This window comes from Molossus molossus, unplaced genomic scaffold, assembly GCF_014108415.1.
Source record: "Molossus molossus isolate mMolMol1 unplaced genomic scaffold, mMolMol1.p scaffold_m16_p_21, whole genome shotgun sequence".
Lineage (NCBI taxonomy): Eukaryota > Metazoa > Chordata > Mammalia > Chiroptera > Molossidae > Molossus > Molossus molossus.
In genome coordinates, this window is record NW_023425357.1 from 8,568,849 (window position 1) to 8,707,829 (window position 138,981).

General features: G+C 51.8%; 7 protein-coding genes and 1 long non-coding RNA gene across 12 annotated transcripts in view; 6 read left to right on the top strand and 2 right to left on the bottom strand.

Moving 5' to 3' along the window:
- Window positions 1-1,131: 1,131 nt before the first annotated feature.
- On the bottom strand, window positions 1,132-14,201 carry LOC118639072. The gene is made up of 3 exons (XR_004961143.1): window positions 14,099-14,201; window positions 5,690-5,876; window positions 1,132-1,179 (listed from the first exon to the last, which is right to left on the bottom strand). It is a non-coding gene; the product is annotated as an uncharacterized LOC118639072 (long non-coding RNA).
- Window positions 14,202-14,210: 9 nt separating this feature from the next.
- On the top strand, window positions 14,211-26,194 carry SLC1A5 (solute carrier family 1 member 5). Its single transcript, XM_036275268.1, has 8 exons — window positions 14,211-14,795; window positions 16,486-16,528; window positions 16,988-17,035; window positions 17,804-17,970; window positions 21,424-21,657; window positions 22,419-22,610; window positions 22,756-22,887; window positions 25,115-26,194. Exons 1-8 carry the CDS (start codon window positions 14,233-14,235, stop codon window positions 25,347-25,349), a joined length of 1,614 nt encoding a protein of 537 aa, XP_036131161.1. The 5' UTR covers window positions 14,211-14,232; the 3' UTR covers window positions 25,350-26,194.
- Window positions 26,195-31,367: 5,173 nt separating this feature from the next.
- Window positions 31,368-41,087, bottom strand: LOC118638276 (fukutin related protein). 3 transcript variants are annotated; one of them, XM_036273975.1, is made up of 3 exons: window positions 41,059-41,087; window positions 39,537-39,598; window positions 31,368-34,614 (listed from the first exon to the last, which is right to left on the bottom strand). In XM_036273975.1, the coding sequence occupies exon 3, from the start codon at window positions 34,573-34,575 to the stop codon at window positions 33,088-33,090; it is 1,488 nt and encodes a 495-aa protein (XP_036129868.1). In that variant the 5' UTR covers window positions 34,576-34,614; window positions 39,537-39,598; window positions 41,059-41,087; the 3' UTR covers window positions 31,368-33,087. The 3 variants fall into 3 exon arrangements, with proteins under 3 accessions (XP_036129868.1, XP_036129866.1, XP_036129865.1); XM_036273973.1 differs by lacking the exon at window positions 41,059-41,087 and adding an exon at window positions 40,347-40,535; XM_036273972.1 differs by lacking the exon at window positions 41,059-41,087 and having other exon boundaries at window positions 39,537-40,535.
- STRN4 (striatin 4) lies at window positions 40,725-69,282 on the top strand. 3 transcript variants are annotated; one of them, XM_036273969.1, is made up of 18 exons: window positions 40,725-41,006; window positions 48,915-49,018; window positions 49,544-49,617; window positions 50,648-50,726; window positions 53,360-53,557; window positions 56,951-57,092; window positions 60,524-60,683; window positions 61,277-61,390; window positions 61,715-61,830; window positions 63,376-63,551; window positions 63,653-63,700; window positions 64,078-64,199; window positions 65,346-65,516; window positions 65,665-65,805; window positions 66,195-66,293; window positions 66,466-66,552; window positions 67,888-68,111; window positions 68,315-69,282. In XM_036273969.1, exons 1-17 carry the CDS (start codon window positions 40,725-40,727, stop codon window positions 68,055-68,057), a joined length of 2,283 nt encoding a protein of 760 aa, XP_036129862.1. In that variant the 3' UTR covers window positions 68,058-68,111; window positions 68,315-69,282. The 3 variants fall into 3 exon arrangements, with proteins under 3 accessions (XP_036129862.1, XP_036129863.1, XP_036129864.1); XM_036273970.1 differs by having other exon boundaries at window positions 61,736-61,830; XM_036273971.1 differs by lacking the exon at window positions 40,725-41,006 and adding an exon at window positions 41,229-41,399.
- Window positions 69,283-71,680: 2,398 nt separating this feature from the next.
- Window positions 71,681-103,848, top strand: PRKD2 (protein kinase D2). Its single transcript, XM_036275231.1, has 19 exons — window positions 71,681-71,955; window positions 72,242-72,659; window positions 74,924-75,062; window positions 78,552-78,683; window positions 81,850-82,004; window positions 82,106-82,322; window positions 84,074-84,151; window positions 84,231-84,384; window positions 85,383-85,500; window positions 85,799-85,876; window positions 87,778-88,036; window positions 90,352-90,404; window positions 90,526-90,598; window positions 91,278-91,384; window positions 92,207-92,368; window positions 96,613-96,711; window positions 99,445-99,712; window positions 103,091-103,176; window positions 103,407-103,848. The coding sequence occupies exons 2-19, from the start codon at window positions 72,414-72,416 to the stop codon at window positions 103,617-103,619; spliced, it is 2,637 nt and encodes an 878-aa protein (XP_036131124.1). The 5' UTR covers window positions 71,681-71,955; window positions 72,242-72,413; the 3' UTR covers window positions 103,620-103,848.
- Window positions 103,849-109,325: 5,477 nt separating this feature from the next.
- DACT3 (dishevelled binding antagonist of beta catenin 3) lies at window positions 109,326-118,548 on the top strand. The gene is made up of 4 exons (XM_036275379.1): window positions 109,326-109,696; window positions 114,840-114,936; window positions 115,104-115,256; window positions 116,290-118,548. Exons 1-4 carry the CDS (start codon window positions 109,448-109,450, stop codon window positions 117,684-117,686), a joined length of 1,896 nt encoding a protein of 631 aa, XP_036131272.1. The 5' UTR covers window positions 109,326-109,447; the 3' UTR covers window positions 117,687-118,548.
- A 12,347-nt stretch (window positions 118,549-130,895) lies between these two features.
- GNG8 (G protein subunit gamma 8) lies at window positions 130,896-131,704 on the top strand. The gene is made up of 2 exons (XM_036275821.1): window positions 130,896-130,981; window positions 131,576-131,704. Exons 1-2 carry the CDS (start codon window positions 130,898-130,900, stop codon window positions 131,702-131,704), a joined length of 213 nt encoding a protein of 70 aa, XP_036131714.1. The 5' UTR covers window positions 130,896-130,897.
- A 6,655-nt stretch (window positions 131,705-138,359) lies between these two features.
- Window positions 138,360-138,981, top strand: part of PTGIR (prostaglandin I2 receptor) — a 3,152-nt gene continuing 2,530 nt past the window's right edge. The window contains exon 1 of the mRNA XM_036275076.1: window positions 138,360-138,981. This exon is cut by the window's right edge and continues 409 nt beyond it. Within this exon, the coding sequence (XP_036130969.1) occupies window positions 138,632-138,981 (350 nt within the window). The 5' untranslated portion in view covers window positions 138,360-138,631.

The window sequence follows — 138,981 nt, forward strand, 5'->3', positions numbered from 1 at the left end:
TACCCTTAACTGGGAATCAAACCCATGTCCCTTTGGTCTGAGGGCCAGTGCTCTAACCGCTGAGCCAAACCGGGCAGGGCTGCTCTTCGTCTTCCAACCAGAAGGTTGCACCATGACCCCACTAGGACCCCTCGTAAATTCCACATTACAGCCACCTCGATAATCTGCTGTCTGTCCCTTGAAATGGGCCATGTTCCCACCCACTCCTGTTTGCTCATGCCTTTCCCTTCTCCAGGAGGGAGCTTACTCCCCAGTGCCTTTCACCCGCCTAACTCCCCTTTGGGCTTCAAGTGGCTGAAATCCCAACTGTAGTTGTCTTCAGAGAAATCAGGAACTGATTGGCTCATCTGAGTGAGACATCACCGAGTTTGCTGACTTCAGGCATAGCTGGTTCTAGGAGCTTAAATGATGCATGAAGCCAGGCCTGGCCTGTCAGACTGTTCTCTTCCGTATTGGCCCCCTTTGGCAGCCCCTGCCTTTAGAAATCCCCTTCATGGTCACAGCAGGCTAAGAGCTGGAGGTGGAGGAAAGGTTCCAGGCAGAGAGAACAGCCCACTATGTTCCAGAACCGGTGCTAGAACCCAGATCCTGGCTGGGCCTAGGGAACGACTCAGTAGATGCATAGCATCCTGCAGACCTAACTCCAAGGACAGGAGTCTTTAGAGGAAGCCTCTTGCTCACTTGCTAAATTCCTCTATTGAGAGGCAGGGTAGAAATAGCTGCTTGGTGCCCTGGCCGGTTTGGGTCAGTGGTTAGAGCGTCGGCCTGCGGTCCAGAGAGACCCAGGTTTGGTTCCCGTTAAGGGCATGCACCTCGGTTGCAGTTTGTCCCGGTTGGGTCGTGTGGGTGGCAACCACTCGATTTGTCCCTTTCATGTCGATGTTTCTCTCTCTCTCTCTCTCTCTCTCTTCCTCTCTCTCCCTCCCACTCTATCTGAACAAAAAATAAAAAAATGTCCCCAGGTGAGGATAAAAAAAATACTTACAGGGAATAGCCTGGCCGGTGCAGCTCATCGGTTGAGCGTCGACCCAGGTACCAAGAGGTCACCGGTTCAATTCCCAGTCAGGGCACATGCCCAGGTTGTGGGCCCAATTCCCAGTGAGGGGCATGCAGGAGGTGGCCAATTCATGTTCTGTCTCATCGATGTTTCCATCTTTCTCCTTCTCCCTTCCTCTCTCTCTGAAATCAATAAAGAAAAAGAATATTTACAGGGAATCAATAGTAGAGTAGGTAGAGCCAAGAAGCAAACCATCAATTTGGAATATAAGGAAGCAAAACACGCCCAATCAGAACAGCAAAAAGAAAAAGAATCTAAAAAAAAATAAAGACAGTGTAAGGAGCCTCTAGGACAATTTCAAGTATACCAACATTTGCATCATGGAGTTGCCAGAAGGAGATGAGAGCCCAGCCAGTGTGGCTCAGTGGTTGAGCATTGACCCATGCTCCAAGAGTCACTGGTCTGATTTCCGGTCAGGGCACATGCCCAGGTTGTGGGCCAAATCCCCTGTGGGGAGCATGCAGGAGGCAGCCAATTGATGTTCTCTCTCATCGATGTTTCTATCTCTCTCTCTCTCCCTCTTCCTTCCTTTCTCTCTAAAAATCAATAAAGAAAAAAATATTTTTTAAAGAAGAGAGAGAGCAAGAAATTCAAAACCTATTTGAAAAAATAATGACACATCGATTGGTTGCCTCCCACAGGACCCTGACTGGAGCCCAGGATTGCACCTGCAACCCAGGTACGTGCCCTTGACCGGGAATCAAACCCAAGACCCTTCAGTGTATGAGCTGATGCTCCAACCGCTGAACCCCATCAGCCGCCATGCCCTCATATTTCATGGGCCTGCTTTACTTGAGTTCAAGGGGCAACCCCCTTCACCCTGCCTTTCCACCTCAAAATGCTGACGCTCTGGCAGGACTTTGTGCAGAGCCTGTTAATCAGCACTCGGTCTGCCCCTCGCCTGGAGCTGAAGTGCAAATACTAATACCTCCCGGAGCCAGGGCGCCAGCCCCCCTGCTCTCAGAAAGCGAGTAGCGGGGCTTTGGACCTTTCGCCTAGAATCCAGCTGGCTGCACCCAGTGAAGGGCACCACTCCGTACTCAGGACTCCTGTAGCCCTGGGCGGTCTTAGGTGGCAATGTCCCAGACTCACAATGTCCCAGTCCTTCAGGCCAGCCGCCCTCAGAGATGAGACCCACATGGTCACAGGAATGGCTGTGTAGTTATTGACCTTCAGAATTAGCTCCTGACAGGGCTGCGCCCCTTCAGACCCCCAAGGCAGACCTGTGTCCCCTCAGATGCCCCAGTGTGTGGCCCAGCTCACTTTTAACCAGGGCTATTTATGTATTTATTTGATTGATTGACTTGAGAAAGAGAGAGGAAGGGAGAGAGAGCGAGAAAGAGGGAGAGAGAGATCAATTTGTTGTTCCACTTGTTTATGTATTCATTGCTTGATTCTTCCATGTGCCCTGACTGGGGACTGAACACACGACCTTGACACATATTGGAACGATGCTCTACCCATGGAACTAACTAACCTACCTGGTCAGGGTCTGACAAGACCTCTTTAAAGGAAAAAACTACTAATTACAGTAATAAAAGCCCTCCCCAATATTCTGCTCTCTGACATTGTCCAGGCCTACGCTGAGGACTTTGCTATGTGATTTTGTTTAATTCTCCTGCCACCTCAGGGGTGGATACTACTTTCATCTTGTTTCAGAGGTGAGGATCTGAGGCTCAGAGGTGGCATCTGGTGCCTAAGGTCAACTAAGAAGGGGGAGAGCCCAGCTTTCTGCCCCTACCCCTCCCATGCCCCTGACCATTATCCTGTCCTGCCTCCCTGGAAGCACCCAGTGTCTTTCTCTCCAGGCCACCTGTGGGGTCCCAAGGCAGGCCCGGAAACAGCTACCCTGAAACAGCTTCCTTGGCCTTGGCCGGCTCTGCAGGGAGGGGGAGGGCAGCGCCTGACACCCTGCTCTGAGTTACTCTTAACCACAAGCACAGGACCCGGACAGCCTGCAGCTGGACGGGGTGGGCGGAGCAGCCCAGCCCAGACCAGTCAGCTCTTAAATAAATAATTAGAAAGATTGGAAGGGACGCTCTTGGCCAGTCTTCAGTCCCCAGGCTGCAGCTTCCAGCCAGGCCAGGATGGTGCAGCCCCCTCTGTCGCCTCTTCACCCCGACCCGAGGGTTCAGCCTCCCCTTTCCCTTCCTGTTTCTTCTTTTTTGTTGTTAATTCTCTCCTGCGAATATTTTTTCCACTGATTTTTTTTTAAGGGTTTTTCTTTTTAATCCTCACCTGAGGACATTTTTGCATATATCTTCAGATAGAGCAGGAGGATGAGAGGGAAGAAGAAAGAGAGAGAAACATTGATGTGAGAGAGACACACTGAATGGTCACCACCCATATGACCCCAACTGGGGCTGGGGACAAACTGTAACCGAGGTACATGCCCTTAGCAGGAACCAAACCCGGGACTCTCTGGACCGCAGGCTGACGCTCTAACCGCTGAGCCAAACTGGCCGGGGCTTTCCACTGATTTTTTAAAAAATGTTTTTTCCAGTGATGTTTTCATTTTCATTTTTTAGAGAGTGGAAGGGAGGGAGGTAGAGAGAGAGAAACTTTGATGTTGCGAGAGACACATCGACTGGTTGTCTCCCTCACTGCCCTGGTTGGGGCTGGGGAAACCTACAATTCAGGCATGTGCCCTTGACCAGAATCGAACCCGTGACCCTTTGGTCCTAGGGCCAATGCTCTAACCACTGAGCAAAACCGGCCAGAGCTTTTCCATTGATTTTTAGAGTAAGCGGAGGAAGAGGGGATGAAGAGAGAAAGAGAGAGAGAGAGAGAGAGAGAGAGAGAGAGAGAGAGAGAAACATCTGTCGGTTGCCTCCTGCACACACCCTGACCTCCTGACCACACCAAACCTGCAACCCAGGTACATGCCCTTGACCAGGAATCAAACCCACAACCATCCAGTGTGCAGGCCAACGCTCTAACCACTGAGAATGCCAGCCAGGGCACCTTCCTGTTTCTTTTTAAATTTTTTAAAAATTAGGTATTTATTTATTTTTAAAATCCTCACCCAAGGGTATTTTTACATTTATCTTCAGACAGAATGGGAGGGAGAGAGAGAGAGAGAGAGAAACATCGATGTGAGAGAGCCACATTGATTGGTTACCTCCCGCACCACCACAACCAGGGCCGAGGATGAACCGCAACCGAGGTACGTGCCCTTGGGTGGAATTGAACCCAGGACTCCCTGGTCTGCAGGCCAACACTCTAACTACTGAGCCAAACTGGCCAGGGCTAAAATTCTACTTTTGAAGTTAGCCTTTGGAGTTCAGCATTTTGCCTTTTAATATCCAAAGGGAGCTATGAGACTTGGGAAGTTTAAAAACAGTTACAGCCCTAGCTGGTTTTGCTCAGTGGTTAGAGCATCAGCCCGAGGACCAAAGAGTTACAGGTTTGATTCTGGTCCAGGGTATGTACCTTGGTTGTGGTTCGGTCCCCAGCCCTGGTCAGGGTCATGCAGGTGGTCAATTGATGTGTTTCTCTCACATCAATGTTTCTTTCTCTCTTTCTCTCTCTCCCTCCCTCCCTCGTACTCTCTCTGAAGATAAATGAAAAAATATCCTCGGGTGAGGATTAAAAAAGAGAAAGAAACAGTGACATATGTGGTAAGCTCCATGAGGTAAAATGAGTTAAAGAAATGGTTTTAACTTCAGCCTTTTATTTTCATCTACCTGCTCTGGCTCCTGCCCACTGATCTGGTCTCATTTCTTTTTTATTGGTTTTTATAGAGAGAGGAAGTGAGAGGGAGAGAGACACAGAAACATCAACGAGAGAGAACACTGATTGGCTGCCTCCTGCAGGCCCCACACTGGGTATTGGGCCCACAACCTGGGCATGTGTCCTGACCTGGAGTTGAACCAGTGACCTTTTAACCAACTGAGCCACATGGGCCAGGGCTCACTTCCTCCGCCCCTCACCCCCTCATGATGAAATTTGAATCTGGGTAGGAGGTTTGGCTGAGTGGGAAGAAAGCTGGTAGAAACCAGTTGGTATGTTTTCCTCTCCAAGCCTGGGGAGGGCAGGGGTGGGACACTCCTAGCCAATCCTCAACCAAACCCTCAAATCTTCCCCTCTTGGCTCGGACCCACCCCGCGCTGCCCTAGGTACAGTACTGGGATTCTGGGATCCCTGAGTCCTGGAGCCTCCTTCCTTTATCTTGCCTCCTGTCTGGCACCCCTGTGCTTGGGGTAGGTGGCAGTGACCGGGCTAAGCCTGCCCCACCCCCATGTTGCCCAGCGGGCCTGAATCATTTCTTCGTACCCCCAGGGCCCTGAGGAGAGGGCTGCCAGAAGGTTCCCCGTCCTCAGCCTGGCCACGTGCGGCAGCAGCACCTGAAACCCAGCTGCCAGGTCCCACCTTTGCACAGTAGCCCTCAGGACCTGAACACTCCTGGGGGGAAACACCAGCCTGTGAGTCTGTGTCTGAAGGAACACACGGAAGGAGCCTTTTTTACTTCTGCCCTAAATACCATGTTGATCTCAAAAGGCTATGACTTAAAATACCACAAAAAATAAATAAAATAAAATACCACGCGAGGCTGTGGTTTGCCAGGCACCAAACAAAATGCTTTATATACACGAACTAGGTCCACTCCTCCACGATCTCTGAGGCAGATACCTGTTTTCACAGCTGAGCAAACCGAGGCGGGAGAATTCGGTGACCTGGGCCCTGGCAGGGTAGTTCCGTTGGTTAGAGCGTCATCCTGATACACGAAAGTTGTGGTTTGATCCCCAGTCAGGGCACACACAAGAAGCAACCAACGATTGCATGAGTAAGTGGGCCACTGGGCAAAGGGAGCCTCTCTCTAAAAAAAATGATAAAAGAAAAAAAAAAAAGTAACGCATGATTTGCCAGATGTCCTTCAGCTGCTAAGCTGTGAGACAGTGCTTATGCTGAACCACAAAGCCCCTGCTTTCCTTCCCGAAAGTGACCACTGCTAGCAGTTTCCACAAATTCGGTTCGAGAGAGTCAGTGCGTTTTGAAAATGTCTTCTTTCAGACTTCCGGTCAAGATGGCAGCGCAGACGCGGTATCGCGTCCTCCCACAACCACATCAAAGTTACAACTAAACTACAGAACAAGCATCTTTCAAAACCACCTGAAATCAAGCTGAATGGAAGTCCCACAACTACGGAATTAAAGCAGCAGCCACATCCAGACTGGTAGGAGGGGCGGAGGCGCGAGGGGGGGTGGCGGCGGCGAGACGGGCTGGTCCCACACCCACGTGTGGCGGATAAAAATCAGGAGGACACCCCGTCTGGGAAGGTCCTCCCTGAGGACTGAGGGGTCCCCGTCCCACACCAGGTGCCCCTCTCAGGGATCCAGTGCCAGGAAGAGAATCCCCATCACTTCTGGCTGGAAAAACCAGCGGGAACTGAGGCTCAGGGAGGCTGATGCGGCTGGAGCCCCGGGCAGCGCCTTAAAGGGCCCGCGCACGGACTTATCGGACTCTCTCCCTCTAAGCTTGGAGGGGAGGCAGCTCGAGGGGCGCCAGAGACATACAGGGAAGAACTGAGCTGCTTGGCACTGGAGCGAGGGCTGGAGAGGGGGCTTTCTCAGGGACAAACATGCTGTCAGAGGCCTTTGTTCCTTTGGTGAGCCCTTCCCTGGGGCGGCAGACAGCCGCCATATCTGGGACTCCAGCAACCAGGCTCACACTGTTGGCCCCGCCCTGTTGACTCCCTGAGGCCCCGCCCCACCCAACTTTCAGGCCCACCCAAGCTGTTGCCACTTGCTTAACCATAGGATTGGCCTGTCTTGGATCCTGCTTCAGGTTTGCCTAAATTCTTTCAAACGAGCAGCATCTGGTCTCAGCTAGCCCCATTCCTCTCATTAAGTAATACAGTACACAGAAACAAACACAGGGAGGCAGCCAAAACAAGGAGACAAAGAAACAGGTCCCAAATGAAAGAACAGAACAAAACCCCAAGAAAAGAACTAAGCGAAATGGAGGTAAGCAACCTAACAGATGCTGAGTTCAAAATACTGCTTATAAGGATGCTCAATGAACTTAGTGAGAACCTCAGCAAACTTAGTGAGGGCCTCAAGAGCATAAAAAAGGACCAGTCAGAAATCATGGATGCACAGTCAGAATTGAAGGAGGCATTAACTGAAATAAAGAATAATTTACACAACTTCAATAATAGAGTACGTAAATCCAAGGAGCAAACCATCGACTTGGAATATAAGGAAGCAAAAAAATGCCCAATCAGAACAGCAAAAAGAAAAAGAATCCAAAAAAATGAGGAGAGTGTAAGGAGCCTCTGGGACAACTTCAAGCATGCCAGCATTCGCATCTTGGGGGTGCCAGAAGGAGAAGAGCGAGAACAAGAAATCGAAAACCTGTTTGAAACAATAATGGCAGAAAACTTCCCTAACTTGGTGAAGGAAACAGACATACAAGTCCAGGAAGCACAGAGAGTCCCAAACAAGATGAACCCCAAGAGGCCCACACCAAGACACATCATCATTAAAATGCAAAAGGTTCAAGACAAAGAGAGAATCTTAAAAGCAGCAAGAGAAAGGCAGCTAGTTACCTACAAGGGAGTTCCCATAAGGCTGTCAGCTGATTTCTCAAAAGAAACTTGGCAGGCCAGAAGGGAGTGGCAAGAAATATTCAGATTGATGAAAAGCAAGAACCTACAACCAAGATTATTCTATCCTGCAAACCTGTCATTTAAAATCGATGGCCATATAAAGAGTTTCCCAGACAAGAAAAAGTTAAAGGAGTTCATCAGCACCAAACCGTTATTATATGAAATGATGAAGGGTCTTTTTGAAGAAAAAGATAAAATATATGAACAAACAAAATGGCAATGAATACGTATCTATCAACAATGGAATCTACAAACAAAATGAACAGGTAGAACAGAAACATTCTCATAGATACAGAGAACATTTTGTTGGCTGCCAGATGGGAGGGGGGTTGGGGGAATGGGTGAAAAAGGTGAAGAGATTAAGAAGTAGAAATTCATTGCTAGACTGACAAACCTCAAAGGGAAAGGGGTTGGCGGGGGGGCGGAAATAAACCAAAGAATTTATATGCATAACCAATGGACACAGACAATAGTGTGGGAAAAGGCGGGAGGGGGGTGGGAGTGGGGAGGAGGGGGTCAATGGGGGAAAAATGTGGAACATCTGTAATACATTTTACATTCACCAATAAAGATTTTTAAAAAAATGTCTTCTTTCATTATAGTTGACCTACCAGATGATGTCAGTTTCAGGTGTACATCATAGTGATTCAACATCTATATATCTTACAAAGTGATCACCACAATAAGTCTAGTAACCATCTGTCACTGTACTTGGCTATTACAATATTATTGATTCTATTCCCTGTACTATACTTTATATCCTTGTGACTTATTCTGTCACCGGAAGTTGGCGTGTCTTAATGTTCTTCCTCTTTTCCACGCAATCCCTCACTCCCCTCCCCTCTGGCCAACCATCAGTTTGTTCTCTGTAGTCAGTGCACCTGAAACATAATGCCCTGTCCTATATACCTTCTCCTGAGCCTGTTTTCCTCCTTAATATTTCTTTTTTTTTTAAAATAGGTTTTTATTGATTTCAGAGAGAGGAAGGGAGAGATAGAAACATCGATGAGAGAGAAACATCAATCGGCTGTCTCCTGCACACCCCTTACTCAGGATGGAGCCTGAAACCTGGGCATGTGCCCTGACCAGAAAGGAACCAGCAACCTTCTGGTGCATGGGACGACACCCAACCAAGCCACACCAGCTGGGCCTCCTTGATGTTTCTTGACCACCTGGTTTATTACTGAATCCTGTCCTCTGCCCGGTTCCCCATCTGTCTCTGTCTATTTGACTTGAGCATTTTGTTTTGTGGATGTGGTTTGTTGAATGACTGAAAGAATGTATTACTGAATTGACAGATGCCTGGTTGAAGAGTTTGGACTTTATCCCGAGGGTGGGGTGACTGTGTTAGATCTGTGCTTGGGAACCTTCTGGGCTCTTCTCAACTCTGTGGCTTTGCATGTGTTATTCCCTTTCTCTGGAATTCTTTCCCTGGGCTTGATCCAACCCTTTCCCAACCAAGCTGTGATGTCTCCTCCTCCAGAAAGCCCTTCCTGACCCCCAAGCTGAGTCAAGCACCCCTTCTGGGCTGTCCCATCACACACTCTGTGTCCTCATTGTCTGGGATGAGTCTGTTTTCTCCTTTGGACTGTGATTCCCCCCTGAGGACAGATTTAGGACTAGCTTGGTCATCACTGGATCCCTGGCACCACCCATCACATGGCCCAACAATGTGCTCAGAATAAACGATAGGCCCTTGAAGGAAATGTCTTTGCGTGAGGGGGAGCCAAGTGTAGGGTTAGCTATGGTAGCCTCTAGGGTAGCAGTTCTCAACCTGTGGGTCGCGACCCCTTTGGGGATCGAACGACCCTTTCACAGGGGTTGCCTAAGACCATCAGAAATCTTAGGAACAGAGACACCGCTTCTCTTTCTGTCTCTAGGCGGGTCCACCCACATGCAGATACGCCCACATACAACATGAAGAACTGTATTAAAGGGTCGTGGCATTAGGAAGGTTGAGAACCACTGCTCTAGGAGTTGAGGGCACAGGCTGGGGTCAGAGACACCTGAGTTCAAATCCCCTGCCCAGATAGGGGGTTTGGGTCACAAGGAGCCTCACTACCTCCATCTGTATCCAAATTAGTAAGCCGGGAGAGTGGCTTCTCAAGGGTCACTGGGGATAAGATAAGGTCTGACAGCACCTCAAACAGGGTGTGTCCTCTTGCTGCCTTGGGGCTTTGCACCTGCTCTTCCCTCACCAGAGTGTTCCTCCACACTGTCCCAGCGAGCTCCTTCTTATCCTTCAGGTCTCATGGCAAATGTTGCTTCCCCCATTGTGACCCCTCTGTCTCCCTGCCTTCAACGCTTTAGCTGTCTTCAGCTCCCTCCCACCTGACACCCAGCTGATACCCTTGTCTTCCTCACAAGAACCTGACAGCAAGTTTTGTCTGGTCATTTTTCTTTCTTTTCTTTTAAAATTTTTTTTCTTTGTTGATTTTAGAGAGAGATGAAGGGAGAGGGAGAGAGAGAGATGAAGGGAGAGAGAGATAGAAACATTGATGAGAGAGAACATTGACTGGCCGCCTCCTGCATGCCCCTCACTGGGATCAGGCCTACAACCTGGGCATGTGCCCTGACCGGGAATTGAACCGGCGACCTCCTGGTGCACTGGTGCAGGGGTTGACGCTCAACCACTGAGCCACCCCGGCCGGGCTGTTTATTTTTCTTTTTAATTTTTTCTCTCACTGCTGAGTCCCCAGCACCTTGAACTACACTTGGCCCTTAGAAAGGGCTCCAGGAATTTTTGTGGAATGGAGTGCCCAGGAATTGTCCCCTTGTGTTTTGTATGGAGGGTCACTGTGCGCATAATCAAATTCGTGCTCACGTTGACTTGAGGATAAATAAGGAAATTGATGCTCAGCTGGTAAGTGGTGGAGTCAGGATTCGCACCCATGTCCATGTGGCTTTAGTGCCCACACTCTCAGCATCTAGCACAGAACTAAGCTACTGGATTTAATGCCAGTTTGTTGAATGAATATGATGTCAGACTAGGAGGGTGGAATGGGGGATGGGGACTTTCTGAAGTGGGTGGTATTGAAGCTTGGAGGATTTGGGAGGGGAGCGAGTCTAAGAGACACAGGAAGGGGGTCCACAAGGCTACACGTGCCTGGGTGGTGGATCCTTCAGACCCTGGGCAAATTCTCAGCTCAACTTGGCCTCAGTGCCTCAGATCCTACAGGATGTCACCACAAGCTCTCAAAGCTCCTTCCCAAGCAGGTCTATGTCTAGAGACCAACAAGGAGAGCTCACACCAGTGCCCAGCATCATACAGAGCCACTGGTCCTGAGCTGGTCCGGGCCCAAACCATGTTCTTCAATAATAATGACCATAACAACAACAATACTAGTAGTAGTAGGCAACTTGATTAAGGGCTAACCTGTGCCATGTCTAAATGCTTTGAACATAAAAAAAAATAAAAATAAAAATAAATAAATGCTTTGAACATATGATCTCATTTGATCCTCACAGCTCCCAAGGAGGTATGCTCTATTATTATTCTTCCCATTGTACAGATGTGGAGACTGAGGCTCATAGAGGTTGTGACTTGCCCTCATAGCTGCTACAGAAGGAAGCTTTGAGGTTATAGCTATCTATAGTCTTTGAGCAAGTAGTAAACCCTGAAATATTAGCAGAGAACAGGACAGGTAGGAAAGGAATTAAGATTTCAGCACTACCAGGAGGAGCAGGGAGTCATGGCAGGTTCACTGGAAATGACCCAAATAACCACCAAGAAGGAACTTAGGGAAGTGGCAGAGCAGGTGTGGTTAAGGCCTTGGGAGGCAGGCATGCAACGCCCAGCCTCCCCAGGTGTGGCCTCAAGGCAAATGAGTTCTTCGGGCCACAAGCCCCAGTCTTGCTCATCTGGGGAATGAGTATAAGTGGGACCAACCTCATAAGCAGTCATGAAGAGTCCAGGGAAATCAGGTATATGCATTTGTTGAAAATCAGTGACTGTCACTTAAAATGTGTGCATTTTGTTGTATATATATTTTACCTAAAAAGTAAACAAAGACTGCGAGCTAATATTAAACTCTGATTAATAAATGCAGTTCTGGCCGGTTTGGCTCAGCGGTTAGAGCATCGGCCTGCGGTCCAGAGAGACCCGGGTACGGTTCCCGCTAGGGGCATGTACCGCGGTTGCAGTTGGTCCCCAGCCTTGGTTGGGTCGTGCAGGAGGCAGCCACTCGATGTGTCCCTTTCATGTCGGTGTTTCTCTCTCTCTTCCTCTCTCTCCTTCCTGCTCTATCTGAACAAAAAATGGAAAAATGTCCTTGGGTGAGGATAAAAATAAAAATAAAATAAATAAATGCACACTGAAGTGTTTAGAGGGAAAGTGCACTGATATCATGCTTCAAAAAAAGGAAGGTGGGCCCTGGTTGTGTGACTCAGCTGAGTGTGGCCCAGTGCACAGAGAGGTCACCAGTTCAATTCCCAGTTAGGGCACATGCAAGGGTTGCAGACTTGATCCCCAATAAGGGGCGTGTAGGAAGCAGCCGACTGATGTTTCTCTCTCCCTCACCCTTCCTCTCTCTCTAAAAATTAATAAAAACATATTTTAAAAAAAGAAGGAAGGCGACCTTGGCCGGTTTGGCTCAGCAGTTAGAGTGTTGTCCTGTGGTCCAGAGAGACCTGGGTTCGGTTTCCACTAAGGGCACATATCTCGGTTGCAGTTTGTCCCCAGCCCTGGTTGGGTCATGCAAGAGGCAGCCACTCGATGTGTCCCTTTCACATCGATGTTTCTCTCTCTCTTTCTCTCTTCCTCTCCCTCCCACTCTGTCTGAAAAAAAAAAAAGGAAAAATGTCCTTGGGTAAGGATAAAAAAAGAAGGAACGTGAATGGATAGATGGTTAGATAGATAAGTAGACAGAAATATGATATAGAAGTATGATGAATAATTGTAGACTCTAGGTGTTGGGTATAGGCTTGCTGTAAAATCATTTAAACTTTTTGTATGTTTAAAATTTTTTCTTCTTTTCTTAAATTCCTCACCTGAGGATATGTTTTATTGATTTCAGAGAGAGAGGAAGGGAGCGAAATATCAATCGGTTCCTTCTGGTAACTGCCTGGACCAGGGATTAAACCCGCCACCTTTTGGTGTTCTGGATGGTGCTCCAACCAACTGAGTCATACTGGCCAGGGCTGAACAATTTCATAATAAAATATGGGGGGAAATATTTGGTGAGAACATTCATAAAAGTATTAGCACAGTCATTAAGTTGAATTATAATTTTAATGGTTGAATTGTACACTGTGTACCTACGGAGAAGTAGATTGCAATCCTAATATATAACAACTGCCATTAATTGACGTGTGGGGCTCTGAACTGGGAACATTTATTTTATTTTATTATTATTATTATTATTATTATTTTAGAGAGGGGCAGGAGAGAGAAAGATTAATTTGTTGTTCCACTTATTTACGCATTCATTGGTTGTTTCTTCTCCGTGCCCTGACCGCGGATCAAACCCGCAACCTTGGCTTATCCCATGACGCGCTCTAACCTACTGAGCCACTCTGCGGGGGCGGGGACATTTATTTAAGAGAATATTCACATTATTAAATAACTCCATCTCATTTAAATCTTACATCACTCGTGGGAAGGATCGGCATTTTACATTCGAGTCACTGAAGTTCCCAGAGACAATGAAAGACCGAATTCGGGGTGAAGGAGTTTCAGGCGGAGTTGATTTCTAGACGAGCCACCAGCGCATCACATGCACTTTCCAGAGAACCCCCAACGCCCCGCCCCTTCGTGCAACGTCACCACTCAGGCCCCGCCCCTGGATACCGGTAACGTTATTCGGCCTTCTAAGGAGGCTGGCCCGAGCCTCGCAGGAGGCAGCCCCCAGCCAATCACCGCCCCCGGGTAGGTCCCCGCCTTCGCAAGTCTTGCCCGTGCTTAACTCTGGCAGCTTCCGCCAAGCGGGTTTAGAGCCACGCGGCTGGCTGTCGGGTTCCTCTGGGTTGACAGCCGTTATCTCTAGGGATCATCAACCGGTGCCTTCCGCGCCCGGTGGCCTGGACCTTCCCTCCCGGCCCAAGAATCTGGTTCCCCTCTTTCCGGAGCTCTGGCTCCGGCTCCCAGACTCAGGCTCCCGAGCCCTCCGTTTCCAGGACCCAGGCTCTCCAGGTCCTCACCTCCCGGATCCAGGCGGGATCCAGGCGTCCGGGATCTTCGCCACCAGGACCTCGCCTCTTGAAGACCTGGGCCGTATAGGGTGCCGTTGGCCTTCCGGAGCCAAGGACTCCAGGTCCCAGCTTGAGAAACTCCTGTATTCCAACCCCCAAGGCCAAGCAACCCAGGCGCCCCCAGCTCCCAGCTTTCGGGCGCCGTACACAACCTCGAAGAGCAGAGGAGCCCCAGCGCCCAGCCTAGGGACCTCAGACACACCATCTTTCAAGGGCCAGGAACTCAGGCGCTGTGAACTCACACTTCAGGGAACCCTCGGAGTTCCAGTTTCCAGGCTGCTACTCAGCTCCTCAGTTCTCCGAAACGTCGGTGTCCGAGGGAGGAGACCCCAGCGCTCCCAGCTTCCAGGCGCTAAGGAACCCCGGGTCGTTCATCATGGTGGCCGACCCGCCCAAGGGAGACCCCAAGGGGCTGGCTGCGGCGGAGCCCATTGTGAGGGGTGTCCCAGCGTTGGTCCCCAAGGAGGACCCAGACGCGGCAGGAGGCAGCAGCTCCTGGGGCCGGGTGCGCCGCTGCCTTCGCGCCAACCTGCTGGTGCTGCTGACTGTGGTGGCCGTGGTGGCGGGCGTGGCGTTGGGGCTGGGGCTGTCAGCGGCCAGAGACGCGGTAGCGCTGGACCCCTCGCGGATGGTGGCCTTCGCCTTCCCCGGTGAGCTGCTGCTGCGCATGCTGCGGATGATCATCTTGCCGCTGGTGGTGTGCAGTCTGATCGGCGGCGCCGCCAGTCTGGACCCGAGCGCGCTCGGCCGCCTGGGTGCCTGGGCGCTGCTCTTTTTCCTGGTCACCACACTGATAGCCTCCGCTCTCGGCGTGAGCTTGGCGCTGGCTCTGCAGCCCGGCGCCGCCCTTGCGGCCGCGAACGCCTCGGCCGGGATCAACCCCCCTCAGGAAGAAGCTCAGAGCAAGGAGGTGCTGGATTCCTTCCTGGATCTTTTGAGGTCAGACCCCGCCCACCGTCGGAGGGTGGGGGAAGGGTACTTCAGCCACGTGGGTAGGGGATGGTGTTAGGGATGGCCCGAGTAGCACGTGGACAGGAGGGGGAGTGGGGGCTGTGGGTTCTCCAGAGCCAGGACATCCCCAGGGCCCCAAGGGTACAGAGAGTGAGGACAGACTCCTGGGCAAGGAGACTTCTAACTGTGGGGAACTGGGAACATAAGGGGGACCCCACATAAGGGTGGTAAGCAAGGAAGTCTTACAGAGAAAGGGGGAAGTAATGCTTGGGGGAGTTGGGGGACATAAGAGGGGCTCTCCAGTCAGGGGAAGGGATACTGAGGGTTTCCAAGGGGATCTCTGGGTGGCCAAGGGCTCCAGGATGGGGCTTCTGGATACAGGTTTGAGTCCAGGATCTTGAGTCCGTGGGACTCAAGGTGCCCACGAAGGACCTGAGGTGATCTAAGTGTTCCCCACCAGGCCCTCTTCCCTGTCCCGGGGCTTCCCATACCATGTGTCACTCAGACAGCTGGGTTCTTTTCTCAGCCTTCCTTCCCTTCCCAGCTCATCTGGCCCTGGTGGCTTCCCCAGTACATGTTCCTCCTGTTAAGACCTGCCACCTCCACCACTTTCCATTACATTTCCTCATTCCGTGCTCCCCCCCCTCCAAGAATGGCTCTCCCCTCTCTTAAGGAGGGCAGACTGCTGTAGCCTCATGGCCTTGCCTTTGGGGCCTGCTGATTCAGTGTCTCCAGGTTGGTTGGGGACTTCCAGGAAGTAGTGGAGGGAAATGATGAGTCATGGAACTGGGTTCCCCCAGCCTCCTGGGGCCTCCGTTCAACATCAGATGGGAAACTCACCCAGAAGTTGCAGCAGGTGGGCACCTTCTGGCTGGGAGAGATTAGCTGGGTTCTGGCTCAGCCCTCTGGCCTGGGTTAGCACAGGCTGACCTACAGATGAGCACACCCAGTGGAAGGCTGCTTCTGTGCATGGGCTTCCACCATGTGCCAAAACAGGCCAGCCACTCCCAGACTCAGCTAAAACACCTTGAGCCACACAACTTTATCAGCAACTGACACACAGCTGGACACTCAGCCACAGCTGTGGTGTTGCACATTGACATGGGCTTGCCCTAACTGTCACACACGCATACATAAGAGTGGCCATGTGAACACAGATGCACATTCATGAAGTACACAGCCGTGTGTTGTCTCGCTCTCTCCCCACTTCTTCCCAACACCCAGAACCCCCCCCCCCCCGCCCCCAGCCGCAGGCCCAGCCCCCAGGGCCAGCCTGCCCTTTTCCCAGAGGAAGTGGCTGATGCAAGATGTCCTCGATGTTAAGTTCGTTTCCTAGGGTGGAGCTAAGGCCCCAGGTGACCCTGCCCAAGCCTGACTTGGGAAGCCAGCATTCCTCACCATCGATCAAAATCCTTCCAACCCTTTGGGCCCAGGACGACAGCTTACTAGGGCCCTGGGAGACAGCTTAGACTCCCCACACCCTGTAAGCCAGTGCAGGGCTGATTCACCTCTGCCTGACTGAACCTAGCTGAGGCAAGGGTAGGGGCCCCATTTGGGTGCAAATGGGGTCTCCAAGGTTCCTCCCACCCCAAGTAGCCAATCCAGCCCCACAGATACCCCTTGACCTCCCCCTGTGGTATCTGATAACAAGCCCTCACCCCCATGTCTGTCTCTGCAGAAATATCTTCCCCTCCAACCTGGTGTCAGCAGCCTTCCGCTCAGTGAGTCCTCAGGGGCACCCCCAGGGGGTGGGGGGTGGGCAGGGAGGAAGATAGACAGTTATAGCCCCTTGGTGCCTGATTTTGGGTGCTGCCTGAAAAAAAAAAATGTACCTACGTACATATTTACAGGCAATATTGCAGGGTTCTTGGGTGACCCCTGAAAATCATCCACACTTTTCATCCACAAGTGAGAATATGGGTTCCCAGCCCCTGCTGGGTTCCAATTCTAACTGTGTGTACTGGGCAAGCAAGCGCCTTTACTTCTCTGGACCTTGGTTTCTGCCCTTGGAAAATGGGGGCAGGAACGGTCCTGTCACAATGGGGTTGCTGGTGGGGTGAAATGAGATTATGTGTAAAGGGATGTTGAGGGAGGGCAGGCTTTGAGCATTGTAGGTGCCAGTACAGGGTGGGGTGACCTCAGTGACTGTTGACACTGACGCTTTCCAACCCTCTTTACAGTACTCGACCACCTATCAAAAGAAAAACTTCAATGTAACTGAGGTGAAGGTAAGAGCCCGTTATTGCTCCCGTCCCAGCCTGTGTTTACTCCTTGAGTCTTCTAACACTTGGTGTGCAATTTGTTGTTTGTCTGTGAAGGCCCTCCCCAATTTCTTTCTGCCTTTCCGGAATCTCCATTTGGACCCCTCTTATCCCTCCCCAGCGGTCCAGGCTCCTCTTTTCCCTCCACCCCATCTTGCCCGTGCCTCTTCCTGATCTGCCCCAGGCCCGGCAGCCGCAGTGGTCTTTCCAAAGCACATGCCTGACCCTGCCTCTCCCAGGCTCACGTCGTGCTCCCCAGTGTCCTCAGAAGAAAGCCCAGGCTCCGCCACAGCCCCGCCGCTCCCCAGTCACCTCTCCTGATTCTGCCAGCTCATTCCACTCCAGATAGTGGACTTCTTTCTGCTCTTTGAATGCCCCAGTTGCTCTGGCTTCTAGGCTGTTGCAAATTATTTCCTCTCTAGAGCCTTCTACCACCCCTCTTTACCTGGTTCACCCTTCCTGTTCTCCAGGTCTCAGCCTCTTCCTCCAGGAAACCCAACATGATGACCCAGACTCCTGAGCTGGCACCTCCTCCCCCCTCAGTTCTCACACTCCCCCTGGGTTCTCCAATTTCAACCCTGCCCACTCTGGGTGGTCCCTGGCTATTGGTCTATTTCCTCTGGACTTGGGCCAGGCAGAGTTGATGGGTCCTAGCACTGCCCATGGCAGGTCCTCAGTGACTTTGCAAGTTGACTGAGCATCCCTCTCCCTCCTCCATCTGTTCTTTGCCCAAAGGTCCGTATGGGGGATGAGGTGGAGGGTATGAACATCCTGGGCCTGGTGGTGTTTGCCATCGTCTTTGGTGTGTGCCTGCGGAAGCTGGGGCCGGAGGGAGAGCTGCTCATCTGCTTCTTCAACTCCTTCAACGATGCCACCATGTTGCTGGTCTCCTGGATCATGTGGTAGGTGGTGGGAGAGGGGGCTGGGGTGGAAGAAGGGGTAACCCTCCGTGTACTTCTTACAGCCAGATGGCCTGGATTCAAATCCAGCGTGGACCATTCCATGGCTGTGTGACTTTGGGCAGGTGCCTTACCCTCTCTGTGCCTCAATTTCCTTGTCTATAAAATAAAGACAGCGCTGTATTCCATGAAGGCTTAGACTGCTACTGGCAGCTTGATTTTACTGGAAGGTGACAAAAAGACAGCCATGCTATGGCCACAGCCTGGCTAACACATCTCAGTTTTAGAGATTAAAAGGTAATCAAATGTTTGCCTTTGGATCAATGATCTAAAGTTGCACCTGCTTTGTAGAGTTATCACGAAGATGAAACAAATGACTGGGTATAGGTAAAGAAAGCACTTAGCCCTGGACAGTTTGGCTCAGCAGTTAGAGCGTCAGCCTGTGGATCAGAGAGACCCGGGTTCGGTTCCTGCTAAGGGCACGTACCTCTGTTGTAGTTTGTCCCCAGCCCCGGTTGGGGTTCTGTGGGTGGCGGCCAGTTGATGTGTCTCTCACATCAATGTTTCTCTCTCTTCCTCCCTCTCTCCCTCCCACTTTCCCTCCCACTCTACCTGAAAATGAATGCAAAAATGGCCTCAAGTGAGGATTAAAAAAAAAAAAGAAAGAAAGCACTTAGAACATGCTTTAAGTGCCTGGCACCTACCAAGCCCTCACTTAATATAAGCTACAACTATTACCATTATGAGCTTTGCTAAATGACCTAGTTAACAAATGTGCACGGGCCTCTGGCTTCCATGCTTGTCTCCTCCCCAGTCTCACACTGATTCTCAGGCTCCACCCTGGATCCAGAACACCGTTTCTCAACCTGTGGGTCGCGACCACTTTGGGGGTCAAACGACCCTTTCAAAGGGGTCGCCTAAGACCATCGGAAAACACATATTTCCGGTGGTGATTCATAACAGTAGCAAACTTAGAGTTATGAAGTAGCAATGAAAGTAATTTTATGGCCCTGGCCGGTTTGGCTCAGCAGTTGGAGCATCCACCTGCGGTCTGGAGAGACCCAGGTTCGGTTCCCGCTAAGGACACGTACCTCGGTTGCAGTTTGTCCCCGGCCCTGGTTGGTCGTGCGGGTGGCAGCCACTCAATGTGTCCCTTTCACATCGATGTTTCCCTCTTTCTCTCTTCCTCTCTCTCCCTCCCACTCTGTACAAAAAACGGAAAAATGTCCTCAGGTGAGGATAAAAAAAAAAAAAGAAAGTAATTTTATAGTTGGGGGTCAACAAAACATGAGAAACTGTATTAAAGGGTCGCGCCATTAGGAAGGTTGAGAACCACTGATCTACAAGGTCAGAAATCAGGAGGTGGGGCCAGGGTTGCTGCATTTTTAACAAATCCTATACCCCCACACCCGGATTCCAGTGCATGGCGTCTGGAAAGCTGCTGTGTGGGCACTGAGTGCACCTTGAATAGTAAAAGCACTTTGCCGGAGAACCAGGCGGTGTGTGGGTAAGAGCAGGCTCTGCGGCTGGGTGGCCACGGTTCCCGTCCTGGCAAGGCCGTGTCCTAGCTGTGCCCTCCAACAAGTTACTTATCACTCTGTGTCTCCGTTTTCCATCTGGAAATTGGGGTTGAGTGGACCAGGCACAAAAAAGTTACTGCATGTATGGTGCAGCCACTGTGGAAAACACTATGGTGTTACCTCAAAAAGTTAAAAATTGAACTGCCATTTGACCCAGTGATCCCACTTCTGGGAATATGCCCTAAGGAATCTGAAATACCAATCAGAAACAATATATGTACCCCTGTGTTCACAGCAGCACTATTTACAATCGCTAAGATCTGGAAACAACCCAAGTGTCCATCAGTAGATGAGTGGATAAAAAAGCTGTGGTACATGTACACAATGGAATACTATGCAGCTGTAAGAAAGAAAGATCTCTTATCTTTTGAGATGGCATGGAAAGACCTGGAGAGTATTATGCTAAGCGAAACAAGCCAAGCAGAGAAAGACAAGTATCACATGACCTCACTTATTTGTGGAATATAATGAACTAAACAAACTGATGAACAAAATTGACCCAGAGACATAGAGGTGGGGTACAGACTGTCAAGCCTCAGAGGACGGGGATTGGGGGGAGAGATAAACCACAGAACTTATATGCATGTATGCATGACCAGTGGACATAGACATAAAGCTGGGGATGGGGCGGGGGGAATGGTGAGGAGGGTGTCAATGGGGGGAAAAAGGAGAAACATCTGTAACAAAACAAATTAATAATAATAAAAAACCAAGTTACTGTATGTAAAGTGTTTGGGACAGTGCCTGACCTATGGCAGGCTTACAGAAAACAGTATTAGCTAATATTTATCCTGTACTTGACTTGTATAATTTCTTGGCACATCCCATTGGGCATTTGGCCAAACCCAGGTACACGGGTGGGAAATGGTGCCTTTCTTCTCTTACTAAAGAAGAAGGGGGGGCCTGGCTGGTGTGGCTCAGTGGTTGAGCATCGACCCATGTACTAAGAGGTCGCCAGTTCAATTTCCCATCAGGGCACATGCCCAGGTTGTGGGCCCAATCCCCAGTGGAGGGCATGCAGGGAGCGGCCAATCGATGTTCTCTCTCATGGATGTTTCTATCTTACTCTCCCTCTTCCTTCCTCTCTCTCTAAAATCAATAAAGAAAAAAAAAATTAAAAAAAAAAAGAGGAAGGGGGTTTGGGAGACAACTGGTCATAGTGATCAAGCAGCCATAGAGGCAATGTTGGGAGGCCTCCTGGCTGGGAGGCATAAGCACCCTGGGATCTTCACTGCAGGAAAAGGTTCTAAAGTTTAGAGATGAATTATTAAAAAGCTTTCAACTCATTTCAACTGGCATCTCATTTCATCCTCCTAACATTCATATGAGGTCAGGAGTATTATCGTCCCGGCTTTACCGACCTGTTAAATTTTGTTAATTCAACAGTAGTTTGTAAGAGACTCGAAACAAGAGCGCCCTTGTAGTGAAGATTCGATTACACTCAAAGGTTTAGCACGTCTTAAAGGCTTCATGCCTCGGAGCTGTTATTAAGTCCTGAGCCATAGTCTTTTTATTTTTCATAACGTGGTAAGAGGTTATAATGGTTTAAGTCATACAAGCTGCTACAACAAAGGAATCCGGAACACACAAATGACTCGCGCGTGGTACATATTTCTTTCTTGGTCATGTGTTAAGTCCAAATCTGGTCCAACTCTGCTCCAAGTGGTGATGGAACCACCCGGGCTTCTTTTATCTCCCGCTACACTGTCTTCAAGGAGAGAGCACAGGAGGGCTGGGGAGGTGCCAGATTTCCGCACACACTGCTCTGGACACCTCCTGACTTCCAGGGAGGCTGTGGTCGGCTGCGAGCGGAACACGATTCCTGGCCCTGGTGGGCACGTGATCAGAGGCGGCCATCTGTCTCCTGGGTGATTAGGTATGCCCCGGTGGGCGTCTTGTTCCTGGTGGCCAGCAAGATTGTGGAGATGGAGGACGTGGGGTTGCTGTTCGCCAGCCTCGGCAAATACATCCTGTGCTGTCTGCTGGGCCACGCCATCCACGGGCTCCTGGTGCTGCCCCTCATCTACTTCGTCTTCACTCGGAAGAACCCCTACCGCTTCCTGTGGGGCATCACCGCAGCGCTGGCCACCGCCTTCGGGACCTCCTCCAGGTGTGACCTTGGGGCAGACCAGGGCGGGATTTTTAAGCTAAGGGACCTGGAGCAGGCATCGGATGTCTGAAGACCCCTGAACTTTTGTGTTTGGGGACATTGGGTCTGGGTACAGGGGCCCTACTTGCTTAAGTTTCTCATAAAGTCCTGGATCTATCCTCCCCCATTCCCCAGACCCCCCTAAAATTAGGAAACTACTGCCTTAGTGATTTCTTCCTCCCTTCATGAGATCCCTTCCTCCCCGCTAAGGCCTGGCCCTGGGGGACCCTAATGCTCTGCCCTGGATCCAGTCTCTGGGAGCTCTTTCCACCTTCTCTCCGGGTGTTTTACCTATCTCTGCTGACCCTGTCCCCTCAGAACGGGACCATCCCTGTGGCGGCACCCCAAGAGAGTTAGGAATTCTTAGCTGAGGTCTCTTACTGGTGGAGGTAGCAGGAGGTGTGGGTGAGTGAACTCTGAGACATGAGAATTTAGGTGTGAGTTTTTGTGTACATTTTGAGTAGCAGGGTGTGGAGGCCGCCTACATGTTGGAATGACTGCAGCCTGCGGGATCCCTGTACCTTCTGGCCCCGGGAAGAGAAGGGCTTAGATTGCTGGACAGGCTGTGTGTTGGGGGGGAGGGGCGACAGAAGGTGGTGGCAGTGAGTGGGCCGGGCTTGGGTCAGGGGGCGGGGTTATGTGGGCAGGGTGGTGGGCCGGGCTTGGTGGGGGGGAAGTCCTGGGTGGGCTCCCTGAGCTAACAGATCGGTGGTCCCTCGCAGCTCTGCCACTTTACCGCTGATGATGAAGTACGTGGAGGAGAATGGCGTCTCTAAGCACATCAGCCGCTTCATCCTGCCCATCGGTGCCACTGTCAACATGGATGGTGCCGCACTCTTCCAGTGTGTGGCTGCAGTGTTCATTGCACAGCTCAACCAGCAACACTTGAATTTCGTGCAGATCATCACCATCCTGTGAGTGTGGCTGCCGCTAGGACCTGAGCCAGCCGACCCCTCCCCTGAGAATGGACACAGCCTGGGGGGAGCAGGGCTCCTATATGGTAGTTTCTCCCACTAGGAAGCCTCTCCCTGACCCCTGACCTCCCCTCTCCTCCGCCAGGGTCACCGCCACGGCGTCCAGCGTGGGTGCCGCGGGCATCCCTGCTGGAGGTGTCCTCACTCTGGCCATCATCCTCGAGGCGGTCAGCCTGCCGGTTGACATCTCCTTGATCCTGGCTGTGGACTGGCTAGTGTGAGTGTGGGTTTGGGGCTTCAGGGGGGTCAGGGGTACTCCTGGGCAAGGGGACAAACAGGAGGGTCACTGAGAGCCTCTGGCAGAAAAGGAGAGGAAGGCAGGAGTTCTAGAGGAAAGGGGAGGGCACTTTGAGCATTTTGGTCACAGGGAAGAAAGGGATCTTGGGGCTTCTAAGAACCCCGGAGAGGTAGTGTGCCATGGTGGGTGATAGATTCTTAGGGCAGACTGCTTGTGTTCAAATCCCAGCCACCCTGGCCAGTTTAGCTCAGCAGTTAGAGCTTCGGCCCATGGACCAGAGAGTCCTGGGTTCGGTTCCCGCTAAGGACAGGTACCTCAGTTGCAGTTTGTCCTCGGCCCTGGTTGGGGTCGTGTGGGTGGCAACCAGTCAAGGTGTCTCTCTCACATTGATGTTTCTCTCTCTCTTTCTCGTCCTCCTTCTTTCCCTCCTGCTCTATCTGAAGATGAGTGCAAAAATGTCCTCAGGTGAGGATAAAAACAAACAAACACATAAATAAATAAAAACATAACCACAAAGACTTGTACACAAATGTCCGAGGTACATTGTTATTTATTTATTTATTTTTTTATCCTTACCCGAGGACATTTTTCTATTTTTTGTTAAGATAGAGTAGGAGGGAGGGAGAGAGAGGAAGAGAGAAAGAGAAACATCGATGTGAAAGGGACACATTGAGTGGCCGCCTCCTGCAAAACCCAACCAGGGCCGGGGACAAACCGCAACCAAGGTACATGTCCTTAGTGGGAACCAAACCCGGGTCTCTCTTGACCACAGGCTGATGCTCTAACCACTGAGCCAAACCAGCCAGGGCCATAGTACATTATTCTCCCCCCCTTTCTTTTGTAGAGAGAGAGAGGAAGGGGGAGGGAGAGAGAGAGAGAACATTGATTGGCCGCCTCCTGCATGCCCCCACTGGGGATCGGGCCCACACCCTGAGCATGTGTCTGACAGGGAATCGAATCGGCGACCTCTTGGTGCATGGGTCGACGCTCAACCCCTGAGCCACACTGGCTGGATCATAGTATATTATTCTAATAATCACTATTCATAGTAGTGAACAGGTAGAAACAACCCAGATGTCCATCAATTGATGAGTAGATACACAAAATGTCACCTGCAACACTGATACATACATGTTACCACATGGATGACCTTGAAAACATGCTGCGTGAGAGAAGCCAGACACAAAGGACTGCGTGGTCTGTGATTCCATGCCTATGAGATGTCCAGAATAGACAAATCTATATAAAGTAGATGAGTTGTTTCCTGGGGCGGGGGTCTGGGGGTAACTGGAGGATAGCTACCTAATGGGTGTGGGGTTTTCTTTCTTTCTGGAGTGATAAAAATATTCTGGAATTAAATAGTAGTAATGCTTATACAATTCTGAATATACTAAAACCACTCGGTTTGACACTTTTAAAGGGTGAATTTTATGGTATGTGAATTGTAGCCCCATTTTCTAAAATGTCACACACACACACACAATGCATAAAGAGGAAAAAGATCCATGCCCTGGCTGGTGTGGTTCAGTGGTCAGAGCGTCCACCCAAGGATGGAAGTATCTCGGGTTTGATTTCTGGTCAAGGGCACGTAGCTGGGTTGTAGGTTTGATCGCTGGTCCTGGACAGGGCACGTGCAGGAGGCAACCAATCCATGTGTCTCTCTCACATCGATGTTTCTCTGTCTCTCTTTCTCTCTGTCTCCCCGCTTCCTCTCTCTAAAAATCAATGGAAAAATATCCTTGGGTGAGGATTAACCGAGAGAGAGAGAAAAAGAGAAGAAGAGAAGAGATCCTTAGGATTCTAGGGAGGAGAAAGACCTGAGGGGAGAACTCTATTTCAGGGGGAAGGGGTGGGGTGGAGGGTCTCTGGGGCCCCAAAAGGAGGGGGTGACTTGGAGGTTCCAGAGGGAACAAATCTTATGTTTTATTGGAAGAAAGATCACTGGGGTCCAGAGAGGATGGAGGAGATCTTTGGGGTTCAAAGGCGGAGGGACACGTTGGCATTTCAGGGGTAGGGCTTTGTGGTTCTAGGAGGAAGGGACACTTGGCATCCTGGGAGGGTGGAGGAATGACCTGGTCCAGGCTTGTAGAATAGGGTTCCGTGTAGGACAGTGTGATGGGGACTCATGATTACAGGGAGAGCAGAGGGAGAGCTGGGCCTGGACCCTGCCCCTCCCACTCATTTCCCATCTCTCCCCCCCCTTCAGGGACCGGTCCTGTACCGTCCTCAATGTGGAAGGAGACGCCTTTGGGGCGGCACTTCTCCAACATTACGTGGATCGGACAAAGCGTCAGAGCTCAGTGCCCGAGTTGATCAACGTGAAGAGTGAGTCATCTGTGGCTCCACTGCCAATACCCATCGAGGAGGGGAACCCCCTCCTCAAACCCTATTCACGACCTGCTGGGGATGCTAACAACTTTGAGAAGGAATCAGTCATGTAAGCCCCAGTAGGTACCTTCCCTGCTCTGATGGGGCACTTTGGACAATGGGATCATGAGATGGATAAACATGAAGTAGGGCTCTGGAAGCCCTGCCCGTACCCTCCAGGGAGCCAGGGCCCCCAGCCTTCCTCCCTAACCCCGGATTTGAGAGGACTTGCTGCTGGGATATATGTGTGTGTGGGTGTGAATGTCTCTCCAGATCTCCCTTGTCCTCAACTCCTGCCTCCACCCAAGGTTAGGAACCAGCAAGATGGAGAAGTAGAGTCCTCCACGCCTCATCCTGGGAGCCTGCCTGGCCTCCCCATCTCAGGACACAAGGCACAGGGCGCCACATCCTTTGATAGGATGTTCTGACATGCACTGGCTCCTTTGCTGGTTATTTTGGTGGCTGTGCTGTGTGTGTGTGTGTGTGTGTGTGTGTGTGTGTGTGTGTGTGTGGGTGCTGTGACTCCATGGTATGTCCTACCCTGTCCGAGGAACTTGGGGTAGGGAGCGACTGAGGACAAACACTGCTGTCACTCCAGAGGACACTTTTTAGCAATAACACTGTCAACTGTATCTAATCAAATGTATTTAAGAATTTTACACTGGCCACGCAGAAATAAACAAAAAACAAACAGGATAAATTGGACTTTGTGGAAATGTCTATCAACACCGCGAGCAACTACCATGAGATGCCACTACGCATGCCTGCCGGGACGGCAACAAAAAAAAACGGCACGTGCTGACGGGGATGTGGAGCAGCTGGACAGCCCCTGCATTTCTGCTGGCGATGCAGAATGGTCCAGTCACTTTGGAAAATGGCTAGGCAGGCTTTTTATTGTTTATTTTTAGAGAGAGGAAGAGAGAGAGAAACATCGGTTTGTTGTTCCACTTATTTATGCATTCATTGGTTGATTCTTTTTTTTTTTTTCTTTATTGATTCTAGAGAGAGAGGAAAGGAGAGGGAGAGAGATAGAAACATCGATGAGAGAGAACATCGATTGGCCGCCTCCTGCATGCCCCACACTGGGCGTTGGGCCCACAGCCTGGGCATGTGCGCTGACTGGGAATCGAACCAGGGACCTCTTGGAGCATGGGTCGATCGGTTCAACCACTGAGCCACACCGGCCAGACCAAATTTGCTATTTAAGTAAAAAAAACCTACTGTGCAACTATTTTAAGTCCTGTCTGAGTCCAGGATGTGGACGACACTGGTTTTGATCCACCCGTTCTAACAGGATCCAGGCTTGTGCATTTCACACATTTCTGGTGTTGTCTCCCTAGGTTCCTGTGTAGACTTCTGCCAGGTTTCTGGAGGTACCACCACTCTGGGTGCAATGGATGGTATCTCGAATATCTTGAGCATCTTTTTTCCCACTGACTCATAACTCATATCTGATTCTGTGCAAACTTGTGTATTGCATACAAACATGGCCAATTAATGAGGGTGTTAAGTGTCAAGTAGTTAAGTAATTGTTTGTTTGTTTTTTCAATGCTCTCTGTGCCAAAAACCTTGTAGGTTGTTACAGAAGTGTTGGAGCTGGGAGTGAGTGCATTGTTTTCCCTGCTTAAATTCATTGTTTATCCTCAAATGTTCTATTTAATGTTTCTTGGGGGATGGTATAGATTGAGATGATGAGGGATGCCTGTTTAAAGTAGGTCCATACCTACAAATGTAATATATTGCATTTACTATCTACGTATACAATATGTGTACATACAAAGAATATGTAACTGGGCCAAGTTCCACCACATAGTACTTTTGCCACATTTTTCTGTTCCATTTTTTAAATTTCCTGAGTACGTGCCACTAGTTTGCCTGAAACGTTGATCTAGGTTATCTCAAGCCTCCTTGGTGTGGCCAGGGCTTAGGTGGCTCCCAGACCTGGTCCCCACTAGAATGTGTGCTCCATGAGGGAGCGGCCGAGCCTGTTCCCGGCTGCACACCCAGAGCACAGCACCGGACCTGGCGCGTGGTGGGCGCTCGGTCAGTCTGCGGAAGGAATGAACGGGCCCCAGTGGCAGAGCCGCCTGGCTAGCAGAGGCTGGTTCAGATCCCTCTTCTGCTGCCTGCCGGCTGTGTGACCTTGGGCAAGCACTGCCAAGTTTCACCCTCTGTTGACAATGGCTGTTATTGCCTCACCCAAAGCTGAAGGTTTCATAAGAGAAGAAAAGGCACCCGGAAGCCACTCCTTGGGCCAGCCTCTCATCTCCCTTTCCCTTTCTCCACTGCCCCACCCTTTCATGCCTGGGACAGCCCCCCTTTTAAAAAATTGATTCTAGAGAGAGAGAGACATCGATTTGTTGTTCCACTTATTTATGCATTCACTGGTTGATTCTTGTACATGCCTTGACCGGGGATCAAACCCGCAACCTTGGCGTATCAGGATGACGCTCTAACCAACTGACCTCCCTGGCAGGGACCGGGACAGCCCTCTTGCTCCTTCCAAGGAGCCTGGCGTGGGAGGGAGGGCTCAGGCTGGCCCTGGATTGTGCTTGGGCCTGGGCTCCAGGCTCAGAGTGGCAGTCGGGGGGTCAAGTAGGCACAGGGAAATGACACATTTGTCTCTCCTGGCAACAGATCAATGTTTCTAGGCCTGTTGGATTCTTCCCCACCCCTGCTTATTGTGGGTTAACCTTGTCGAGGTATAAATTACATACAATATACTGCATCCATTAAAGTAGACAATTGGATGAGGTTTGATAGATGCATACACTTTATAAATTTATAATTTATAAATCCACCACCACCAAGATGCACCATGTCCCCACCACCCCAAATTTCCTGTGCCTTTTTGCTGTCCTTCCTCCCTCCACCCCCCAGACCGAGGCAACCACTGATTTGTTCTGGGTCACTAAGGATTAGAATTTCACAGTAGCTTTCTGCGTCTGGCTTCTTTTACTTAGCAAGATGCTTTTGAGATTTAGTCGCTTTAGCATGGGATCAGCGGTTCACTCCTTTTTTCCTTTCATTAATCGCTGAGGGGTATTCCTTCGTCTGAATGTACCCACCTGTTAATGGACATGGGATGGTTTCCAGTTTGGGGCTATTGTGCATAAAAGTGTATTTACACATAGGTCTTTGTGTGCCATCCACTTTTCACAGCATGTATTTTGTTTTTTTTAATCCTCACCCGAGGACATTTTTCCAATTTTTGCACAGATAGAGTGGGAGGGAGGGAGAGGGAGAGAGAGAGAGAGAAACATCGACGTGAAAGGGACACATCAAGTGGCTGCCACCCGCACGACCAACCGGGGCCGGGGACAAACCGCAACCGAAGTACGTGCCCTTAGCGGGAACCGAACCCGGGTCTCTCCGGACCGCAGGCCGACACTCTAACCGCTGAGCCAAACCGGCCAGGGCTCACAGCATGTATTTTGTAATGCCTGGGGAAACACACAATATTTACAACTTGGTAAATGCATTGCCCTATCCAACAGCATCAGAAACATGGACCCCCTTCCCTCCCACTGTACCCAGTGTTAATCCCTTGGCTGCTGGGCAAGGGAGAAGCCCAGGGGACCCCAGGGAGAGCCAGGAGGGTAATAATAGGGGACTCATGGCAGTGACCATCTGTCAAAGGATTAATAATCCATAATTTGATGTTTTTGTGTTTTTTGTGTATAAACCACCTGCATTGGCTACACCAGTACATGTGCTGGCTGTGTCAGATCAGGAAAGTCCTCCTGGCTCTCTCAAAATAAAGTTCATAGATAATAGAGCCCAACTGCATATGATTTTATTTTGTTTGTTTTTTTTAAATATTATTTTTATTTTTCTTTATTGATTTTAGAGAGAGAGATAGAAACATTGATGACAGAGAACATCAACTGGCCGCCTCCTGCATGCCCCCCACCGGGGATTGGGCCCACAGCCTGGGCGTGTGCCCTGACCGGGAATTGAACTGGCAACCTGCTGGTGCGTGGGTTGATACCGAGCCACATATCCAGGTTGTGGGACCAATCCTAGTGGGGGCCATGCAGGAGGCGGCCAATCGATGTTCTCTCTCATCGAGTTTCTATCTCTTCCTCCCTCTCTCTTCCTCTCTCTAAAAAAATCAATAAAGAAAAAAAAATTAAAACTAGAACAAAAACCAATCTCATATTGCCAGAATTGTAGTAAAATGGAGAAATAAGAGGACAGAAATTTATAATATGCATTTCAATATGGGAATGTGTGGCACCATCTTCCCAGAGCCCAAGGAGGTAGCCAGATGTTTACACCTGTCAGAAAGGCAGTTCAGGACATGGCTAGAAACAGGTGGTATTGGTGTCTAATTACCAAGAGCCGTATGGAACATGATTTTCTGAACTTGTTGACAATCTCTGGCCAAGTTTTGAACAAAAGAGGACATCAGGCTTCCCTCATTTTACATGGAAGCTATACTTCCTGGAAAATTCAGAACCTGTTTAAACCTTACAAAAAGGACTTTTTGGTTCGCATGAAGAGGAGTTAGTTTCTGGGCTCAGATAATTCTTCAGGTTTTACAGGTAAGGCTAACATTTGCTTAGTATGCACTAGTATGGATGTACTGGTTAAAATATTAAAACACTTCTGGCTGATAAATAGTATGAGAGCAACCGAGAAAGCAATAAAATTCAATAATAAATTGAATTATAAACTCATGAGTTCAAGATAGTTGTTGTGATGGGCTTTCTATCATATTACTTAGTGGATAATAAAGGTATTGTCTATACAAAACTATCACATGGTATTATAAGGGATAGAAAAGTTTTTAATGTAATTACTGTTAGTTCAGAAACAGTAAAGAGAGGAGAAAACACCAAAAACACTATCGTTGATACTAAGAGACATTCTTTATCTATTGAAATCTTAAGTCACTTAATGATTCTCAGTTTTATGGGAAATTGCTAGAAGTATTTGATGTGGATTTTCAGCTGTATATATTCATAATCAAGAAATTACACCGCCCTGCCTTGTGATGCTCAGTGGTCAGAGCGTAACCCGAGAACTGGAGGGTCTTGGTTCGATTTCTGGTCAAGGGCATGTACCTGGGTTGCAGGTTCTATCCCGGGTCCTGGTTGGGGTGTGTGCAGGAAGCAACCAATCAATGTGTGTTTCTCACATGGATATTTCTCTCTGTCTCTCTCCTCCTCCCTCCCTTCCACTCTAAAAATGAATGGAAAAAACATATATTAAAAAAAGAAATCTGCCCTGGCGTTTGGCTCAGCGGTTAGAGAGTTGGCCTGCGGTCCAGAGAGTCCTGGGTTCGGTTCCCGCTAAGGGCACGTACCTCGGTTGCAGTTTGTCCCCAGCCCTGGTTAGGTTGTGCGGGAGGCAGCCACTCAATGTGTCCCTTTCGCGTCGATGTTTCTCTCTCTCTTCCTCTCTCTCCCACTCTATCTGAACAAAGGGTGGAGAAATGTCCTCAGGTGAAGATAAAAACAAAAAGAAATCACACCAACAATTTATAGAATTATTAAATAATTTAAGAATGAGTTGAGCTTCAACTTATGTTCTTGGCAAATAACTTAAAAAAATATGAATCTATAGCCCAGCTGATGTGGCTCAGTGGTTGAGCATCGACCCATGCATCAAGAGGTTGCTGGTTCAATTCCTGGTCAGGGCACATGCCCAGGTTGTGGGCCGAATCCCCAATGGGGGTCATGTAGGAGGTGGCCAGTCGACGTTCTCTCTCATCGATGTTTCTATCTCTCTCCCTCTTCCTTCCTCTCTCTCTAAAATCAAGAAAGAAAAAGTATTAAAAAAAAAAAAAGAAATATGAATCTATAGATAGATCATTTTGATTATTCTGACAATTACAAAGGAACATTTAAAAGTTTGATGCATGCTCTGGCTGGGTAGCTCAGTTGGTTAGAGCATCCTCCGGATATGCCAAGGTTGTGGGTTCGATCCCCGGTTACAGCACATATGGGAATCAACCAATGAATGCATGAATAAGTGGAACAACAAATTGATGTTTCTCTCTCTCTCCTTTCCTCTCTCTCTCAAATCAATCAATAAATAAAAGTTTGAAAATGGTATGTGACAAGGGACACTGCTTTATTGTGTACAGGTGCCCTGCATATATTATAAGACATCCTCCATCCCCAGGCCATGTCTTCTAAGAACCAAGAGCACTGCCCAACCACAAGCAATAGCCCAAGTCATCACCATGTTTCCAGAATGCTCCATGAACCCAGCTGTCTCTTTGTGAGCTATTTGTGCGATCAAAAGCTAAAAACAGAGGCTGCATTATAAGAAGTCAGGCTTTGGACGTCTGAGCCTCAGGAGATTGGGCCAAACTTGTATTTGTCTTTTCTTGCTGGTGTGTGAAGCCTCCTATAAGGGCTTCACTCTTCAGTCCCCTCACCCAATCAGTGACTTGCCTAAGGTCACAAAGCAAGTAGTTGGCCACACCACGATCCAAACCCATCCCTGACGCCTGACCCTTTTACAATCAAGTGCCTCACAGCACCCATGTGGAGCAAACGTGCTCATTACCCCATTTCCCAGGTGCAGAGCAGAGGTTCAGAGAGGCGAGTCACAGCAGAAGGAAGCAGAAATGCTAGGCTTTGAACCCAGGTCTCTACCACTTCAGAGCCTGTGGTTTCAAAAGCCAGGTGCACACACCCAGAGGGTGTGTGGAACAAGTCGTTGGGATCAGGCAAGTAAACAAAAACTTCTACATTGATTTTTTAATTTAAAAATGAAATAATTTAAGCCTTTTTACCAATATACAGAATGACAGTAGTACCTGTATATAATTGATAAGTGCACGTATTAGGTTACATGCCCAAACAGTATTTACTCTTAGGTGCATGATCACAAAAGGAAGGCAGCCATTGCTTTCTCTGCTAAGTGACAAGAGGCCCATGGGTACCAGTACTAGAGAGGGGCACCATGGGCCACTTCAGTGTGGGCTCCCACTCTGCCACTTCCCAAGCTGTCTTTACTGTTCTGGCCTTGGTTTCCTCATCTGTAAAGTGGGACTAATAGCAGCTCTCACTTGAGAGGGTCGAGGACAGGGATGAATCAGTTAATCCGTGTGAAACACTGAGAACAATGCCTGGTACACAGTAAGTGCTCAGTAAATGTGAGCTGTGATTATTGTTTACCTGCCTCGTGAGCAGGGAAACAGGTGCAGAGAGCTAAAATGAGGTAACAGTTGAAAAGGAGTGGGCCCCAGATCCAGAACTACAGTTGCACTTCAGAGCTCCGAGTCTGTTTCCTCCTCTGCAAGATGGGGTTAAGAGCAGCATGCACCCCCCCAGGGCTCTCCCAGGAGGGAAGGAAGTGGCATTCCGAAGAAGGGGAGATGGTCATCCTGTCTGGCCAGGCACAGGGGCTTAGAGAGAAGACCAAAGGCTTAAGAGATATAAAAACTATGGAACAGAAAGTGCTGGGTTTGCTATCCCTTTGGCCCCATAGTAGGACAAAGGCGCCCTCCAGTGGTAGAAGCAACCTCAGCAGCCAAGTGTCCTGGGGGCTGTTTATGTGCTAGATACCAGGGCATTCACTGAATCCTGGAGGGAACTGAGGAACAGAGATATTGGGACACTCACCCGGGGCCACTTAACTAGTGGCAGTCTGGTCTCAGAAACTGCACTCTTTTTTCCTCTCTTTCCAAAACTCTGTCTCAGCCGTGGAGCCCAGGGCACGACTTTGATGTTCTGAACTATGCTGGGCCCTGCAGGGCAGCTTGGTATCCCCAGCCAGTCTACCAAATGCCAGTGACATTAAAACAAAGGACAAAGGACGGTTCCCCTGACCCCGGGCACGGGAGTCGTGGCTTCAGCCGCTTCCTGCCAAACTCAGGAGGGCCGGGTTGGGGTACTCGGGGTTCTCGATCACCCCGGGGCCGAACTTGAGCTCCAGAAAGCGGCGATAGTTGTTAGGCGCCTGTGCCATGAAGCCGGCAAAGGGCAGGGGCACGAGGGGCTGCAGAAAGTGTTCGGGGAACTCAACATCCTGCCGGTGGTCCAGCCATGTGTCCTTGGTCATGACCCCGTTGCGGGGGTAGAAGGGCCACAGGTCCACATGCAGGTGGTTGCTCTCGCTGTACTGCACTCGGAAGAAGTCGCCCTCTATGGCTTTCTCCCACACAAAGCCACGCTCGTCCACCACCGAGCCAGCCTCGGCCCCCCGCAGCTGTTCGCAATTGCCCACGTCCTCCAGGTAGATGCCCAGGTCCACGTCGTAGTCCCATGGGATTATGTCCCCGTGGCGGGCCGCCCCCAGCAGCGAGCCGCCCTCCAGCCAGTAGCGCACGCCCGCGGCTTCCAGCACGCCCACCACATAGCGGGCGGTCTCCCGCAGTGCGCGCAGGCAGCACGGGGGCGTCCAGCGCCCCTCATACAGGTAGGACGGTGTGTCACCCACCACGGTCCCGAAGCAGCGAGGTGTCTCTTTGCTGCAACCGAACCATTCGAGGCGCCCGCCCTCCCAGCTCACCAAGCGGATGCCCAGCGCCCGCAGCAGCGCAGCCCGCCGTGCGCGCCCCTCGCGCTCCGCCTTCCAGCGTGCGTGGGCAGTGGTCAGTGGGGGCTGGTGCGCCGCGGGGAAGGTCAGGTCCAGCAGCTGCACCGCCCAGCCACGCAGGGCCGTTTGCAGGAAGAGGCTGGTGCCCACGGGCCGGGCCAGGGGCGCCGAGAGGTTGAAGAGGTCTCTGGTGCGCAGGAGCACCACGGCGTCCCCTTCCAAGGCCTCGCAGCGGGGCGCGGAGGGGGCTGGGCCGTAGCGTGCTGTCCACTCCCGCAGGCTGACATTCAGGGCCAGACACCGGGCAGGGTTGACTGAGGCAACCCGGGCGGCCACCAGGCGTGCACCTCCCACCCGGAGCACCTCCACCATGCGCTCCAGCTGGCCCGGAGTCTCGGCCCTCGCCCCGTCGGGCACCAGGGCCACGTACTCAGTGGTCACGTAGGTCTCGGGGCGCGAGGCCGCAGCGGGCTGGTCCAGGGAGGGCTGAAGCACCGCCAGGTGAACATTGGCGATGTGGGGCAGTGCCAGGGGCGGGTAGGGGAGCACGTCGGCTGCCACCACCACTGGCTGGGCTGGGTCCTGCTGCAGGAAAGAGTCCACCAGCTCGGGCACCGCGTTGTCAAAGGCCTCGAACTCCCGCACCAGGACCGTAACGTGGGGGCCAGCAGCAGTCCCACGGCGGGGACCTCGGGCCCGGGAGTTCCTGGGCTGTTGCTGTAGCCATGAGACATAGAAGAGGACCAGAAGGTTGACAGTAATGGCGGCTGCCAGGGCAGCCTGGCAGCGGGTGAGCCGCATGGGGCCGAAGTCAGGCCCTAGCTGGGCCTCCGGGACATCCTGGGGAGGTGGGAATGAAAAGGAGGGCTGGAGCTGGTTGTCAGCAACCCCTCCAACTTCAGCCCTGCCCTTTTCTTCCAGCCTTTTCTTTATTTGGTTTCAGCTCTGACCTCCCCTCCTCCAAGAAGCCCTCCCTGACCTCCCAGGCTGGGTCATGCACCCTGTTTTGGACTCCCTCAGCACCCTCTCCCCCAGTTTCCCCACCTGAGCCCCACCATTCTAAGTCATTACTGCATAGGGTCCCATCTTGTCCTCCTACCTATAAGACCCACGAGGAGCCTATGTTGGTCACTGCTGGGTCCCCAAGGCCACTCAGCAGAGCCAGGTACACATTAGGTACTGAGTAAGTTTTAATCAAACGAGTGACCTTCCCTTTTTCCTTGTTCAGTCCCACCCTTCCTTCTATTCATTGTCAATTTCTCATTCAGATTTGCCCCAGACCTCATTCCCAAGCCCAACTTGTACCTTTTGCGCTACCATTCCTTCCTCCAGGAAGACACCTCTGCTCGCTCTCTCCTGTCCTTTCCATATCCTACCCCGGGCTCCAGGGGGAGACCGATGCCCTCAGCGTTGGCCCTCCCCTCCCCCACTTCCTCAAATCCTGTGCCATCTGGTCATCACTTTCCTCATGGTCAGCCAGATTGTTTCAGTTTTACAAGTTAGAAATGGTTTCTTAAATAAGAATTATCCCAATTTTTCTGTTGGCTACTAGTTTTTTTTAACAGAAAAAGGAAGTAGAATGGTGGCTGCCAGGGGCTGTGAGGAGGGCAAAATGGAGAGTTGTTGTTTAGTGGATTTAGAGTTACAATTTTGAAAGAAGAAAAAGTTCTGGAGATTGTTTGTATAAAATGTGACTATGCTTAATACTGCTGAACTATACACACTTTAAAATTGTTAAGATGGTAAGTTTTGTTATGTGTGTTTTATCACAATAAAATTCTTGTTGTTTTGCCCTGGCCGGTTTGGCTCAGCGGTTGGAGCGTCGGCCTGTGGACCAGAGAATCCTGGGTTCGGTTCCCACTAGGGGCACATACCAAAAAAAAAAGTAAACACACACGTTTTAAATGGAATGGGCTGCACTGAAAGAGGCTGCCAGTCTTGGGACTGCCGCATTCACTGGACAACCTAAGCAACCCCCAGATGGCGCTGTCTCCCTGTTCCCACTACAACTTGAAGACTTGGCTGGTCTCCAGCACAGGAGGTGTAACTAACTTTCTGGGTTCTGAGCTGATACTAAAAAAAAAGCTCCCCATGGATTTTTATAGGTTTCTGCTCCTCCCAGGAGGGGGACATCAGAGACCCAGCTAATCTTCCTAGTTTCTAAATACTTCTGATCCTTCCTCCCTATTCCCATAGCTCCCACCTCAACTTGCGTCCACCCAGATCCCCATCCAATCTTCCCAAGTCTCCTGACCAAGTTCCCTCCTCGTGGCAACCAGAGGGGTTTTCATAAAACACAAATATGACCTCTCCTTCCCTGCTCAGAGGCTCCTCAGCGCCCTATGGAGAAAGTTTAAATTTCTTACAACATCCCACAAGGCCTTGTGGGCCCTGGACCACCCACCATGCCAGCCCCATCTCTGGCCATGCCTCCACAAACTCTATGGCTAGCCCCCTTGGGCTTTTCTTCAAACAGGTCTTATTTCTTTTCTTAATATGTTTTTATTGATTTTTTAGAGAGAGAGAGGAAGGGAGAGGGAGAGAGAGACATCCATGAGAGGGAAATATCGATTGGCTGCTCCCTGCACCGGGGATCCAGCCCACAACCCATGGTAGGCGCATGTGCCCCTACCAGGAATCAAACCAGTGACTTCAGTTCATGGAGTGACTCTCAACCAACTGAGCCACACTTGCCAGGCTCTATGTCTTATTTCTAAGCCTTTTCATATTCTGTTCCTTCTGCCTAGGAGAATCTCCTCTCAAACACCCTCTTCCCCATGTCTGTTTTTTGCTGGAGAACTCCTTATGCTTCAGGGCACAGCTCAGATGGCCTCCATGAAGCCCTCGCTGAACCCCCAGCTGGGTTAGAATTCCCCTCTGGGATCTCCCATCCCAACCCTGCCCATTCTGGTTTGGCACTGTCTGGGGATGGGTCTGTCTACCCCACTTGACCCAGGAGGGTAGAGCCATGGCTGTCTCCATCACCACTGTTTTCCTAGCACACGTCTGGGCACTGAAAATGTACTTGGTAAAAAATGATGGCCAGAGTCTGGATTTCCATGTGTCTGTAAAGCTCACTAAGGTCCCTGCAGCCAAACTGCACTGTGGCCCTGCACCTGAAGCCCTGTGCTAGTCTTCCTGTCTCCCCTCTCTCCTCCCAGGAAAGTCCTCCCACCCCTCTTCACCTGTCCCGGACCCTTCTCTGAGCCAACTTAGATGTCACTTAAGAATCTGAATTGCACTTTAAAAGTGGTATCTTTTGGTTCAGTTGGTTAGAGCATCGTCCCAATACACCAAGGTTGCAGGTTTGATCCCTGGTCAGGGCACATGCAAGAATCAACCAGTAAATGCATAAATAAGTGGAACAACAAACTGATGTTTCTTTCTTTCCATTCCTCACACTCTCTCTAAAAATCAGTTTTTAAAAAAGTGACTCTTTCATCTTTAGAATCTTGGAATTGCCCCTAGACCTTAGGTAGATCCCTCCTTCTTTCAGTCCATCAACATCTACTTGTTGAACTCCTACAGCATGCCAGGCACTGTTCTAGGTACTGCGGACACAGCAGTGGACACAACACACAGACACAAGCAACACCCATGACCTTGCAGAACTCCTATTATTGTGGGCAGAAGGAAGCTTTGGGACCATGAAATCTTTGGAGTCTTAAACATCTTAGAATCTTAGAGCTTAGATACACAGAAGCACAGAAGATGCTTTTAGAATCTTCTAAAGAGACCATCCTCACTCCACCCTTGTCCCCTACAGTCTGTTCCCCACTCAGAGCCCAGAGGGATCCTATTAGAACTTGAATTAGATCCTGTCCTGTGTCTACTCAAACCCTCTATGGCCTGAAATCACTCAAAGGAAAAGCCTTCACAGTGGCCCATGAGATCCCATGTGATCTCCTACCCTCTTCCACCGGCTCCCTCAGCTCCAGCCACATCCACCGCCAAATGCCATTCTTTAAATAAACCTGGGCCGCTCTGGCCGGTTTGGCGCAGCAGTTAGAGCGTCGGCCTGCGGTCTGGAGAGACCCGGGTTCGGTTCCCGCTAAGGGCACGTACCTCGGTTGCAGTTTGTCCCCGGCCCTGGTTGGGTCGTGTGGGTGGCAACCACTCGATGTGTCGCTTTCACGTCGATGTTTCTCTCTCTCTCTTCCTCCCACTCTATCTGAACAAAATATCGAAAAAAAAATGTCCTCGGGTGAGGATTAAAAAAAATAAATAAATAAATAAATAAATAAACCTGGGCCACTCCTTTGGCAGCACTGGCTGTTCCCTCTGCCCAGATGCTCTTCCCCACAGGTATCCACCTGGCTCCTCCCACGGCCTTCAGGTCTTTGCTTAAATGTCACCCATCTAGTCAGCCCTTCCTTTGGCCACCCTATTTAAAAATGCATCTCCCTATCACCACATACTTCTTCTGCCCCATCTCTGAGTTATTTTTCTCCCCTGGTAGTTATCACATAGATTTTACTTGTTTATTGTTTTGTTCCCTGTTGTATGCTCAGAGCACAGCTCAGTATCTGGCACATAGCAAGTGCTCAATAAATGTGTAAGGATTGAACAAGTGACCGCAGCTGTTCAGATAGGGAATCTGTGGCCCAGAGACTTAAAGGGTGAAGGGACCAGAACCCAGTTCTCTACCGTCCATGCTTCATTTGGCTGCTTCTGGGCCAGGAGGTACCCAACAGACAGAGCATAGAAACTGGGTCCTCAGAGACCAGAGGATATGATGGCTCAGGGAGGAGGTGCCACCTACTGGGTGAGGGGACCAAAGAGGAAGGAGAAAGGAATCATCTAATACCTTCACAAGGTCAGTCTTGGCTTCCTTCCTTTGAAGGGGTTTAAAACCCCTTCATTGAGGCAAGGTGGATGAAATGATTTTTGAAGGTCCGAATGTTCTAACGGCTCGTAATATGCCAGCCCCTGTTCTAAGTACTTTACACATATTAACTTGTTTAATCTTTAAGTGATGATCACATTTAAAGATGAAGAAACTGAGGAGGCACAGAGAAGTGAAGTCACTCGCTCAATGTCACAGAGCTAGAAAGTGATAGACCCAGGATTTGACCCAAGAGGCTGGCTCGAGAGCTGTGATTTAATCCAATCAATTCTGCTGTCTCTCTGGGGCCTACCTTCCATGAGCCTTCCCGGCCTCTAACCTGACCAGTGCTTTCAAAACTGAACATGGCACATTAATGAATTCAACTCACTAACTCAACAAAGCTATTTATTGAATGTCTACACCTTGTATTCCAGGGAGAGGGGTGAACTGTGCAGGGCCTCTAGAGGTAGGAAAACAATATACAGGTGGGACAAGAAACCAGCTGGGGGCGTGGCAGAGAAAAACAGGGGCTTGTTTTAAAGAAGGTGGTCTGGAGGGGTGGGCGGGGCGCGATTGGGAGGAGGGTGTCAATGGGGGAAAAAGAGAAACATCTGTAACAAAATAAATAAATAAATGTAAACAAACACTAAAAACAAACGATTGGAAAAAATGGTTGTCTGGGAAGAAGACAAGATGAGACTTTGTCTCTCCATTCCCCGTTGTCTCTCCATTCCCCGTGAAACAATGTAAGTGGGTCCAGACTCACTTCAGGCCTGAGCTCACCTAGTCTGAGCTCTGATCTGGCCTGAGCCTCAGTTGCTGCATCTGTAGAATGGGAATGCAATGGGTAGAGAGAAGGTATGTGTGAAAGCCTTTGGGGGCAAGGAAAGGGAAGTGTCCACATGAATGCTGGTGACACTGAGAGACTTCTTACCTCCTACATTGCAGGCTGGGGGAGCTCCAAGAGGGCAGTTTCAGCCCTGCTCAGCTGCACTGCTGAGGAAGGAAAACCAGAAAACACCAAATCAGCCAATTTTGTAGAGCACAATTTCATCGTATCCACAAAAGTAGCAATGAGGCCAGGGAATCATTTCGCTTGCAGTCCTATAAGTTCAGACACTACATAGCAACCTATAACTATCCCTCTCTCCTGATTGTGTCCAGAAAGGTAGAGCTAGAAGTGACAGAAGCTGCTACCATGACAACTGCTTCCCTAGACCCACTGCATCCTGAGAGACAATCCTAAAACGTCTCCTACCTTGGTGGGTCTGGGTCCTAGGGTCACTGGAAGGGAGACTGCCGCTGTTACCATAGTAACCAGGGCTTGGCCTTGCCTGTGTTTCACCTCCCTAGGGATGATCGGGCCCTGTAACCATAGTAACTACTCCTCAGCAGAGCACCTTCTCCTCTAAATAAAAATACCTGGTTGGTTTGGTCCATGGATCTCCCACCATGGGAAAGGAGGGGAGATGGTTACCATGGTAATGCCAACTGAGTGGCTAGGAGGATGGGATGGTAAAGAGGTGCTTCCCTTAGTAATCAGTGTCCTTGGGGCTGGGTCCTTTCTACCTGAGTGCTAGGTGAGGTTGCCATAGTAACCAATGAGGGTATGGGCAGAGGGCCACCAGGGATTTAGGTCATCTTTGCAACCTCGTCCTGGTGCAGGGACAAAAGAGGTTTGAGACTCCATAACCACAAAAGTGTGGTGTTCTAGGCTGGGGTTGGGGTTACCATGACAACCGACCTGGGCCAGGAATCACTGAGGATGGGGCCATGCATGGTGGTCGCCCTTTATCTCAGAATGACAGTGATAGTCCAGGAGTGGTATTGGGTCTGCAGAGGGTTAGAATCTTTCTTTTGGGAAGCGGGAGAACGGGGGCAGAACGCAGCCCCTCCCCACAGTCCCGCAACTCCCTCCTCGGGCGCGCGCCCCCTTCCCTCCCACCCGTGCGTGCGCCTTCGGAGTCAACCCGGGTGGGCGAGGCGCGCGCCCGGCCACGTTCCCGTCACCGCCCCCCCACCCCCGGCTCGCCCGGCCCCCGCCGAGTGCGCGCGCGGGGGGTTGGCGCGGCCGCGCAGGCGCGCGAGGCACAGCGGGCGCGCGGGCCGGCCCGGGGCCTCCATGATGGAGGAGCGAGCGGCCGCCGCGGTCGCCGCCGCCGCCTCCTCCTGCCGCCCGCTCGGCTCGGGCGCGGGCCCTGGCCCGACGGGGGCGGTCCCGGTCTCTGCCCCCGCCCCCGGGCCCGGCCCGGCTGCCAAGGGAGGCGGCGGCGGGGGCAGCCCCGTGCCCACAGCGGGGCCGGAGCCCCTGAGCCTTCCCGGGATCCTGCACTTTATCCAGCACGAGTGGGCGCGCTTCGAAGCAGAGAAGGCCCGCTGGGAGGCCGAGCGCGCCGAGTTGCAGGTGAGAGCCGCCCCGGACCCCCGACCCCCCGCCCGTCCCGGCCCGGCCTCACCCGCCGCCGCCGCCGCCGCCATCTTGGAGCAATGGCCGCCGGGACGGCCGGGGGGGCGGGAGGGGACCGCGACCGGCCCGGAGCGGGAGTGCGGGGCCGTCGGAGAGCGTCCTGGGGGCGCCGCGCGGCGGGCCTGGGGCCCGGGGGCCAGAGGGTCCGACCGCGGCCGGCGGGGAGAAGGGGCGCAGGGGACCAGAACCCGTTGGAAGTGGCGCTGGGAGTGAGCGGACCGGCCGGCGGGTCCTGAGAGTGGCCTCGGGGCCTGGAGGGGGCCCAGGAGAACAGCCCAGGGTGCTGAGCGGAGTTGTTGGAGGAGCTTGTGTGGGAGTGAGCAGAACTCGGTGCGTGCCGAGGGCCGCCCACCCCTGTCCGACCCGGTGCGGGCTGGGCTGCGGGGGGCAGATGGGGCGTCGGGGGGACGTGGGACCCGCCGAGGGCCAGAGCGTTCCGGCTGGGACGAGGCCTGAACAGGGAGAGGAAGTCGCGGAGCCTGGGACACGGGGTGTGTTTCGGAATGTTTGGAGGAGGGAACTGAAAGATGGCTGTGTGAGGACTCTGGACGGCAGGGTCTGCCGGGTTCCAGGACGATGGCCTGTGCCCTCCTCTGCTGAGGAGGAAACTTTGGGGAGCTCTGGCATGTGTGGCTACCGAGTGCAGGGAAGGGGTCCCAAGGACGTGCCCTAGGAGCCTGTGTGGGAAAAGCTTGAGAGCAGAAACTCCAGTTTGGGGGTGTGGAGAAATGGGGGAGATGGTCCTGAGATGGGAGATGTGTGTAGGGTGGCAGGTGGAGAACCCTGGACTGGGGGTGGGGAGACATGTCTATCGTGGGGACCAGGGGACCTGGGATGGGAACAATGAGGAATTCAGGGGTATCTGGGGGTGGCAGGGGGGGCATTTTGTAGAGCGGGAAGGCAGCAGGAGGAAGCATCGTAGAAGGATCCTGAGGGGAGATGAGTGTTTGTGGAAGTTTCTGGGAAAGGATCCCTTGGTTTGTGGAGTAGCTTGGGAGAGGTATGTGCCCTGAGATGATGTTTGGAAGAGCATGAGGAGCTAGGCTGGATTTTGTGACCATGCGTGGGTCCATTTGTAGGTTCCCTGAAGAGCCATCAGAGTTGTGAGGGTTTGAAGGGGTCCAGTGATGGGCCCAGAGGAGTTTGAGGGTTCCTCAGCTGGGGTATTATTAGCAGAAGTCAGTATGTTCTAGAGGCCCATCTTTCTCTGACTGTCTCTTTCTGATTTGCTGTTTCCTATTTGAGGTAGGGACCCAAATGAAAAACTGATTAGAATTTTGCCCATAGGATGAATAAAGGCAGTGTGCCACAATTCTCACCCACTAGGGATCTTCGCTTTGGTAGCCGAGGCTTGGGGTGGGAGTGAGCAAAATTCAGGGGGTTGGAAGAAGAACCCTTATGTAAGTGCCCCTCACTTTTCTGAGCTCTTTCTCAGCATACAGCTCATTAGATCTTATCAATGCCCCCATTACGTAGGCAGAGCCAATGTCATTACCCTCACTCAGCAGTAATGTAGCAGCTGCTGTTTATTGAGCACAAGTTATGTGCCAAGAACTGTATTAAGCACTTTTTTTCTTTGTTGATTTTAGAGAGAGAGGAAGGGAGAGGGAGAGATAGAAACATCAATGAGAGAGAACATTGATTGGTGGCTTCCAGCATGCCCCCCACTGGGGATCAGGCCCACAACCTGGGCATGTGCCCTGACCGGGAATCGAACTGGCGACCTCTTGGTGCATGGGTCGATGCTCAACCACTGAGCCACACTGCTTGGGCTGTATTAGATAGGTGGTATCGTTTGATCCCTTCAACCTCCTGGGAGGGTAAGTGATATTCCCCACCCCCACTCCTTTTTAAAAAATAATAATAATAAGTGGGAATGGAGGCTTTAAGAAGGTCAGTGATTAATCTAGGATCACAGCCCGTGAGTGGCAGGATTGGTCTGTCGGCTTTCAAGTCCATGCTGTAATGCTCTCTGCCATTCAGTACAGATGAGAAAACTGTTCTGAGGAAGCTCAGTGGCCTCTTCAGGGTCATCCAAGCAGTCATAGCAGAGCTGGGATTTAATCTTGGTCTTTGGGACTTCACGCCAGTGCACCCTACAGCACCCACCACACCACCTTTTCATCTTTGAGACTAACAAGAGAAAAGATGTGTTTATTCCCTCACTTAGTGGCCCTTCTTGGAGTTTGAGAGGAACTTGTGGGTAACACCCAGTTAAGCTGCTGTTGTCTTGGCTCCAGCATCACTTACTTGGAATTTTGTCCTGTTAGTAAAAATTCAAAGATTTTAGAAGTGTGCACATATGTATGTATAAGTGAAAGAGGAAAGTTCCCCCTTTGTCCTTCTCCTGTTCTCCTCCCCAACTGTCATTGCTGTAAAAGGAGTTCAGCTCTATGTGTGTAAGACACGAGTTCTATTATGTGTATCATTGTGTGACTTTTTCACATACTCATGTCTTGGTGTTCCTTTCATATCAGCACAGGGAGCTCTTTATTTTAATTTTTTTTTTTTTTTTGCTTTTTCCTTACCCGAGGACATTTTTGCATTTATCTTAAGACAGCGGGAGGGAGAGAGGGGTAAGAGGGAGAGAAACATCGATGTGAGAGACATATCGACTGGTTGCCACCCTCATGGCCCCAACTGAGGCTGGGGACAAATTGCAACCGAGGTACATGCCTTTAGCGAGAACCGAACCCGGGACTCTGGTCCGCTGGAGTTCTAACCGCTGAGCCAAAATGGCCAGGGCAGTTTTTGATAGCTGTGGTCCATTCTCTGTTTACATCATAGCTCATTTAGTTTAACCCCTTTGATGGACTTTTAGCTTGTTTCCAAATTTTCCCAGTCAGAAATGGCTGCAGTGGATGACTGTATAGTCCCGTGTGAATGTAAGAATAGATGGATGCCCTGGCCAGTTTGGCTCAGCGGTTAGAGCGTCGGCCTGCGGTCCGGAGAGACCTGGGTTCGGTTCCCGCTAAGGGCACGTACTTCGGTTGCAGTTTGTCCCCGGCCCTGGTTGGTCGTGCGGGTGGCAGCCACTCGATGTGTCCCTTCACGTCGATGTTTCTCTCTCTCTCTTCCTCTCTCTCCCTCCCACTCTATCTGTACAAAAAATGGAAAAATATCCTCGGGTGAGGATAAAAAAAAAAGAAAAAAAAAGAATAGATGGATGGAATAAGAGAAGGATGTGTTTATAAAATGGTGATTGGTTCTGACAAGTTGCCCCATGTTTCCACTCCCATCCGCAGCACCTCTTTATTTATTTATTTATTTATTTATTTATTTATTTATTTATTTATTTATAATCCTCACTCAAGGATATTTTTCTATTGATTTTTAAATAGAATGGAAAGGAGGGAGGGCAGGAGAGAGTGAGAGAAAGAAACATCGATGTGAGAGAGACACATTGATTAGTTGCCTCCCACACAACCCCGACTGGGTCCGGGAATCAAACCTGCAACCCCCTGATCAGAAATTGAACCCAAGACCCTTTGGTCTTTGGGATGATGCTCCAACCGCTGAACGAAACCAGCCAGGCTCAGGAAGCCTTTTAGATGCTGCCTGGCTGGAGAGAGGAAACAGCCAGAGAAGAGGTGGCAACCAAGTCTCAGAACTGTTCTGGGCTTGTGTGTGTTTTAAGAGTCTGGCCAGAGGAAGTGGCAGTGGGTGGATTTGGTGAGTAGAGATCTTCCAGATCCCAGACTTAGCTGCCAGCTGCCACAGCACTCAGGCAGTGGTGGCTGCTGGTGCTTGCTGGGCAAGAAGAATTGGCCACTAGCATTTCCCCCTTTCTGTGGGATTCCACTGCCTTGGGACACCTCAGCCCCATGTTTCTGGTTCTCTTTTCTCCCTTCTTTGCCAGAAAACCTGGGAAGGGGACAACAGAGCAGAGTGGGCCTACTGAGATTCTCTACTTTCTTCCCCCACAAACGGAAGTCACTGGGTGTTATCAGTCCTTCTTCATTACCTCCAATTCCCTCATCCCCTCCCTGTCCCAACCCCAATCCTAGTCTGGGCCACTGGGATTTCTGGGACTATCTCCTTCTGTGACTGGTCTCTCTGCCTTTAGCTTTGCCATCTGACCCACCCATCCCCTTCTCCCGCCATCAGTTCTCCACATTATAGCTGAAATTACCTTTGTAACATTCTGATGTGGTCATACAGGCTGCCTTATTTTTATTTTTTTGTTTTTCTTTATGATTTCTTCTATATGTTCTTTTTAAAAATTTTTAATTGACTGTATTGATTAATAAAATTGTATAGGTTGCAGGTGTACAGTTTTATAATACATCATCTGTATATTGTATTGTGTGTTCACCATCCCAAGTCAAATCTCCTTTCATCTCCAGTTATCCTCTCTTTACCCTCTTCTCCCTCCCCCTCACCCCCTTTCCATCTGGTAATCACCATACTGTTGCCTGTGTCTGAGTTTTTTTCTTCTTTGCTTAATCCCTCCATCATTTTCACCCAGCCCTGCAACCCTGCCCCCTCTGACACCTGTCAGCCTGCTCTATCTGTGAGTCTGTTCCTGTTTTATTTGTTGGTTTATTTTGTTCATTAGATTCCACATATAAGTGAAATCATATGACACTTGTCTTTCTCTGACTGATCTGTTTCACTTAGCATAATGATCCATGCTGTTGCAAAGGTAGCGACTGAGTAGTATTCCATTGTAGTATTCTTTGTTACGACTGAGTAGTATTCCATTGTGTAAATGTACCACAGCCTTTTTATCCACTCATCTACTGATGGATATTTGAGCTGTTTTCAGATCTTAGCGATTGTAAATAACGCTACAGTGAACATAAGGGTGCACATACTGGCCTTTTTAGAGTTTCTGAAGCCCGCCATGCAACTTTGTCTCCGTCCTCTGCCAGCAGCACACTGCCCTGACTTGGCTAACTTCTAATCAGCCTTCAGGTGTTAGCTGAGCTACCTGAACTCAAGTCCAAAAGTGGATTAGGTGGCCCTCTTCCAGTAACATCCTGTGTTCCCTCCTGGTGGCCCTCATCACATGGCATGTTGCTTGTTGCTGCTTGTGTCTGTCTCCTGTATTGGACGGACTGCCCTGTGGGGAACAGAACCACTCGTCTTCTCCATTATCCCTCCGGTGCCTCATACATCCCTGGCCTGTCATAGGCAGTTACTTGGTGTTGGATGTTGGACGAATGTAGGCTCTCAGCAGGCTGGACTGGCGCTGGGAAGTGGAAGACTCTCTAGTGGGAGCCCAGCAGGGCAGGGAGGATAGTGAGGAAGTACCTCAGAGCTTGTGTCTGGTGATCAGCCTTTTCTTCTCCACCTCTCCCACCTTCTAAACCAACTTGTGGCCAGGGTAGATTCGGGTCACTAAAAATTACACAAAGGACAGAAGAGATGCTGATCACAGTGAACCTGCCTGTCTGGCCTTAGATATGTATGTGTCTGTGTGTTGATTTAAAGTATATAGAGAAAAAAGTGTCAAGGAGCGGAAAAGAAGCTCCATTCTTTCAATGGACAGATGAGGCTTCTTTTCCGTGGCACACCTGGTGACTTATATTTATTTGTTCGTGGTTTGCCCCACACCCCCCTCTAGAATGTCAACCACGTCTTGTTCAGTGCTGTATCTTCTGTCTACAACTGCACTTGATGCATAGTTGGGCTTACTATTTGGGGGTAAATGACTGATACTTTTGTCAATATCAATGCATGTGTATCCCTTTTTATTTTTTTCAAAAGGAAGCCTACCATTGATACTATGCGTGTAGGATAAATTCCTTCAAGTAGGATAAGTTCCCATAATTCCTAGAAGTGGAACTGTTAGGACAAAAGGAATGTGTATTTAACATTTTTATAGATCTGGCCAGATTGCCCTCCACCAGGAGTGCATCAGCTTAGGACCCCAGCAAAGGTGCATGAATGTGCCTGTTTCCCCGGCCCCTAGTCAGTGCTAGGCAGTACTTATGTGCTCAGTTCTCTGCTAAGTTGAGGGAGAGACCTGGAAGAGACCTGGTCCCTGGTGCAGGACAGAAGTGGAGCAGGGCTGTGCTCCACTCCACATGCATGGGTAGATGGTCAGGGTGCTCCAAGCTGCAGGGAGAGGGAGAGCAGTGTGGGCGGGCATCTGGGAGGCTGCCGTGAACTAGCAGTCCTGGAGTGAGGCTTTGAGACTGACTCTGGAAAAGGTGTCTGGGGCCAGACTGGGGGCTTCTGGTGGAGCCACTGAAGTTCTTTTCAGCAAGCACGTGATGTGTGGGGATTGGCTGCAGTAGATGCAGCTGCCTATGGTGGCAGGAGGCCTGTGAGCCACAAACATCCCTGCTGGGTGGGTCTTGGGTCTCAGAGGGACCCTAGGTCTCACAAAGATCGGGGCCCACATCAGCATTGTAGAAGCATGGATAGGGAGAATAAAAATAATAAGAGGCAGGAGCTGGCATTTAATAACCCTTCTTCTTTGCTAGGTCTTGGACTAAGAACTTAACACACTAGGGGCAGGCACTCTCATGAGCCCCTTTTTCTAGAAGGGCAAATGGAGGTTCAGAGAAGGCCAATGACCTGCCTAAGATCGTGCCACACATGAGTGGGCGAGCATGCCTGGAGCTCAGGCTGTCCCAGCCCAGAGCAGTGGAGCACTTGGGGAGAAGCCAGGGATGAGCCCTGTGCTCAGGGCTTTGGCACAGGGCTTCTGGAATGTGGGCAGGGGCCAGGATCCTGCCTCGCAGGCTGTTGGCCGAGTGTCTCCAGAAGACCTGTTGACAGACCAGAGCAGACTGGGGCAGCCCATGCCAGCAGACAGTGTGAAGTGGTTGGCAGGGGCCCTCAGTCATGTCTGTGGCATGTCTCCCTCATTCTGGGCAGACTCCAGTAGGACGGTCGGTCCCCACAGTGGGGTCAGGTGGTAAAGCTTTTGCATTGCAGTAGGAGCTGAGCCAAGCCACCCACTCTTGTCCCTAAACTCCAGAAGTAGCTTCCTACGCCCTCCAGAGACAGATGCTCTGGTAGGAATAGTGAGACACCACCTCCACTAGCACCTGCTTTTGGGTGGGGGAGAAAGAGGAGCCCAGGGCTGTTAATGCCTACCTCCCCACTTTTATCCCCAAGCCGACTTCTCCCCAAAAGGCAGGGATAGGTTAGGTCCAAGCTGGCCCTGTTTTTATTTCAGGGTTAAGGGCTCCTCTTTACCTCTTTTTTTTTTCTTTCTTTCTTTATTTTAGAGAGAGAGGAAGGGAGAGGAAGAGAGAGACAGAAACATCAATGAGAGAGAACATTGATAGGCTGCCTCCGCATGCCCCCACTGGGGATCGGGCCCACAACCTGGGCATGTGCCATGACTGGGAATCGAACCGGCTACCTCCTGGTGCATGGTTTGACACTTAACCACTGAGCTCCTTTACCTCTTTTTTTTTATCCTCACCTGGGATATTTTTCCATTTTTTGTACAGATAGAGTGGGAGGGGGAGAGAGGAAGGGAGAGAGAGAGAGAGAAACATCGACGTGAAGGGACACATCGAGTGGCTGCCACCCGCACGACCAACCAGGGCCGGGGACAAACTGCAACCGAAGTACGTGCCCTTAGCAGGAACTGAACCCGGGTCTCTCCAGACCGCAGGCCGACGCTCCAACCGCTGAGCCAAACTGGCCAGGGCTCCTTTACCTCTTTTTGTTGCGGATACTACCACAGGGATTCTGGGGACAGATCCAGTCTGCCCTCATGCTCCACTAAACCCTGGTTCAGGGTCTTCATGCCTGAAGGCATGTCTGCTGCATGTCATTGTAGGGGTAGGAGCTGGTGCTGAGTGTCCCTGAGTGAGTGAGGAACACATATCAGTGAGCCTAAGCCCTGCTGACTTCCTGCTTCCTCTGTGCCCTCAGGCTCAGGTGGCTTTCCTCCAGGGAGAAAGGAAAGGGCAAGAGAATCTCAAGACAGACCTGGTGCGTCGGATCAAGATGTTAGAGTATGCTCTGAAGCAGGAGAGGTAAGCCCTGCTGCCCTGGTCCTGCCTTCTGAGAAGTTGGTCCCCAGCTAGAGGGTCAGGGGGCAGCCTTGCCCTTCCACGGGGGGAGATTTGGGATCAGAGGTTCTCCTCCCATCACCAGTACTCTGCTTCTAGGAGTGGGGACAGAACAAGACATACTAGGTGGATTCAGGTTAGATACCAGTGACAATATTCATAATGATGGTGGCCACTGTGTGCCAAATACTGTATATTCATATTGTCTCATCCCTTCCAATAGCCTAATAGGTATAGTGGGCCTATGGAGGGTGAGGAGTTAAGGACTTCAGACCTGGGATAGCAGCCCAGTATGCCAGAATCGGAAGAGTGTGTTTGTTCTTCACAGTGCCCTTATGGCACCTCCCCCACCAGGGCAGGTCAGGGGAGCTCAGCCTCAGAGGAAGGAGAAAGGATTAGGGGGGTGCCGGGGGGTTTAAAATTCCTGAGGTGAGTACTGTCCTGTCTACTCTTCTGTGTATCTCATTTGTTACTCATTTGTTCTTTTAGGGCCAAATATCATAAATTGAAGTTTGGGACAGACCCGAATCAGGGGGAAAAGAAACCAGAACTTTCAGAACAAGGTACCCCCCTTTGTTCCTCCCTTCTTGCGCCTCCCAACAAAACTGAATGAGACAAGCTGCCTCTTTCTTGCTTTGCTCCATAAAAAAGCAGAGTTCGCCAGGGGCTAGGGAGGGTTGACTCTCACTCTCAGTGCCCCTCCCCATAGGCTGCTCTGCCAAGTGCTGGGTACTGTGCTGGACCCCAGGGGAGAAGGGTAGACAGTGCTGAAGAAAGGCAGTCCTGCCTCCTGTCCCTCTGTGAAATAGGGGCAGACACATAATATCCCTTGTAGTGTAAGCTCCTTCAAAGGGGATGAGTTCACCAGCAGAGCAGTAGGGAGGTGCTCCAGGTAGACGGAAGAGTGTGGTGTGTTAGAGAACAGGGAGTCACTGGAAGGAATGGTGTGGGGCCGTGGAGGTAAAGGTGGGCAGGTGACCTGTCAAGGCCTTCACTTCTGGGCTAATAGTGATTGCTGTTCTTTAGGTCAGACTCCTCGTGCCAAAATGTGAGTTCCACAAGGGTAGGGGCTTTGTTTACTGATGTAGCCCAGTCATCTAGCCAGGCACATAGTAGATGCTGATAAATATTTGATGAATAAAATAAACATGATCTCATTTAATCCACACAACAATCCCAAGAGGTGTGGGTACTGCTATCATTAATTTTATTTCTCAGAAGAGGAAACTGAGGCTCAGATAGGAAAACTAACCAGCTCAAGGTCATACCTGGGAAGTGGCAAAGCCGGACTTGAACTCAGTCGAGTCTGCCCATTCTCTCAGAACTGGGCTAGCTTCCTGTATAGGAAAATAACATAACTAGGGCTGAGTCTGACATAGTCTAGGGGATGGTTTGGAGAATGACCAGTCAGGAGACTAGAGATAAGGAGTGTGGAGGGGAGAGTAGGTTTCCAGCACTCAGGAAGTGACTCTGCAAGACCCATGACAGTGACCAATTTGGGTTTGAGGGTAAGAAAGATGGGGGAGGTGATGGGTATGTGAAGGTGCCCTGACACTGACTAAGGCCGTCTATCTCCTTTCTCTCCACCCTCAGTCTCCAATGGCCCTGTGGAGTCGGTCACCCTGGAGAACAGCCCACTGGTGTGGAAGGAGGGGCGGCAGCTTCTTCGACAGTGAGTGTGCAGAGGGACAGAGGGGTGCGGAGTGGGGATGAGGGGGCAGGACAGGCCTGGCTTGGGAGATAAGCCTGAAGACTCCACAGCCTTGCGTATCCCCCCTGGGGGCACTGGACTATCAGGAGCCCTGCTGGCCACAGCTGAGTTGGCCCATGGCCATGTAGGTGGAGCACCGCCTGGGGAGAGGGCAGGGAAGATTTGATGCAGGAAGCAGACCAGGGAGACCCTCCCCCACTCTTGGAAAGCAACCCCAAATGCCCATTGCTTTTTTTTTCTCAAGGGTAATGTTAAATTGTTTCTTATTATTAAAAAGAATTTTATGTTTTAGAAAATTTGGGAAATGCAAGGAAAACAAACCAAAAAAAATGGTAATCACTCCTAATTCCACCACCCGAGGAATTTGATGCCACCATAACATTTTGGCATATACACCATTGGTCTCTTCGAGGCTGTGCATGTGTGTGTGTTTTGTAAAAGGACTCCCCCTTCGCAGTGTTTTGTAACACATTGCTTTTGCTAAGTGTTATGAACATCTTTTCATGTAAATTAGTTATGTTGCATCGTTTGAAGAACTGTGTAATAGTCTGTGACATGAGCATCCATAACTTTCCATTGCCAATCCCTTCTTGTGTGTTTCGTTGAAGGTGTTTTTATAGATAGTGTGACAAACGTCAAGAAGTTATTTGTCCATGTCTTTGATTTCTTTAAGGTAATATCTGCAGGTGCAATTGCTGACTTAAGTGTGTGCAAACAATAACAACAAAATGACCGTAACAGGCAACACGTGCCAACTACCTAGTGTACACCTGGCACTGTGCTAAACGTCTGGCACACGTTGCTTCCTCACATAAATCCCTGGAGGCATAACTGCTCACTCCCCTCATGTTCACAGGTGAAAACCCGAGTTGCAGAGGGGGATCTATTTGCATAAGGTCACACAGCTAATAAGCAGAGGTTGCTGGGGTGGGGATGGGGGTTGATCTCGGGCAGTCTGCCCCCAGATCCCAACTTCTTCACCCTCATGCTTCCCTCCTTCTGTGGTGGGGAGAGGGAGGCTCAGACACATGCAGGCACAGAAGAGGAGATAGCAGGGAAGGCAAGTCCTATCTAACGTGCGAGGGGCAGGGATCCCAAAGGGTCAGGGTCATGGTAAAAAGCCTTCTGGACCAGCAGGGCACTCTTGTCTCCCATCTTTTTAGCCATCCATAATTGACACCCCCAGCCCCCCCGCATTTTTAGACCAGTCCCAGTTGGCTTAAGTTTTTAAATTGCAGAAGTAGCCCTGATCAGGTAGCTAGGTTGATTGGATCATTATCCTATGCACCAAAAGATTGTGGGTTTGATTCCTGGTCAGGGCACATACCTAGGTTGCGGGTTTAACCCCCCAGTCTAGGTGCATACATAAGGGAACTGGTCAGTATTTCTTTCTCTTTCTCTCTAAAATCCATAAACATATCCTTAGGTGAGAATAAAATAAATAAATTGCAGAAGCAATAAATAAATTGTAGAAGCAATAAATGCTCATTTGTATAAGTGAAAAGAGTAAGTTTCAGAATTCCTCTTATGTCCCTAATCCCATTCTCCAGAGGTCACTGCCTGCTCTTAAGTTTAGTAAGTGTCTTTGTTGGCCTCATGCGGACATGCTGTGTGCGTGCGTGTGTTTTCTCTATACTTACATACTCATTAACACCTTTTTTAAAACAAACACTTGGCCCTGGCCAGTTTGGTTCAGCGGTTAGAACGTCGGCATGTGGACCAGAGGTCTGGGTTTGGTTCCTGCTAAGGGCACGTACCTCGGTTGCAGTTTGTCCCCGGCTCTGGTTGGGGTTGTGTAGGTGGCAACCACTCGGTGTGTCTCTGTCACATTAATGTCTCTCTCTTTCTCTCTCTTCCTCCCTCTCTCCCTCTCACTCTGTATCAAGATAAATGCAAAAATGTCCTCAGGTGAGGGTTAAAAATATTAAAAAAATAAAACAAACACTTGAATTGTATGGAACACGTAACTTAGAATTTTTGTTAAGCCATTTATCGTGGCTGTCTTTCCTTGGTGCTGTCCCTCGTTTAGTTTCTGTGTAGCGTCCCCGTGAGTAGTTTGCCAAGTCCTCGTCAGACATGTAGGTTGGCCACTGTGTTTTGGTCTTCCGGACAGCATCGCGGTGAGCATCTGTGCAACAGCACAGTGCCTGTATGTAAAGCCTGCCACTGGCAGTAGTCTTGAAAGGGAAACAGCGGGGTCAGAGGCTTGCTTATTTAACATTTTGGTGTAAATAGTCTTAAGCTGCTCCTCTAAAAAGGCGGTGCAATTTATTGTCCTTTACGTAAGCCTGCAGTGTATAAAGAAGCCCCAGAAGTCCAGCTGATGTTGCTCAGGGGTTGAGCATCGACCCATGCACCAGGAGGTCACCAGTTTGATTCCCGGTCAGGGCACATGCCCAGGTTGTGGGCCCGACCCCCAGTGGGGGGCATGCAGGAGGCAGCCAGTCAGTGTTCTCTCTCACTGATGTTTCTATCTCTCTCTCCCTCTCACTTTTTCTCTCTAAAAAATCAGTAAGAAAAAAAAACTAAAAAACAAAACAAAAAAATAAAACAGCCCCAGCATGCTTGACCCTCCTGGTTCTGCCTCCCTGCAGGTACCTGGAAGAAGTGGGCTACACGGACACCATCCTGGACATGCGGTCCAAGCGTGTGCGATCCCTACTGGGACGCTCATTGGAGCTCAATGGGGCCATGGAGCCCAGCGAAGGGGGCCCCAGGGCCGCACCAGGCCCCGGAGGGCTCAGCGGTGGGGAGTCGCTGCTGGTAAAACAGATCGAGGAACAGATCAAGAGGTGAGCCCTTGTGCCTAATGGGCCCATTTTTTGGTGCTTCCTCCCACCTGATAAAGCCAGTGTCAGAGAAATCAGCAGTGGTCTGGGGGCTCGGCTGGCCACTTCCTTCCTGAAGCCTGCTGTGAGCTCGTTGGTTCCAGAACCCTCTGTCTCTTAATTGTGGGATCCCCAATTCTGTTCTGGGTCCCCTATACATACTCTCCCACAGCCTTGCCTTGGTGCTGATAACACACCACGGCTCATCTCCAGCCTGGCCCTTTCTGAAGCTGAGGCCTGTGCACCCCTCAGCAGATATGAGCACCTCCTGAAGCAGACCTCAGGCCACAAGCCAGGACCTGGCCGGGAGTAAAACGCACAGTCACTGCCCTCAGGCAGCTCTTATTTGTTCATTTTCTCATCCATAATTGTTATTCATCAGAATAAATAATGTGATGTTAGGTTCTAGGAAAAAAAGGAAAGATAGTAAGAGTGATAGGAAGAATAGTACCACCTGGCTGGTGTGGCTCAGTGGATTGAGTATCGTCCCATGGGCTGAGAGGTCTCAGTTCGATTCCTGGTCAGGGCACATGCCCCGGTTTCGGGCTTGATCCCCAGTGGGGGGTGTGCAGGAGACAGCCGATCCATGTTTCTCTCTCACATCGATGTTTCTATCTCTCCCTCCCTCTAAAAAATCAATGAAACATTTTTTTTAAAAAAGGGAAGACTAATATCACTTTGGATGAAGTGGACAGGTAGGACCTCTTTGTGGAGGTGATGTTTGGGCAAAGAAGTGCAAGAAATGGAGGGTGACTACCCACTGTATAGGAGAGCATAATTGCCAATGATATATCAGATAAGGGGTTAATTTCCAATACATATAGAGTGCTCATACAACTCCACAAAAGGAAGACAAAGAATCCAATTAAAAAATGGGCAGAGGAACTAAATAGACACCTCTCCAAACAGGACATACAAATGGCTAAGAAACATATGAAGAAATGCTCATCATCACTAATCATCAGAGAGATGCAAATTAAAACAACAATGAGGTATCACCTCACACCTGTCAGCACTGCCATCAGCAAATCATCAAACAAGTGTTGGCGAGGGTGTGGAGAAAAGGGGACTCTAGTGCACTGCTGGTGGGAATGCAAACTGGTGCCGCCACTATGGAAAATAATATGGTGTTACCTCAAAAAATTAAAAATTGAACTTCCATTTGACCCAGTGATCCCACTTCTAGGAATATACCCTAAGAAGTCTAAAACACCAATCAGAAAGAATATATGTACCCCCATGTTTGTAGCAGCACTATTTACAATCGCTAAGATCTGGAAACAGCCCAAGTGTCCATCAGTAGACGAATGGATAAAAAGGTTTGGTACATATACACAATGGAGTACTACGCAGCTGTAAGAAAGAAAGATCTCTTATCCTTTGAGACTACATGGAGGGACTTGGAAAGTATCATCCTAAGTGAAACAAGCCAAACAGAGAAAGACAAGTTTCATACGATCTCACTTATTTGTGGAATATAATGAACATAACAGTTTGAGCAATGGGGTAGTCCCAGAGATGCGGAAGTGGGGTACAGACTGACAATCCCCTAAAGAGGAGGGTGGTGGGGGAGAGAGAAACCACAGAACTTATATGCATGTATGCATGAACAGTGGACATGGACAACAAACTGGGGACAGGGCAGGGAGGGAGGGGGAGGGTGGAATCATGGGGGGGAAAGGAGAAACATCTGTAACAAAAATTAATTAATAAAAAAAAAAAAAAAAGAAATGGAGGGTGAGTCACAAGTAGCTGGGGGGAGAATGAATGTTCTGGGCAGAGGGAACAGCAAGTGTAAAGGTTCTGAGATGGAGGAGACTTGGCATGTTCCGGAACCAGCAGGAAGGCCAGCGAGGCTGCAGTGTGGTGAGCAGTGGGGCCTGTGGTCTGTGGTGAGGCCGAATCTCAGGAATCAGATCAAACAGGGTCTCACTGGCTGTGATAAGGAGTTTGGATTCTACTCTAGGGTTGTGGGAGGCCTGTGGTTTCCAGCAGGGGTGTGATGTAATCTGATACATGCCACCTGCTTCAAGAAGGCCCAGCTATAGGAGGGCAGGAGTGTGGGAGACCAGTTGGGAGATGACTGCAGTGTCCATGCGAGAGATGGCGGATGCTAGGTGGATGCGTGACAAGTGGTTAGCTTCTTGATGGGTTTTTAGGGTAAGTTGGCACCATTTAAAGAATTGGATGTTGGGGGAGCGGAAAGAAACTAGGGCTGGCTCCAGGGTTGGTGTGAACAACTGGGAGCAGCACTGACTAAGGTGGGGAAGATGAGGCACATCAAGAGGGCTGTTCAGGATGGGTGGGGTTCAAGGTGCCTGGTGGCCCCAGTGCAGGTGGTGGGTAGCCAGGCTGGGGCTGGGCCTGGGGCATTTGATTCCTAAACTTACTCCTAGTTCACCACCACATGGGTGGTTTTTTGAAAGTCATGGGACTTTGCAGTCTCTGGAGAGAGCGTAGTTGGCAGGCACAGAGGACTGAGCCCTGGGGCCCTCCCATGTCTGGAGGCCAGAGAAAGAAGGGAGGGTGGTTGCAGCAAATGAGGCTGAGCTGCGGCAGCCATTATGGGAGGAAACCCCAAGAATGGTGTCCCGGCAGCTGAGTGCGGAGGTGTTCTGGGAGGATGTGCATGGGGAGGCCAGGAAGCGAGGGGTGGGTTTGGCTTCCTGGAGGAAAGCTGTCTCTACTGGGTAATAACCATACACTGGTCACTTGACAAGAACTCTAGAGCATCAGTCTAGTGGCAAAAAGAAAGATGTTTTTTTATTTATCTGAATTCCGCCCCCTTTCAACTCTGGAGTCAGGTTTGGCAAATCTCTCCTTTGTTCAAAGTTGTCATTCAATTGGAGGCCAGGAGGTGGAACCAGGAACACCACCTGTCTGTGGGGAGAGGGCAGGCCTGCTCGCTGGCTGTAGGTCCCCAGCATTGGTAGTGACCAGTTCCTCTTTTCTCCAGGGTGTGTCTCTGTCGCTCACCTGACCTGTGCTTGTGGTTTGACCGGGCCATGGGAACGGGGACTGCTGAGCCAGTGGCATTTTCGTCCAGCTCGCCTGACACCGCACACATGGAGAAATGTGTGGTCAGAGTTGGGCTAATCCTCTGGAACTGAGGGTCACAGCTCAGTGAGGAGTTGGCCCAGTCTGTGGTCCATATGGGGGTTTGAGTTGGGTGAGCATCTGTTAGGCAGACACTGGGATTGAAGCCCTGTGTGTGGTCATGGTCAAGGCTCCTTGGCAGTCAGGGTGGGCTCAGCCCTTGAGAGCTGGGTCCAGACTCTGGCCACCAAATCTCACCCTCACATCTGAGCTTTGTCACATGGCAGGACTAATGCCCTCTTTGGTCCCTGTCGTGGGCAGGAACGCAGCAGGCAAAGATGGCAAAGAGCGCTTGGGCGGCTCGGTGCTGGAGCAGATCCCCTTCCTGCAGAACTGTGAAGATGAAGACAGTGACGAGGATGACGAGCTCGACAATGTGCAGCACAAGAAGCAGCGTGTGAAGGTGAGCTTGTGAGCCAAAGAAAGTGCTCCTTCCAGAGGATCCCCCTGCTTTGTGTACCAGGAACAGGGTACCGTTGTGGGTGCTCTTGGGGCTACCTCTGTGGTCTGTGTGTGGCCTGACCACATCCCAGAGTCCTCGTCTTAGCCTTCAGTAGCCTTCAAAGGAGCCAGGTCTTTACTGTCAGGGCCCACCTCTGCCCCACCTGCACCCCACTGTTCTCTCCACCCTCCCTTCTTCAGCCCAGGTGTTCGGAGAGGCCTTTCCTGAACTCTCCAGACCAGGCCAGCCGCATGTGCTTTCTGCACTCTCTCCTTCCGGCTAGCCTGATCACAGTCATCCTCAGATATTTTTTTGGTATGACTGTGGCTGTCTCCCTGAGTAGATTGTGAACTCAGCTCTGGGCCTTTTCACTGTTCTCTCCCCAGCACCCTGAATGAATGTTGCTGGGCCCAGGGTTCAGCCTGGGTGTGGGCAGGGCTCAGCCTGGAGCCAGGTTGGAGTCCTTCGTGGGGGGCTTCGGAGGATGCAAGTGTCCAGTCTGCTGTTGGTATCAGGATCCAGTTCCAGGGACACTGCCTGCAGGGTAAATTCCAGATCCCCTCAGCTTGACCTCGAGATATGGCTCCCACCACATTTCACCCTCACAACAACCTTATCCTTAGGCCTGGCGTAGTCTCATCTGTCCAGTAAACATCTGTTTGGGCCCTTGTGGGCCAGCTCTGTGCTGTTCTTGATGTGGAGGAGCTTGTGGGCAGCAGCAGGCTTGTGAGCAGCCATGTGCAGAGAACATGTCGCAGTGGAGTCAGGGACACATGTCTGTGAAGTGGGGTGGGGGGCTATGGCACATGGCCTTTCATTCACCTGGCCTCACATCAGAACCCTTCCTTCTTTAGGTTCACCTCAGACACCCCTCCTCCCGGAAGTCTTCCCTGACTTGCCCTTGCTCCCCTTTCCTCCACAGGCTTTTGGAGATTCTGTATTCTCACCTGGACCACTCTCGGTCCTCCCTGTCTGGTATTGGGTCTGTGTCCCTCCTCTTCCATCCTTGTAAGGGGCCAGGTCTGTCCTGTCCTCCACTGTCTCGCCAGTGTCCCCAGCGTGTCTCAGCCCAGGATCCTGCCCAGACTAGGTGCTCAGACTAGGGAGTGCACGGAGCCAGAACCCTAGAGTTGGGCTTACAGGAGAACCAGCATGCCTCTGAGCACGGGCTCTCCAGCACTGTTTCCTGGTCCGGAATACCTGTCCCTCCTGTCCCCCACTAGGATTTTCTCTCCAGCACTGTTTCCTGGTCCGGAATACCTGTCCCTCCTGTCCCCCACTAGGCCATATAGGTCTTACCTCAGACTCCTCTGGGAAACCTTCCACTCCTCTCTGCTCCTCCCATCAGGAATTATTACTGGCTTTTCGTATTCCCTTAGGCATTTGCATATGTCACCCTGTCCTACATGCCCTGTGGGTGGCTTACTATGTAGGGGTTTCACCCCTCCCCATGCCCACACAGCAGACCTGCTCATGACGCCCAGAGGGGCTCCTGGCCTGGCTATGTAACTCTGGGTATCTGATTCTCTTTGTCTTAACTTCAGTTTTAGGGACTGATGGTCCTGTCTTTGGGTTGTTGAGGATTTGACTAAAATGAATTCACACACAGAAAGCCCTTGGCTGCACAGTGGCTACTGGGCCAAGTGCTCAGCACTGGTGGCATTGGTTGGACTCAGCAGTGAGAGTCACAGTCACAGGCAGTATGGGCCCTTCAGAGCACCTGTATGGTTTCATAGTCCCGTGAGGCCCTGACTCTTGCCACTGCCACTCTGGGCACGCTGTCTAAAGCTTGGCCATAGGTCTACTGGAAAGGAAGAGGAAGGCGCCCATGTGCCATCCCACTGGTCCTCTTACACAGGCCAGAGGCTGGCCCCTCATGGATGCCTGAAAGGTGTTGCCTCCAAGTTTGTATCCTCCAAACCCAGCTTGGGGTGCTGAGCCTGTGGGAGGGGATCAGCCATCCCCTTGAGGAGTTTGCAGTCTGAGTGAGGCTGGCCCTGTGGATGCTCAGGATACAGTCCAGGCAGGGACCACTTAGCAGGGCGAAGGTTCCCTGGAAAAGGAGGTGGTTGAGGCTGGTGTTATCACAATCCCAGTGTTGGTGGGGTGTGTTCTTAAGCCACCACTTAAAGCAGAACTCAGATATTGAATTGTCTTTGAAAATTGTGGAACTCCCTTAAGTCTTAGGTGCAGTATTAAGGTTCCAAGTGCACAGCCCCCAGATGGTACTTTGTGTAAAATGTCGTGATGAGAGTAGGGAATCACATGCAAGCTGTTGTTTCATAGGCTGTGGATAAAAGGTGTCTGTGGGGCAGGCAAGTCTGGAGTGGGATTCAGGTTGTAAACTGAGGAAAACAGATCATTTGGTTTCTGCTCTTTTTTTTTTCTTTATTGATTTGAGAGAGGGAGAGGGAGAGACATTGATTGGCTGCTTCCTGCATGTCCCCCCAACTGGGGATTTGGCCTACAACCTGAGCATGTGCCCTGACCAGGAATGGAACCAGAGACCTCCTGGTGCATGGGTCGACGCTCAACCACTGAGCAACACCAGCTGGACTGGTTCCTACTCTTAGTTAAGACCTACTGTGGGAAACTCAGCAAACTCATTATTTGCTTTCCCAGCATTCTATTCTCAGAGTGGAGGAACTGTGTTGTTTTCTCTCATTCTAAAAGTAGTGTGTGCTGGTTATATAGGAAAACGAAAACAGCCAATCTAGAAAGTTGTTAGGAAGACTTGGAGAATCCCAGGGAAACACACCCAGACCTGTCTTAGTGTGTAAGACCTGGACCTGGTGACCTGGGGCAGGAAGCTTCACTTTGCTCAGCCTTATTTTCTTCACGTGTAATAATGAGATACTAATTACAGTAATGGTAACTGTTCATGTTGTGGGTTGTGAAATCATAGCTGTGAGTCTTACTCGGTACACTGAATAATGCAGAGAGACCAGCACAGTGTTCGAGGAGGGTTTGTTGTGATTACTGTTATATTCATGGGTCTGCTGTCATTTTATCGTGCACCTCCATACACTCATAGACGCAGACATATCGCCCTTCTCCCCCAAAGCAGATTGTCAACATCGACTTTTCTTCATGAGAAGTACTGTGCTGGGGGGGCAGGCACAGCCCGAGCAAAAGCCAGGAAGAGATCTGTGAGGGGATCACAGCCGGAGGTGGAGGAAGTCTGGGGCACTGGCACCACCAGTCTAGAAGCCTCTGAGGACTGTCAGTAGGGGGAGCATGGCCACCAAAATAGGGCTTGGTGGAGGGCGCTGGTGGCTGTGATGCAGGATGGTTCCTAACAGGCAACCCTAGCTTCTCTGCTCCTGGAGACTCAGTAGGCTTGGGCTCTGGACACGAGCTCCCTAACCTCTCTGGTTTTCTCCATGCCCCAGTTGCCAGCCAAGACTCTGGTGCCGGAAATGGAGGATGAGGATGAGGAGGATGACTCAGAGGATGCCATCAACGAGTTCGATTTCCTGGGCTCAGGAGAGGACGGGGAGGGCTCTCCGGACCCTCGACGATGCGCTGGAGAGGGGACCCACCATGAGCTGGGTGAGCGGAGGGTTTCTGGCCAGACCTCCTCAACGAGGGTAGTGGGGCACACACACAGCCGCCTGCAGCTGCTTCCTGCCCCAGGGTCTCCACCGGATGGACATACTTCCTGAGAGGAGGGCGGCCAAGGGAGAGCAGGAGGCCTGCACATGGTAGCCAGGCCTGCACCCCTTCCCTGGAAAATCCCTGTGGGGCCACAGGCAGGCCCGGTTTTTCCTGAAGCAGGGCTGCCAGCCTTGTGCATGCATGTCCAGTTCTTGCAGACCTCAGGGAGGAAACAGGATGGGGACCAATGGGAGAGGCAGTCGGGGCGGTGCTGCATCTTCCTCCCTCCTGTGACTCTGAGCTGTGAGGCCCTCGGGGTCACAGATCATGGCTGGGGACTGAGGCTTCTGCAGGGGCGGCCCATGGAGGGTCCCAGCTCAGTATCCTCTGCCCCTCTCCCACCCCACTGTGAGCCCCAGTGCGCCCTGGAGCCAGGGCTTCCTAGCCTTCCCACAGGAGTGGCTTCTGGTAGTGGGGAAGGAGTCACCAGTGCTTGGCTAGGTTGAACTGCTGGTGGGTGACTCCTGCCCGGTGTCTCATCCCTGTAGAAAGCCGGCGGGTCAAACTCCAGGGAATTTTGGCTGACCTTCGGGACGTGGATGGGCTGCCCCCCAAAGTAACTGGCCCGCCTCCTGGCACACCCCAGCCCCGGCCACATGAAGGTAAGAGGCCCCTCCACCCACGGCACCCACGGCAGATGGAGGCTGCAGATCTAAGCCCAGGGCTTCTATGTCCTCAGGATCGAGGCCAGGCCTCTAGTTTGCAGCCTCCCTGTCCCAAAAGTTTGTCTGTCTGTCTCTGTCTCCCCCTCTTTTTGTCTGTCCTGCCCTGTCTGTCTGTCTCTCCCTGTCTCTTTCTTTCCAGCTGTGATTCTTGAGCTTATCCTCTCCCTGTCTCTCTTTCTCACACCTCATCTCTCTCTGCCTCTCTCTGTCTCTCTCTCTCTCTCCTGGCCCCTCTCGCCCTCCCTCCCCTCCCCCTACCAGGTTCCTTTGGCTTCTCCTCAGACGTTTTCATCATGGACACTATCGGGGGCGGGGAGGTGAGCCTGGGGGACTTGGCAGATCTCACCGTCACCAATGACAACGACCTCAGCTGTGATGTAAGTTCTTGCGGTGCCCACCCCCACGGCCCACTGGGCACCCAGCGTAGTGGCAACACCTGCTGAGCGCTGGCTATGTGCATGGCCTGTGCTCAGACCCATATACATGAGGACTGTGTGAGCCCATTCAACAGCTCACCCTGTTTTACATAGGGGTGCCGATGCAGACAGGTTGGGGGACTTGATGGGGTCACCAATGGTAGAGCCTAGAAGACTCTGGGGCCTGCGTCTTGATCACAGCTCCCCCAGGGCATGCTCCCTCCCACCCTGGCTTATGTGCATCTCAAGTCCAGGACCCACCACTACTTGCCGCAGGGCGACAGAGGGAACTGAATCTAAAGACAGCGTCAGAGAAAGGCTGGCAGCAGTGTGGGAAAGGCAGTCTGGCCAACAACCAAAAAAATCAGGCCAGTCTGTGCGCGTGGGGGCTGGTGGTGCAATTGAGCGGAATGAAAGGAAACCTCAGGGCCAGTGTTCTTAGCCCGAGATCCAGGGGTGGGCTTCTGGCCAGCTGGGACTGTTGAAATTGGATGCATGTGCATTTTTCTGCGCAGGTGGCAGAACACTTCCCAGAGCTTTTAGCAGGATCTCAGGTGATTGGGGATCTCAGTGAGTCAGGGGCACAGCTGTAGGAGTCTGGGAAGGAAGGCCAGAGCTGAGCTTTGAGCAGAGGAGCTGCCCCCAGTGTGACCCTTCCCGGGGAGTGTGTGAGTGCGGGGCCACCACACAAGGCAGATCTTCTGGCCCTAAAGAATGTGGCAGAAATAGCAGCTGGGGCGGGGACCTTGGGACAGAGCCTAGATGAAAGGGTTCGTCAGTGTGAACCCTATCTTGGGATGGCACTGAGGCTTGCCTGACAGTTTTCGTGTTTCCCACAAGGTCCCCCACTCAGCCACATCTCCATCCCCCGGGTCATGTGCGTTGTTTCTGGGATTTTGCTCCCCAGTCTCTTCCCATTGTGTGTACTTGTCGCCATTTCCACACCCCAGCCATTCTCCCCCTTGCTTTCTCCATCCAGACCTCCTCTCAGGTTCTGGATCTGCCCTTGCTCCCTCCTGCCTCAGGGACTTTGCACATGCAGTTTCCCTCCTCAGTCCCTTCCCCTTATCTGGTTAAGTCCAGCTTATTTGTCACTTGCTCAGGAAAGCCTGGTGTCCCCCATAGAGGCAGTCAAGCTGCTGGATGCCTCCTCCTAGTGCATTTTTAGTTCACAGCACTGTTTGTAGTGTGTAAGCCTGTGCACAGGTGGGACGATCTAAGGGTCTTCCCCAACCCCCTCTGAACGGTGAAATCCCAGAGTTCAGGCTCACCCTTGTCTCTTCAGAACCAGGCCCTGCACACTGTTAGGACTTGTTGAGTGAGCAGGGGGATGCTACAGGGCCAGGAAGAAGAGGGGAGCCTCCGGGGCTGGGCGCCAGTCTGGGGGTGCGTCACATGGGTCTGGGTGGGGAGGGAAGAGTCCTTGGCGTCCTGGAGTAGATGTCTGTGCGACTGCCGGGGTGGAAGAGGAGACACTGAAGCAGGCCCCCCTCCCCGCCCCCGCAGCTGTCTGACAGCAAAGATGCCTTTAAGAAGACGTGGAACCCCAAATTCACCCTCCGCTCACACTACGACGGCATCCGCTCCCTGGCTTTCCATCACAGCCAGTCGGCTTTGCTCACCGCTTCCGAAGACGGCACGCTCAAGCTCTGGAACCTGCAGAAGGCCGTCACAGCCAAGAAGTGAGGAGTGCACAACCCCAGGGCTGGAGGATGGGTGGGGGGCATCTGGGCCTAGGGGACTGGGCGACGAGGGGCTCTCAGTGACATCTGTCTCCCCACAGGAATGCTGCACTAGACGTGGAACCTATCCATGCCTTCCGCGCTCACAGGTAGGGAGGGAGGTGCCCCTAAAGGCAGGTTGACCCCTGGCCTGCTCACTGCCATCCCAGGGGGCCGATGACAGGTTGCAGGGCAGTAGGCGGCCTCCAAGTCCCTGCACGCACACCCCTTGCTCCTGGTGCTTTGCAGACTTCCACTGCCCCCATAGTGGGTTCTCAACACAGCCTTCAGAGGAGGAAACAGACCTGGGGGTGGGGAAGACAAAGGACAGGCAGCTTGCCCGGATGGCACAACAAGAGCCCCGGAGCTGAATTCCTTTTAGCCACCCTTGAAAAACACTAGTAGAGAAAGAACGGCAAGGTCCTGGGGAGGCGTCAAGGGAGAGGTAAGGGCTGAGTTTTTCATCACCCTCCTTTGTATCCTCCAGGGGCCCCGTGTTGGCAGTAGCCATGGGCAGCAACAGCGAATACTGTTACAGTGGTGGGGCAGATGCCCGCATCCACAGCTGGAAGATTCCAGACCTCAACATGGACCCCTACGATGGTTACGGTGAGAGAGCTCCTGTGCCCTGCCTTCCTTTCCCGCACCACCGTTCGCTGGGGCCTCTCCATTCCCTCGGCAGAGATAGCATCTGCCCACGCCTAGCACTGCAGGCACTGGTGGCGGGGGACATAGCCAGGGTGCTCAGCTGAGCATGGCACACGTGGCTCAGCGTGTGACTGAGGGTCGGACGAGATGGCTGAGCTGACTCAGACGAAGCATGGGGCCGGGGGCAGCTTGTGTGAAGGCTGGGGGGGCCCTGGCGGCCCTCTGCACCCAGCTCTGCCAGCGTCTGTGACCGAGCCGGGCAGTCGGTGAGAAAGAGAGCAGGTGAGAAGGGAGATGTTAGCTGGGCCAGCTTGCAGGGGGTTTGTGCTTCAGCTCTGGAGCACTTAAGAGTCGAGTAGAGAAGTGGTCTCTTCAGTGTCAGTGTCTGTTCCTGCTCTCTGACGCCTCTTTTGATAACCCTTTGATCACACGTGGCTGCGTGCAGATTCTGTCGTGGCAGTTTAGAGGTCTGTGTCTCCCTCAAGGAACATGTACCATTTTCCCGAAAGCAGTCTCATTCTGTGAAAGGCCAAGGGTCAGTCCTTGGCAGCGGGCGCTCTGGGCCAAGTGAGCTGCCACCCATTGGGCATCAGCAGGGACCTGACCAGAGCCCCCTGTGTGGATTCAAGTGACCAGGGAGGCATGGTGGAAATGACTAGAGGGCTTTGGGGAGACTGGGCAGAGCTGGTGCACAGGGGTGGAAAAGACTGCAGGGACCCAGGGTGGAGTCAAGCCTCAGGACCCAGGCTTCTAAAAAGGGTCTGGGACCAGAGTCACTGTTGTTCCTTCTCCCCTTAACTAAGTTTTAAAAAGTATGTGTCGAGTGCCCACTTTGTGCCAGGCACTATAGTGGGCCCCAGGGGGACATCAGGGAACAGAGGGACATCTCTACCCTCTGGACTCCGTGCTGGGCTGCCTTCAGAGCCCTGAAATCTTCCCAGAAGAGCTAGTGGTCAGAGTCTGAACCAGCCGCCAGGGCGCACAGCAGTGGTGACAGGTCCGAGGGCATGGCGACTATGGGGGTGAGGCTGGGTGAGTGTGTGGCAGAGCTCATGCTCTGGGCTGACGGCCCTGACACAGTCCATCTCCTCCCTTTGGTGGGTCCAGACCCGAGTGTGCTGAGCCACGTCCTGGAGGGCCATGGGGACGCCGTGTGGGGCCTGGCCTTCAGTCTCACCTCCCAGCGCCTGGCTTCCTGCTCTGCTGATGGCACCGTCCGAATCTGGGACCCCAGCAGCAGCAGCCCAGCCTGCCTCTGTACCTTCCTCACAGCCAGCGGTGAGTGGGCAGCAGGGACAGTGGGCACCCTGACACCTCACTCAGGAGCCATACGGAGCTGGAGGCCCTGCAAGGAGGGTGATGCCTGCACCCCAGTACCAGGGCAGGACCGGTCTGTTAGGCAACCTTCCCTCCTCTCCACCCTCAGATCACAGGATCCCCACCTCAGTGGCCTTCACCAGCACCGAGCCTGCCCACATCGTGGCCTCATTTTGCTCTGGTGACACTGTCCTGTATGACCTGGAGGCTGGCAGTGCCCTCCTCACGCTGGAGTCCCGGGGGAGCAGCGGTAAGGGGCTCCGGGGCTAGGGGCTGGGATCTGAATGCTTCCAAGGCCCCAGTTCTCCTGTGACTTTGGTGACTGGAGGCTCAGTCAGCTGCAGATGGCTCCCCACCGCCTCTGGGGGCTCTGAATGGGAAGGTGATGAGGCCCCAGCCACTGCCCTGTTGGACAGCCCGGAGTCTCGGGAGGGCTGAGAGAAGAGAGGGTGTCAGGGACATGTCTGGTGGCCCCGTTTGGTGTGGACAGCCCGTCTGTGTTCATCACTCCTCCTGTCCACTGTGGCCCAGGGGGGGCTGTGGCCTGGGTGCCCAGCCCTCCTCCTCATCTAGGCAGAGATGGGGATGTGGAGGAGTGGTCCTCCAATTTTCCCCTGATGTCCCTGCTTTTCCTTCCAGGCCCAACCCAGATCAACCAGGTGGTGAGTCATCCAAACCAGCCCCTCACCATCACCGCCCATGATGACAGAGGCATCCGCTTCCTGGACAACCGGACAGGTGAAGCCCTGCCTGCTCCCCGACTCACTGTACTTGTGGGAAGCAGGGGTGGACCCGGCTCAGACACAGGACCCCTGGTATCCACATTGGAAGCTCTAAGCATCCCCTCCAGCCCCCACCTTCCCAGGCAAGGCATAGAGTGGAACAGTAACCTCCGCCCCTCTGCCCTCAGGGAAATGTGTGCACTCCATGGTTGCCCACCTGGATGCCGTCACCTGCCTGGCTGTGGACCCCAATGGCGTGTTCTTGATGTCGGGAAGTAAGTTGGGACCCTCCAGGCCCCTAAATGGTCAAGGGCATGTGCCTTCCCCAGCAGGCCTGGGCACTGGCCTCGAGGGAGTGCTCCGGGGACTCCCTGAGACAGGGGAGCTGGGCAGGGAGCCTCTCGGTGGCAGGAAGGAAGGTGGTCACAGCGTGACAGTGGAGCACTGTGCTCAGAGCCCACCACAGGCACTTTCCTATATCACCTTGTTTAATCGGAATAACCCTCCGAGGCTGGCACTGTTATCCCCATTACACAGATGTGGAAACTTATGTAACTGGCACAGCCCAGTGGGTTGCAGGCATCGAAGTTCGGGTCTATTTGACTCAGCCCCCACAAGCTTTTTTAGCATTTGTTGCCGCCCTGCTCTCTGTGGTTAAGGGCACTGAGGCCCAGCGACTGTGCGGCTGAGCCTTAAAGGAATGGGGTGGGACTTGGGCAGATGGGGAAGGGGCTGAAGCCCCCCCCAGGAGATGATGGGGGTATGCTGGTGGGAGCTGGGCCTGCCATGTGTGGGGCTGCCATTTGCCTCTGCTGCCCAGTGTGGGGTCCACATGAGGTGTGAGCAGTGGTGGGGGAGGGTGTAGACAGGCCTGGACCCATCCTGTCCTGCTTTCTGTCTGCCCATGACGGTAGTTGTCTCCAAGGAGATGGGTGAGGGCGTGGAGAGGGAGATGCAGCCCTGGCAGAGAGTTCAGTACAGGGCCCAGGGTCCTCCAGAAAGGGCCAGAGAGAGCCGGCCACCACCGCAGCCAGCCTGTTCCTTCTAATGCCTAAGTCAGGCCATCTCCCTCCAGTGGCTCATGACCCCCCCAAGGCCTGGCCCATTCTGCTCCTGGCTCTGACCTCCTCCTCCCCACACTGCTGCTCAGGCTGTTGCAGCCACACCTGCCTCCTGTCAGCCCTTAGGGCCTCCCCCCACCCCCATTGCTTGGAAGGCTCTTCTCCCTGACCCCCTTTGGCCATTGTGTCCTCACACTGACCGAGGGCGGCACTGGAGACCACCAGGCATTGTTTATTCTATTTTTTTGTTTACTGTCTCTCCACACCGGAATGTCAACACCACAGGGGCAAGCAGATTTGTCTGTTTTGTTCACTGTGACCTCAGAGCCCAGTACACAGTAGTTGTTCAATAAATACTTGGTGACAGATGGATAGGTGACAGGAAGGGATGTCAGGAGGTAACTGGGCGGAGATGGGCAGAATGGAGCCTCCACCTGACTCGGAGGCCTTTGGGGAGGCCAGCTGAGGGGCTTGGGGCTGGGTCTGAGCAAGGAGCTGTGAGGCCTGTGCTGCTGCGTGACAGCTGGCTCTGCTTCCACACCTGCGCAGGCCATGACTGCTCCCTGCGGCTGTGGAGCCTGGACAACAAAACGTGCGTGCAGGAGATCACAGCCCACCGCAAGAAGCATGAGGAGGCCATCCATGCTGTGGCCTGCCACCCCAGCAAGGCCCTCATCGCCAGTGCGGGTGCCGACGCCCTGGCCAAGGTCTTTGTATGATGCCCACCTGGCCCCGCCCTGGCCGGGGAGCGAGGCTGGGCAGGTGGGACTGAGGTGAGGAGCTGGGCTGTGAGGGAGGCTTGGCTCAGTGTGGCAGAAATGCCCTTCTTCACCCATAACAGGGCCCAACACACCCCTTTGCCTGGTCCTTCCGAGGGTGGCAAGTCCTGCAGTTGCAGCTGAGGCATCCCGGAGCTGCCTTACATCTTGTACCCTGGAGGTCATGGTTCAGTCTCCCTTCCCTCTGTCTCCCACAGGTGACAGCCTCAGTCTGGAGGCCCGGAGGCCCGGCCTCTTCCTGCCTGCCTCGAGCCTGGTGGTGCTAAAGGCCCTTTCCCCAGGAGGCCCTCCCCCTTGGCCTGCCCTTCCCCCAGCATCCAGCCTGGAGAGTTGCCTCCTTCAGGAATCACCCTCCAAGATGGCCTCCGGGAGTTTCATCTCTGCCCTGATACCCACTCCTGGTCTCCTAGCTGCCTTCTGGGGGCAGCACAACCAGGTCTGGGTGTCCTTGGGGATCAGCTTTCCAAGATGCCAGAAGGTGCCAGATTCTGTCTTTGAATCCCCATCCCTACTCTCCATCCTTCCAGACTTGGGTGGGAGCTGTTCTGGGAGCAATCCCAGACACCCCTGCTCCGGGTCCACCCAGGAGCTATGGAGCCAGCTGGACCCAGGCTGTCCTCAGTGGGAGTGCTGGGCCTAGCCCACCCCAGGAGCACACCCAGTCTACCACCTTCCCCTCCAGTTCCTTCAACACAGCTTTTCAGACACTACCCAATGCCTCCAGGGCCAGTAGCTGCCTGGGGAGCAGGCGATGCCCTCTGGGGAGGCACCCGCCCCTACCTCCCTCAGCACTCCTCCAAGGGCGGTCCCCTACCCACCACGGGGTTACCCACAGGGAGAGATGTCCTTCTCTTGCCCCTCCTTGGGGCATGGAGGATGGAGCAGGGTCCCTAGGGTCCCCCATAACTCCCTGTATATCTGTATAAATAAATGGGATTTTAATGGAGCCCCCCGCCCCACGTCGTTATCACTGTGTGATAGTCTGTCAGTCTCCTCTCCTGGCCCTCCACTCTCTCCCTCTATTTATTTCACTCTCTTATTTTGGGTTCCATCCTGAGCCCTCGGGCCCCCTTCCAGATTCCTGTTTATAAACCCTATTTCCTCTGTCCTGGACTTGTATGTGAAACTTGCCTCAATAAACCCTTTGGAGTAAGATGGGTGACAGTGCTCACTGTTGAGGGGACTTTGGGGAGGAGTAACTGGCTCTGTCTGGAGTGGGTGGAGCTTGGAGAGAGGGGATATGATGATAGGTTGGGGTTTTGTGGTAGGGTAAGGGGGGCCAGAGAGGAGCCCAGAGCCTGGGCAGAGTGTGGGTGCAGGGACGGAAGTGGGGGCATAGGACCGAATCTCCCGTGCCCCTCCTTTCTGTCCCTAAGCACTCTCTCCCCAGGGGCTGCAGTAGCAGCCCAGGGTGGAACCCCACAAGCAGATACGTGATCACATAGCTTAAGATTCCTCACCCCCACCAACCCCACTCCCAGGATGTGTGATTGGGTAGTGAGGCCAAAGGGCTGACCCCCTTCCCTCCCTATCTCCTGCCTGGGCTGACCTGCAGAAGGCAGTCAGATCCTGGGAGCTGCCTGCACAGAACACCCACCGTGCTGGGAGCTGCTGGGAGCAGGAGATGTGGGGACCCAGATGAGTCCCTTGGAGATGGAATCGCAGTGGGCAGCTGTGCCCTGAGCAGGAGCCAGACCCATGTTAACACATGCCATTTCACTGGGTCCTCACAACTTCAGAAAGTGGGGAGCATTGTGAATGTTTTACAGAGAAAGATGGGTGGGGTGGGGGGAGACTCAGGGGACTTGTTCAAGGCCTCCAGCAGTGACCGGAGTGTATATCCTGTCCCTTGTCACTCCCTCGGCTTGCTCAGTCCACCTACTAGCAAAGTGCACTTGGGCAAGTCCCAGCACCTCCTGGGTTGTCAAGGGCCACACCCCATACCTAGAATAGGGCCTGGCCCCATGAACACTTGAGGATGAAGTCCTGCAAACCACACACTTGGGACTTGTTGGCATTTCAAGGGAAAGGTGCAGGTGGGCAGCTGGCCATCAGATGGCACTGACAGGAACCTAGCTGTGAGCTCCACGTGGCCACACTCCCCCCTCATCCCTCTGGGCTCTGAACAGCTTCAGCAGGTGGTGGTTTAGGTTTTCACTCCAGCCTCAGACTTCCTTCCCCAGCCCCAGCCAGCCCCCCGGATGTGGTGACAGAAATGCTACTGTACCGACCTCAGCTGCCCCCAACAACCCTTTGCCAGGAAGGGGGGCTTGTCTTATGGACCCCATCTCCAACCAGCCCCACTGGTCTGGAACCCAGTCAGGCATATGGTCCATCTCTATGGGGATGCCTTTGGAGCTCGAACCAGGACTTGATCTCTTGATGAATGGAGTGGGGTGGTAGCAGCTGGCTTGATCTTGGACAAGTCATTTTGCCTCTGAGGGTTTAGCTTCCTGTATGTAAATTAAATGGTAGCCACTCTTATTATTTGGGGAGGACAAACTAAATGAATTGCTCCTGAAGAAGCTGAAAGGTGTTTTATGACAGACCTGGCAAACAGTAGGCCATCAATGGACACTATTGGATAGCTGAACATACCCACCTGAGTGCTTGAGGTGCTCACCCTTGTATCCCTGCAAATTATAGCAACAGCCACCATGTACTGTTGAACTGCTGTGTTCCAGGCACCATTATACAATCTCATTGATCCCCACAAAGACCCTCTGTGGTTAAATCCTATTAGTAGATGGAGAAACTGAGGCTTGAAGAGGGGAAGTCACCTACCTAAAGTCACACACAGACAAATGCACATTTCCCCAGAACAATCCATTCTCCATCTGTGAGACAGTGTGTGTGTGTTGTCCAGCCTGGTTGCTATGGCCCTTCCAGGCACCCCATGCCTTTGGCTTTTCACCTTCCTGAGGACGGGTATAGGAGGGAGCCAAGGGAAGGAAACTACCCCTTCTTCACCCGCCCTCTGCCTGATTCTCCTGCACGGGTATCCCAGGTCTGGTTCACTCCATGCACCTTGGCCAAAGTTGCTGAAGACAGACCAGGACCTCTGCCCATCTGGAGGCCTCTGCCTTCCCACCTGTCGAATGGACTGGGGGGCGGAAGGGGTAGAGCCGACTATATGGGAAGAGGTAGCGGAGCCCAGAGAGCTGGCCAGACCTGACACCCTGTTTCCCACCCTTTCCCCTATGGTGGGCGCCGGATGCAAGCCAGGCGAGACGGCCCCCTTCCTTAAAGGGCCAGGCGCCTCCTCCGCGCCCGCCCCCGCCCCCGCGACCAGTGTGGCGGGGAGGGTGGCTTGCCCGCCCCTCTCCAGCTCAGGCAGAAGTTAACTTTGCATACTCGGGTGTGTTGTGGGGAGGAATCGGTGCTACTCCCCTGCCCCTCACCTCCCATCCCGGGGCCCCTGCCCTCAGAACCGGGACCGAGAGGTGCCACCCCCAACTCGGAGGTGCTGGGCCCGCCCTCCTCTTCCGCCCCCTCTCACACCCCGCCTTCTCTCTGACGTCACCGAGGCCAGCGCCGATTGGCTGGCTGCACCGTCGCTCCGGACACTTCCTACTGGGCCGCCGCCGCGGAGTTAAACTTTGGCGAAGGAAAAAGAGCCACCGGCGCGGGGCGACCCTCCCTTGCCCCACCTCCACCGTGGCTGGTAACGCCCCCTTCTCCGCGGGCCCCGATCGAACTTTTTTCCAACTTCCGAGATCCGTGAGATTCCCTCCTTACCACCTCGGCCCTCGGGATCCCTCTGCTCATCCCCGGGCCCGTCGGATCCCTGGGATCCACTCGATCCCCAACTCAGAGACTCGCGCCCTGCACCCCCAAGGTTTGGTGAATACCTCGGCCCCCCCTTAACTGGATCTCTTACTAGAGTCACTGAATTCTGGGGTCCCCCTTGCTGCTTTTTCAAGCCTTTCTCTTTCCAAGGGGCCTTTGGAACCTAACCTGGGCTCTGATGATCTCTGCGACCCCAACCTACTAGATTTTCTTTTTTGATGTTTGGAATCTCTCAATTGCTGGGTCCCTCAAACCATTTCTTTTTTCTGGTCGTCTGTGATCCCTTGATTTCCGGGCGTCTGACCGACTAGATTTCTTTTCTTTAATTTCCCAAGGTCCCGCCATCCTCGAGTCCCCGTAACCTGCCAGATATTTCTTCTCGGATCCCCAGGATCCCGCGCTTCCACAACCAGTTTTCAAGAACCTTGGATACAGTGATCCGGGTTCCCCGAGCACCTCCAGCCGGATCCCTGGTGGGCGCCGGGTGGCCGGTCCCGGGCCTCCCCCATGGCTGCCGCCCCCTCCCATCCCGCCGGGCTCCCGGGCTCTCCCGGGCCGGGGTCTCCTCCGCCCCCCTGTGGCTTGGACCTGCAGTCGCCACCACCGTTGCTGCCCCAGGTTTCGGTCCCGGTCCCGGGCCCCGGGGTCTCCTTCCACATCCAGATCGGGCTGACCCGCGAGTTCGTGCTATTGCCCACCGCCTCCGAGCTGGCCCATGTGAAGCAGCTTGCTTGCTCCATCGTGGACCAGAAGGTGAGGGCTCGGGGTTTCCCCCATCCAGCTTGGGGAGAGGTCTGGAGGAGGGGCGGTGGCGCTGACCGAGGCGACCTGGAGCCTGGCGTAGGGGAGGGGGAGGAAGCGGGTCTAAACCTTGGGAGACTGAGGGATGGAGGGTAGAGCATTGGCCCCTAGTCGCCTCCTTACCCCACTACCCGTGTGAGGGAGGCCTGAGCAGGGGTGGGGTGCCCCAGAGGCCTCCCCAAACAGCGAGTCCCTGCATGTTGTTTTCTGCAGCCAGCAGGGAGGAAGGGAGGGGCCCACTAGGTGCAGAAGGAGGGAAAAGGAAGGAGCAGGTGGGGACAGCAGACGGGGGTGAGGGAACACCTCCCTGCCCAGGCCCATCCCTGACCTCCCATTTGGTGGAAACAGTAGAAATTGAAGCCGGGCTGGCCATGGCGATCGGGTGACATGTGTAGGCGTGGGTGCTTGCCTAGCTCCCAGGGGCAAGTGAGGTTTCAAAGCCTAATCTCTGCCCTCCCCCAGGCCTGAGATGTGCCTGGAGGGGCTGGCATCTCTTCCCAAAGTTCACAGGCTCTGGGGACTTTCCCCCTCCCACTCCAGGGTCTGACGCTGGCCCATTAAAACTCGCCTTCCCCAACCCCACCCTATTCTTAGCTTTGGACATCAAAATCATCAGGATGGGGATTTGGGAGTCATGGCAAGAGGGAATCAGGTGGAACTCCACGCCTGAATTCTAAAACGTGAAAGGTCAGAATAGTGAACTTCTCTTGTTGGAAATGTTAAAATGTCAAAATGTTAGAATATTAGAATTCTAAATTGGAATATGCAACTGTAGGTAATTGAATTCTTCTGATGTAGTGTTCAAACATTAGAATCCTAGGTTGTTGAAATGCTAAAACATTAAAAATGTTGGAATATTAGATTCCGGGGTTGTTGGAATCCTTTAATGCTAGGATATTCAAATATTAGAATCCTAGTTTGCCAGACTCCTGGAACATTAAAATACTAGACTACTGCTAGACTAGGTTGTTGAAAATCTTAAAAGGTATAATGAGAATATGTTGAACTCTAGAATGTCTGATCTTCCTATAACGTAGGCAAGTTGGAATCCTTAAATCTCCAAATTTTAGAATCTTCTCAGACTCCTGGAAATGCATTCTTTGGGCTTTAGAGAAACATCTGGAACTGAGCCAACTCCCCCACTTTCCAGACTAGAGCTTCGACTGAGCCAGTGGTTCTCAACCTATGGGTGGCGACCCCTTTGGGGGGGTCGAATGACCCTTTCACAGGTGTCGCCTAAGACATAACAGTAGCAAAATTACAGTTATGAAGTAGCAACGAAAATAATTTCATGGTTGGGGGTCACCACAACATGAGGAACTGTACTAAAGGGTCACAAATTAGGAAGGTTGAGGCCACCTTAGAGAATGACTTCCCAGGCAGTCAGGGCCCTGAGGTCCAGGTCACCTGGGGACCCTCTCAGTGGGCAAGAACAGGGTGCCCCCCTAACCCCAAAACTAGCAGGCTCAGCCCCCACACCCAACTGAGCCTGCTCCTTGGGAAAACAGGCTGAGGGGAGGGCCGATTGTCCTTTGTCCAGTGTTCAAGTCTTCAGCCTACCCCCTCACACCTCACCCCAGTTTTATCTTCTGCCTTCTCAGTCCAGGTGTTGTTGTAGGGCCCCTTTCCTTCCTTCCAGTGGCCCCACCTGGGCTGTTTCACTTTCTGTTCTACCGGGTTTCATTTCCTGCCCCCACCCTCCCAAGCTGGGGACCTGGACACCTGGGTCCTTCAGACTTTGGGTGGGGGGCATCCTCCACCTTCATCTCCCTTAAGCCCTAGCCATTCCATAGCCCCCACCCCCCAAGAGTCCTAAAGTCCCTCCTTTCAGCTTGCCCTGCCCCAGTGCCGGGCCTGGAGCCAGGTAACAGGGACAATAGATCCAGGAAGGAAGCTGGGGGGGTACATAAGGAAAGGGGTGCTCACTCAAACTCCCACCCCCACCCCCGATCTCCGGGAAATTCTAGGTGCCCAGGCTCCCGGAGCCACTCTCCCTCCCACCCCCGTGCGCCAGTCCAGCCACCAAACTGGCCTGTGCTCTCTCGCAGCACACCTGGGGCCCTGGCACCCTGCCTACTCGAGCTGGGCCTGGGAAGGAGCCGGCAGGAAGCGAGGGGCTGCGGGGTCTCTGAGTTTCCGGGGGAAACAGGCGGCCCTGCCTGGGGAGGGTTCCTGACGCTGCTTGTCCGTCACCACCTTCCTCTCCCGCTCCTCAGTTCCCTGAGTGTGGCTTCTATGGCCTTTACGACAAGATCCTGCTCTTCAAACATGACCCCACGTCCGCTAACCTCCTGCAGCTGGTGCGCTCGGCTGGAGACATCCAAGAAGGCGACCTGGTGGAGGTGGTGCTGTCGGGTGAGAGGCCAGGCCCGCCTGGGGGCGGAGCCTCGCGGGGGGGCGGGGCATCTGAAGGATTAGAAGGGGAGGTGGGCCCAGAAACTTGCTTCTTAATGTTAAGAGCCGGTGGTTCTAAGCTCTGGCTGCAAATCCGAATCACCTCGGGAGCTTTTACAAACGACTACTCCACTTCTCTGGAATGGATACATTTGTTGTTGTGCGTGCACACTGTGGAATTCGCTGAACATAAACCATTCGTAGCAACACTGATGAATTCCCCAAACCTAATGCTGAGAGACAGAAGCCAGACAATGAATTCCCCAAACCTAATGCTGAGAGACAGAAACCAGACATCAGACTACATTCTGTATAATTCCATTTATGAAGCACAAAGATGGATATAATATTCTATGGTATCAGAAGCCAGGAGAGTGGGTGCGTTTGGGAAAGACAGAGTTGGGTGGAGGGCACTAGGGAACTTTCTGGGGACTGGTTTAAACTTCCACTTATCCATCAGAGTGCTGGTGACACGTTGTGTAGTTTGCCAGTTGTGTCCTTTCCTAGACGTATGTTAGAGGTGGATACGCAGGTTAAAGTGTTTTGATGTCCATGCCTCCTTCTCATTGAAATGCTAAATGAAATCTGACTCTGCAAGATGAGATGACACCTGGCACATCAGAATCTAGTCCACCCATTGGCCATTCCCACTTTATAGATGGGCAAGCTCTCAGCACCTTGGATAGTCTTTGACCCGCGGTGCCTTGAGGAGGGATGGGTAGGGAAGGATCTGCCTTATTCATGGCTGTATTTCCTCCCTGGCCACCACCCCTTGCAAACTGCAATGCTCAGTTAAATTTGTTGGATGGATGGATGCCAATTAGAAGTTTGGGTTTAATTCCCTTGTAACCTTGTTCGGGTTTTAAATACCCTCATATAGGCTAGCAACTCTTAGATTTTTATCTTCACCCTGGTCTCTTTCCTAAAACCCAGGTCTTGTTCACATAGCTGTCTCCCTGACACTTTTACTTGGCATCTCTTGGCATCTCAGATATGGCCTGTCCAAGACAGAAATTTTATTTTCCCCTTCTAAACCTGCTCTTCCTGCAGTCTTCAACATCTTGGTCAAAGGCGCTACCATTTACCCAGGTGCTCATGCCCCAAACCTTGGAGTGTCCTTGACTCCTTTTTTTATCCCACCCCTTCACTTTATCTGTCCTACCTTTGATACACATTCTAAATTTATATCGGACAACTGCCACTGTCCAGCCGCCATCACCTCCTGTCTACATTATTTCAGTAGCACCTATGTCAGATCATGACACTCTACTGCTCAGAATCCTCCCAAGGCTCTCATTACCCTTAGAGTAAAATATAAACTTGTCAACACGGTTGGCCTCAAGTCTGTCCATTGTCTGGCTCCTGCCTATTACCTGAATTAATCTCTTAGCACTGTCCTCCTTACTTGCTTTGTTCCAGCCACACTTGCCTGCCCTCTGTCCTTTGAACAAACCAAGCTCCCTCCTACCTCAGGGCCTTTGCACTTGCTGTTTCTGATGCCTGGAATGCTGCCCCCATCTCACCCTCTCATAGCTACCCCCTTCTTGTTCTTTGGATCTCAACTTAAATGCCATTTCCTCCATTGCCTGAAATGTCCTTGTTTATATGTGTTTATGTTTCAGGTCTGTCTCCCCAAAAGAATGTCAGCTCCTTGAGACTGGGGTGTAAATCTCTCTTGTTTACAGCTTTATCTTGAGTGTGTAAATAGTGCTTGGCTCAAGAAGAGAGTCCCCTTTCCATTGCATAATGCAAAGGAAAATAGCTTAGTATTAGAATGAAACTCGGGAGAGGGAGAGGGTGAATGAGACTTAGTCCAAAAATGAAACTTCTAAGACAATAGCGAACATTTATTGAGCACTTTCTTTGTGCCAGGCACTGTTTAAGAGCTTTCCATATATTCATTCAATCCTTAAAGAACCTGTAAGGAAATATTATTATGATACTAGCATGTTCTTTCCTAGACTTCTGCACAGCTCATATCCTACCTCCTTCAGCCCTTTGCCTTAATGTCACCTCAAGGAGGCCTTCTCTGACCACCTTTTTCAAATTGTACCTCTCACACCTTCCCTATCTCAATTCCTTGCTTAATTTTTTTCTCCTGAGCACTTACTGACTTCTAACCGACTGCATATTTCACTACTTAAAATTTTCAGAAAGGCAGGAATATGGTGCTAAAAGCATGAACTCTAGAGCCACACACTGGCCTGGGTTTGAACGGGAGTCCTACGACTTGCTAGCTGTGTGACTGGGGTGACTTTGGACAAGTTGCTTAATCTGTGCTGCAATCTCCTCATATAGAGAATGGGCACTGTAACAGGATGTACTTGACAGTCTTGAGAGAGCTAAAATTTGTTCATTTAAAAAAAAATTGATTTAAGAGAAAGAGAAAGACACCGACCAAGGACTGGCTGCCTCCTGTACACACTCCTACCCCAACTGAGGATCGAACCTGCCACCTTTTAGTGTATGGGATGATGCTCCAACCAACTGAGCCACACCGGCCGGTGCATTCATTTTTTTTAAGTACTTAGAGCAGTGCCTGGCACAGTAACTGCTAGACTGGTGATGGTTAAATAAGAATATTTACTTTACTTACTTTGCCTCCCTCTCTAGAGACTAGGCAGGATTTTGTCTGTTTTGTTCTATGTGCTGTCCCTACCATTTAGAACAATGCTCAGTACATTTTTGTTGGATTTCCATTTTAAAGATGAGGTTCATAGCTATTTGTTGTTGTTGTTTTTATCTTGATGCTCAGGCTCTATCCCAGACCAAGTAGATCAGAAACTCTGAACGTGAGACCCAGGCATCTGTATTTTTTATTTAAAAATTTTAATTGTGGTGAAATATACATAAAGTAAAATGTACCATCATAACCATCACCACCCCCTTTCTTTTTAATCCTCACCTGATGTTTCTATTGATTTTTTTTTTAGATAGAGTGGAAGGAAGGGAGGGAGGGAGGGAGGGAGGGAGGGAGGGAGAGAGAAACATCAATGTGAGAGAGACACATCCATTGGTTGCCTCTCGAACCTGCACCCTAGGTTCGTACCCTTGACTAGAATCGAACTCTCGACCCAACCCGCTGAGCCAAACCGGCCAAGGGCCGTTACAACCATTTTTAAGTTTACCCTTCAGTAGTGTTAATTGCATTCCCATTGTTCTGCAACCAATCTCCAGAACTGTTTTCATCTTGCCAAGTTGGAACCCTGTACCCATTTAACAACTCCTCCCTCCCCCTCCTCTCAGTCCCTGCATAAGCACCTAGGTGTTTTTGTCCAGTGGTGGAGCTGGATTTGAATCCAGGTAGAATGTAATATGTGAGTAAATAAAGGAAGGAAGGAACACTTAAACCGTGCAGCTGGGAGGACTGTAAGAAACCCTGGAACGCGGGGGCTGGCATAGCCTCTGCCGGCCCCGGCTCAATCGTCCGCCCCTCTCTGCTGCCTGCAGCTTCGGCCACCTTCGAAGACTTCCAGATCCGCCCGCACGCGCTCACGGTGCACTCCTACCGAGCGCCGGCCTTCTGCGACCACTGCGGGGAGATGCTCTTCGGTCTAGTGCGCCAGGGCCTCAAGTGTGATGGTGAGAGGCAAAGGGCTGGAGGTGGGGCTCAGGGCCAGGAGGCGGAGCCTAGGGGGCGGGGCTCAGAGGGAGAAGGGCCCGGAGGCCGAGCTTGGGGGAGGAGCAGGGGGTGGGGCCAAGAGGCGGGGCTTGGATGGAGGGTGGGGCTCAGCTCCGGAGGTGGAGCTCTGAGGGAGAGGTGTGGGACCGAGTTTGAGGGAGGATAGGGGGCATTCTCAGAGAAAAGGGCGGAGCCTATATCGAAGAGGGATCAACCAGAAGACAGCCAGTAGGGATTTTTGGAAGGGTCTGGTTTACAGGATTGCGCAGGCTGGCTGGCCAGCCAACTCTTAATCCGTAGGGCAGCCGGTCAACAAGGGCAGGCTGGAACTCTCCAGCAGGAGCTAAAGCGACTATCCACAGGCAGAATTTCTTCATCTGGGAAGTCTCACGCTGCCTTTTAAACCTTTCAACGGATTGAAACAGGCCCACCCAGATTAACTAGGATAATCTTTCTCGCTTAGCTGACTGTGGACTTGAATCACATCTACAAAATACTACATAGCAACACCTAGATTAGTGTTTGAATAACGGGCATGCCAGCCTAGCCAAGCATCAGAGTCCACCCCTTGTCAACTTGGCACCTCAGTCTGCTAGGGCTGCCATAACAATATCTCAGACTGAGTGGCTTCAACAACAGGCATTTATTTCTCACAGTTCCAGAGCTGGGAAGTTTAAGATCAAAGTTCCAACAGGATTAGGTTCCTGGTGAGGATCCTATTCCTAGCTTGCAAATGGCCACCATTTCACTGTGTGCTCATATAGCGTGTGAAGAGGGCGATTTCTGAAGCGTCTTCCTTTTTTTAAAATCCTCACCCGAGGATATTTTTACATTTATCTTCAGACAGAGCGGGAGGGGGAGAGAGAGAGAGAGAAATATCCATATGAGAGAGACACATCGACTGGTTGCCACCTATACAACCCCAACCGGGGCTGGGGAACAAACCTCAACCAAGGTACGTGCCCTTGGCTGGAATCAAACCCAGGACTCTGGTCCGCAGGCCGATGCTGAGCCAAACCGGCCAGGGCTGAAGTGTCTTCCTTTTATAGAGACCCAGTCTCATCGGATCGGGGCCCCACCCTTATGACCTCATTTCATCTTGATTACCTCCTTAAAGGCCCCATCTCCGAACACAGTTACATTGCAGGTTAGGGCTTCAGCATATAAATTGGGTGCGGGACACAAATATTCAGTCTAGAACAAGCACCCATACACATCTCCTTAAACCATACTTGAGAAAAAATAAAAGAGCACATTGTTGGTGCTTCTGAGTGAGAATGTTGAGATCTTGCCTGCAGCTGAAGCCCATGACGCCCGCCTTGATCGTGTTCTACACACAGAAGATGTGATGAAAATCTGCAGCTCCAGGGTTCAGTGTGCCAGCTTCCAGGTGGTCAGGCTCATATGGAAGTCCAGAGTCTTTGATAACCTGAGTTCCAGCTGACCTACAGCATTGACTACGATTGTTATCATGTAGCCCTAAATACATTGTGGCATTACTGAAGGACGCAGGATAATAGCCACATCAGGCCTGCAGAAAACGGATTCAATGCATTCAAAACTGCTATCAATATGGCCGCCATCCACACATCACCTCCAACTCGTGATGTCATGGCATATGTAACTTTCATCGTGACGCAACCCTGGTGTCATCAGATTCTGTGTGTGTTTTTGTTTGTTTTTTTTGTCATCAGATTGTAATGGGCAGTCTTAGCATTGGCCCAGCTTCACAGATGGTGGTCCAAGTTCATATGGTTCCACACGAGGCCCAAATAACTGCACTTAATGCCACTGGCGCCTTCCTCTGGGCATTTGACTGTACCTGGGTACTCGTACTGGGAATCGTGGATGAGATTCTGAAATTCTGTGAAGCATATGAAAGGCCAGAACTGGGAAGTGGCTCCTATATGCAAAGGCCATTGGCCATCCTGAAGCTCTTCTCGTCACACCAACAGCATTGCTCAGTGCGCCTCTGCAGCGTGACCTGGTGCACCCGAGACGGTGCCTGTGACGGAGAATCACCGAGTTGGGAAGTCTAGCAGGCAGCCCGCTACAGGACAGGCTTCACGAAGCGTTCTGAAAGAAACTTCCAGAGGCTGGAGGAACATTCTTCAGAATAGACAGAGATCCTGGAGCCATGTGGAATCACCAGGGATGGATTGGAGCAAGCGCAGGAAGCCCAGTGGAAACCACAAGCTGAGTCTGATTCTTTCATGGATGAGGAGTAAAAACAAATTTAAAATAAAAGTATTTATTTATTGTTAATCCTCACCTGAGGATATTTTTTCCATTGATTTTTAGAGTGGAAGGGAAAAAGGGAGAGAGAGAGAGAGAGAGAGAGAGAGAGAGAGAGAGAGAAACATTGATGGGAAAGAGACACATCCATCGGTTGCCACCCACACGCGCCCAGACTAGGGCTGGGGATCGAACCTGCAACCCAGGTACGTGCCCTTGACTGGGAATCAAACCCGAGACCCTCAGTTCACAGGGTGATGCTGTAACCACTGAGCAACACTGGCCAGGGTCAAACTTTATTTTTTTTAAGGAAAACAATAACAAAACCTTGCTTCCATCTGTTATGATGCAACCATCCTGAGTACAACTGAAAAAACAGCGACCTTTTCTTTCCCTAGAAGAACGGTGTGTGTCCTTGAGTGGTGTTCATTCTCTTCCTCGGATGTCCTGTCATTTAAATACCATGATATAAAGTTAATCATTGTCAATGTCGTACGTTAGGTGAGAAGGAAGAAAACAAAAGTATTTTCTGTACACACACACTCATAAAATAAGGAAGAACTTCTCCTAGCGATTACAGTCCTCCCTTCACAGTGGTGGCTTCCTCCTTCTACTCCCTGATCGGTTTGCCCTTAGCCCTCAGTAAGCACCTCACCTGCTCATGGTGCCTGGCCTGGTAGGGTGGTCCAAACCTTCCTTTCTGAAGGTTCTGGGCCAAAAGCAGTTCTGCCTGCGTTGGGTTTTTGTAGATTTCTGTTGACTTTAATTACACACGAGAAGTGTCCTGAGGGATCTACAGTGCTCCAGATCTGCTGGAAAGGAGAAGCGGGTGGAGCTTTAGAGCCCCGGGCGGTGGAGGCTGTGTCTCTGACCGTCTGGCGCCCCCCACAGGCTGCGGACTGAACTACCACAAGCGCTGCGCCTTCAGCATCCCCAACAACTGCAGTGGGGCCCGCAAGCGGCGCCTGTCGTCCACGTCTCTGGCCAGTGGCCATTCGGTGCGCCTCAGTACCTCGGACTCCCTGCCCTGCACAGCTGAGGAGCTGGTGAGGAGCTGGGGAGTGGGCAGGATTAGTGGCTGGGGGGTGGTGAGGCCCGGGCATGGGGCAACACACTGACTGTCCCTTCCACTCTCGCTGACCAACAGAGCCGCAGCACTACTGAGCTCCTGCCTCGCCGTCCCCCCTCGTCCTCATCATCTGCCTCATCCTACACCGGCCGCCCCATCGAGCTGGACAAGATGCTGCTCTCCAAGGTCAAGGTGCCACATACCTTCCTCATCCACAGCTACACGCGACCCACTGTCTGCCAGGCTTGCAAGAAACTTCTCAAGGGCCTCTTCCGCCAGGGCCTGCAGTGCAAAGGTCAGCAGGGTGGGGTGGGGGGGACAGACTGGGTCAGATCCGCTCCCCTCCCCCATATGCACACACTTAGAAGCTTAGAATCTCAGCTGGGCTTGTGGCGGAATACAAGAATGTCAGTATTTTAATCCTTAGAAGCACAGAGCCTTACAAGAGGTGTGCCTTGAATCGGGTGTTCTAGAACCTTTGGCATTCTAGAACCCTAGAACCTTGAAATCCTAGAACCTTAGAACTCTAGATTTATAAGACAGCATGGAATTCTAAAAACTATAGAACTTGAGAATTCAAGAGTCAGGCAACCTTAGAAACATGGAGTCCAATAATTGTGGATCGTAGAGCCACAGGACTTTAGACTTGTAAATCTTAGAATTACCAAATTGTAGAGTCTCAAAATATGAGAACTTTAGAACCATAGGATTTGAGACTAATAGAGGCCTAGAAACATCACATTTAAGTCTTAGAAGTTTAGAATCATGGAAACATGGAGTCTTAGAGTTTTCAAAATCTAGAACTCAATAATGCTGGATGATCAAATTCTGGAATACCAAGGATCTAGATCGATAAAAACGTAGAGCCACCCAATTCTAAAATTCACTGAAATAACCAAATTCTAGAGTCTTAGAAGTTTAGAGCCAAAGACAATTGGTAACATTAAGTTCTAGAATCTTGGTTGTACAGAATCCTAGAACCTTAGGATCATTAGCTTCTGGAGATTTAGAAATTCAGAATTGTAGAACTTGAGTCAGCGTGGACATCAAGGAGTCTTAGCAGTCAAGAACCCTAGAACCAGAGATGTGTGTAGAGTTCTAGAGACTTGGGCATTGAACTCTGGGGTCTTAGAAATCTAGAACATAGAACCTTAGAGAAATAGGTTTACATCAAATTCTTTTTTTTTTTTTTTTTTTATCCTCACCCGAGGATATTTTTCCATTTTTTGTACAGATAGAGTGGGAGGGAGAGAGAGGAAGGGAGACAGAGAGAGAAACATCGATGTGAAGGGATACATCGAGTGGCTGCCACCCGCACGACCAACCAGGGCCGGGGACAAACTGCAACCGAAGTACATGCCCTTAGTGGGAACCGAACCCGGGTCTCTCTGGACCGCAGGCCGACGCTCTAATCGCTGAGCCAAACTGGCCAGGGCTACATCAAATTCTAAAATCTCGGATCTACAGCATCCTAGAACCTTATAATAATCACACTCTAGAGCAATGGTTCTCAACCAGGGGCAACTTTACCCCCCCCCCCCAGGGATGTTGAGAGATATTTTGTTTGTTATACAGGGATGGTGCAACTGTTATCCAGTGGGTGGAGGTCAGGGATGCTGCTAAACGTTTTATGATGCACAGAACAGCCCCCCCACAGCAAGAAATTAGCCAGCCTAAAATGTTCATGGTGCCAAAGGTTGAGAAACCCTACCCTTGAGTGGTCAAAGTCTAGAATCACAGAATATTAGACCCCGTCACCTTCTAGAATTTCAGAAGTCTAGGGCAATGGATATTTACATTGTTTGAATGATATTTACATTGTCAGGCGCTTAGAGTCACAGGGCTTTAGAGCCACAGAACTTTACCCTGGCCCTCCCCTTCAATCCAGCCTCCATAGTTGGGGAAACTGACTCAAAAGAGGGTTAGCCGTTTCCTGCCTCAAACAGCAAGAGCAGACTCTTGAGCCTGGTGGTTAGGGTCCAAGACTCAACCCTTACAGGTGACCTCTCTTCCCCTCCCTCCTGTCTCCTTGTTCCCTCCTCCCAGACTGCAAGTTTAACTGCCACAAACGCTGCGCCACCCGCGTCCCCAACGACTGCTTGGGAGAGGCGCTTATCAATGGAGGTAAGAGGCTGTGGGCTGAGCCAGAAGGAGCCGGGGGCCAGACTGGGTGGAGGTCACTCTGACGTCCTGTCCCTCTCAGATGTGCCGATGGAGGAGGCCACTGATTTCAGTGAGGCTGACAAGAGCGCCCTCATGGACGAGTCAGACGACTCCGGTGTCATCCCAGGCTCCCACTCGGAAAATGCCCTCCACGCCAGTGAGGAGGAGGAAGCTGAGGGAGGCAAGGCCCAGAGGTACTCAGGGCACCCTCGGGGGATGCCCTTCTCATTTCTTTCTTTTTTTTTTCTTAATTTTTAAATTTTCTTTATTGATTTTTTTTAGAGAGGAAGGGACAGGGAGAGAGAAACAGAAACATCAATGATAGAGAACATCAATTGGCTGCCTCCTGCATGCCCCCCACTGGGGATCGGGCCCACAACCTGGGCTTGTGCCCTGACTGGAAATTGAACCAGCGACCTCTTGGTGCAGGGGTCGATGCTCAACCACTGAGCCACACCGGCTGGGTGCCTTTCCCCATTTCTACCATGGATTGACATCATCCTCTGCTTGAAAATTCCCCAGGTTCCTGAGGCAGATCTTAAGCACCCACACTTTATTTTTCAACTTAACCTTTTTTCCTGACTTACATTTTAAAACAGTTTTGACAGAAGCATATTTTAATTGACTTTGTATTTTGGGGGGAACTGGTGATGTAACCATTGACATCCTCCCGCTTTTCTGCCCTCCATCTGCCCAGTTCCGCTCCCCAGAGGATGCCAGTGGGATCAGTTTCTAGTGGTTCCTTCCAGAAACAATCTGTATTGCAAACTGCTGTGTGGCCTTAGGCAAGAGATGAACCTCTCTGAGCCTCGAGTCACTTGCCCACTGTCCCACACCTCACAGCAGTTGGGCTCAGTAGTAATTAGCACTTGTGTGCCAAGCACTGTGCTAAGCCCACGGTGTGCCAAGCACTGTGCTAAGCTCCTTAGAAAGGTTTTCATTCCTCAGTAACCCCTTTGGGTAGAGAAACTGAGGCCTAAAAAAGTCTGGGTAATTTACCAAAGCCTGACTTTGGAACCCAGTCTTTCAACAAGAACCTCCTTCCTCATTATGGGAAATCTGCAAAACGGGGGGGAAAGTGTGCTCCCAAAAGACAGCTCCCAGGCTGCCCAGAGATGCCGCCTTGGGCCCCGGGCGCGATGATTATTTTCTTCTTGTGGTAATGTCCTGCCCCTTCTTCTTCCTTCCTCAGCTCCCTAGGATACATCCCCCTAATGAGGGTGGTGCAGTCAGTGCGACACACGACACGGAAATCCAGCAGCACGCTGCACGAAGGCTGGGTTGTTCATTACAGCAACAAGGACACACTGGTGAGTGGATAGGGTGGGGCCAGGTGGGGCGGAGCCAGAGTTAGGGTGGGGCCAGGATCCGTTTGAGGAGGCGGCCCTGGGTGGGGTAGGCAGGGCTGCGCTGGTAGCCAGTAGAATTAGAGGTGGGACGAGGGGCGGGGCAGGAGTTGGGAAGAGGCGGGGCTAAGGGTGACGTCGGGGTGGGCGGGCCGTGGGGCAGGGATGGAGTCGGGGGCAGGGTTTGGCTGGGGAAGGGTAGGAACCCTAGCAGCTCAGCGGGCAGGAGACAACCTCACCCTATGAACACCTGTCCCACCAGAGGAAGCGGCACTACTGGCGCCTGGACTGCAAGTGCGTCACCCTCTTCCAGAACAACACAACCAGCAGATACTACAAGGTGGGCCTCCGGCTCCCAGCTCCCTGACTCTCCCTCTTTGCCCACCACCTTCTTTTCTTTTCTTTTTTCTTAATTGCTTTCAGAGAGAGAGGAAGGGAGAGGGGGAGAGAGATAGAAACATCAATGAGAGAACATCGATTGGCCGCCTCCTGCATGCCGCCCACTGGGGAGCGGGCCCACAACCTGGGCATGTGCCCTGACCCGGAATCGAACAGGCGACCTCTTGGTGTATGGGTTGATGCTTAACCATTGAGCCACATCGGCAGGACTGCCCACTACGTTCTTTATTTCTTCCCCAGTTGCTCCAGTCAAATGCCCACAAATCATACCCTCTCCCGCCCACTGCTTGCCCGCTTGCAGCCCATCAGCAAATGCCACCTGCCCGTGTGTTTGATCCCAGCCCCATCACTTTCCAGCTGAGGGACCCAGGGTGGCTTAGCTCACCTGTCTGCTCTCCCCTGTAAAAGGCCTCATAGAATAGCCGTCGCCTGTGGCCAAAATTTAGAGACAATCTACAGGAAGCAATTAGCTTAGGGCCCGGCATGTGTTAAGCTCCTAGTAATTATAAACTTGTTATCATTATTATTTTAGAATTAATTTATTGAATTATTTGTGTGTATTCATCACTGCCTCCCATGTCAGCACCCTTCCCAGCCGGTCTCCCACTGGGTGGTGATGGCAGCCTTCACCCTGGCCCCTTGCTCTGCCCTGAACCTCCGTCTTTCCCACAAAGCAGCCTGGAGGCGATTAAAACGGTCAGAACCCTCCGATGGCTCCATGCCCTCAGAATAAACCTAGACGCCTGCTGGTACCTGGTCTGGAGCACATTCCAGACACTTCCCATGGCTGGTCCCCTCTCATCCTTCCCACCTTGTTCAAGCCACGCCGTCTGCAATGCCATCCCCGCCTCCGAAATGCAGCCCCACCGTCACCTCTCTGCCCTGGTTTTATAAGTCTGTCTCTCTTGTGTTCTTTTTTCTTCCTCCTTCCTTTCTCTTTCAATACTTTTCTTTTTCTTCTTTTTTTAATTCTCACCTGAGGATATTTTTTCAAATATCTTCAGATAGAGTGGGAGGGGGAAGGGGAAAGAGAAGGGAAGAGAGAGAAACATCGATGTGAGAAAGACACATTGACTGGCTGCCTCCCGCACAACCCTGACCAGGGCTGGGGATGAACCGCAACCGAGGTACGTGCCCTTGGCCGGAATCGACCTGCGACTCTTTGGTCCACGGGCCGACGCTCTAACCACTGAGCAACCAGCCAGGGCTTCTATTTATTTTTTTATTACAGATATCCCTCCTTTACCCCCATTGGCACCCTCTTCTCAATATTTTCACAGCAGACCCTTTTCCCTCCCCATAGTTCCTGCACCTTCTCTCCCACCCAGGCCTCTCAACCTCCTTCCTAATCTCCTGGCTCAGTCCCGTCCTCTCCCATCCACTCCTGACGCACAGCCAGAGAGACCTGCCCCTCCCTTGCTCTAAACTCTTCCATGGCTCCTCAGGGCCCTGGAGGCAGAGCCTGGGCTCCTCCCTGTGGCCCGAGAGGGAGGCCCTGTGTGGCCTGGCCCTAGCCTCGTTTCCTTCATCTATTCATCTAGCGTGGCATACCTACTGTGTGCCAGGCACCACTCGTGTGATGGGGACGTGGCATGTCCCTTGAACACAGCCTTTCCCACCTTCGGGCCTTTGCACATGCTGTTTCCACCATCCCTCCAGCAGCTGTCCTCTTCCTCCCTTTCTGGTCTCTGCGTCAGTGTAAGCCCTGCCGAGGGGCCTTTCCTAACAATTCCTTGCGACCCACTTCACTCTGCCCCTGGATTCTGTGTGCCCTTCTGAGTAAGCGGGCAGCTCCGGGGGCTGCCTGCCGTCCTCACCTGCGCTCGCTCTGTGTCCTGCCAGGAAATCCCACTCTCAGAAATCCTCACCGTGGAGCCCGCCCAGAACTTCAGCCTTGTGCCACCAGGCACCAACCCACACTGCTTCGAGATCGTCACTGCCAATGCCACCTACTTCGTGGGCGAGACGCCTGGCGGGGCCCCAGGGGGTCCCAGCGGACAGGGGGCTGAGGCGGCCCGGGCCTGGGAGACGGCCATCCGCCAGGCCCTGATGCCCGTCATCCTGCAGGACGCACCCAGCGCCCCAGGCCACGCACCCCACAGTGAGTCTCCCATCCTGAGCTCTTGGGAGGGTGGGGCTGGGAGGGTTCAGGTGGGGTCCTGGGGAAGGGAAGAGCCAGGGGAAGGCAAGGAGACCACAGTGGCGAATGTGGCTGGACTCAGCAGTCCTGGGTCCCAATCTTCATTAAGCTCTGGACCTGTGTGGCCTAGGGCACGTCGCTTTCCCCTTCTGCGTGTTTTCCAGGGGTAATGATTTCTCCAAATTCTGAGGTTAGACTTTTTAATTCATGCATTTCCTGACTGCCTCCTCTGTGCCTGGCCTCTGCTGGATAGTGCTGGGGACACAGCTATGACCAAGACAGCTCAGGACCTGCCCTCCTGGGACTCGGTCCAAGGGGGAGATGGAACTGTCTTTAATGTGCTGGCTCCTAGTGAGCAGCAGGGCTAGGACATGTGAACCAGAAGGCTGAAGACAGCCAGAGGAGGTGCCTGACCCAAACTGCGTATCCAGCAGGGCTTCCTGGAGGAGGCGCCATTTGAGCTGAGACCTGGAAGCTGAGAAGAGGCGAGATAAGGGAAAGCAAATGGGAAATGATCTTGGGCCCAGGCAAAGGATGATTAGAGAGTGCCAGGTGGCCAGCCTCCTGGCGCTTATAATCCAGTGTGGGCGACAGACATGAATCGATCGCCTGGTGTGATGAGGGTGAGGTGTAGAGCATGTGCCCGAGTAATCTGACATGGCCCCAGGAGTGAGACTGACGCTGAAAGATGAGGAAGATTTTTTTAATGTTTTTATTGATTTTTTATTTTTTATCCTCACCCGAGGACATTTTTTCATTTTTTGTTCAGATAGAGTGGGAGGGAGAGAGAGGAAGAGAGAGAGAAACATCGACGTGAAAAGGACACATCGAGTGGCTGCCACCCGCACAACCGAACCAGGGTCGGGGACAAACTGCAACTAAGATATGTGCCCTTAGCGGGAACCGAACCCAGGTGTCCCAGGACCGCAGGCCGACGCTCTAACCACTGAGCCAAACCGGCCAGAGCTAAAATGTTTTTATTGATTTTAGAGAGAGAGGGAGAGAGAGAAAAATATTGGTGTGAGAGAGAAACATCGATTGGTTGCCTCCCACATATACCCTGACCAGGGATCAAACCCGCACCCTAGGTATGTGCCCTGATCAGAATTGAACCAGCGACCTTTCAGTGCACGGATGATGCTCAATCAACAGCCACACTGGCCAGGGCATGAGGAGGATTTTTGAATTAAGTCCAGAATGAGGGAAAGAGGACATTCCTAGCAGAGGAACAGCAAGTGCAAAGGCCCGAAGGCAGGAGAGAACTCTCTGTATCTGAGGCCCAGCAAGGAGATCAGTGTGTTGGGGACACACAACAACCTAGTAGGGCTTCAAGTCAAAGAGGCAGATGAGAGACCACACCCTGCCTGATAGGCCATGAAAGGGGCTTGAGCTTCCTCCTGAGGGCACTGGGGAGCCATGGCAGGTTCTGAGTGGGGGGTGGGCTGGGTCAGGTTTGTGCTTCAGCAAGATTTCTCAGGCTTCCTATGGAGGGTGAATGGGAGAGAGCCGGACTGGGGCAGGGAGATGAGGGAAGAGGCTGAGAAATAAGGTCTGGAGAGGAGGGGGAGAGACATTTAAATGGCAGAAAGAGCCCTGGCCGGTTTGGCTCAGCAGTTAGAACGTCGGCCCGCGAACCAGAGAGTCCTGGATTCAGTTCCCACTAAGGGCATGTACCTTGGTTGCGGTTTGTCTCCGGCCCCGGTTGGGGTCGTGTGGCTGGCGACCAGTCAACGTGTCTCTCTCACATTGATGTTTCACTCTCTCTTCCTCCCTCTCTCCCTCCCACTCCATCTGAAGATAAATGCAAAAGTGTCCTCAGGTGAGGATAAAAAAATAAATGGCAGAAAGCTCAGGACTTTGGAAAGGTCTGGTTCTGATTGGGTTGGTAGGGGGACAAGTTCCGTGGAAGATGCTGGAGTCAGTTTGGACTTTCCCTCGAGCCTCAGTTTCCTCCTCTATACAATGGGACCAGCACGCCTTGCTTGGCACTGAGATCATGGGGTGAAATGCTCAGTGAAATCATTCACCACGTCACTTCTCCCACCCCTCAGCAGATGTCATTCACGCCCCTCGCTAGCTCTGAGAGGGAGGTCCTGTAGTATTCCCATTCTCCAGATGAGGAAGCAGGCACAGTAGACAAGTCAGTAGCCTGAGGTTGTGCCCCGGATACCCGGATTCGAACCTGGGTGGTCTGGCTCAGAGGCTGCATTTGGAGTTATGGATGAACGTCATCCTGAGTCTGGGTCCCCTCACCTCCGCCTTTCTCCTTTCCCCAGGACAAGCTTCTCTGAGCATCTCCGTGTCTAACAGTCAGATCCAAGAGAATGTGGTGAGACCCCTGCCCAAGGATGTCTTCCCCCTCCCACACTCTTCCAGCTCTCCTGCCCTCCCCCCTCTTCTTGACCCTCATCTCCATTTGCACCCTGACCCTCCCTGTCCCCACCCTGCAGGACATCGCCACTGTCTACCAGATCTTCCCGGACGAGGTGCTGGGCTCAGGGCAATTTGGAGTGGTCTATGGTGGTAAGGACTCTTCCGAGCTTACTCCGAGGAGGTTCTGGGGGTTTCTGGGCTCCAGACTGTCCCTTCTCATTGGCCACATGTCACCTCCTGTTCTGGTGGAGTAGAAAGCTAGATCCTGGGGGCAGATTGGCACTGGGAAAAGCCAATGGACTTTTTCCTGGTATGAACAAGGAGGACAATTCTGTACTCTGGTCACAGAGCTAGAACCTAGATTATTTTTTCTTATGTTTTTTATTGATTTTAGAGAGAGAGGAGGGGAGAGGGAGAGATAGAAACACTGATCAGCTGCCTCCTGCATGCCCCCCACTGGGGATCGAGCCTGTAGCCTGAGCATGTGCCCTGACCGGGAATCGAACTGGTGACCTCTTGGTGCGTGGGACAATGCCCACCCAACTGAGACATACTGCCCAGGGCCAGAGCCTGGATCCCGATTGGTTGTAAATTATTTCCCACGCAGTAGAGTCCCCTCCTTGGAGCTCTGTCTTTCCTTCATTGCACTTTTATTCCCAGGGCCCCTGGCCCTCTCATCTCTCCTGGAGGCCTCTCAGCCGCCGCGATGGCCTTCCATCCACCTTCACCCCGTGCTGGCTGCGTCTCCGTGGGTGGGGGATGGGGTCCCTCCTGCTGGGACTGGAAGGTCCTGCTCCCCTCACCCCCTACCTCCCCACGCCCTGCCCAGGAAAGCACCGGAAGACGGGCCGGGACGTGGCAGTAAAGGTCATCGACAAACTGCGTTTCCCAACCAAGCAGGAGAGCCAGCTCCGGAACGAAGTGGCCATTCTGCAGGTGACCCCTGGGGTCTGCACTTTCCCCACCCAGGAAGGGCCTTCTTTCTCACTTCCTCCTTTCAGGGGCCAGCTGACTCAGTCTGGGGGCAGTCAGGAAGGGTTTCTGGGAGAAGGGAACATGCATGTTGAGACTGAAGGGGTGGAGAAGCTGTTCTGAGCAGAGGGACCAGCCTCTGCACAGGTCTGGAGGGGGGAGGGAACATGACATCTTCTCGGCACCTGAAGGACTTCAGGGTTATTAGATGGTTTATGTGGTGGGAGGTCAGGCCGGGGAGAAAGCTGGGGCCATACATTGTGGACTTTCTCCTGAGGGTACTGGGGAGCCATGGAAGGATTTTCAGCAAGGAAGGGACGAAGTCAGGTGTGTACTTTAGAAAGATCCCTTGGGCTGCCATTGGAGGGTGGGTAGAAAGGCGTGGGACTAGAGCCCACGGAGGAGGCTGGGTGGGAGAGATGGGTCAGGCCAGGCCAGGGCTTGAGGAAGAGGAGGGAGGTTCAGGTTTAAAAGACAGATATACAAAGATTCTTCCCATTTCTCCGCACTCCGCCTCCCTCCCTTCCACAACCCTGGGCTTTGACCAGAATTTCGTGACGGAAAGATAGATCCTTCTGGACACCTGGGGGTGCAGAACGGTGGTTCTGTCTGGGCCTGTGGGAAGACACTTCCCCTCCCCCAGTGGCACCCCCAGGGAACGAGCTGTGAGTTCAGACACATCTTCCTCCTGTTTGTCGGCCCCGTGCCCCCATGGCTTGCCCTCTGGGGTCCCAAGTTCAAGGGTGACCTGGCCCTGACCCCACACTGCGCCCCATCCCACTCCAGAGTCTGCGGCACCCGGGGATCGTGAACCTGGAGTGCATGTTCGAGACGCCCGAGAAGGTGTTTGTGGTGATGGAGAAGCTGCACGGGGACATGTTGGAGATGATCCTCTCCAGCGAGAAGGGCCGGCTGCCTGAACGCCTCACCAAGTTCCTCATCACCCAGGTGCCACCTCCCTGCCCGGCTCCCCACCTGCCCTGTGGCACCCGTCCCCCTGAAGAGGCCCAGAAGTCCAGGCAAACAGTGGGTGGGAGTCACAATAGTGGATAATAGAAAACAATAATAGACTAATAATAACAACAGAAAAAAATAATGGAAATAATTTTAAAATAATAGAGTGATAATAGGACAGATAATAGAGTAATAACAGTAGAAAAATAATAGGATGATAAGTAGAAAATAAACCCTGGCCGATTTGGCTCAGCGGTTGGAGTGCTGGCCCGCGGACCAGAAAGTCGCGGGTTCGGTTCCCGCTAGGGGCATGTACCAAAAAAAAAAGAAAAGAAAAGAAAAGAACAGATTAGTAATAATACTAGTTATTATTACAGTCATGTAATAATAATAATAGTTATTATTACAGTCATGCGCCACATAACAATGTGTCAGTCAGTGATGGACTGATAGATATACATGAGTCTGGTCCCATGAGATTACAGTGGAGCTAAAACATTCCTACTGCCTAGTGACATTGTAGCCTTCATAACACCAAAGCATATGCATTACCCACGTGTTTGTACGTCACTAGTATAAAGGTACAGCACATACAATTATGTACAATTCATAAGATGATAATGATAATGAACAACTATGTTACTGGTTTATGTGTCTACTACACATTTTTTTCCCATTTATCTTCAGCTAGAGTGGAAGGGAGAGAGAGAGAGAGAAACATCGATGTGAGAGAGATACATCGATTGGTTGCCTCCTGCACGACCTGACCGAGGCCGGGGACCGAACAGCACCCGAGGTGTGTGCCCTTGACCAGAATCCAACCCGTGACTCTTCGGTCAGCGGGCTGGCGCTCCAATCGCTGAGCCAAACCGGCCAGGGCTATATAGTACTACACTTTTTATCATTATTTTAATATTTTTTTCTTTATTGATTTTAGAGAGAGAGGAAGGGAGAGGGAGAGAGAGAGAAACATCGATGAGAGAGAACATCCATTGGCCGCCTCCTGCATGCCCCGCACTGGGGATCAGGCCTACAACCTGGGCATGTGCCCTGACCCAGAATCGAACCAGCGACCTCCTGATGCACGGGTTGACGCTCAACCCCTGAGCCATACCATCCGGGCTTTATCATTATTTTAGAGTGTACTCTTTCTACTTATAAAAAAAAAGTGTTCTGTGAAACAGTGCGCCGTGTTACCCGGGCCACAGCCCCGTACCTCTCATGGTTGCCACGTCTTTTCACCAGATCGTTTGGTCTTGTGTTTGATTTCATCTCCTGTTGTTTTGTGCAGTAACGTGTTGTAGCCTGGGGGCAATAGGCTGTACCAGGTAGCCTAGGTGTGTAGTGGGCAGTACCATCCAGGTTTGTGTACGTTCACTCTATGATGACATCGCCTGATGACACATTCCTCAGAACGTACCCCTGTCGTGAAGTGAAGTGTGACCGTACTCTAGTTCGGGACATAGTTAGCAGCAGAAATGCCTTTTTCCTAAATTGTATCCCATGATGGAAATCACCAAATCCCCCAATTGTTGAGCGTGTAGGATGTTTTCACTTTTTTATTATTACAAACAATATTCCATGAACATCCATCTACAAACATTACCGGGTTCTGGTGGGAGAACTTCAATAGAACACGTTCAAATGGTAGGTCCTGAGTCCAGGGAAATGTGCTTTAAATTTCCTTAAACATGTTGTCCCCTTATTCTAAAATCCCTTTCGATCTTTGCTGTGACCAACAGAGTTTGAGGGTGTGTATTTTTTCACTCCTTACTAATTCTGGATAAAATAAACACCAGTATTATAGGTGTTTTATTTGAAACACAGAGAAGTGTGTTCACCAACAGGCCACCACAAAAATAATAACCAATAACACCTATATAGTAGTACTTCATGTGGCTTCCTTTGGCAGTTTACAATTTATGGGTGAGTTTGACCATGTTTTCACGTTTATTGACATTTTCAATTAGATGATTATTATTGAATTGTAAACACTCTTTGCTTATGAGGGACTTTGAATCCTTGTCACCGTGTTCAGTTCTTTTATCCCAGATTTTTTTCCTCTTCATTTCGTTCATGTCTTTTATTTGTCATAGAGAGTGTAACTTTTATAATGTTAAATGTTGCCTTTCATGGCTTCTGCATTTCACAGTCTTCCTAGAAAGGCCTTCCCATCTGGCTGGCTGCTCACCTGATTCTGGGACGTGTTATCTGTTGGTTACTGAATCCCTGGTGCTATACTTCTTTATCCAGGCCAGCACCCTCACTCTCCCAAGCTGTGTGACTTTGTCAGGCTGTCGTGTAGGTGGGGACAGAAACCCACTGAGGCAGGCTTATCCAAACTTCAGGCGGGAATGGGGAACTGCCTTCCTCTGCAACTGAGGCAGATTCTCTTTCTTTCTGCTTAGCCATCTCGCCCTCTCTTTTTGCCTGTGTTCTCTCTCTTTCTCTCTCTCTCTCTGCAGATTTCTGCTTTCTGCCTCTTGCCTGCCCCACCCTAAGTCCTGGGCTCAGCCCTTCACTTGGTTGGGCCTCACAGCCACCCTTTGAGGTAGGTATTACTGTAACCCCATCTTATAAGTGAGGAAACTGAGGTGGAGGGAGGTTCCCGGGACTTGCCCAAGGTCACACAGCTAGGTAACGGTCTGGTGAGATTTGAACCTGGATCTATCTGGCTTCCAATCTGCTCTCTTTCTCTTTTTTTTAAATCTTCACCTGATGATATTTTTTTCCATTGATTTTTAGATAGAGTGGAAGGGAAAGAAGGGAAGGGGGGGAGGGAGGGGGAGGAGAGAGAGAGACACATCAATTGGTTGCCTCCCACACTGCCCCATTGGGGATCGAACCCACAACCAAGGTACATGCCCTTGACCTGGAATTGAATCAAAATGCTCTGGTCCAATGCTCTAACCACTGAGCAAACTGGCCAGGGCCCAATCTCACCAATTTACTAGGGGTGGGGAAATCACCAAACAGTAAATCAGGAGAAAATGTAAAACCATCCTGAGATCTCAGTCTCGCTGTCTGTAGAATGAGGAAGTTGGACCTCCGCCGTCACTTCCCAATAGTTTTTCTGTCCTGGAAAGTCATCCAGTGAAAACACTGGGGAGAAGGACACAAATTTACATTCTGAGACAGAAATTACAACTTCATACTTACATCTCTCCTTCCAGTATATTTTAGTGTTCTTTTCGAGTTTTACAGAATCAAGGAAAATCATGGTTCCTACAGATAAGTGTTTACAAACGGTATCAGTTTTTATGTTTCTTTTTTTAAATCAGTTCACCTTGCCACCATAGAATACTCTTGAATTAACAGATAACAGTAGGAGAGGCTTTATTTGAAACACAGAGAAGTGTGTTCACCAACCGGCCACCACAAAAATAATAACCAATAACAACAATAATAATAGCTAACATGTGGTGCTTGCTCTGTGCCAGACACTGTCCTAAGCACTTTATATGCATCTACTTGTTTCAGCTTCACAGAAACCCATGAGGATGGGTACTATCATCATCCCCATTTTACAGATGGGAAAACTGAGACCCAGAGATGTAAAGTGACTTGCTCAAGGCCTTAAGCTAATATGAGCAGAGCCAAGTTTTTCCCTGGGAGAAGCTGGCTCTAGAATATCCCCCGCCTCTTTTTTTTTTTCTTTTTTCCTCACCTGAGGACATATTTCCATTTTTTGTTCAGGTAGAATGGGAGGGAGAGAGAGGAAGAGAGAGAGAGAGAGAAACATCGATGTGAAAGGGACACATCGAGTGGCTACCTCCCACACGACCCAACCAGGGCCGGGGACAAACTGCAACTGAGATACGTGCCCTTAGCGGGAACCAAACCCGGGTCTCTCCGGACTGCAGGCTCTAACCGCTGAGCCAAACTGGCCAGGGCCATATTTTTAAATTAAGTCACATAGTAGTGCCTCTTTGGAAGCCATTGCTGTCTTAGTAGGTATTTTTTAGCAAGAGCTTACCACATGCCAGAGGTTCTAGAAGCTTCCCAAATTACCCCTCCTGTTGGGCTTTTCTAGAATGATGTGTTCAACTTCTGTCTCAGGCATAAATGGTTCTGGGGTTCTGAGATTTTTCTTTGGTGTTCCAGTGCCTCCATGGCCCCAGGGGCATCTTTAGGGGTGCAGAGAAGGGTATGGATGGGCTTTGGAGGGCGGGCTGCTGTGGCAGAACCTGAAGCAGGCACCTCCATTCTTTCTGACTGGTTCCCTCTCCTCTCCTCAGATCCTGGTGGCGTTGAGACACCTGCACTTCAAGAACATTGTCCACTGTGACTTGAAACCAGAAAACGTGTTGCTGGCATCAGCTGACCCGTTTCCCCAGGTCAGTTATGTCCCCTCCTGAATTCGGGAAGTCCAGCCAACGCTGGTGGCAGGTACGGGTGTCTTGTACTAATTGAGATAAACAATGGCTAAAACGGGCTTGTTCCTCACTCATGTAGGGTCCAGCATAAGTTCCACGGCTTCAGCTGTCTTGTTCTGGCCTCTTGTTGCCTGGTCTTCATGGTCCATGATGGCTGCCCGCCATGTGAAAGATAATAGGAGGGGGAAGGAGGAAAGAAACAGGGTAGAGGAAATGGGCATACCACTTTCCTTTTTTAAGGCAATACTTAGAAATTGCACTTATCACTTTTCCTCACATCCCATTGGCCAGAACTTGATCACATGATCATGGCTGGCTACAAGGGAGGCTGGGAAATATAGTCTGTTCTGCGTGACCATGTGGCCTGTTCAATTTAGTATTTTTATTATCATTATTATTTTTATTTTTTTAATCTTTATTGATTTTATGGAGAGAAAGGGAGAGAGAAATAGAAACATTGATGAGAGAGAACATTGATTGGCCGCCTCCTGCATGCCTCCCACTGGGGAGCAGACCCACAACCTGGGCATGTGCCCTGACTGGGAATCGAACTGGCAACCTCTTGGTGCATGGGTTGATGCTCAACCACTGAGCCACACCAGCCAGGCATATCATTATTTCTAAATTGGTTTTCAAATATTTTGTTTTTATTGTTTTCTCTCTCTTTAAAGTCATCACCCAAGGATATGTTTTTCATTGATTCTAGAGAGGGAGAGAAAGAGAGAGAAACATGGATTGGTTGCCTCATGCACTTGCCCCAACTGGGGATCAAACCCACAACCTGAGTATGTGCCCTGACCGGGAATCAAACTCGAGACCCTTCGGTGTACAGGAGGACGCTCTAACCACTGAGCCACACCTGTCAGGGCTGTTTTCTCTTTTTTTTTTTATTTTTTATTTTTTTATCCTCACCTGAGGACACTTTTCCATTTTTTGCACAGACAGAGTGGGAGGGAGAGAGAGGAAGGGAGAGAGAGTGAGAAACATCGATGTGAAGGGACACATCGAGTGGCTGCCACCCGCACGACCAACCAGGGCCGGGGACAAACTGCAACCGAAGTACGTGCCCTTAGCGGGAACTGAACCCGGGTCTCTCCGGACCGCAGGCTGACGCTCTAACCGCTGAGCCAAACTGGCCAGGGCCTGTTTTCTCTTTTTAAAACTTTTTTTTAATTGAAGTAGAATTAACATACATTATGTTAATTTCAGGTGTACAACATAATGGTTCAATATTTTCATATATTGTGAAATATTCACCACAAGTGTAGTTAACATTAGTCACTACACATAGTTACAGAATATTTTTCTTGTGAGAAGAACTTTTAAGATTTACTCTCTTACTTTCAAACATGCATTATCATATTATTAACTACAGTTGCCATGCTGCACATTACATCCCCAGGACTTATTTACCTTTTTTTTTTTTTATCCTCACCCAAGGACATTTTTCTATTTTTTGTTCAGATAGAGTGGGAGGGAGAGAGAGGAAGAGAGAGAGAGAGAGATACATCGACGTGAAAGGGACATATTGTGGCTGCCTCCCACAGAACCCAACCAGGGCCGGGGACAAACTGCAACCGAGGTACGTGCCCTTAGTGGGAACTGAACCCAGGTCTCTCTGGACCGCAAGCCGATGCTCTAACCCCTGAGCCAAACCGGCCAGGGCAGGACTTATTTATCTTATACCTGGAAATTTGTACCTTTTGACTCCCTTCACCCAGAATTTTTATTAAGGGGAGAAGCAGAGAACAAATATTAGGGGATAACTGGTAATTTCTTCTGTGAGCCTGTTAAGAAAACAGTTTTGATGACCTTCTGACAAGGTGCTGAGAACCTCCTTAGGGGCAGAGCCCGGTTAGGCGGGGCTCTGATTATAACAGCTACAATATATTGGGTACCTACTATGTTTAAGGGCCTTTAGTTGCAATTTCTCATTGAGCCCTTCCACATCCCTGTGAAATTTTTGCTTTATTATCTATGTTTTACAATCATTTAGGTCATTTCATTTCCAAAGTCAGGTTTGTGCCCCCAGGCTGTTGTGACTCAGTGGTTAGAGCATCAGCCCCTGCATCCACAGGTCATGGGTTTGATTCCAAGTCAAGAGCACATATCCGGGTTGCAGGTTCGATCCTCACCCTGGTCTATGCCCCAAAACATCAATCTATAGCAGTGTGGTTTTCATCTGGGGGTGATTTTGTCCCCCAGGGGACATTTGACAATATTGGAGACATTTTTTGTTGCATAATCATTGGAGGGGAGGGTTGCTACTGGCAACTAGGGATGCTGCTAAGCATCTGACAGTACACAGAACAGCCCCATAACAGGGTTATCTTGCCCTAAATGTCAATAGTGCCAAGCTTGAGAACCCCCAGTTTTGAGTAGTAGTATCCACTAGAACTATAGTATGAACCGTATTTATAACTTTACATTTTCTAGTAGCCATATTTAAAAAAATAAAAAGAAGCTAGTAAAATAAATTTTAATAATATACTTGATTCTACTATATCCAAATATTATCATTTTAACATGTAATCAACATAAGGCGCAGAGAATGGAAGTCACTTGGCTAGTGAGCGGAGGAGCCTGCATTCAAACTAATAGTCGATCTTCTCTGGAATACCGTGATGGGGGGGACACTGGGTAGGGGATGCAGCCTCGACCCCCTTTCAGACCCTCTACCCCTCCCCTTGGCAGGTGAAGCTGTGTGACTTCGGCTTTGCCCGCATCATTGGGGAGAAGTCTTTCCGGCGCTCAGTGGTGGGCACGCCGGCCTACCTGGCGCCCGAGGTGCTGCTCAACCAGGGCTACAACCGCTCCCTGGACATGTGGTCAGTGGGCGTGATCATGTATGTCAGCCTCAGTGGAACGTTCCCCTTCAATGAGGATGAGGACATCAACGACCAGATCCAGAACGCAGCCTTCATGTACCCGGCTTGTCCCTGGAGCCGCATCTCGGCAGGAGGTGTGCAGGCCTGTGGTGGGCCCTGGGGAGAGTGGGCGGGGCCTCGAGAGGGGTTCGCCCTGAAACCACCTGGTGCCTAGGGATGGGGCCTAGCCATGGGGCGGGGCCACGGGGAAGGTAGGTCCTTTAAACTGTGCGGCACCCTGGACCTGGAAGTTTGGGGTAGGGACTCAGGGGCCAGGGCCCCAGACTCAGGCCTAGACTTGGAAACAGAGTGCCCAGAAGCGCTAAGACAGACCCTTGGGCCCTGGGCCAGTTTGGCTCAGAGGTTGAGTGTCGGCCTGCGGACCAGAGAGTCCCGGGTTCGGTTCCTGCTAGGGGCACGTACCACACACACACACACAGACCCTTGGTCGGGGGGGCCTTGGGGCCTAAGCTAGGCGTGGCCTGTCTGGGACCAGACCGAAGGACTGACCTGAGGAAGCTGAAGGGCTGGGGTGCCAAATCTTCCCAAGGCGTTAGCTAGGGTCTGTAATCTTTGGAGTTATGACCCCAAAAACGTTAGTAGTGCAAAAGTGGGGGGGCAGGGACAGGGACAGGTGTGAGGAACAGGGCTTGGCTAATTAGCGAGGTGCTTGGGTGGGCTGGGAATTGAGGGCTGGGGGTGGGTCCAGTGACAGAGGGTGCTGGTTTAGGGGTGTGGCTTGAGGAGGGGCAGGGTCGTGGAGGGTTTCTGAAGCTGCCTGGGAAAAGCACCAGCAGCCCAGAGACCAAAGTCACCCCTGGAACCAGGGAGCCTGTTGGGGTGGGGCGAAGTATGGGTTGCAAGGAGAGGGGAGTCAGGACCAAGGCAGACCTTAGGATATCTGCATATAGGGGTTTTGGTGTCACGGCTGGGTAGTGGCACTGAGTCTTGTGACTTGGGCCTCTGCCTTGGAGACTTGCCTGGGAAAGTTAAATCCTGGTGCCCAAAACTTTGGGGTGGAGCCAGATGTGGGGGTGGGCCAAGGGCGGGGCTAAGATGAGATGCCTTAAATAAATTAGAACAATGGGAAGGTCCTATAGCCGGAAGTTCAGGACAGGGAAAATGAGAGGAAGATTAAAAAGGCAAGCATTTATTCATAATAATTTATTCAACAAGGACATGTTGAGCGCCTACTATGGGCCTGATTCAGACTGTCCTAGATTCTGAAAATACTGAAATGAGTTGGAGAGAAGGTCTGTGAACAGCAAGAGGGATAAGGGCCCTAGAGGGCGTGGCCTCATGGAGCTGGCAGAGAGGGGGGTGACTTGAGGGTTACTCATTGCAGGAAAAGAGTTGGTGGGGGTGTAAGAGAGGTAAGCACTGAGCAATGAGAATGTGACTTGAGCCCTGGCTGGTTTGGCTCAGTGGTTAGAGCTTTGGCCTGCGGTCTGGAGAGACCCAGGTTCAGTTCCTGCTAAGGGCACGTACCTGGGTTGAAGTTTATCCCTGGCCCTGGTTGGGTCGTGTGGGTGGCAGCCACCCGATGTGTCCCTTTCACATCGATGTTTCTCTCTCTCTCTCTCCCTCCCACTCTATCTGAACAAAACAATGGAAAAATGTACTCGGGTGAGGATAAAAAAAAAAATGTGACTTGAATCCTGGAATAATACCAGGAGGTCCTCAGAAGTCACTCAGTAATTTGTCAAGTGTGTGTGAATGAATTTGGGTGGATGTGCGTGAGGAGCCTGTGGTTGTTGACCAGAGCAGGGGGTGGTGTAGACAAGGCCTACACTCAGAGGGGTTCACACAGTGAGGCCTTTGTCCTTCACGGCTTCTGATCAAGGAGAGAGCCTCGGATAAGTGCTGGCTTGTCTTGAATGCCTGATATTCGCTAATCCTCCTTTTCATGAAGAACAGGCTTGGTCTCTGGGTGCTCTGCAGGAAACCAGTGACTAACTACCGCCTACTAACATTGTTTATTTTCCTTTTCTGATTGTGGACATGGCAAGTAATCTTTGGATTCCCACTGACCAGGGTGATGTGAAGTTTCCATTTTATAGAAATTCATTTTCACCTCAAAAAGTGAAGTGATTGCCCTGGCCGGTTTTGCTCAGCGGTTAGAGCGTCGGCTTGCGGTCCAGAGAGACCCGGGTTCTGTTCCTGCTAAGGGCGCGTACCTCGGTTGCAGTTTGTTCCCGGCCCTGGTTGGGGTTGTGCGGGTGGCAACCACTCAATGTGTCCCTTTCACATCGGTGTCTCTCTCTCTCTCTCTCACTCCCACTCTTTCTGAACACAAAATGGAAAAGTGTCCTCGGGTGAGGATTAAAAAAGAAAAAAATGAAATGATTTACAAAATTGTATCGATTTTTACTTAGGTTAAATACTCACTTTGTGTAAATTGTATTTTATTTTATTTATTTATTTATTTATTTTGTGGTACATGCCCCTAGCAGGAACCAAACCCAGGACTCTCTGGTCCGCAGGCCAATGCTCCAACCGCTGAGCCAAACCAGCAGGGTTCTTTTTTTTTTTTTACATTGTGTAAATTTTAAATACACAAACGGGTTACAGTGAAAATTCTCTCACTCCTTTGTGTGCCGTTCTTTCCGAAGGCAGTGGCTATTACAAGACCCTTTTAGACAGGGGCGGGCAGAAGTAGCTTTACAGTTGTAAGTATGCAAAACAGAGTTTATTCTTTTTTCTCCTTTTTAACCCTCACCTGAGGATATGATTTTATTTGTTTTTAGAGAGAGAGGAAGGGAGAAAGAAAGAGAGAGAGAGACATCAATGTGAGAAACCTCGATAGGTTGCCTCCCGCCTGTGCCCCAACAGAGGATTGAACCCACAATCTAGGTATGTGCCCTGACCAGGAATTGAACCCACAACCTTTTGGTGTATGGTACATGCTCCAATCAAGTGAGCCATTCTGACATATAACAGTTTATTTTTATATTGTTTGTTAATTATTGTATTATTTTCCATACGAACATCTGTAAACCTACTTTCGCCCCCACCCTGTATATATACAAGCAAATATGTAGGCATATATTCTCTTATTTCCCCTTTTTACATAGATTGTAGCATATCATACGTGCTGTTTTCCAGTTTGCATTGTCCGCTTTACATTATATCTTGGACAAATGAGTTGGCTTAAAGAAAAATAGTAAGTGAAGAATAGTACAGATGTACCTGTATCTACCTGTGTATGACAAAACTTACGAAGGTGACATAGGAATGGGGAAATTGAGGTAGAGACTTGAAGAGATATAGGAGTTAGTATGTGTGCCACGTGTGTATGGGGAAACAAGTTTTGTGATTTAACGAAGAAATGGGTGGGTAAGTGATCGGTGCAGATGAGGCTTCTGAGCCACCCAGGCCAGTGCAAAAAGAAGGCCTGCATGGGCAGCAGTAAGCCAGAGTGGCCTGTTGGCCCTCCCAGCAGAGCTTGAGATGTCTCTCTCCTTCTCACTCAGCCATAGACCTCATCAACAACCTGCTGCAGGTGAAGATGCGCAAGCGCTACAGTGTGGACAAGTCTCTCAGTCACCCGTGGTTACAGGTGACGCAGGGGGCGGGGCTGGAATTAGATGTTTTGCGGGCCGCCCAAGTAGTGAAGGGTGTGGAACGTAGCTGAGCCTCCCATTGGCTGGGCTGTGGGAGGGGGTGGAGCTATATCTTTATTGGCAGGGCAGGTTGTGAAGGGTGTGGCTTCACCTTCCCTTGGGCTGGGTTTCTATTGGCTGCCTTCCTTGCGGGCCCCCAAGCTAAGCCCTGTTTTCCCGGGCCCAGGAGTACCAGACGTGGCTGGACCTCCGAGAGCTGGAGGGGAAGATGGGCGAGCGGTACATCACTCACGAGAGTGACGACGCGCGCTGGGAGCAGTTCGTGGCGGAGCACCCGCTGCCCGGGTCGGGGCTGCCTGCCGACAGGGAATTCGGTGGGGCCCTTCCACCGCAGGACCACGACATGCAGGGGCTGGCCCAGCGCATCAGCGTCCTCTGAGGCTCTGTGCCCTCGCCCTGGCTGCCCCCTAATGCTGTCTTCCCGCCCTCGGGAAGCGACCCTCCTCACATCCCAGCGATGAACTGCTCTAGAGGAAAGGACTTCCTACCCAAACTGGATGGGACATGCCCTGGGGAAGGAGCATGGCGGGGATGCGGGGAGTTATTTCCAAAGTTAATTCCCCAACAATTAAAACGGACTCATCTCTGGCCCCCACGGCCACGATCTCTGGCCACACCTCTTGTATCCTCGGTCTGTTGTTCACCTGGAAGGACGGCTGCCTAAAAAGGAGTCTGGACGGACAGGGTGGAAGAGGTGGGGAAGAGGAGACAGAGGGGGAAGTTTTGAAAGGACGACTAATGGGTGGATAACATAGGAAGGGAGGATTACCAGGAGGGGAGACGAGAAGTGGGGAAGGAATGGAGGTGGTATAAGGAGAGGGGACAGTAACAGATGAAGAGTCAGAATGGAGGAGAGATGGAAGGAATATGACTGGAGGGGGAGGAGTGGAGGATTTAGAGAAAAGTAATCTCATGGATTGTTTGATGCATTTTATATATGGTATTGTTATTACTAACCACAACTATTAATAACGAAAATGCAATTAGCAGAGGTCTGGTCCATAGTATAAACCTGATACACAATATTTACTATTTTAAATTGATGTGATGACTTCTACACACTGTTCATTCACTGGTTCATCCATTTGTCACACTGTGCTGGGTGATTAGTGCTGGGGACATGGTGGTGACCAAGACACCCCAGGCCCTGACCTCAGGGGGTAGACCATCCAGTGGGGAGACAGACCTGTCAGGGACAGTGATGACCCAGAGTGGGCAGGGATGGGATGAGGAGCCCAGGAGGGTAGGGCAGCTTACCTGAGCCTGGGGATCAGGAGGGCTAGTTTTCCGAACTGACTTCTAGGCCTGAGGTTGTAGGCAGAGGGAACATCTTTCCACCTTTGACCCCTGCCCTCCAGTTCCCCAGCTCCCCATTGTCAGCCAGACTCTTGGTCCGACAGCCGAGGGCGAGTGATGTGGGAGCATGCACCTGGACACGTTCTGTTTGCACCTGGGTAGCACTAAGGCACACACGTCTATTTTTTCTTTTTCTTTTTAATGTTTTTATTGATTTTTTAGAGAGAGAGGAAGGGAGAGAGAAATAGAAACATCGATGTGAGAGAAACATCCATCAGCTGCCACCTGCACACCTCCTCACTGCAAATCCAACCCATAACATGGGCATGTGCCCTGACCAGGTATCGAACCCAGACTTCTCAGTCCATAGGACAGCACTCAGTCCACTGAGCCACACTGGCCAGGCAGACATACATGTCTTAGTTAAAGACTTTTCCTAAGCCCTATAAAAACGTCAGTGTTTAGCAACCAACTTAGACTAGTTAGTACCTGGAACTTGCTCTTCATGTCTTCTCAATTTATATTCATTAGTCCATCTGCTGGTCGGTTCCAGAGCTGCATCTCTTTGATTTGAAAAAGTTAAATGACCCTCGGTCAATGAAGATCTCCAGATGAACTAGAACACCGTGGAGGCATAATCCAAGCTAGCGGGGAATGTCTCTTAGACTCCATCCTGAATGCCTCTCCCTCTAAAACAGATCTAAGATCCAGGAGTGTAGACAACAGAGGGACAGACCTAGGCTAGGAAATGTATTGAAAGACTACTCAGGCTTGATCCTTAGCAATTTTGTCTTGGCCACTAGATTTAACATCCTGAAAGCAGAAATTGAGACATGATTAAAAACAACATTAACTGGCCTGGCCAGTGTGGCTCAGTGGTTGAGCGCGACCCATGTGCCAAAAGGTTTGCTGGTTCAATTCCTGGTCAGGGCACATGCCCGGGTTGTGGGCTTGATTCCCAGTAGGGGTGTGCAGGAGGCAGCCGGTTGGTGTTTCTCTCTATGTATAAAAAATCAATAAAAACAAAAAAACACAGAAGGTTAACTGGAAAAATGCCTCAATTGCAGAATGTCATGAGATAGCCCAGCATCATGAGGATGCCATGGCAGATAAAATCAAATCCACACAATACAATTTAAAGTCCTACAATTTAAACAATTAGAGACAAAAAAAAAAAAAAAATCCATTTTATCAGGACCATCGGGTACCACAAAACCTAATCTTTTTCTTTTGTTGTTAATTCTCACCTGAGGATTTTTTTCATTGATTTTTTTAGAGAGAGTAGAAGTGGGGAGGGAGAGGGAGAGAAACATCTCATTGATTGGTTGCCTCCTGCACTTGACTGGGGCCAGGATTGAACCTGCAACCCAGGTAGGTGCCCTTGACTGGGAATCCAACCCTGGACCCTTGGGTGCATGGTCTGATGCTCTAACCACTTAGCCACACCAGCCAGGACCCAAAACTAATCTTGATGGTTTAATACTGTTAAGGAACATTGGACTTGAGACTGTCCAGGTTTAGAATACAAAAAGGAATTTGAGCCTAAGATTCTGTCCCCAAAGCTGCCTTCCAGCAGACTTTCTCCTCTTGTCCATAAATACACCCCCACCCATAGAGGAAAATGACCATCTTTATTAATGGACTTGCAACCACTGTTTTGGTAGATACAGGAGCCGCCCAACCCCCCTAGTATCTTACAATCCCCCAGACACAGCAATGGTTGTAACGAGATATCACAATTTGCCACATGGTTTACCCTTGTCTAAGCCACTCTCTGTCTTGTTAGGTCCCTTACTACTCAGCACAGTTTCTTTTTTATCTTTTATTGATTGATTGATTCTTAAAGGGAGAGGGAGAGAGAGTGAAATACTGACGTAAGATTACATCAGTCGGCTGCCTCCTGCAGAGCCCCTACCCAGGGATCCAGCCTGAAATCCAGGCATGTGCCCTGAAGGGGAATCCAACTGGCAACCTTTCAGTGCACAGGATGATGCCCAACCAGCTGAGCCACCCAGGACTATCACTGAAGCTTTTTTTTAAAATCCTCACCCGAGGACATTTTTTGATATTTTGTTCAGATAGAGTGGGAGGGAGAGAGAGGGAGAGAGAGAAAGAGAGAAACATCAACGTGAAAGGGATACATTGAGTTGTTGCCACCTGCACGACCCAACCAGGGCCGGGGACAAACTGCAACCGAGGTACGCGCCCTTAGCGGGAACCGAACCCGGGTCTCTCTGGACCACAGGCTGATGCTCTAATCACTGAGCCAAACCGACCAGGACAAGCACTGAAGCTTTTATGCAGTAAATGACACCATTACAATCTTAATGGCAGGAACCACCTCCTCTGAACTCACTTGGGTTTTCCAGCTATCAAAATATTATCCATCCAGCCCTGGCCAGTTTGGCTCAGCGGTTGAGTGTTGGCCTGTGGACCAGAGAGTTCTGGGTTCGGTTCCCGCTAGGGGCACATACCACACACACACACACACACACACACACACACAAATATATTATCCATCCAGAGTCAACTGTTGCTGCTGAAAAATGTCTTTTGGTATCAGTGACGTTGCTCTTCTTGTGACTCATCTCATGTTCCCAGTCCTGTCCCTGCATCTTCTCCTTGGTTTTCCACCTTTAATCAATATTTGCTTTCTGACCACTCAAATGAGACAATTATCTCCATGAGACTTGGATCACCCCCAGTGATGCATACTTTCTGTGTGTGGATTTCACCGACTGGCATCTACCCATCAGCTGGGCTGGCTCCTATGATTTCATCAATCCTGTAAGCGCTTATCAGAGTTCTGATTCCTCTAATTCTATCAATACCCACGTTTCACTCATTCTCTTCTCAAATCCCCAACTCCTCACAAACATAAGAAGAGATCTGTTGAATTCTGTGGAGGTTGAAAATCACCACGCAGACACATGACCCAGGCTGACTGTGATATTTTTCATTAGGATCCAAAGAAGCTTTGGAACAAGAAACCAGGTGCTTGGGAGTGAACTCTGAGGATTCAGTATGGCCTCCAACCATATTTGGGCTACTTTTGTACCCAGGTTAGGGGCTGCCAGGGAGAAACTTGTGGTTGGAAGCAATGCTGCACGTTTAGTTCCAGGAAACTCTGCAGGCATTGTTATTATCAATAAGAACATCAAGAGGCCAAAAAGAAAATCTGCAGAATTGCTACTGCAGTTCTGACTCCACCAATCAAGCTTCTCTCTTCACTTCCTTCTCAACCTCTGCCCCCCACACTTTTTATTCAGAACACTCTCAATTGACTGCCCTCTCACCTCCAATCTTGGTTTTACTCCTCTCTTCAGTCATTTTAATTTATCTTCCTTGGAATACCCATCTTCAAATGCCTCCTGATGACCTAATTTATACATAGAAGGCACCATTTCAAGCACTTGACAAATATATTGCTTAATCCCCATAACAACTCTATGAGGTAGGCAATATTCTGACGCCCATTATACAGATGAGGAAATTGAGGCACAGAGAGGTTAAGCAAGTTTCCCAAGGTCACACAGCTGGAAAGTGGTAGAGTTGGGCCTCACTTGTGACAGTCTTTGCTCTCATTCTCTACTATTGCCTCTCCAGGTCACAACCAGAAGAAAGTCATTCATAAAAGAGGGAGGTTCTCACATGATCTTCTGGGCCTTGGCTTTTAAGGAGTCAAGGACAGGCTGAGAAATGGTTATGATTATTGGAACTAGATCTCCTTGACGGTTGTAGGGATGCACACTCGGCGTAGTGACACAGGCTGGCCGCCTGAGGGGGCGCCAGCCACGCTCTCGGAGCCGCGAGAGGGAGGCGGGAGCCTTGGAAACAAATGTCAGGCTCCGACTCTTAGGACCACAGAACGTTGAGAACACAGCTTCTTAGAAGGCTGAGAACAAAGCCTCTTAGAACGTAGAACAAAGGCCCCTGGAATCGTAGAATAGTGAGCGCTGAGCCTCACAGCATCTGGGAGACAAAAGACGCTTAGATTCCGTTCTGGCCGAATCATAGAATCTTCCACCCAGGGTCTTATCATTCCAGAAATTGGATCATAACCGATCTTAGACTCTTAGAAGCAAGACTGGCTACATAATTTGCGAGGCCAAATGTGAAATGAAAACTTACTGAAAAATCAAGAATGTCAAGACAGTAACAGCAGAACGTTAAAACCAAGCCCCTGGATCGTGTAAGGTGGTCTCAGCTTAGGTGAAGGCTGCCTCGTTTAGTATTTTTAGGGGAGGTTGTTGATCTTAGCTAGACTGGCCCTCTAGTTTTACAGCTGAATGTCTGGGAAGGCTTCGTGGAAGAGGAGGCCAAATCAGGGCTCGATTCTCTAACCCTTTTCTCCCCCCGCGCACCCTCAGAAGCTGAGAGTTGCGAGGGGTCGAGGGGAAAGGGATATCTGCCAAACTGTCACTTGAACCCATTCTCTATTTATAGAACAACTCTTCCCCTCCTGCCCTACAGTCCAATGGTAGCCAGAGCTCGCCCGCAAGGGGGCGGAACCAGCTGCGGGACCGGGAGGCACGGACCAATGACACTGGAGCAAGGGCGGGCTTATTTTATGGTGACGCGTGGGGGCGTGGCCACGGACCAATGGTAGGCTAGCGTGGGGGGGCGTGGCGAGGCCGCCTGAGAGCTCAGCGTGTAGGCCTCTGCGAGCATGCGTCGCGTTGTGGGGGCGTGTGCACGGCCGAGCAATAGGCGACGGTTGCTGTGTGGTTGAGGGCGTGGCCATGCAGATAAGGCCCGGGTGGGCGGCCCAATGGGCGGGCGTCTATGCAGATGAGACGGTGACAGCCGGGCCAGCGGGCGGGCGAGCAGGCGGGCTGTTGGGGCGGGGAGGTGGGACCGGGAGAGGGGTGGCCGCGGGGCCCGGCTGGGCTGGGGCGGGGGGCCGCAGCCATGATCCGGGCCTTCTCGTTCCCGGTGAGCCCCGAGCGGGGCCGGCTGCGGGGCTGGCTAGAAGGCAGCCTGGCCGGGCTCTGCGAGTTGCACTGGCTACGGGAGAGGCAGGAGTACCGCGTGCAGCAGGCGCTGCGGCTGGCCCAGCCCGGAATGGGGGGCGCCGAGGCCGAGGACGAGGAGGACGCCGACGAGGACGAAGATGCGGCGGCGGCGCGCCGGGCCGCAGCGGCCCTGGAGGAGCAGTTGGTGAGGGACCGCCTGTCCGTCCGTCCCTCTGCAACCATCTGTGTCTGTCTGTCTGTCTGTCTCGGTTAGATGCTCATACACGCGTCCCGGTTGGGAGGGGGAAGGGAAAGGGCAGGGGGTGGGGCTGCAGACCCTGGGGTCTGGGCGGCGGGCGGGATGTGGCCTCCCCACCCCTAAACCGGGAAAGGGGGGCGGCATCGCCTCCGCTAGATCCTATAGAAATGCACAGGCCTCATACCCTACACCCCTTCCCCAAAGAAAATCCTTCTGGGCGCCAAGTATGTGACAAGCCCAGGGACCAGTATTCGGCATGCGTTGTCTTCTTGCAGCTTGGGTGATAAGGAGTTATAGTCCCCATTTTACAGAAAAAGAAACTGAGGCTCAGAGAGGGCAAACGACTCACCCAAGGTCACACAGCTGGAATCCAAACATGCCCCACTCTGGGCTCCAGCTATCAGGGCTCCATCTTCCCTAAGTCCTAGTGCGTTCGGAGCTCTCTGGAGGGGGCCGGAAGGGTGAGGGAATCTTAGGGTCTCTGGAAGGAGGGATGACCGCCCAGAGAAACTCACAGTCCCTAAGGACCCAACGGTGATCTTGACCCTCCTGTGGCATTTTTCCTCCTTTCCTACCTGGTTAACCCAAGAGGAGGCAGATTGAGGTGGCATGGGGGTCTGACTTCTGGACCCTCTGGGTGCTCTAATAGGGGCAGATGAGGCAGAAGTCTCCAGAATGATTCTTGTCATTCTCTACTCTCCTTCTCTTGTCATTTCTTGATTGTCCCGACCTCTTCCTGGGTTCCTGGAACTCTTCCTCCCCACCGCCACATCTCTGTGACTTGCTGTGTGTTTCTCTGTCTCTCTTAAATCCTCTGTCTCCCTGTTTCTCTGTCTCCCTGCTTTTCCCTTCTTGTAAGTCTGCACCTCTCTTTTCCTGCCCTACGTCCCGTCCCTGTCTCTCTCTTCCCCTCCCCCCAGCCCGCCAGGCCCCAGACCCCAGCTCCCCCTGCAGCTCCCATCCCCAAGCCTGTGGGTGGTCAGAGCTTCCCGTTTGGGGAAACCTGAGCCGAGGTAGCGGGGGAGGGGGCTCTCCCTGCTGCTGACCTCGACTGCCCCCACCCCAGATGGGGAATGGGGAGGGGACTGAAGCCAGACTCCCAGGCTGCAGGCCCAGCCCCTCCCCCGATTGGGAGTGGGACCCTGCACATTCTTCTCTGGAAACAGAAACAGCTGTGGGAGGCCCCACCCCCTCCCAAAGTTAGAGAAGCATTGTGGGGGCCTTCACAAGCTCCCCCCCACCCCACCCCCAGCAGGCTGGGCTTGGGAAGGCGCCTCCCACCTCTACAAGGACTGGGGAAGACTTGGGGATGGGCAAGCTGTGTCCTCCCTTGCTATCTCCGTCTGTCTGCCTCAGTCTCCCCTCCCTTCCCCCAAGGTTACCCATCTCTGCCTTCAGCCCCACCCCACACACCACGAGGTGGTAGTAGAGAGCCCCCCCCCCCCCCCCCCCAGTCTCCAGGCAAAGCTCTGTCCCAGCGTCAGGGAGGAGGCGGAGGCAGGCAGCAGGAGGGAGACGGCAGCACTGAACAAGGAGCAGAGAAGCACTAAATATAAACCCCTCTGGTGTTGGGGGTTCCTGGGTCCTTCTGAAGAGCGGGTGGAGGCCTCTACTCATCTCTGAGCCTCTGTCTTAGATACTTACCCCTCCTACCCCCTACCCAGGAATATACTCCCTTTGAAACAAGAACACTGAAGCCAGACTTCATTAGTTTCTAATAAGAATGATGGGAATGCAGGAACAGGGTATTGCAGAGAAAACAGGCAAGAATCCTGGAAGTGGGTGGGGGTCCTGTTCTCTCCCACCAAGAAAAAAGGTCCCCTTCCAGTAAGAGGGACTTAAGTTAGACTTGCAGAAGGACTTCCTAACAGAGACAAAGAGAATTGAACACAGACTAGGGGCATGTGAGGGGAGGAACAAAGGCCTGAGTAAGTTTGGGCAAAGGGGTTAGGTCTCCACAAGCCCTAACCACACTCACATTAAACCTGCCTGAGCTTGACACCCTCGAGCCCACTGGGCATTGTGGGCAAATGAGGAGCCAGATTCAGACCAAAGACCTCTGGTCTTTTAAAGATTTATCCTTTTGCAGCTGGAAAGAATGAGGTCAGACTTAGAATAGACTGAGGGAGGGAGTGTTGGGGGGGTCCAGACACAAAGGCAGAGGAGGCCTCTCCTTTCCGTCCCCCTAATTCCTGCCTCCCCTACAGTGGAAGAGTTGAAATTAGACCTGAAAAACTTACTAACATTTCTTTTTAATTACACAAGTAAATGTGATTTTATATTTTCCTTGTTAGAAATTCAGAGCTTTCATGTAATAATAAAAGCTAGCATTTATTAAGTACTTAAAAGGAACTGCTGTTTAACTCATTGAGTCCTCACAGCAACCCCATAAGAGAGGTAGTTGAAAGATGCTCTGTTACAGATGAGGAAACCAAGGCCCAGGAAGACGAAGTAACCTGCTCAAGGTCACACAGCTGGGAAGCGCCAGAGCTGAATTTGAACCCTGGCAATTAGGCTCCAAGCTATGCCTCCTTAACCACTTCATTCTACCCTCCAATCCCCTCACCCCTCACTTGACTCTCTAAGCGCACTCTCTCCTCGAAAATCACCTCTCTGTCCCCTGTGAGTCCCTTCAAACCTCTTTCAGTGCATCTACTGGCAGAAACAGTTTACATACCAAAAGTATAAAGTTTGTCTTTGCTTTTTTACAAATTCCAGTTTCTTGGGTGAGGTCCCAGAGGCAATGCCAGTGGTTCTCGAAATGTAGCCCACTGGAGTAGAGCGTCACATGGAAACCTGTTAGCAATGCAATCTTGGGGCTCCTAACAGGAATCAGGAACTCTGGAGGGATCCAGCAATTCAGGTTCTTCCATGCCCTCCAGGTAATTCTGACCCACCCTCATACTAGACATTCTGCACTTGCCTTTCTCCGCTCAGCGCTGACCTACACTGACCTTGGTGATCATTCCATACAGAAATTGCCTCCTTCCATTTGAACAGTTGTATAGTATTCTGCTGTATACATTCATTCCTTCATCAAACATTTCCTGAGCACCTACTTTGTGCCAGGCACTGTTCTAGGCACTGGAGGTGGGGAGGGTGCAGTCGTGAGCAAAAAAGTCAAGTTCTGCCCTCCAGAGGCTGATAGTCCAGTGCGTGAGACAATAAACAAATGTCAACCTGATATATAACTTTAAGCCAGTAGGTCATTACTGCTATGTAGGAGAAAAGGCAGGGCTCCAGGGATGTAGAATAATAGGGAGCTATTTTGGAAAGAGGATGGGAGAAGGGATCGGGTAAGCAAAGTTTCTGAATGAAGCAAGGGAGTGAGTCAGGAAGAGATGTGGAGGACTCATCCTACTGAGGTTGGAACATGCCCGGCATGTCTAGTGAACAGCAAGGAGGCCAATGTGGCTAGTACAGTGAGCAAGGGGGCAGTTAGTGGGCAATTCTGATTATTATTATTATTATTTTTAAATCCTTATCCGAGGATATTTTTTTCCCATTTATCTTTAGATAGAGTGGGAGGGAGAGAGAAACATCGATGTGAGAGAGACACAATGAATGGCTGCCTCCCGCAGGACCCTGACCAGGGCCTGGGACCAAACTGAAACCGAGGTACGAGGTACGTGCCCTTGACCGAATCAAACCCGCGATTCTTTGGTCTGTGGGCCTATGCTCTAACTGCTGAGCCAAACCGGCCAGGGCCAATTCTGGTGATTTTTTAGTCACCCCTGATGCTGCACTATTTGCCTGCTTTCCTGGGTTTTGCTCAGAGATGACACCACCTTGAGCACCTCTGCACACCCAGAGCAGGAGCCCAAAGTGGACTGTCTTGTTGACTTTCCTGCCATAAACAAGCCCAGATGGGGGCTTCCGTTCTGGGGGGAGGGGAAGGATGGGGCCCAGGAGAGCAGTCACGGGAGCGGGAAGCTTGGAAAGGGCAGTGTTTCTACCAGGGAGCCGGCTGGACTTTCTGCCTTAAATAGGCTCGGCTGGGCGCCTGCCCCCCAGCCCCTCCTTTCTCCTCCCCTCCCTCCCGCCATCCAGACAGGCTGCTTTTGTCTGAGGGTCAACCGTCAGCTCCGGCTGCCGCTACCTCTGGCCTCACCCAGACCCATGTGAGACTCTTCCTGGCTCTGGCCCCATTTTCCAAAATGGGGTTTAGTTCTAGTGTCTTAGAGACCCCATCTCCGTTGTTACAGCCCTACCCCCCACCCACAGTCACTGTCACACTCCCCTCAAAGCGTTTTTGCCTTCATTTATTCACACCTGATGAGAAATGGTCTTTTCCTGCAGCAAGAAGGAGCCAGAGTAGACTCAACAGAAACTTATGGGGATGAGGAGCAGTGGGTGGACACCGGAGGCTTCTGGGTGGGAACGGAGCAAGGGCAGGAGGCAGATGTGATCCCGGAGGGCAAAGGAACCTGCTGGGGCTCCTTGCTGCAGTACCACTGAGGCTAGGAAGGCCTTTCCATTAGGCACAGGGGTTTTTTCTGAAGTGAGGAGCAAAAACATATGAGTCATAGTCAGCGTGTTTTATCCATGTGAGGGAAAGGGTCAATCTGCACCAGGAAGGACTTGCAAAAGAACTTTCTACAGGGGGATAAGGGGCAGTGGGGGGAAATGGGAGCATCTGAGAAGAAAGGGTCAAGGACTGGGAGAAGGCAGACCAAAGGCTAAGGGATCTGCTAGGTCCTGGATACAACTTCTAGCAGTGAAATGCCCTTACAACAAGAACTGAAGTTAGACTCATGAGGAACATTCTAATAAAGGTCAAGGGGCCATGAGCACAGATGGAAGGAGGGATGGGGAAGGGATGGGACCTTCTGAGGCCTCATCACACCTAAAACTGAATGAGGTGGCTGCAGCGAGAATGATTGGATTTAGCCAGAAGGACTCTAATGGGATAAAGGAGCAGAGATCTTGAGAGGGGTCCTGGGACTCAGGTCCTGCTTTTACCCTTTTGAAGTCAGAGCCTCATTGTTAAAGTGAAACTCTGCCCACGAGCTCCTGGAATAGGGGACTAGTTGGCAGAGGACTTGGGGGAGGGGGACTTCTGACCATCCTGCTCTCACCATGCCTTCAGGAGGCCTTGCCCGGACTCATCTGGGACCTGGGCCAGCAGCTGGGAGAACTGAGCCTGGAGTCTGGGGGCCTGGAGCAGGAGAGTGGGCGCAGCTCTGGTGAGCATGGGTAAAGGGAGCAGGGTTGGCCTGGGACACCCCAATGTTTTCCACTGTCCCCCATCTCTCAGGCTCCCCTGTCTCTGTCGCTTGGTCTCCTCCTTTCTCCACTCCCTGGTTTCCCCAGCCAGGGCCCCTGATTGTCTCTCTCCTTCTCCCCAATCCAGGCTTCTATGAAGATCCCAGCTCCACAGGAGGTCCTGACTCACCACCCTCGACCTTTTGTGGGGACAGCGGCTTCTCTGGATCTGGCTCCTATGGACGCCTGGGTCCCTCTGAACCCCGGGGCATCTATGCCAGCGAGAGGCCCAAGTCCCTAGGTAAGGTGGGTGAGGTTGGGGCCCTGAGAGCCAGGGAACGGACAGTGAGAAGACAGTTTTGAGCACACTTCTGAGTCAAACCAACCTGAGTTCGAATTCTGGCTGTGACATTCCCTTTCGTGTGATTTTGAGCATATCACTTCTTTCTGGGCCTCTGTTTCTCCAACTGTTAAAATGAGATTAATAACAGCACCTACCTCATAGGGAAGTTTTGAGTATTCAGTGAGCCTCTGCCTTAATGCATTGGACTTGGCACATGGGAGCCTCTTGGTAATTAGGAACAGCTGTTATTCATTTATACACTTTTCTAAGTCCCTACTATGTGCTATCTTAGCACTATCCTAGGGATGAGGGATACAGCAATGAAAAGAGTCCCTGTTCTCACAAAACTGACATTCTAGTGGGTGAAATAGGTAACACACAAGAGAAATAAGTAAAATACATAGGGTATTGGATATTGACAGGTACAATGAAAAGAAAATTAGGGAAGGGGACTAAGGTGTGGCCCTCTGAGTTGGGGAAGGAATTGCACTTTTATAAAATATGGCCAGAGAGGGCATCACTTAGACTAACATGTGGGTGGCACCCTGAAGTAAGTAAGGGAGTGGACCAATCAGATATCCTGAGGGAAAAGCATTGCAGGAATCTCAGGAACAGCACGTGCAAAGGCCCTGAGGTGGAGTGTAACTGGCCTCTGCATCCAGGAAGTCACTCTCTCTGGAGACCTATAAATATAGAGGAGAGGGCTTAGAAATGTAGGTCAGAGAGGCAGAGGTGGAACAGGTCATTAAGGGTCTTGTAGGCTACTGTGAAGATTTTGTTATGAATCTAATATGAGGTAAGGGGTGAGAGCAGGTCTTCCTTCCTTCCTTTCCTTCCTTTCTCCCTTCTTTTTTTCCTTCCTTCCTCCCTTTCCTCTCTATTTTAATGGGAATGGGACAATAGTGGGGGAAATGACCCTCCTAGGCACATTGAAAAAAGTTTTAGGAGCCTCTCCCACTCTTCCTTTAAAAATTTTGCTTCCCTCCCCTAGGAGACGCCAGTCCCAGCGCTCCTGAGGCGGTGGGAGCTCGGGCAGCAGTGCCGCGGTCCTTCTCAGCCCCCTATCCGACGGCAGCGGGGTCTGCGGGCCCGGAGGCCTGCTCCTCCGCGGAGCGGCGGGCCCGCGCGGGGCCCTTCCTGACGCCCAGTCCCCTGCACGCCGTGGCGCTGCGCAGCCCGCGGCCCTGCGGCCGTACTTCGGCAGACTCGCCCGACGTGCCGGGCGCGGGGCGGCCCCTGGACGGCTACATCTCGGCGCTCCTGCGCAGGCGCCGCCGCCGGGGGGCGGGCCAGCCCCGGACCAGTCCCGGGGGCGCGGACGGGGGCCCGCGGCGCCAGAACAGCGTGCGCCAGCGGCCGCCCGACGCGTCCCCGCCCCCCGGAGGCGCGCGGCCCGCGCCCGAGCCCCCAGTGGAGCGCGCGGGGGGCCGTCCTGCGAGTCCCGCCGCCTTGGGCCGCGCCTGGTCCTCGCCGTGGGAGTCGGAGGCGGCTCCTGAGCCCGCCACGTCACCCGCTGTCCCCTCGCCCCCCGACAGCCCTGCGGAGGGCCGCCTGGTGAAGGCGCAGTACATCCCGGGCGCACAGGCGGCCACCCGCGGCCTCCCGGGCCGCGCGGCCCGCCGCAAAGCGCCGCCACTGACCCGGGGCCGCAGCGTGGAGCAGTCCCCACCCCGCGAGCGTCCCAGGGCCGCGGGCCGCCGCGGACGCATGACAGAGGCCTCGGGCCGCCGGGGCTCGCCCAGGGCTCGAAAGGCCGCGCGCTCGCAGTCCGAGACCAGCCTGTTGGGCCGCGCCGCCGCCGTTCCTCCGGGGCCTCCCAAGTACCCCACAGCCGAACGCGAAGAGCCGCGGCCTCCGCGGCCTCGCCGCGGCCCAGCACCCACGCTGGCCGCGCAGGCCGCGGGGTCCTGCCGCCGCTGGCGCTCCACTGCCGAGATCGACGCCGCCGACGGGCGCCGCGGCCGCCCCCGCGCCCCCGCCGCGCGTGGCCCCGGTCCTGGCCCGTCCCCGTCCGCTCCTCAGCGCCGGTTGCTCTACGGCTGCGCGGGCAGCGACTCGGAGTGCTCGGCGGGGCGCCTGGGGCCCCTTGGACGCCGGGGCCCTACGAGCGGTGTTGGCGGCGGCTACGGGGAGAGTGAATCGAGTGCCAGCGAGGGGGAGTCGCCTGCCTTCAGCTCCGCGTCCAGCGACTCAGACGGCAGCGGTGGCCTCGTGTGGCCGCAGCAGCTGGTGGCAGCCACCGCGGCTTCGGGTCCTGGAGGTGGTGCAGGTGGAGGGGCGCCCGCAGGCCCCGCCAAAGTCTTTGTGAAGATCAAGGCTTCCCACGCGCTCAAGAAAAAGATACTGCGTTTCCGTTCGGGTTCTCTCAAGGTCATGACCACAGTATGAGTTTGGGGGTTTGCTTGGGCTCCCCCTTTCATAGCCTCTGCCCCACCACACTCCCAGTCACTGACCCTTCCACACCTCCCTTCCAAAGACCACCATTTTCTCGGCTTCCAAAGACCCTTCCTTACTGCCGCCATCTACTGCAGTCTTGGTTGAAAAGGCTCCCCTTCCACCATAGGGAGGAATGGGGGAGGAGCCCTGTTTGACCCAGTTCAGCTGATAGCTCTGCAGCCTTTGGGCAAGAAAATTCCCTCCCTCTGGACTTCACTTTCCTCGTCTGTACTATGGGTGTACTATGGTATGCTGAAGGGGTAATTCAGTTTGAATTTCCCCATGTTAGTTTAGACACTTAGTCTGTTTGAAGCCCTTCACTTCTCTCACTGAGCCCTCGTATTCCTCTCCATGCCCAGCTCTGGCCCCCCCTCATACACGAAATACCCCCATCTATGTCTCTGGACCCCTAGGATATCCCCTTGGCACGTGGTTGGAGACTCTGTGTCTGACCCAGATGGTGCCTGCAGAGTCCCCTGGGAAGGGAAGGAGCACTGACTCTGGGGTTTTGAGGGTCAAATAGGAGTTGATTACACCTGGAATGAATGATGCTTTCACCTCTATCCATGGACAATTATGGAGCATTGGGAAGTAGAAGAGGAGAAGGAAGATGGCTTGTATCTTCTGCCCTCCCTCCCCAGTGAGAGGGAGTGGGGGGAGCTCAGGATGACCCTCAGCTGTTCCAATCCAGTATTTTTTTTTCTTTTTAAAAATTACTGTATTTATTATGACGATGGTGACTCCCCGGTGCACAGGGGGGCCAGATTCTGTGTGTTTCTCTAACCTCTTTGTAAATAAATGCACAATATTACATTTGTGGTTGACTCTACTTCTGTGTTAGAATGGGAGAAATTTTTTTTTTCCTTTGGACTAACATTTAATGATCAATTACTGTTTGCTTTGGATGTGGCAGTGTCCAGAACCCAATGGCAGATGCCAGGGTGGGTCTCAACATCATTTTCCAACCATTGGCTATTTTACTTCAATGAATCTGGTCTTTGATGGAATTTTGTTTGGTCATAAATATGGTTTCATAAAAGCAGAAACAATATAGGTAAGGGGACAGTCCCAAATCCCCTTTCTCAGAAGTCATCATAATCAGTTTGGTACACATCCTTCATGCTCCTTAATGTATTTGCATACATATATGGATCTAGTAACTAAATATATATAACTATATATATATGCATATAAATACTATACTGTATATATAAAACTATGTTTACATAAATTGAACTATATGTATGCATTCTTAAAAAAATTTTTTTTTCTTTATTGATTTTAGAGAGAGGGAGAGAGAGAAACATCAGTGAAAGAGAACATAGATTTGCCACCTCCTGCATGGCCCCAAACTGGGCATTTGGCCCACAACCTGGGCATGTGCCCTGACCAGGAATCAAACTGGCAACCTCTTGGTGTATGGGATGGAAGCTTAACCACTGAGCCACACCGGCCTGGCTGTATGCATTCTTTATCTAATTTTTTTGGTTGTCATCTGTGCCTGGAGATTTTTTTATGGGAAAGATTTTAATTAAGAATTTAATTTCTCCACCCTGGCCAGTTCGAATCAGTGGTTAGAGCATTGGCCTGCGGACCAGAGAATCCCAGGTTCATTTCCCACTAAGGGCATGTACTTTAGTTGCAGTTTGTCCTCGGCCCCAGTTGGGGCTGTATGGGTGGCAACCAGTCGATGTGTCTCTCTCACATTGATATATCTTTCTCTCTCTTCCCCTCTCTTTCCCTCCTGCTCTAGATGAAGATAAATGCAAAATGTCCTTGGGTGAGGATAAAAAAAAAAGAATTGAATTTCTGCTTGGCAGGTATGGCTCAGTGGATTGAGCCTCATCCCATGCACCAAAATGTCACCAGTTTGATTCCCAGTCAAGGCACATGCCCAGGTTTCAGGCTTGATTCCCCAGTAGGGGGCATGCAGGAGAGAGCCGATTGATGTTTCTATGTCTCTCTCCCTCTCCCTTCCTCTCTCTCTTAAAAAAAAAAAAAAAAATTCTTTGATGGTTATAGTACCATTTAGCTTTTCTATTTCTTCGTGAGTCAGTTTTGCTAAGTGGTATTCTTCTAGGAATTTGTCCATTTAATCTAAACTTAGATGACATATCCCTATCACTGCTTTAGCTGCATAAGATTCCACTGTAGAGAGTCCCACAGTCTAACCCTATTGTCAGCTGTCTAGTTCTTTTGCTATTATGGACTTTCCTGCAGTAATGTTGTATGTGTCTCTTCATGCATTTATGGGATCCAGTCCTAGAAATAGGATTGCTTAGTCATTATAGTCTGCTCATTTAAAAACTTGTAATTGACACCGCCACACTTCCTTGAACTAAAACAGCCTTCAATTGACATTTACAACAGCAATTTTTGAGATGCTTGGTTTTTTATCCCTTTACCAAAGAGTGGTTTGAGAACTGCTGTTTTAATTAGCATGTCTCCCTCCCTGCTTCCTGGAGGTGAACCATCTTTTTGTTTGCTTATTGACCCACTGGGTTTCTTCTGTGAATTGCCTGTTCACCTTTACCTGTTTTCCTATTGGGTAAGCCCAATGATTATGCTAATTTCAAGGATGGATTAATAGAGGCGCAGAGAGGGGCCATCACTTGCCCTGGTCACACAGCAAGAGGCAGTGAGAACTAGGACCCAACTGCCATCAGGTCCACAGTCTGAAGGACGGGCATTTATTGCTGCTTTGACCTTTGTGCCTACATGGGTGGGTCTACCTCTCTGTCCCTTTGAGATCTGAGAGAGCAGGGACCAGACCGGCTGTGCTCCCCTGAATCACTAGTGCCCAAAAGGGCCCTGTGGACACAGCAAAGAACAAAACAGAAAAAGAGTCTCTGCCCTGTGGAGCTTCCATTCGAGTGCGTGTGTAGATGAACATGTATTTCTTTCTTTTTGTTTGTTTGTTTTCATCCTCACCCGAGGACACTTTTTTTTTTTTCCCATCCTTTGTTCAGACAGAGCGGGAGGGAGAGAGAGGAAGAGAGAGAGAGAGAAACATCGACATGAAAGGGACACATCGAGTGACATGAAAGGGACACATCGAGTGGCTGCCACCCGCACGACCAACCAGGGCCGGGGACAAACTGCAACCGAGGTACGTGCCCTTAGCGGGAACCGAACCCGGGTCTCTCCGGACCGCAGGCCGACGCTCCAACCACCGAGCCAAACAGGCTTTTAGAGTACTAATAAGGTTATTTTTCTTAATTTGCCAGGAAAGCCATTGCTTGTCAAGCCCTTGGGAATAGTCCCCCCATCTCCATTCCATAAAAGAGGCAACTGAAGACAGGAAAGGGAAGAGACTTGTCTACACAGCTCACTCATTGGTCAAAATAGTTGCAGTAATATGATGACCTCCCTTCTTTTTAACATGCCAGGGCTTGCCCATAAAAAATAACAGCTAGGCTCAGCCTTTGGAGGTGACGCCGCTGAGCCAGCACCTGTGCGAAATGAACAGACTTTTCTAATCCTCAAAAAAAAAAACAAAACAGCTAACACTGATTGAGTACATGCCAGACTCTATTCTCGGCAATTTATTTATTATTACTATTTTTTAAAGTATTGCTTTTTTTTTTCATTCTCACCTGAGGACATTTATTTATTTTTTATTTTTTGTTCAGATAGAGCAGGAAGAAGAGAGAGGAAGAGAGAGAGAGAGAGAGAGAGAGAGAAACATCAACACAAAAGGGACACATCGAGTGGCTGCCACCCGCACGACCAACCAGGGCCGGGGACAAACTGCAACTGAGGTACGTGCCCTTAGCGGGAACCGAACCCGGGTCTCTCGGGACCGCAGGCCGACGCTCTAACCACTAAACTAAACTGGCCAGGGCTATTCTTGGCAATTTATATCTCATTTAACCTCATGGGGGGTAGATACTGTTATTATGCCCATTTTACAGATGGAGAATCTGAGGCACAGAGAGGTAAAGTAGCTTACCTGAAGCTATTAAATAGCAAACCAGAATTTCAGTTCAGGCTGCCTAAGAGTTCATTTCAGGCTCTTAACCACTGTCTACCTAGTATGTTTGCTATATGGATTATCTCCAGAAGAATATTCAAGGAACTGGTCACAGAGATGGAAATCATCCTGTGGGGGAGAGTGTGTTAAAATAATAAATAATTAAGTTTTATAATCTTTTAAAGGTGGTAGGACAATGAAGAACACTGAGCAGAGGTATGAGGGAAATGAGTGGAATAGGGGAGCAGAGCAGTTTGTAAATTTTTATTTTATTTTTTATCCTCACCCGAGGACTTTTTTTTTTTTTTTTTTTTGCATTTATCTTCAGCTAGAGCGGAAGGGAGAGAGGGAGGAAGAGAGAGAGACACATTGAGTGGCTGCCACCCACACGACCCCAACCAGGGCTGAAGACAAACTGCAACCGAGGTACGTGCCCTTAGTGGGAACTGAACCCGGGACTCTCTGGTACACAGTCTGACACTCTAACCATGGAGCCAAACTGGCCAGGGTGCAGTTTATAATTTTAAGTTGAGTTCTGGGATGGTCTAATTGAGAAGGTGACATTTGAACAGAGACCTGAAGAAGTGAGGATATCTTGGGGAAGAATATCCCAGGTGGAGGGGTCTGCCAGTGCAAAGGCCCTGAGGCCCAAACAGTGCCTGGCATGTTAACAAACTGGGAGACCAGCATGTCTGGAGCAGTGAGTAAGGGCAGAGAATGGTAGGGAACACCCTATCATATGGGCCTCATAGGCCATGGTGAGGATGTTGATTTTTTACTTTAAGGGAAATGGGAGCCATGGGAACATTCTGAGCAGAAGGGGGACTTGGGTTTTTTTTTTTTTTTGAGGGATGAGGAGATTAACAGTTTTATTGAGATAGAATATATATACCATGAAATTCATCCATATAGAATATAAAATTCAGTGGCTTTTAAAAAAAGATTTTGGCCTGGCTGGTTGATCAGTGGTTGAGCATCGACCCATGCACCAGGAGGTCGCCAGGTTGATTCCTGGTCAGGGCACATGCCCAGGTTGTGGGCCAAATCCCCAGTAGGGGGCATGCAGGAGGAGGCCAACTGATGCTCTCGCTCATCGATGTTTCTATCTCCCTCTCCCTCTCCCTTCCTCTCTCTCTCAAATCAATAAAGAAAAAAAAATTTTTTTTTAATGTGTGTGTGTGTGTGTGTAATGGAAACTCATGCTATGCTGTACTTTACATCCTCGTGACATTTATTTTTGTTACTGGAAGTTTGTGCCGTTTTTAAAAAAATATGTCTTTATTGATTTTTTAGAGAGAGAGAGAAACATTGATTAGCTGCCTCCTGTACACCCCCTACTGGGGATCAACCCAGGCATGTGCCCTGACTGGGAATCTAACCAGGACCTCTTGGTCCATGGGACTGACACCCAATCCACTGAGCCACACCAGCTGGGTGGAAGTTGATGCCTTTTGACCACCTTCACCCACTTCACCCATCTGCCCACTCTCCTGGCAACCACCAATCTATTCTCTGTATCTGTGAGGTCTTTTTTTTTTTCATTATTATTCTAAATAAGTGAGACCATATGGTATGCGTCTTCATCTGACCTATTTCACTTAACATAATACCCTGAAGGTCCATCCATGTTGTCACAAATGGCAAAGTTTCTTCCTTTTTTTTTTTATGGCTGAATAATGTTCTGTTGTGTGTATGATATTTTCTTTATCCATTCATCTATCAGTGGACATTTAGGTTGTTTCCATACCTTGGCTATTATAAATAGTGCTGTAATGAACAGGAGGTTGCACATATCTTTTCAAGTTAGTGTTTTCATTTTCTTTGGATAAATATCCAGAAGTGGAATTGCTAGATCATATAGTAGTTCTGTTTTTTTGAGGAACCTCCATACTATTTTCCATTGTGGCTGCACCAATTTACATTCCTACCAATGGTGCACAAGGATTTCCTTTTCTCCATATCATCATCAACACTTGTTATTTCTTGTCTTTTTTATAATAGCCACTCTAACGGGTGTGAGGTGATATCTCTGTGATTTTGATTTGCATTTCCCTGGCGACTAGTGATGCTGAACACCTTTTTATGTCTCTATTTGCCATCTCTATGTCTTTCTGAAAAATGTCTATTCAGATCCTCTGCCCATTTTTTTTTTTTTTTTTATCCTCACCCGAGGATATTTTTCCATTTTTTGTAGAGATAGAGTGGGAGAGAGAGAGAGGAAGGGAGAGAGAGAGAGAGAGAGAGAAACATCGAGGTGAAAGGGACACATCGAGTGGCTGCCACCCGCTCGACCAACCAGGGCCGGGGACAAACTGCAACCGATGTACGTGCCCTTAGCGGGAACCGAACCCGGGTCTCTCCGGACCGCAGGCCGACGCTCTAACCGCTGAGCCAACTGGCCAGGGCCTCTGCCCATTTTTTAATCAGATTGTTTTGTTTGTTTGTTTTGCTAATGAGTTGTATGCATTCTTTATACATTTTGGATATTAACTGCTTATCAGATATATGGCTTACTGTCCTGGTTGCGAAGCTCAGTTGGTTAGAGTGTCGTCCTGATACAGCAAGGTTGCAGGTTCAGTCTCTGATCAGGGCACATATAAGAATCAGCCAATGAATGTATGGGTGGGTGGAGCAATGGATCAATGTTTCTCTCTCTCTCTAAAAAAAACAAACAAAAGATATATGATTTACAAATATTTTCTCCCATTTAATAGGTTGCCTTTTTATTTTGTCGATGGTTTTCTTTGCTGTATGGGAGCTTTTTAGTTTGATGTAGCTTCACTTGTTTATTTTTGCTTTTGTTGCCTTTCTTTTGATGTCAAATCCAAAACAAAAAATCAAGATTGATGTCAAGGAGCTTACCGCCTATGTTTTCTTCTAGGAGTTTTATGGTTTCAGGTCATACATTGAGGGCTTTAATCCATTTTGAGTTCATGTTTGTGTATGTTGTAAGATAGTGGTCCCGTTTTACTTTTTTGCATATGGCTGTCCAGTTTTCCCAACACAATTTATTGAAGAGACTGTCCTTTCCCCATTGTATATTTGTGGCTTCTTTGTTGTGATTTAATTGACCACATATGTGTGGGTTTATTTCTGCTTTCTCTATTCTGTTCCATTGATCTATGTGTCTGTTTTATGCCAGTACCATGCTGTTTTTATTACTATAGCTTTGAGATATAGTTTGAAATTAGAGTGAGTAATACCTCCAGCTCTGTTCTTTGTTCTCAAAATCGCTTTGTTGCCCTGGCCGGTTTGGTTCAGCGGTTAGAGCGTCGGCCTGCGGTCCTGAGAGACCCGGGTTCGGTTCCCGCTAAGGGCGCGTACCTCGGTTGCAGTTTGTCCCCGGCCCTGGTCGGTTGTGCGGGTGGCAGCCACTCGATGTGTTCCTTTCACGTCAATGTTTCTCTCTCTCTCTCTGTTCCTCTCTCTCCCTCCCACTCTACCTGAACAAAAAATGGAAAAATGTCCTCGGGTGAGGATAAAAACAAACAAACAAAAAAATCGCTTTGTCTATCTGAGGTCTTTTGTGGTTCCATACAAATTATGGGATTGTTTGCTCTATTTCTGCGAAAAATGCCATTGGAATTTTAATAGGTATTGCTTTGACTCTGTAGATTGCTTTGGGTAGTATGGACATTTTAACAATGTTAATTCTTTCAACCCATGAGTACAAAATAACTTTCAATTTATTTGTGTCTTTTTCAATTTCTTTCTTCAATGTCTTATTAATGGCTTTTAGTATAGTCACAGAGTTGCGCAACTGTTACCACAGTAAATTCTAGAACATTTTTACCATCCCAAATAGAAACTAGCACCCCTTAGCTGTCATCCTCCAACCTCCCCAGCCTTTGGCAACCACTAATCTACTTTTGTCTCCATAGACTTGCCTATTCTGGATATATAAATGGAATCATGAAAGATGTGGTCTTTTGTGACTAGCTTCTTTCACTCAGCATAAGGTTCCAAGGTTCATCCGTGTCTTTTTATTGCCACACGATACACCATTGTTCGGATAGACCACATTTAGTGTATCCATTCATCAGTCGATGGACATTTGGGTTGTTCTCACTTGGGGGCTATTATGAATAACGCTGCTGTGAACATTCCTGGACAAGTTTTTTTTTGTGCGGACGAATGTTTTCATTTACCTAGGCCTGGAATTTCTGGGTCATGTGGTAACTCTGTTTAACCTTTTGAGGAGCAGCCCGACTGCTTTCCAAAGTGGCTGCACCATTTTACATTCCCACCAGCAGTGCCTGAGGGTTCCAATTTCTCCACATCCTCACTAACACTTGCTATTCTCTGAGGACTTGGGTTCAAACAGCGTCCCTCTGGCTGCTCTGATGGGACCAGGCTGAGGGAGACAGGAAGAAGCTGGGATCCCTGTGAGGAGCCACTGTGCTAGTCGGGTGGGTGGCGGCACCAGAGTGGGGGGAGCAGAGGAAGTGAGGAGCGACTGGATTGTGGAGGCACTTTGAAGATGGAGTTAATGGGATTTGTTGCAAGATCATTTGTGGGGTGCGAGAGAGGGCGTGGCGTCAAGAATGACCCACAGAGCTGGGTAAGACTGCGGTGGGAGTGGGTTTGGCGAGTGGAATCCGGAGCTGTTTTGGACGCGCTGAGTTTGAGATTCCCACCAGACATCCAGGTGGGGATATACAGTAGGCCATTGGGTATTTGATCCTAGAATTACTGTGGGCGTTCATTACACGTTTCTTGAATAATAAAGCCAGAACCGAATCTGAATCCAGGGTCTTGGTTTCCCCGTCCAAAAAATGGGACAATAATACACTGACTACTAGGTTGTCCTGAGACTACACAGGGCGATTCCTGAGCAGCACAGAGCAGGACTGCACACCTCAAAACTAAGGTCGTGCTAGGGTGAGAGGGGGGCTGAGGTCCACAGCTCAGGAGAGAAATGGAGTTCCGCTCGGTTCAGGCAGTGTCCGTCTCCCCAGCCCCAGCCTCTGGCCGCGGTCTGGGGGTGGGGAGGGGAGGTTGGGGTGTCACCCTGTCTACCGGCGCTCTAAGCTGGGTTTCCTTCTCGGGGTTGCCGGGGCCAGAACTGCTGATGGAAACCAGCTGCGGGAGGCGCGCAGGCTGGCCGCACGCCCAGGCCCCTCCCCGGCGCCGGCAGACCCCACTAAGGCGGTGGACTAGGGCGCTCTAGCTCCCCTCCCCCCTTCCGCAGCGGGCCCGGGGCCCTGGCACGTCCGGCGCGCCTGATGCTTTCCAGATGTGAGCCTGGTTCCCCTCCCCCACCTGGCTCCGTTGCTCCCGCAGAGGAGGGGAGGAGGGGAGCCAGGGTCCGACACCCCCCTATCAAATGGCTACACCGTGATCTGGGCCGGTGTCCCCTCCCCGCTGGTCCCTTCCCAGACCGGGTTGTAAAAACCGAACTGGGATGGGCTGGCTGCGGTAGAGACGCTCCTTCCCCCACCTCCACCTCTTCCCTGGGCTCCGGCCTCCACCCCTCCCGCCGCCTTCTAGGGTGGTCGGGGCACGCCCCATCCAGGCCACGCCCCAACTCCCCGCCCTTCAAGCCCCGCCCCTGACCACACCCCTCAGCACGCCGAGGCCACGCCCCTGCGGCGCACCTCTGCAGGACCCACCAACGCCACCTTTTCTGGTGTACCGCCCGGTCCGAGGGTCTGTCTCTCTGCCCGCCTCTGTCTCCGCCTGGGTGTCTGTATTTCTTAGTCCCTGCCTCCGAGTCCACAGTTCTGTCTGTTGTCTCTCCTGTACCCTCATGTCTCTGTGTGTCTGTCTCTCTCTGCAATCCTCTGCCTGTCTCTCTGAGTCCCTGGGTCTCTCTCTCTCCAAATTTATGTCCCTGTCCCTGTCTCTCTCTGTCTCTCCTTGCATCTCTCACCCCCTCTCTTGATGTCCCAGTCCATCTTCATTTCTCTCCCTCTAGACCCCTCCACCTTCCTGTATCTCTTGTTCCCCAATGTCTGCACCCCAGCCGGCCGCAGGGGCCGGTTTCCACCTCCTCCTACGGCATTGGCGCGGGCTCGATGGGCCGTGGGCGCCCCCATGTGGCCTGCAGGGGACTATTAGGAGAGGACAGAGGGCTGAGTGTGTGCACCCCCAGGGATGCGCTGAGTGCAGGAGAGACACTGGGTGTTCCTGGGTGACACGGGGAAATGGTGTGTGACACTAAGAGACTGTGTGTGTACTACTGTGAGACTGTGCGTGAAGCCAGATTGTGTGTGGCTCCGTGACCTTGTGAGATGTGTGACAACCAGATTATGATTGTGAAATCATGTGTTACACCTAGAGGTTGTTTGTGACTGTGCATGTGAGATGAGAGCTGACATGTATGTGACCGTGTGACACCATGAGGTTGGGTGTGCCAAGACACTATTTGGGGGACTGTTTGTTTTATCCTCACCCGAGGACATTTTTCGATATTTTGTTCAGCTAGAGTGGGAGGGAGAGAGAGAAACATCGACGTGAAAGGGACACATCGAGTTGCTGCCACCCACACGACCCAACCAGGGCCGGGGACAAACTGCAACTGAGGTACATGCCCTTAGGGGGAACCAAACCTGGGTCTCTCAGGACCGCAGGCCAGGCCGACGCTCTAACCGCTGAGCCAAACCTGCCAGAGCTGGGGGCCTGTTTGTGGCATCGAGAGATTATATGTGCGATTGTTTGTGACAGTGTGCAACATGGTGAGGACATGCGTGCTGTGTGTGTCACATGAGAAGACGATGTGTGAGACAGAATGAGTGTGGTCCACCCAGAGACTGCGTGAGAAGGTAGTGGAAGAGGTCCGGGGGGACTGGGTGTGAGACAGTATGTGTCAGCCACAATAATGAACTGTGAGAATGGAGCGTGACTGTGTGTGACACAGATTATGTGGGAGACGGAAAGACTGGCAGTGTTGTGACAGTGCATGAGAGTGTGCAACTATACGGGGCACTCAGAGATTAGAGTAAGAGAGACCTTGTGTGTGTAAGTGTGCAACACTGGGAGATTGCTGTGTGAGGGTGACGCTGTGTGTGACACAGACTGAGGCTCAGGAGGAGCTTCTGTACATGACAGTGAGGGGGCAGACTCTGTGTGACTCTGTGTCAGGGAATGTGTAAGGTTGTGTGTGAAATTTAGAGACTGTGCAAGAATGAGTGCGACTGTGTGTGGGAGTCACTGGATGTGACTGTGACTGTGTAATACTATAGAATATTATATGCTAGTGTTTGACAAGGAGGTTGCATTAGTAATTACATGTCACTGGGAGACACTGAGAAAGTGTGAGACTGGGATAGGGTGTAAGGCAGAGAGAAGTTTTGATGGCATGTGAGTATGTGTGTGTGACACCTTGAAATATTGTGTGACACTGTGTGAAACTGTACATCTGACACTCAGTAAGTATATCTGACTGTAGTGCAAGATGCCATTGGTGATGGTGTGTCACACTCTGAAAGACTGTGAGGAACTGTGTGTGGCATTTTGAGAGACCATGTGACTGTGGCACTGTGGGAGATGTTGTGTTGAGCACAGGTCATTTGTGAGAATCTGTGGCAGTACCCTGTGACATAGTGAGGTATCATGTGTCTCTGTGCGAGGGACCGTGTGAGGCTGTGTACTGAGAGGGGATAGGTGACACTGAGGTGGTGGGTCTGACAGGGTGGCAGAGCATGTGTGATGGAAAGAGAGGCTATGTGGGACACACAGGACAGGTTTGTGTGACTGTGGGGCACACCTTGAGAGAATGTCTTTTCCCGTGAGTGAGTGAGTGAGACAGAGACAGAGATTGAGAGGGGAGACTGGGAGAGAGATAGAGGGAGGGAAAGAGACACAGAAACAGAGACAAAGGGGGACAGACAGAGATAGGACCCAGAAAGACAGACCCAGCGCTGTGAGAAAGAGCAATGGGGCTCCTGGTAGCGGCAGCAGGAGGAGGCGGGTCCTTAGGGGCTGCGCCCCAGGGGAGGGGGTGGGGCTGGGCTGGGCAGGGGGACCCAGAAGCTGTCTCTCAGCCTCCATCACCAGCCCGCCATCCCAGCCCGGAGCAACAACAGGTAGGAGGCTCTGGCCCTGGCCCCACCAGGTCGTCCCTCTGCCCCATCTCAGCCACTCTGTCCTCTTGGGGATGAATGAATGACTTTATATTTCTGTGTCTCCATCAGCCTGTCTTTCCCCTAACTCCTCCATCTCCCTCTCTCTGTCCCCCTGCCCCCTGTCCCCTTATCCCCACTGTGCCTCTCTCCCCTCCTCTATTTGTGCCCCTTCCTCTAACCCTCCATCCTCTCCAACCCCCATCACTCCATCCCTTCTGGACTCCTCCACCACCCTTCTCAAATGTCCTCTGTCCCTTTGTCCTCTCGGTACCTCTCTCCCCGTGTGTATCACTCTGTCCCTTTCCTTACCCCTCTGTTGCCCCCCAACTCCCTCCATCACTTCATCTTTCACCGTCTTCTCCATATCTCCCCCCCAGTCTCTTTATTTCTCCTATGCCTCAGTCTCTCCCTCTGTCACTTTGTCTCTCCCTCTGCCCCCCCATTTGTCCCTCTCTTCATCTTCTCTGCCCCTCTCCCAGTCAAGTCTGGATTGTCGCCCCCCATCAGCCCTCTCTCCAGCCGCTAATGAGCAGAGGAGCCTTTGAGGTGGAGGGCTGGGATGGGGGAGCTCCCCGAGGGGAGCTGAGGGGGCAGCTGCTGCCAAGGCCCTAATGAGGCCTCCTCTGCGCCCCTCCCGCCGAGATCTTAATTCCTGGCTCTCCCTGGAGCCACTGTTAATTGGCCTGGGGAGGGCCCCCCTCCTGGCTCATGCTCTATCCCTGGGAGCTGAGGACACCTGGATCCTGCTCCAGCACCTGTGGCCCTGTCCTTCTGTCCTTCTGTCCACCTGCCTCTCAGCCTTGCATCTGTGCTTTCCTCCTGCCTTCCCTGTCCCTCTGTCCCTCCCTCCACCTGCCTCTAGGTACCCCATCTGTGCACCCCTCCAACCCTCCTCTTGCCCCTCTTCTCCCTGCTCATTTGTCCCTCCTTCCGCCTGCTCCTGGGTCCTCCATCTGTGCGGCTCTTCATTCCTCCACTTCTCCCTGCTTTCCTGTACCTCCTTCCACCCACGCCTCAATTGCTGCCCCCCCCCCGCCACCCCTACCTGGGGACCCAGACTTGCCTTAGCTTACCCCCCTGTCCCCATCTCCCGCCCGGCTTTTAACCCCTTCTCCGCCGCAGCCATGTCCAACAACATGGCCAAGATCGCGGAAGCCCGCAAGACGGTGGAACAGCTGAAGCTGGAAGTGAACATCGACCGCATGAAGGTGCGTGGTTGGGGCAGCAGAAGGCGGGGGCTCCGGGGCTGGGTCTGCACCGGGTGCTGTTGGAGGGGGCGCACGGAGCCCTGTGTATGGGGGCGACTCCCTTCTGAGCCGAGCTGGACTTGAGGAGGGGCTCGGACGAGGGAAAGGGCGCGGGCAGGGGGGCGGGGCATGAGGGGCGGGGTCCAGGGGCGGGCCCGGGCCTGGGGCGGGGTCCAGGGGCGGGGTCCAGGGGCGGGGCCGGGCCTAAGGTGGAGTCCAGGGGCGGGGCCGGGCCTAAGGCGGGGTCCAGGGGCGGGGCCGGGTCTGGGGCGGGGTCCAGGGGCGGGGCCCAGGGGCGGGGCCGGGCCTAAGGTGGAGTCCAGGGGCGGGGCCGGGTCTGGACGGGGTCCAGGGGCGGGGCCGGGCCGGGGGAGGGCCCAGGGGCGGGGCCGGGCCTGGGGCGGGGTCCAGGGGAGGGGCCGGGTCTGGGGCGGGGCCCAGGGGAGGGGCCGGGCCTGGGGCGGGGTTCAGGGGCGGGGCTGGACAAGGGGTGGGGCCCGGGCAAGAGGCGGGGCCTTGGGGCGGGCAGAGGCACGGACATCACCGTGCCCGCAGGTGTCGCAGGCGGCGGCGGAGCTCCTGGCCTTCTGTGAGACGCACGCCAAAGACGACCCGCTGGTGACGCCAGTCCCCGCCGCAGAGAACCCCTTCCGCGACAAGCGCCTCTTTTGCGTCCTGCTCTGAGCCTTCTCGACAGATTACGTCCCTTGCCAAAGTTTGATTCCAATAAAGGTGGTGACTGGTGGTACCTGAGGCACGCGCAGAGCTTGGAGCCACCGTGGGGGACTCTGTGCTCCTCCCATCTTCTGAGCGGGGGTTGGGGGAGGAAATGCGGGGTGTGTGAATGCGGGGGTGTATCGGAGGAAATGAGCCTCCTCTGAGCACTTCAGGATCCTGAATTTATTAATCATCCCAACAGTTCCAGAGGCAGCTGGCTACTTGTATAACACCTTTTTCTTTTCTTTTTTCTTTTTTTACAAATGAGGAAACGGAGCCAGATGAGGTCCCTTACTCAAGTCACACAGCAAGGAGGTAATGGGGTGAAGACTGTGGACTCCAGTGCTCCCTGAACCTCTTAGCTGGCCTCTCCCCTCTTCTCGGGGTTGGAGATTCTGAGTAGTCCCATGTGGCTAGAGAGAGGAGACAGATTAATGTGTACATTCCTTCCTTCAACAACTATTTTATTTGTTCTGGGGAAAGCTCTGGTTTTGGCCCTGTTTCCCACGTCACATATTGATGGCCCACAGGACATATATAGCCTGCAGTTATATATTTTTGGCTTTCTACTTTGGTCTACATAATGTTTTTTTTTTATCCTCATCCGAGGACATTTTTCCATTTTTTACTCAGATAGAGCGGGAAGGAGAGAGAGGAAGAGAGAGAAACATCGATGTGAAAGGGACACATCGAGTGGCCGCCACCCACACGACCCAACCAGGGCCGGGGACAAACTGCAGCCAAGGTACGTGCCGTTAGCGGGAACCGAACCCGGGTCTCTGTGGACCGCAGGCTGACGCTCTAACCGCTGAGCCAAACCGGCCAGGGCATGGTCTACATAATGTTTAAAATGCTCTTGCCCTGGCTGGTTGTTGGTTGGGTGTCCTCCCGTGCACTGAAAGGTTGCTGGTTTGTCTCTGATTCCCAGTCAGGGTACATGCCTGGGTTGCAGGGTAGATCCCTCGTAGGAGGTATTCGGAAGGCAGCTAAACAATGGATGTTTTGCTCTCACATCGATGTTTCCCTCTCTCTCTGCCTCTCCCTCTTAAAAAAAAAAAATCAATAAAATATTCTTGACTTGGTTGCCAAATTAAAAAATAGAGTACTTCACATAAAAGTCCATATTTTCCGCTTTCTCTGAACTCGAAGGTCTGGTGACCTCAGACCTGCACAACCCCCCAGGGTGACCATAAACTATGAGATGAAACATGGGCTTTACAGCTTGCTGAAGTCCCCACCCTGCCGTACTGTCTCTCAGCTGAGGTCGAGGTGCAGTTGCTATTTGTCACGGAGCCTGTGTCAGGGGCTTCTTAACTGTGGGATGAAAAGACATGTCTATTGAAATGTCTATTGAAAACGAGGAAGTGCAGATGAGCTGCGGATTTGGTTAATTATCATACCTGGTTGGCCCAAGGACCACTGAGTTCAAGACCTCCTCCCCACTCCTCACCCCCACCTCCACTTCTCTAGAGTTTAACACCCCTGCTCCCCACAGTGAGGCGGAATCCCTGGATCTGGATGGAGATGGACAGCTCGCTGGGCCTCTGGTCCCCAGAGGAGGGCAGTGCCTGTGTCTGGGAAGTGTTCCATTATTCACATCGGATTAGGGTCCCCTGGGCCCCAACTCTGAGCTTCCTGTTGAATTGAGGCAGGAGAGGCTGTAATTACATCTCCCTTCTGCCTCGGACCTCTCAGCTGGTTGCATCATGTCTGTGGGAGCCCCCGGGGAGACAGGGGACAGAGAGAGCCAAGGATGAGCTGGGGATAGGAGGAGTGGGGAGGGATGCTGGGGAGGAAGCTCCAGAAGGATGCAGGAGTTTCTCAGGTCTAGCATCCTTGCATCTCAGAACCCGAAACGCAAAGGCATCTCTAATGCCAGGACTCTGGAGGGCTGGCATTCTGGAGTCTTTCAATCCTACGGGGTCAGGATTCTGGGGTCTGCCCCCTTGTCCAGGATGTCAGGAGTGTAAGGATTTCTTGAACCTAGAATGTTGGGATTTAACCTTTTCAGCCCTGGGATCTTGGAGCATCCTCTTCCGAATTCCTGGTCTTGGGAAAGGGAAGCTGAGGCGCATGCAAGACGGGCTGACCTAGAGCAGGAGGGGGAGGGGGGAGGGGAAGCGGGTGAGTCCGGACCCAGAGGCCGGTCAGGACTGAGGCTGGGAGGGAGAAACCAGAGGGACAGGGTAGCTCCCTGGAGACCAGCTTCCCTGCGTGCAAACCCAGATAATCTTGTTAGCTGGGTAGGACACGGCAGCACCAGCTTCTGGTCCTGGCTGCTATTTCCTGCCACCCCAGCTGTGAGGTCAGCTCTGGGGTCACTGCCTGGCCAAGAACTTGCTCTCAGAAGTACCCTCTCACATCATTCTACACCCTGAAGGCTACTGGCTGCCCCTCCCAGGCTGTCTTTCCTCCCACCCTGTACCCCACGTGCTCAGAGCAGTGCTGGCCAGCTGAGGGGCTCAGGGAGCCATAGTCCAGAGGCGCAGGAGCCACAACAGTGGCCACTGCCTCCTGGGAGTCCTATTTCAATGCCCCACCGCGCTCAATTCTTCGATAGCTCCCAGAGGGACTCTGTTCATCCCTATTTTACAGACTGGGCGGACAGGCGTGGAGAGGTGACGTCACCTGGCCGGTTTGGGCTTGAGGTTGGAGTTTGACCAATGGATGTGCTCAGGAGGGGCTGGAGGAGTTGTGGGAGGAGCCTGAAGGACAGAAGGGAGGGAATCCCAGGAGAGGGGCACAGCCCAGGTAAAGGCCCCTGGAGCCGGGCAAGAAGCAGAGAGATACGCAAGGACCCATTTGGGGTAAAGAAAAGGGTGGTCAGAGATATAGAAAGGATAAGAAACTTGAAGAAAACCTTTAGTTAAACCAAGGAAATTTTTCTTAAAAGAACAATTTATTTCCCCCAAATAAAGCCTAATTTAACAAAAAAAAAAAAGAGAGAGAGAGAGAGAAAAGGGTGATGGCTTGTGCCCAGCCGGTGTGGCTCAGTGGTTGAGTGTCCACCAATGCACCAAGAGGTCGCTGGTTCGATTCCCTGTCAGGGCACATGCCCAGGGTGTGGGCCCGATCCCCAGTGGGCAGCTTCCACAGCAGTGAGATGGCACAGGCAGACGGAGGACGGAAACCAGGGAGTCAGGAGAGGGTGGGGCCCAGGGGGAGCAGAATCAGCAGCTGGTCCAGAGACAGGAGGAGCTGGCCAGCAGGCGTGGGAGTGACCCATTGTGGACCATTTCCTGGCCTGCTTGTTGGCATTTGCCTTCCCAGGGAGATGTGAGTCCCAGCTGGGTGTGGAGTGACTCAGCCGAGGGCCTGCCAGCTCCAACCTTCCGCCCCCAACACTTGTCGCACGCCATTTGAGAACACGCCCCCCATCAGAGGATGTACACGCCCCCCATCAGAACACACCCCTGAGCCTCTGCATCCTAGCCCTTGCACACAGTAAGCAGGTTAAGGTTCATTGAGTGAATAATACCAGCAGCTATGGGGGGGCTTCCTGGAGGCAGGGTGATTTCCGTGTCTAATCTCCACACAACAGCCTGACAAGGGCAAGGCAGCCATTTGATGAAGACATCAAAGCTCAGATAGGGGAAGTCATTTTCTAGTGCCACCCAGGGACTGGTGGAGGTGAGCTTCTAAACCCACTCCTTTCCCCTGCACCATGCAGCCCCTACACACACACACACACACACACACACACACACACACACGACACAGCCATAAAGAAATGCATGAGCATGCCCGGCCGGTGTGGCTCATGGGATTGAGCATTGTCCCATGGGCTGAGAGGTCCCAGTTCGATTCCTGGTCAGGAATCCCCAGTGGGGGGCGTGCAGGAGGCAGTCAATCAGATGTTTCTTTCTCACATTGATGCTTCACATCAATAAAAATATATTAAAAACAAAAAAGAAATGCATGAGTAGCCCTGGCCAGTTTGCTCAGTGGTTAGAGCGTTGACCTGCGAACCAGAGAGTCTCGGGGTCAGTTCTGGTTAAGGGCACGTGCCTCGGTTGCGGTTCAATCCCTGGGTCTGGTCGGGGTTGTGCGGGAGGCAACCAATCGATGTGTCCCTCTCACATCAATGTTTCTCCCCGCCCCCCCACCTCCCACTCTGTCTGAAAAAATCTGAAAATCAATGGAAAAATATCCTTGGGTGAGGATTAAAAGAAAAGAAATGCACACGAGCCTCCAAAAAAGACCCTCACCAACACACAGCTGCACAGATAGGCCTAGAGAAAATACTGCCCAACCACATGCCGTTCACATATCCATAGTCCCTAGCAAGTCCTCTGGGCACCTCCACCCCTCAACATGCTGTGTGTCCGTTTCCAGTTGTTTCTGCCGCCCTCCTCCTCCTGCCTGTTGCCCCACTGTCCTGGATCCCTGGGGAAGCCCCTGCTCCCAGCAGAGGGTTGTGGGGAGAACTGCTGACTCACCTACCCCAGCGGTTCCTTCCCAAAGTCCCGCCCCTCCCTGCCCCGGAAACCATCACCCCTCCCACCCCCACCCTGCCCTGTGGGTTACCTCTCACCCCAAATCACCTGGAGGAAAGAGAAAGCCTTGGTTGCCCTAGCTGTGGGGCTGCCTGGGGCCACAGCTGGGCGGGAGGCCCTGGGTCCCCAGAAGGTGTGTCCAGCACTGGCTCAGACCCGGGACCCTTAGTCCTCTTACTCGGAATGAGTTTCAATCATCGCCACCCCACCTGCTCCCCAGGCACAGAACTGATGCCAGGGTTGCCAGAGCTCCAGCTGCTGTGGCTCAGGTGGGGAAACTGAGGCCTGGAGGGGGCAGGGGCTTGTCTGAGGTCCCACTGGGCATGGGAAGAGCGGAGTTCCTGAGCTCGGTGGTCCCTGGTGGGGACAGGAAGCCGGCGAGAGGGAGGCTCCGGGAACCAGAACCCCCACCCTGCAACTCCCCAGATGCAGAGACAGGACGCCAGCCTGCCAGGCGTCATCTTTCATTAATATGATATAACTTCCTGAGTTCCCTCTGGTCTGCCTGGTGATGGCAGGGCGTAAGCGGGAGGCACCACAGGGCTGAGGTCTGGGCCCGCACACGGGCGCGTCAAGGGCAGGGCTGTGTGGGTGCCCTTGCAGGCCTGGTGTGGCCGAGTTGGGGCATCAGTCCTGCAGGAAGCTGGACATGCCAGCTGGGCATGGTGATAGGAGCTGTGAGGGCGCCCTGGTTACGGCCACGGGAACAGAGGGGGAGTCTGCAGCCCTTGGGGTTGGGAGCGTGGCTCCTGGTCTTGGATACAACACATCCGCGTGGGCTCCCTCCTGGTTACAGAGGCTCTGGGATGGGCCGCTGGCCAAGGTCGGCCAGCAGGCCCTTGAAGCTGCTGTAACCCCACTGGACAGATGAGGAAACTGAGGTACACCAGCTTCCCATCCTTGCCCAAGACCATCACAAAGCAAGGAAGTGGTCGAATTGGGCCAGAAACTGCAGATAAAAGGAGGAGGCCCGGAGTGTGTAATCTCTCCACGGAAACTGCTTTCCTGAGAGACAAGGGGTGTCTGAGCCGGTCTCCCAGGTCCCATCCGGCTCTTAGGGGCGGGGCGGCTGCACGGGAGCTGGGGGCTCAGTGGGAACAGGACGAGTGACTGCTGTGCTGACAGCTGGGACAGGCTGCCGCGGTCCTGGCCCGGGTGATGGCAGCTGGGGTGAGTGTAGAGGGTGGGAGAGATCGATGTGACAGTGATGTCGGAGCCCTGCACAGCTGTCTGTGGCTAAAACATCAATCCTGGAGGTCAAGGTCGCTGGAGCTTGGCCTGGGAGGGCTGGGGTCAGATGTGAGGGTCCGCTCCACTTCCCAGGGGTCTGTGGGGTGAGGGTGAGGACCGGCTCCAGGGACTGCCCTTGCCCCTCTGGCCCAGCCACCTCCGTTCCCAGCCTCTGGAAGGAGTGAACTGTCTAGGGAGCAGAAATCTCAGTAATGCCTGGAAAACACTGCATCGGGGAGGAATTTCCTGGTCATTTCTCAATCCCTGGGCAGTGTACTAACCCCGGAGCCCGGAGCCCAGAGCCCAGAATAGATCCCAGGAGCCACCCCCAGACAGCCCTGTGGACTGGTCAGCGGTGTCCTCAAGGCCTGTCCTGGTCCCCACTGGTGAGTTCAAACTCCGTGTCATGACTCAGTGATCCCCACCCGGGGCTCCTGGGAGATGCTGGGGAAGGGAGGCGGGCAGAGACCTGTGTGGGGAGGTGGCAGGTGGCTGGCGATGGGGACCACGAGAGGACACGGAGGGGACGCCGGGTGGGAGGCGGACGCACTGGGCAGAGGGGACGAGGGGAGCATGCCAGGGAAGGCGGGCGGAGCTGAGGGGGCCTCTGGAGAAAGCAGGGGGAGAAAGGCGGGGCAGAGAAAGGAAATGAAAAAGCTGGGGAGAGCAGGCAGAGGAGGGCGGGAGGAGGGGAGGAGGAGGGAGAAGCTGACACACAGACCTCACAGACAGTGATCCCAGAGTGAGGGGACCAGGAGGGACGGAGAGCCGGCAGAGGTGCGGTGAGGAGGGGCTGCAGAAGCAGAGATGCAGAGGAGGGGATAGAGAGCAGGGGGTGGGGCGAGAAGGAGGAAGAGCAGAGGGGTGGGCAAGGGGGGGACAGAGACAGACAGCAAGGGACAGACAGACAGAACTAGGAAAGAGGAGAGGAGAGGACAGAGAGGTAGAGAAGGAAAGAAACAGGAGAGGGAGAGGGAGAGGCTGAAGAAGACAGAGGGACGGAAGCACAGACAGACTGCTGGACACACAAGGCCAACGGTGGGGTGACTGGGCGATGCCCGCTGCGGTGAGGACCATGGGGCAGCTGGCAGGGGCTATCTAAGTGGGTGCCCTGACCCCCCCCACCTCCCGCCCTGGCCCCTCGGGACCAGGCCAGACGGTGGCCGGGATGGCAGACTCCTGCCGGAACCTGACTTACGTGCGGGACTCGGTGGGGCCCGCCACCAGCACCCTGATGTTTGTAGCAGGTGCGGTGGGCAACGGGCTGGCACTGGGCATCCTGGGGGCGCGGCGGCAGTCACGCCCATCGGCCTTCGCCGTGCTGGTCACCGGGCTGGCGGTCACCGACCTGCTGGGCACGTGCTTCCTGAGCCCCGCGGTGTTCGTGGCCTACGCCCGAAACAGCTCGCTGCTGGGCCTGGCCCGCGGCCGCCCGGTGCTGTGTGACACCTTCGCCTTTGCCATGACCTTCTTCGGCCTGGCGTCCACGCTCATCCTCTTCACCATGGCCGTGGAGCG

Bases quoted from the DNA above. Each gene is read 5' to 3' on its own strand.
- GNG8 (XM_036275821.1), top strand. From the start codon at position 130,898: ATGTCCAACAACATGGCCAAGATCGCGGAAGCCCGCAAGACGGTGGAA. The intron at 130,982-131,575 runs GTGCGTGGTTGG...CCGTGCCCGCAG, and splicing joins TGAACATCGACCGCATGAAG to GTGTCGCAGGCGGCGGCGGA.
- LOC118638276 (XM_036273975.1), bottom strand. From the start codon at position 34,575: ATGCGGCTCACCCGCTGCCAGGCTGCCCTGGCAGCCGCCATTACTGTC.
- STRN4 (XM_036273969.1), top strand. From the start codon at position 40,725: ATGATGGAGGAGCGAGCGGCCGCCGCGGTCGCCGCCGCCGCCTCCTCC. The intron at 61,831-63,375 runs GTAAGTTCTTGC...CCGCCCCCGCAG, and splicing joins ACAACGACCTCAGCTGTGAT to CTGTCTGACAGCAAAGATGC. The intron at 65,517-65,664 runs GTGAGTGGGCAG...CTCCACCCTCAG, and splicing joins TACCTTCCTCACAGCCAGCG to ATCACAGGATCCCCACCTCA.
- DACT3 (XM_036275379.1), top strand. From the start codon at position 109,448: ATGATCCGGGCCTTCTCGTTCCCGGTGAGCCCCGAGCGGGGCCGGCTG. The intron at 114,937-115,103 runs GTGAGCATGGGT...TCCCCAATCCAG, and splicing joins GGAGAGTGGGCGCAGCTCTG to GCTTCTATGAAGATCCCAGC. The intron at 115,257-116,289 runs GTAAGGTGGGTG...TCCCTCCCCTAG, and splicing joins CGAGAGGCCCAAGTCCCTAG to GAGACGCCAGTCCCAGCGCT.
- PRKD2 (XM_036275231.1), top strand. From the start codon at position 72,414: ATGGCTGCCGCCCCCTCCCATCCCGCCGGGCTCCCGGGCTCTCCCGGG. The intron at 82,005-82,105 runs GTGAGGAGCTGG...GCTGACCAACAG, and splicing joins CCTGCACAGCTGAGGAGCTG to AGCCGCAGCACTACTGAGCT. The intron at 82,323-84,073 runs GTCAGCAGGGTG...CCCTCCTCCCAG, and splicing joins CCAGGGCCTGCAGTGCAAAG to ACTGCAAGTTTAACTGCCAC.
- SLC1A5 (XM_036275268.1), top strand. From the start codon at position 14,233: ATGGTGGCCGACCCGCCCAAGGGAGACCCCAAGGGGCTGGCTGCGGCG. The intron at 16,529-16,987 runs GTGAGTCCTCAG...CCCTCTTTACAG, and splicing joins TGTCAGCAGCCTTCCGCTCA to TACTCGACCACCTATCAAAA. The intron at 17,036-17,803 runs GTAAGAGCCCGT...CTTTGCCCAAAG, and splicing joins TCAATGTAACTGAGGTGAAG to GTCCGTATGGGGGATGAGGT.